This window comes from Amia ocellicauda, chromosome 12 (genome assembly GCF_036373705.1).
Source record: "Amia ocellicauda isolate fAmiCal2 chromosome 12, fAmiCal2.hap1, whole genome shotgun sequence".
Taxonomy (NCBI): Eukaryota; Metazoa; Chordata; class Actinopteri; order Amiiformes; family Amiidae; genus Amia; species Amia ocellicauda.
Genome location: NC_089861.1, coordinates 20149510 through 20293688, shown reverse-complemented (window position 1 = coordinate 20293688; position 144179 = coordinate 20149510). Strand labels below are relative to the sequence as shown.

General features: G+C 41.0%; 5 protein-coding genes, 1 long non-coding RNA gene and 3 other non-coding genes across 9 annotated transcripts; 5 read left to right on the top strand and 4 right to left on the bottom strand.

Annotated features, from left to right (window-relative positions):
* Positions 1-26166: 26166 nt before the first annotated feature.
* trnaf-gaa (transfer RNA phenylalanine (anticodon GAA)) lies at positions 26167-26239 on the top strand. Its single transcript has one exon. It is a non-coding gene; the product is annotated as a tRNA-Phe (tRNA).
* Positions 26240-26383: 144 nt separating this feature from the next.
* trnam-cau (transfer RNA methionine (anticodon CAU)) lies at positions 26384-26455 on the top strand. Its single transcript has one exon. It is a non-coding gene; the product is annotated as a tRNA-Met (tRNA).
* A 148-nt stretch (positions 26456-26603) lies between these two features.
* trnal-cag (transfer RNA leucine (anticodon CAG)) lies at positions 26604-26686 on the bottom strand. The gene has a single exon. It is a non-coding gene; the product is annotated as a tRNA-Leu (tRNA).
* A 13082-nt stretch (positions 26687-39768) lies between these two features.
* Positions 39769-48111, top strand: LOC136764530 (uncharacterized). Its single transcript, XM_066718681.1, has 4 exons — positions 39769-40279; positions 41532-41710; positions 42531-42642; positions 44081-48111. The coding sequence occupies exons 1-4, from the start codon at positions 39976-39978 to the stop codon at positions 45445-45447; spliced, it is 1962 nt and encodes a 653-aa protein (XP_066574778.1). The 5' UTR covers positions 39769-39975; the 3' UTR covers positions 45448-48111.
* A 5663-nt stretch (positions 48112-53774) lies between these two features.
* On the bottom strand, positions 53775-69126 carry LOC136764524 (uncharacterized). The gene is made up of 6 exons (XM_066718667.1): positions 68729-69126; positions 66812-66907; positions 61887-62307; positions 61446-61627; positions 60303-60399; positions 53775-58736 (listed from the first exon to the last, which is right to left on the bottom strand). Exons 3-6 carry the CDS (start codon positions 62293-62295, stop codon positions 55258-55260), a joined length of 4167 nt encoding a protein of 1388 aa, XP_066574764.1. The 5' UTR covers positions 62296-62307; positions 66812-66907; positions 68729-69126; the 3' UTR covers positions 53775-55257.
* A 5247-nt stretch (positions 69127-74373) lies between these two features.
* On the bottom strand, positions 74374-111658 carry LOC136764558 (polyunsaturated fatty acid lipoxygenase ALOX15B). The gene is made up of 15 exons (XM_066718724.1): positions 111347-111658; positions 107383-107581; positions 99062-99143; positions 94072-94194; positions 92959-93056; positions 87855-87902; positions 85562-85728; positions 84084-84227; positions 83401-83604; positions 81460-81546; positions 81065-81234; positions 78559-78677; positions 77715-77815; positions 77226-77390; positions 74374-74953 (listed from the first exon to the last, which is right to left on the bottom strand). Exons 1-15 carry the CDS (start codon positions 111485-111487, stop codon positions 74774-74776), a joined length of 2028 nt encoding a protein of 675 aa, XP_066574821.1. The 5' UTR covers positions 111488-111658; the 3' UTR covers positions 74374-74773.
* Positions 111659-115507: 3849 nt separating this feature from the next.
* Positions 115508-125893, top strand: LOC136764544 (N-acyl-aromatic-L-amino acid amidohydrolase (carboxylate-forming)). The gene is made up of 7 exons (XM_066718707.1): positions 115508-115598; positions 117043-117274; positions 117442-117637; positions 118352-118439; positions 121262-121369; positions 121894-122003; positions 124706-125893. The coding sequence occupies exons 1-7, from the start codon at positions 115577-115579 to the stop codon at positions 124901-124903; spliced, it is 954 nt and encodes a 317-aa protein (XP_066574804.1). The 5' UTR covers positions 115508-115576; the 3' UTR covers positions 124904-125893.
* A 9958-nt stretch (positions 125894-135851) lies between these two features.
* LOC136764560 (uncharacterized) lies at positions 135852-138358 on the bottom strand. The gene is made up of 3 exons (XR_010821211.1): positions 138242-138358; positions 136801-136999; positions 135852-136592 (listed from the first exon to the last, which is right to left on the bottom strand). It is a non-coding gene; the product is annotated as an uncharacterized LOC136764560 (long non-coding RNA).
* LOC136764528 (uncharacterized) lies at positions 138276-143376 on the top strand. Its single transcript, XM_066718679.1, has 4 exons — positions 138276-138615; positions 139203-139345; positions 140749-140860; positions 141272-143376. Exons 1-4 carry the CDS (start codon positions 138276-138278, stop codon positions 142996-142998), a joined length of 2322 nt encoding a protein of 773 aa, XP_066574776.1. The 3' UTR covers positions 142999-143376.
* Positions 143377-144179: the final 803 nt, after the last annotated feature.

Here is a 144179-nt window from a genome sequence, read left to right as displayed (position 1 = left end):
ATTATATTATAGTGTAGGACTTAGATTGGATCCAGTGCTGTGTGAACTATAGTATAGTATAGCGTCCAGATTGGATCCAGTGCTGTGTGAACTATAGTATAGTATAGCGTCCAGATTGGAGCCAGGGCTGTGTGGGCTATTGTATAGTGCAGGGGCCAGATTGGAGACAGCATTTTGTGGACTATGATATAACATAGGGACCCAGACTGGAGCCAGTGTGGTCTGGACTACAGTATAGAGCCCACATAAAAGACAGCTCTCTCTGGATTATAGTATAGGGCCCAGTCTGATATTCATGCTCTATATATCCTAGTAGAGGCCTTTACAAGTCAAGATCCTTACCTAACTTCTCTCAAGATGTGAAACAGAAGACACCCCCACCACCAGGTCTTACCTGTTCCCTCCCTCAGTTCAAGGACCCCAGAGTCGTTGAACCAGGAGTAGCAGGGGAAGCTGTAAACTTTCCCATTGGTTCCCTTGACTGTCAGACTCGAAAAGAACCAGTGATGAAACAAGCCCCATTTCTCCTTCTGTAGTTTCACTAGAATGATGTCACCAATTTCCACTAAGGAGCTCACTTTGCACTTGCGTACCTGTAAGAGAAACATAAATAACAAACGCAGACTGAAAAAGTGGAGGCAGTGTGACAGCAGGGGAGATGCTCAATTGCATGTCTTCCCATAGTCAGAGTCATTCCCAACCAGGGTGGGGCTGGACAGGTGAAAGTGCATCGGGACAGGTACAGTCAGGGCCGTTTCTAGACTCTTGGGGGCCCTATGCAGGATTTGATTTGGGGGCCCCACTCACTGTAGCCCACTTGGCATAACATCAAACTAAGACTTAAGCCTATCGTCTTGTAACTTTTGTAAAAGCACACACATGTACGACCAATATACAATATACAAATATACATATAAAGACCAGAGACCTGTTAGCAGCAACATATAATTTTAGTAACAAAAAACTGAACCACAATTGGAACACCACATTTGCAATAGCTAAATAGACAACTTGATCATTGATGCTGCAGAACTAAATAGCAGTGTTATAGCATAGGTTCCAGTCGCTGGATACCAAGTTGGACAGTGACAGCTCAGAGGGTGATGGGTGGGCAGTTGAGCACCAGAGCATCATGGTGTCCACTCCCCCCCAGAACAGGGAAGTAGCTATAGTAGGAGACTCTGAGAGGCATAGATCACACAGTGTGTCAAAACAGCAGAGTCCTTGACCTCCTTCCAGTGCTTAATCAAGACACATCTTTTCAGACAGTACTTTTAATAGTATTCCTTTTAATCCCCGTAAGATAGCACTTCACAACACAACGGGCTACTGGCCAAAGCCGGGGGGAATCTACTGGTCATGGTCCACATTGGAACCAATGACATAGGAAAGGGTAGACCAGAGGTTCTGCAGGACAAATTTAAAGAGATGGGTAAGAAACTAAAGAGCAGAATCTCATAGTAGTTTTCTTAAAAATACTACAGGTACTGTGTGCCAGGCCAGGGAGACAGGAAGAGCTTAGGAAGTTCAACACATGGTTGAAATCCTTGTTATAGGGAAGTGGGCTTTATATTTATGGAACATTGCTTCTGGGATAGTTGGGACTTGTACAAACAGAACAGTCTACATCTAAACAGAAGCGGGGCTAACACATTGGGAGAGTGTATGTGCAGAGTATTCGACTATCTTTTAAACTAGGGACCAGGGAGGCAGGGAGCTCTGACAATGGGAGATGTTCTACTAATGAAAGAAAACAAAGGGAAAATGCTAGTAGGAAAGTCCTGAAACGTTTGTACCTCTATGCCAGGAGTACAAGGAACAAGATGTTAGACCTAGAAGCCAGACTGCTGGCATGTAACTATGATGTTGTAGGAGTGACAGAAAATGATGGGGATGAATACAAGTTGAAAGGATACACAGATTAGGAGAGACAGACTAGAGGTGGTGGGGTAGAATTTTATATCAGAAATGAGGCATTGAAACATTGAGGCAGAAAAACTAAAATTAGATCCTGCTAACAAAACTCAATCTTTGTGGGTTAAGCTTTTGAATAAAAGATCTGGAGAAGTAGTGGTAGAAGTGTGTTACAGACCACCCGATTCAGATATTCAGAAAGATGTTGCATAGTACAATGTAATCAGGAGTGCATGTAGCAAGGATGTGGCTGTTATCATGGGGGATTTCAATTTCCCAAACATAGACTGGGAAGTCAGTTGGGACTACAGAAGCCGAAACAGAAATGGTTGAGATGGCAAATAATTGCTATCTAACTCAAGTTGTCAGGAAACCAACCAGAGAAAGGACATGCATTGATTTGATATTTTCAGATGACCAAGATAGAGTCAGAGGGACACTAGTTAGAAAACCAATGGCAAACTCACAATATGGTTAGCTTTGAGGCATACTTTCAAAAAACAAGGGCCTAAAAACTAAAACAATGATCTACAATTTCATAAAAGCAAACCTTGAAGGTATGAGGTGGCACTTAGAAGAGTTAGACTGGAGCACACTGGATACAGATTCAGTTGAAAATGGATCGTTATATTTGAAATATATACTACTAGAGGCCCAGGATAAATTTAAAGCAAAACTTAGCTAATTGAGGACCAACAAACATTGGCCAAAATGGTTTAATAGAAATATGCAAAAAAATATCAAGAGAAAGAAAATGTTGTATAGTGCATACAGAAAGGATAGAGACTAAACAAAATATAAAGAATATATAGGACTGCAAAGAGATGTTAAGAAAGGGATCAGGAAAGCAAACAGGGAAATAGAAAAAACATAGCTCTTGGAGCTAAAACTAATGCAAAGAGCTTTTTTCAATTCTATAATAGCAAGAGGTCAATAAAGGAGGAAGTGAAACAGCTATAAGCTAAACATGGAAGTATCTTAGAAAACAAGATGTGGCAAGTGTCCTAAATTAATATTTTACAGAGGATTTAACCACTGTGCAGTAGTGGTTAGGGCTCTGGACTCACAATTGCAAGGTTGTGCGTTTAAATCCCAGGTAGGGCAGTGCTGTTGTACCCTTGAGCAAGGTACTTCACTTAGATTGCTCCAGTGAAATGCCCAGCTGTATAAATGGGTACAAATGTAAGTTTCCCTGGATAAGAGTGTCTGCTAAATGACAATGTAATGTAAAGAAAAAAATTGATAACATGCCACAGGTTTACAATCAGTCCAGTCAAACTCTAAGAGAGATCAGGATAAATGAGGAGGAGGTACTAAAGGGACTAGCAGAATTAAAAACAAACAAATCACCTGGGCCAGATAGTATATTTGCAACAGTACTTAAACAAATGAGGGATGTTATTTATAGGTGTTGCACACTTAAAACAGGACAACTCGTTTGGCAACTTTATTCTGCCCAGGTGGTTTTTTTTTGTTAGTTTTTTTAAGTTATATTATTTGGTCAAGTCGGGGAGCAATCAGTATCATTTTCATACATTCACATTCTCTACAAAACTGTTTTCCTTTCTTCCTCTTTCACAACCGTGCCTGCATGTTAAAGTAACCCTATACAATTTTCAATCTATGAATTGCATTCCTCAATTACTGGAAGAGAATAGGCATAGTGGTAAAGAAGGAATATATGCACAATATATCTTAACAAACTACTGATATTAATCTGGCAACAGTTATTTTCATTTGACAATACCCATATATATGCTAGCTCGCAACATAGGCCAATTGACACTTAGAACAGGGGATGTGCCAACTAATTTGAAAACTGCAAATGTCATACCTATCCACAAAAAAGGGGATAAAACTGAGCCAGGAAATTAAAAACCAATCAGTCTCACCAGCGGTGTCGCCTGGGGCTGCGAATATAATTTTAATATCTCGACAAAATAAATGTAATGTGTATGAATGTGTGATAGTTTTCATAACATGCTGTAACAGTCTGTCAGAATAAATGCAGTGTCTCTAGCATGTCAGTGAACGTCTCTAGCTCTAGCTGTGTCTGAGGGGGTGTGGGTCTGATGGGCCGCGCTGAGAGGCACTAGTCAGTGACAGTGGGAAGAGAGAGTCAGCGGGAAGAGACTAGGAGAAATTGCAGAACGTAAACAAAAACAACTGGGTATTTTTGGATTTTCCAAAAAAGGAGTAAGGGTACGAATCTAGCTTATGTAGAAACTTTTGAAATTGCCTGTTGATTTATGATATGAATCGGATTCGGCACCTACAATCATGATAAAGAGAAATGTACATAGCTCATCATGATTGCCACCGTTGTAATTGTAGCTACAGAGAAGGAAAAAAGTATTTGATCCCCTGCTGATTTTGTACGTTTGCCCACTGACAAAGAAATGATCAGTCTATAATTTTAATGGTAGGTGTATTTTAACAGTGAGAGACAGAATAACAACAAACAAATCCAGAAAAACGCATTTCAAAAAAGTTATGAATTGATTTGCATGTTAATGAGGGAAATAAGTATTTGACCCCTTCGACTTAGTACTTGGTGGCAAAACCCTTGTTGGCAATCACAGAGGTCAGACGTTTCTTGTAGTTGGCCACCAGGTTTGCACACATCTCAGGAGGGATTTTGTCCCACTCCTCTTTGCAGATCCTCTCCAACTCATTAAGGTTTCGAGGCTGGCAACGTTTGGCAACTCAAACCTTCAGCTCCCTCCACAGAGTTTCTATGGGATTAAGGTCTGGAGACTGGCTAGGCCACTCCAGGACCTTAATGTGCTTCTTCTTGAGCCACTCCTTTGTTGCCTTGGCTGTGTGTTTTGGGTCATTGTCATGCTGGAATACCCATCCACGACCCATTTTCAATGCCCTGGCTGAGGGAACATGGTACATGGCCCCGTCCATTGTCTCTTTGATGCGGTGCAGTTGTCCTGTCCCCTTAGCAGAAAAACACCCCCAAAGCATAATGTTTCCAACTCCATGTTTGACGGTGGGGATGATGTTCTTGGGGTCATAGGCAGCATTCCTCCTCTTCCAAACACGGCGAGTTGAGTTGATGCCAAAGAGCTTGATTTTGGTCTCATCTGACCACAACACTTTCACCCAGTTCTCCTCTGAATCATTCAGATGTTCATTGTCAAACTTCAGACGGGCCTGTACATGTACTTTCTTGAGCAGGGGGACCTTGCGGGCGCTGCAGGATTTCAGTCCTTCACGGCGTAGTGTGTTACCAATTGTTTTCTTGGTGACTATGGTCCCAGCTGCCTTGAGATCATTAACAAGATCCTCCCGTGTAGTTCTGGGCTGATTCCTCACTGTTCTCATGATCATTGAAACTCCACGAGGTGAGATCCCCAGACCGAGGGAGACTGACAGTTATTTAGTGTTTCTTCCATTTGCGAATAATCGCACCAACTGTTGTCACCTTCTCACCAAGCTGCTTGGCTCTTGTAGCCCATTCCAGCCCTGTGTAGGTCTACAATCTTGTCCCTGACATCCATGGACAGCTCTTTGGTCTTGGCCATGGTGGAGAGTTTGGAATCTGATTGATTGATTGCTTCTGTGGACAGGTGTCTTTTATACAGGTAATAAGCTGAGATTAGGAGCACTCCCTTTAAGAGAGTGCTCCTAATCTCAGCTCATTACCTGTATAAAAGACACCTGGGAGCCAGAAATCTTGCTGATTGATAAGGGATCAAATACTTATTTCCCTCATTAACATGCAAATCAATGTATAACTTTTTGGAAATTATTCTGTCTCTCACTGTTAATTACAGAATGATCATTTCTGTGTCAGTGGGCAAACGTACAAAATCAGCAGGGGATCAAATACTTTTTTCCCTCACTGTACATATTGTACCCTTGTTAGTGCTGTTGTACCCTTGAGAAAGGTACTTCACTTAGATTGCTCCAGTAAAATACCCAGCTGTATAAATGGGTACAAATGTAAGTCGCCCTGGATAAGAGCGTCTAATAATGTAATTGTAGCGACCCTGCCTTTTTACAGGTCGCTGATAAAATAAAGCACTCGAGGTGGAGTTTTCCAAAACAAAATCTGTGGTTTAGTAATCTGTCACACAGGTACTTCCCTTTTCCCCTTTTTCCTTCAGATTCTCTCTAAACACACAGGTGTTTCTCTCCATTAAACTCCCATTCAACTCAAACTCCCGGCGCATCACCACACCCTTATATACATCCCCAATCTGGTGACTCCCTCCCGTCCAATCACTGCTCTCCGGCTGTACCACCCCGGGACGGAGGGAGCCGCACAGATGCAAATACCCACAACATCCCTCCCTAACCCAACACATTAATACCCCACACGTAACACACATTCACACTCATGCACACACACAGATAGACCCACCCTGAATACACACTCTTACATCCCCGCCCCACCTTTGGGCTGCCCTACTAGCACATTATTATTATTATTATTATTATTATTATTATTATTATTATTTCTTGGCAGACGCCCTTATCCAGGGCGACTTACAACATATTCACACAGACACCCGCCAGGATCGCTACAGTATATGTATGGTGGCACAATTCAATTTAGTAGACAAAAAGCATAACATTATATAAAAACCTTATTCCTGAAATTCATGTCACTTTTCTCCCCTTTTTACAGGTACAGCTGCTGTCAAACTACCAGTACAGCAGCTGTGGGGATGTGGTGGACCTACTGCCTGAGGTCAGGAGTCTGTTCAAGCAAATGGAGATCCTGCTGAGACTTTTGCTAGTGGTTCCTGTTTCTTCAGCCCAGGTGGAAAGAAGCTTCAGTGCTTTGAGAAGGCTAAAATCTTGGCTGAGTTCAACTATGACCCAGAACAGGTTGAACAATGTGGCTGTGTGCCATGTACACAGAGAAAGGTTGGACAAAACTGACAGAAAATAAGTCTGCAAAAGCTTAATAGCTATTAGTGACATCTGTAAGAATGTCTTTGGTTCATTCCTATAAAACAATGTGAAAGTTCAAGTTTCAAATAGCAAATAATTAGCCTAGTCTATTCAAAATATTATATATATTGTCATAAAATTCACCCCCCCCCCCCCAATGTGTGACTCACTATTTCACCCTTGTACAGTATACAGAGTTTTAAGACTGTGTACAGTTCTGGGTATCACACTTCAAGAAAGAAATCACTGCTCTATAGGCAGTTCAGAGGCAAGCAACCAGTCTTATTCCAGGTTTGAAGGGAATGTCCTACTCAGACACAAATGAAAATTGGGCTTAAAGGAATTCAAGACAGAAAACAGGAGACACTTCTTCACACAGATTTAGTTACAATCTGGAGCAAACTCCCCAGCGATGTGGTTGAAGCCAACAATATGGGAACATTCAAAAATAGACTGGACATGATCCCTTAGTTATTAATGGATTGCAAATTAGCACAATAGATCGAATGGCCTCCTCTCATTTGTAAATGTATTATTTAATAAAACGCTATTTGGTGGCAGGTGAGGTGAACTTAGACTGTACAGTTAAAGTAATGAGAGAAACAAAAACATACAGCCAGCCAACTAGTTTAGCTACACATGTAATGTCATCATCATTAACAGTTACTTTAGTCAGTATACAAGCAAGCTACTGTACAGCAATAAAAACGAAGCATAATCTTACAAAACCTGTTTTTCTTCTGCAGTTTTTAATTTTTTACACCTGGTATGTCCTTGTTTTTCTCCTGAAATATAATTTGGTCGTTTCACAATACTTATTTTCTGCAACATCCAAACAGTTAGGATGCCATATGTTATGCAGCCACAGATCAACATGAGGTTTCTAGCAAATATCAATTTAAAATCTATTATAAAATCAATTATAGGTAATCATTGAAAATTATTTGATTTATGTATTATGTTTTGCTAGGGGGCCTCTTAGCAGCCACTTATGCCTAGAAATGGCTCTGCATGCAGTGCACTGCAGTTACAAGATTGTGCTTATCCCCTCAGTGCAACTGTAAACTGGAGGATGGACTCACCCGGTTACTGGCCAGAGGAGAACTTGACAGCTGTTTCCAAACTGACAAATTATTTGGTAAACCATTGAACTCACTGCAGAAGCAGCCAGCATATATTCAGCTTAAAGTGTAATCAAATAATCTTTTATAATTTTAACACATGAATTCTAAAAGCATATTACTTGCTTAGGTAAAATCTGCCTAGAGGTTTATTTCACGGTAAGATTTGGTAAGTCCTATCCATGTCCTATCCATGTCTAGTTTTCACTCCAGCCCCAATTGCTTTCTCTTGCTGATCTGACCAATCTGCACCTGTTTAAGAGTAGAGCTATAGTTATGGTTTTTTTTGTTTGTTTTTTCAGACATACTCACGGAGCCTGATAGAAAATAAATCTCATCCAGTAATACTCGGTTGCTTTCTCCATTTGTGCCAATTAAAGTAACATAGATGTAATCGCTAGTGCCAGCACCAGCATAGCTTCCAGTTGTCACTGTAACTTCGTAGCTGAACATCTTGCTGTTTCTTCAACTAGCTCCCAGTGATAGTTTAGCCCAAGAGAATTTCAGAATTCATTTTATAGACCAGCATTACGCACATGATGAGGAATCATTAACCATGTTCTAAACACAATGATAAGCTAACCATCAAGTTATACAGTTTTAGGGTTATGTCAGATGCTCTAGAACTATCCTCACACAGTTGCTTTCAGTTACGTTGTAATTATAATTTTTGGGGAAAATGCTTAAATAAAGGTTCAAAACCATGTCTGATTAATATAATAAAAATTATAAATGAATTGTCAAAACTGTTATCTAATTTTATTTTATTTTATTTTGTGGTCTGCATTTGGGAAGGAGTTGTTGTGTATGCTGTCACATAGCACTTGACAGAACAGAACATTATTTATGAGACACGTTTTTATGATCCAGGGAAGATGAACCAGTGTAAGCAATGCCATGCAGTAACATCTTAGATAAATATACTGTAATGTGCAGTAATACACACACATACTATATATGTAAAAAAATTGCTGTCAAAAACATTGGTCCTCTCCAAGATGTTTCCAGATGTACAGCATCTCTTTCCCAGGTCATACCACCTTATTGTCTTCGCATCCTCTGAACTGTCTCTAGAGCAGTGATATCTTTCTTGAAGTGTGGAGCCCAGAAATGTACACAGTATCCAGATGAGCTCTAACTAGTGCATTGTACAGTCTGAACATTACTGCCCTTGTTTTAAATTCTACACTTTTGACAGTGTACTGTGACAAAGAGGCTCCCTCAGGTGCTTCTTACACACTCTTGAGCAGGAAGGATACCGTCTGTTGAAAGCGGTTTCTGGGTTACCAGGGTCAATGTCTGTAATTTCTGCCTTATAAAGCACAAGTCTCATATTCCAATAGCCATTCCAAAGTTCAGTACACCAAAAGAAGTTCCTCCTCCAAACAATATATATCACGCCAGAAAATAAGTCCAAACAAGCAAGGGTCCTACACAGTAAGGTCTATCCTTTTGTCTTCTAAACAACACACAAACTCTCACACACAGCATCCTCCTACTACCACTCCTTTCCAGGAGCAGAGATCACTTTATATAGGCATTGCATTAACCCTTAATGCCTGACAGGTGAGTCTGCTGCCCTTTGGAAACAAAGGACCTGGATGCTTCTTGGGGAATGTAGTTTTGTTTAGCAGCAGCTGTTTTGTAGTTTGTAGTTCCTATAATAGCACCCATCCACTACATGGCCATGCACTTTGCTACAATATTCTAACAGTCTGTTTTCCTTTTTTATTGCTTCCCCACATTGTTTGGATGAAGTGAGGAGTTCACATATACTCCTAGGTCTTTCTCATGCATTACTTTATCTAGTTCTATTCTTCCCATATTGTAATTATAGTGGACAATTTTGTTATCTGCATGTACTACCTTGCATTTGTCCACATTGAATTTCATCTGCCAGGTGTCGGCCCACAACTGAATCTAAGTCCCTTTGAATAGCCTGTGCTGCCAAGATTGTATCTGCTGAGCCACCTATTTTAGTATCATCTGCAAATGTGACACGTTTGCTAACTATCCCAGAGTCCAGATCATTAATATAGATTAGAAAAAGCAAAGGCCCTAATACAGATCCCTGTGGAACTCCACTAACCACCTCACTGCAGTTAGAAGCAACTCCTCTAATCGACACCCTCTGTTTCCTATACATCAACCAGTTCATAATCCATCTACTTACATTACCCTGAATGCCTACAGCTTCCAATTTGAGGATCAGTCTTTGGTGTGTTTTGTTTCCTACAGAGGCAGTGTGGAGGTGATCCAGTGGAGTTCCATTTCCAGTATGAGGGAGGCACAGCTCTAGAAGATCCATCGGAGGGGAGCAGCCGAGGACAGATACCTGCCTGAAGCAGTGGGATTGGAGACCGAGGAGGACCTTGATCGGCGAGTTGGCATTAGGAGAGTCAATACACCCTGGGAGCCCTGGCCCAGCAAAGATCCTGAGGTCCAGGCCTCAGCAGGAGTAGCGCAGCCTACTGGAGAAATGACGCCGACCAGGCTTCTTTGTGGATACCAGTCCACCTGAATCTCCACCACCAGCAAGAGATCCTGGTGAGGACCAGAGCTCCATACGGACCCAGCATTCCCCCCCTCAATGGAATTGGTCCCCTTCAACATGGGACTCGGAGAACACCGGTCTTCCATTGACTGGATCAAGCTAGCAGTAGCCCCACCTGCCTCCAGGGAAGGATAGGATTTTTTTTTTTGGTGTTCTTTGCTTTTCTCTGCTTAATCCTGTCTTTCCTCAGAAACCCTCTGTGGAGGAGTATACTGAGGAAGACAAGGAACAGAGGAGACCACAACAGTTCTGTTTGGGAATAATTCCATATGCATCTGGCTTTGTCATCAGAAACTGCAACAATGTTACATCAATGTAGCACAGCTTACCAGAGAGGAGGGAGAATGGTGGATGTCTAGACTACAGTTCAGCAGAGAAATCATCCAAGAAGGTATTGGTTTTGCTTTGACTGATATTAATTGTTTGGTAAAGTTACCTGGCAAAAAGGAGGAATTTGATGTTAGCTTCAAGAGTTGCTGTTTGCTAGATTTATCTAATTGGAAGTATATTCAGGAGGCTAAACAAGGAATATAGGTGGGGTTCAGGATTACTATCCTGTCAAACCCACAGTATAAGATAGCTACCATACAGTTCTTCCATGAGATGTTGAAACTTGGTTATTGAGGTATTGCGACCTCCTCAAGAAAGTGTGGAAGGTGCGAGATGAAGACGGAGTATGGAGAAGGGCATGGCAATGCCAAATCTGATTAAGAAAGGATCACCAGAACCTGGGACAGCTGTGCCACTTACCTAATACCATATAAATTGGAGAAAACAGGGGTCTGATTTTTTATTAAAAGACTTTGCAGACATTGCCAGGCAAGTGACCATGTGTGCAGTGATCTGCAACAACTGCCAAGGACAACATAAGACAATAGACTGTAAAGGAGAAATATCCTGTACCTGTGTAGAAAAGATGGTCATACATTTAGGACCTGTCCTAACTTATATGCCAATGCGACAAACTTTAGTGGAACAATCTGAGTCAGAACTAGAACTGGAAGTGGAAGAAAACCATCTGCCTGGGAAGGAGGTGAATATGGGAGAAGAACAGCAGTGCCCCATCACAGCTCAAGAGAACTCCACATCAGGAGAAAACCTCAGAAGACAGGATGAAGACCCAGAGGAGGGGATGTGGAAAAATGATAAACAGAAAGAAAAGAACAAAATAAAGGAAATAAAGCAACAATACAATTAGGTCCATAAATATTTGGACAGTGACACAATTGTCATCTCTTTGGCTCTGTATGCCACCACAATGGATTTGAAAGGAAATAGTCAAGATATGCTTTAAGTGTAGACTTTCATCTTTAATTATTTGAGGGTAGTTACATCCAAATTGGGTGAACGGTGAATTACACCCATTTTTATATGTGGTCCCCCCAATTTTAGGGGCTCAAAAGTATTTGGACAAACTAACATAATCATTAATTAAATTGTGAGTTTCAATACTTGATTGTAAATCCTTTGCAGTCAATGACTGCCTGAAGTCTGGAACCCATAGTCATCACCAGATGCTGGGTTTCTTCCCTGGTGATGCTCTGCCAGGCCTGCACTGCAGCTGTCTTTAGTTCCTGCTTGTTCTTGGGCATTGAGGCTGCACTTTATTGACATTCTCACGAGAATCAATTTCCTTGATTTAAACACCTGAGAAAACAGGTTAAAAGAAGCCACTTGTAGATGTAAAAGGAGGGAAAAAGCGAGTGCTAGGGAGTGAGATCGGGGTCAATAGTGTGTCTGGGAGAGATATAGAGGGAGATGAATGAGTGAAGCGAGAGGGCAGGTGCTTGGAAAGCCTTACCGACAAAGGGAAGAGAGAACAGATGTGCTGGGGCAGGAGGGAGAAGTGACAGATTTTGTAGCCTTAGATCAGATATTAATGACAGAGCCGTGAGCATTGAAGGTAATGCAAGAGACATGCCATTACTGAAGGCTGTTTTAACAGGCTGAAAAGAGGACTGTATTTTTATTTATCCCTCTCACTTAGACCACACACAATCTCTGTCTTTTTATTTCCATTTTATATATATATATATACACACTCACCTAAAGGATTATTAGGAACACCTGTTCAATTTCTCATTAATGCAATTATCTAACCAACCAATCACATGGCAGTTGCTTCAATGCATTTAGGGGTGTGGTCCTGGTCAAGACAATCTCCTGAACTCCAAACTGAATGTCTGAATGGGAAAGAAAGGTGATTTAAGCAATTTTGAGCGTGGCATGGTTGTTGGTGCCAGACGGGCCGGTCTGAGTATTTCACAATCTGCTCAGTTACTGGGATTTTCACGCACAACCATTTCTAGGGTTTACAAAGAATGGTGTGAAAAGGGAAAAACATCCAGTATGCGGCAGTCCTGTGGGCGAAAATGCCTTGTTGATGCTAGAGGTCAGAGGAGAATGGGCCGACTGATTCAAGCTGATAGAAGAGCAACTTTGACTGAAATAACCACTCGTTACAACCGAGGTATGCAGCAAAGCATTTGTGAAGCTACAACACGTACAACCTTGAGGCGGATGGGCTACAACAGCAGAAGACCCCACCGGGTACCACTCATCTCCACTACAAATAGGAAAAAGAGGCTACAATTTGCACAAGCTCACCAAAATTGGACAGTTGAAGACTGGAAAAATGTTGCCTGGTCTGATGAGTCTCGATTTCTGTTGAGACATTCAGATGGTAGAGTCAGAATTTGGCGTAAACAGAATGAGAACATGGATCCATCATGCCTTGTTACCACTGTGCAGGCTGGTGGTGGTGGTGTAATGGTGTGGGGGATGTTTTCTTGGCACACTATAGGCCCCTTAGTGCCAATTGGGTATCGTTTAAATGCCACGGCCTACCTGAGCATTGTTTCTGACCATGTCCATCCCTTTATGACCACCATGTACCCATCCTCTGATGGCTACTTCCAGCAGGATAATGCACCATGTCACAAAGGTCGAATCATTTCAAATTGGTTTCTTGAACATGACAATGAGTTCACTGTACTAAACTGGCCCCCACAGTCACCAGATCTCAACCCAATAGAGCATCTTTGGGATGTGGTGGAACGGGAGCTTCGTGCCCTGGATGTGCATCCCACAAATCTCCATCAACTGCAAGATGCTATCCTATCAATATGGGCCAACATTTCTAAAGAATGCTTTCAGCACCTTGTTGAATCAATGCCACGTAGAATTAAGGCAGTTCTGAAGGCGAAAGGGGGTCAAACACAGTATTAGTATGGTGTTCCTAATAATCCTTTAGGTGAGTGTATATATATATATATATATATATATATATATATATATATATATACATATTTTTTTTTTTTTTTGCATTTAACCACAAGAGTGGCAGAGGATCTACACCTGGGTTTATTTTCTCCCCTTCTTTCCCTTTCTTTTACTTGGAGGCATTGCTGGGAGAAGGCAACAGGATCTGACCAGGTGACCAGCCTACAGCCGGTGGGACTGGTGTGGAAGACAGCCCTGGAGCCCTGGTGGACAAGTCAATTCTTATTGTCTTTATATTCTTTTAACCCTTTTATGAGTGTGGAATTTTTACTCACTGTAATCTTTTTGAACCCATCTTTGTGCCTGTGTGCTGTATCTGGTGTGTGGACCCCAGGATAAAATAACCTATAGAAGGAAAGGGAATTATCAATTAACAAGAATTACTCTACTTTACTTATGGCTGCTCAGGGGGTGTAACAGCCCCATGAGTCATAAGAACATAAGAACATAAAAAAGTTTACAAATGAAAGGAGGCCATTCGACCCATCGTGCTTGTTTGGTGTCCATTAATATCTAAGTGATCCAAGGATCCTATCCAGTCTGATTTTAATTGTTCCCAAACTTTCAGCTTCTACCACATCGCTGGGGAGTTTGTTCAGATTGTGACGAATCTCTGTGTAAAGAAGTGTCTCCTGTTTTCCGTTTTGAATGCCTTGAAGCCCAATTTCCATTTGTGTCCCCGAGTCCTGACACTCCAGAGCCAAAACTCAGGTGGCATAGTTGAGCAATTATAGTAATAACATAATATTTAATTCCCTTGGCCTCTCACAATTACATAGATTTGTAGTGGAAAGAATGAGGAAAAATATATATTTCATTGACTGGGTTAAATTAATCAGAAATTGTGATAAATATATATTTAGTGTGTATAAAACATATCAAATTTATTTATTTTATTAATTATTTGTTTGGCAGACATACACAATTTTACATACAAAGTAAATATTAACTGTAATACGCAATTCCCTCTTAAACAAATAAGAGACGTGAGTGCACAGCTAAGAAGAATAAAATTGTTTTAAAAAAGGTTACAATACAATATAATTAGGACATAAGTATTGTATGTAGTGATTATCAAACTCTACGAATTGTGTCTCTCTCACACCTGCTTAAGTATGTCCTGTATAAGTTTGGATAGCTCCAGTTTGATTTAGAGAGGGGACACCAAATTTTGGTCCACAAATCCAGTCGCTGTAAAAAAAAGCTGCCCCTTGGAAATAAATGATGCTTGTTTATTTACTGCAAATGTGTGACAAACATGGTTGAATATTCATTCAGGGGGCACATAAATAACCATTACATTCAAATTCAATGTTTCTATCATGTAGGGTGACTACTGTTGAGAAGGGCTTAATTGATTATTTATTTATTTATTTATTTATTTTTCTTTCACTTGTAGTGTTTGTGGATTATGGATATTTATTTCTGTTCTGATTCTTCAGTTGTTTGATTTTGTTTTGCCCTGATTCACCCTTGAGCATCCTAGCATGTGTTGCTTGGCCATGGGTGCCTGAGCTAAAGGCCGCTTTTTTGTTTTTGTTGTGTGAAGTAAATTAATTAAAACCTTCATCAACCTGTTACCCATTTATCCATTGTGGGCACTCCAGTGTTGGGCCAGTTTTGCTGTGTGGGGAAAAAGGACATTTGAATTTGGTGAAACTGAGTTTCACCTCCTTAGTTAAAAGGGGGTGACATAGTTGGTAACCTGGGCCAATTGGTTACCACCCTGTAGTGGTGTTAGTAAATTCCCAGGATACGCCGATGAAAAAGTAACAAGTTTATTACAGAAAATAATAAATAGTTAATTCAGAGCTCTCCTCTCACATGAAGTGAGGAAAAGAACTAAGGATGTGAGTTTGGAGAAGCCTTTTTGCATCTTTAGATAGTCAATAGGTTACAGTCTTATCTATCAGAAGTGATTAAATCTCATTAAATCAGTTGAACTAAATAGTTTACCACATGCCTAATAATTAACATAGACCTAAGTTTGTTACTGTTGTTGAATTGTTTGATGAGTTGATGGTGCTGGTCTGCATTTTACAGGCAGCAGATGTTTATCAAAGACATTGTTTGAAGTCCTTAATCAAATAACTGTGCCCCAAAACACACAATCATTATACTGTTTAACTGTTTTAGCTGATTGAATATCCTAGAAGGCAGTGGCTGAATGAATTAACATATAGGCCAAGCTGATTGACAGTAGTTGATTGGAATAACCAAAAGACAATAGCTGATTGACATAACCTCTCAGACAGAAATGCATTAAGAACTAATACAAAGTTATGATTGCTTTATAAATTATAGACAAAACTGAATTAGCAACATGAAACCATTAATAATATAAAGAGTATAAAGAAAATAATAAAAGTACATTTTCCCAGTACAACCCGTGACACTGTTAGGTTTGTCATATAGTCGGCGGGACACTGTACCCACCCAAAATGGATGAACAGGAACCCTGAGCTCCCCGATTTGGAGTCCCAAATTTAAAGGGGTGGCGCACTGTGATTGGTTATGAAGACGGGAAGGTTCAGGTGCAGGCAATGTTAAGAGCACAGCAATTGACTGATCACCAGGAGGCAGACTTTGTGTGTGGGGCATTACAGTGGTGTGCTAGGCGGAAGGTCTTTTTGTTAGAGGCCACAGTTTATTTAATCAATTTTCCCCATAACAGAAAGATTACTTGCCACACAAACTGAAGCAACAGGTCAAAGTGAAGTTATTATTATTATTATGACAAAGTTATTTATTGGCAAATATCCTGGGTGACTTACAGCTGAAGTGCAATAGCACTTCAATACTGTACACATTTCAAATATAAAATAATACAAGTACAGTTTAAAAATTACTGGAATACATAGGTAAAAATATACAGTTAATATAAAATATAAAGCATACAGTGAGGGGAAAAAGTATTTGATCCCCTGCTGATTTTGTAAGTTTGCCCACTGACAAAGAAATGATCAGTCTATAATTTTAATGGTAGGTGTATTTTAACAGTTAGATTTTTGTCCCATACAATTAGGACTTCTGTTTTATCAGAATTAAGCATAAGAAAATAACTTGTCATCCAAGTTTTAATCTCAGACAGACAGCAGATTACTGTTTGTATGTCTATGGTATTGTTAGGATTTACTGACGAATATAATTGTGTAGTCTGCATAACTGTGAAAGTTAATATGGTGTTGAATGATTTCACCTAGAGCAAGGGTGGCCAACCCTGTTCCTGGAGACCCGCAATCCTGCAGGTTTTCAAGGTCTCTCTAAATCACCAATCATTTGATACCTTGAACACAGGGACATTTTGCCTAATTATGACCCACAATTGGTTCAATTAAGCAGTTAACTACCTGGATAGAAAAAAAAACCTGTAGGCCCTGCGGCTCTCCAGGACCCCTGACCTAGAGGGATCATGTACAATTAAAAAAGTATAGGTCCGAGGACTGAGCCCTGTAGTGCGCCGTACTTAACCTCAGTTAAATTTGAGTGGTTTTCATTAATCTGTACCTATTGGAGTCTGTTTGATAGATATAATTTAAACCAGGATAGAACATTGTGAGATATGCCAACAATGATTTCTAAGTGGCGTATCAAAATTTGGTAGTCAGCTGTGTCAAAAGCCACACTGAATTCTAGTAAAATAATAACAGTGTTGTGTCCTATGTCGGAGGACAGAAACACGTAATTGAATACTTTTAACAGAGTCGTTTATGTACTGTGGGCGGAGAGGAAGCCTGATTGAAATTTGTCATGAATATGATTATTAGTTAAAAAATATTGCAATTGGTTTGCAACTACTTTCTCTAGAACCTTGAAAGGACTGGAAGGTTTGAAATAGGTCGGTAGTGTTTAAATGAGTTAGGGTCGGCAATGGATTTCTTAAGAAGTGGTTTCATTACAGCTTTTTTAACGGATTTGGAAACAGATCCTGAAGATAAAGAGGCATTCATAATATTGTGTATTAGGTGAATAATTGTTTTAGCAATTTAGTGGGTATAGAATCTAGTGTGCAGGTTTTCGTTTTCATTTTAGTAATTAAGGAGGTAAATTATTGGTGATTTACTGTGTTAAACGAGTAGGCAGCGACTGTGAAAGACTGCAGGCATTGGCTATAGTATTTGTGCATGTTTCTAGTTCTATCTGTTTTCTAATGCCATCGACTTTGCTATTGAAATTATCCATAAAGTAATTGCAGGTGATACTGGAAGGGATAATCTCTGAAGGCTTTACCTGCTGATTAGTAAGTGTCGCTTTTGTGTTAAAAAGAAAATGCGGGTTATTCTTATGGGTCTCTATTAAATTAGAGTAATAGGCAGACCTAGCAGAGGACAGGGCCTGCTTCTATCTTATTATACTGTCATTCCATGCCATATGGAAGACCTTTAATTTTGTAGATCTACATTTACGTTCATACACCGATCAGCCATAACATAATGACCACCTGCCTAATATTGTGTAGGTCCACCTTTTGCTGCCAAAACAGCCCTGACCCGTCGAGGCATGGACTCCACTAGACCTCTGAAGGTGTGCTGTGGTATCTGGCACCAAGACGTTACCAGCAGATCCTTTAAGTCCTGTAAGTTGCGAGGTGGGGCCTCCATGGATGGGACTTGTTTATCCAGCACATCCCACAGATGCTCGATTGGACTGAGATCTGGGGAATTTGGAGGCCAAGTCAACACCTTGAACTCATGATTCATCAGACCAGGCCACCTTCTTCCATTGCTCCGTGGTCCAGTTCTGATGCTCACGTGCCCATTGTAGGCGCTTTCGGCAGTGGACAGGGGACAGCATGGGCACCCTGACTGGTCTGCGGCTACGCAGCCCCATACGCAACAAACTGCGATGCACTGTGTGTTCTGACACCTTTCTATCAGAACCAGCATTAACTGTTTCAGCAATTTGAGCTACTGTAGCTCGTCTGTTGGATCGGACCACACGGGCCAGCCTTCGCTCCCTGCCCTTTTTTTTCCATGAAGTGCCCTATTTGTCCCGATCGCTCCTCCCTTGATCCATGCTGTGAACTGCGACCCAGAACTTGGACTGCACTTCACCAGCAACCCCCCCACCCCCTTGACCGCCACGCTTCACCAACACCCCCTGCTGAACCGAAGTGCCCCTTTGTTTGTTTCAGGCACTGCCCCCCCGCAAGGCTGCCCCACACCTGATCCAGTTAGGGGAAATAGATTCAAGGTTAAAAGAGGATTCTGAGACCAGAAAGAGGGCTTTGCAGGTTGGAACCCTGAGATTTTCTGGGGGGGTCTGCCTCTCTAGTATGGAATGAATTACCTGGGAAGCGACTGCATGGTTGGGAGATGCAGCGTTGAATGAAGTTAACCAAGGGCACCAAGCATAGATAAGCAGAGAGTTTTTTTTTCATTTGCTGTCTCTTGCTGTCTTTTCATTGCTGTTTATGCACGGTTAAGGGGGACAAGCAACATGGGAGTTGTTTAGTGCCTTTAGGTTTAAAGTGTAGGGATTTTCTTCTTTTTCTTTATCTTTGCTTTTCTTTGTTTTCATGTTGTAATATTTTAGATAGGGTTTTAATTAGAAGATTATTGGTGACATTAGTCAGATGCTGCACAGGTTCTGAGATTTGTCAAGTGGGATTCGAACCCACACCTCCAGAGAAGATTGTCATCTGAACCGGCCACCCTGACCTTTTTCAGATGCCGTGGAGAAAAAAATATTTTCAATTATTCTTTTGGGATAAATTCCTCGTAATGCCATTGGGGACGAAGTTGTATAATATGGGTACAGACACACTTATTTGATGATTTATACAGGATGTCATTGTTAGTTTTGAGTGTCAAAATGTTATATAGTGATAATGAGATATACTTTGAAATACAATTATATCTCATTATATAATACAAGCTCTTTGGCGTCTGCATTTAGGATGCTGGACATATACAGTTAGGGAAAAAAGTATTAGATCCCCTGCTGATTTTGTACGTTTCCCAACTGACAAAGAAATTATCAGTGTATAATTTTAATGGTAGGTGTATTTTAACAGTGAGAGACAGAAAAACACATTTCAAAAAAGTTATAAATTGATTTGCATGTTAATGAGGGAAATAAGTATTTGACCCCTTTGACTTAGTACTTGGTGGCAAAACCTTTGTTGGCAATCACAGAGGTCAGACGTTTCTTGTAGTTGGCCACCAGGTTTGCACACATCTCAGGAGGGATTTTGTCCCACTCCTCTTTGCAGATCCTCTCCAAGTCATTAAGGTTATTACATGTGTTTGAGGTCTTCACCATGCCATTGAAAACAAAGCAGAAATGTCAAACAACAAAATGGTGGAGACCATGAAGCTTACCCTAGAGCATGGGTCCCCTACAGGTCGATCGCGAGCTACCAGTTCTGAGGGGCAAAATACACGCAAAATAGCGGCAGCCTCCCCCTGACCCTGGAACTGGAGATTGCCGCGGAGATCCTTAAACAAAATAGCTCTCATGATAAAAAAATGTTGCGGACCCCTGCCCTAGAGAGACGGCTATCAAAGTAAGAAACAATGGAATGCTTTCAGTTGGCCACATGCCTGAACCCATGCTTTAAAATTGAATGGTGTTCCAGTGATGAAGTGGAGAGTATGAGGTAACTGCTCTTCACAAAGGTCAACTGTCTTCTGAGGAGAACTCTAGACATTACCACAACCCCTCCACCCTAAGTCGTGGCCCAAGCTTTTCACATACATGACTGAGCGTTCAAATGGAAAATGCATGAGTATGGCCACTTCTGATGCTTCAGTGGAAGTTTCAACCTATTTGAGAGCCATGCATTCCAGAAGACTCTGATCCCCTACACACAGGAGAAAAACAAGGAGTTTCCCTACTTACATAATAACATAAGAATGTTTACAAACGAGAGGAGGCCATTTGACCCATAGTGCTAGTTTGGTGTCCATTAATAACTAAGTGATCCAAGGATCCTATCCCAAATTTTCAGATTCAGTCACATCGCTGGGGAGTTTGTTCCAGAATGTGACACCTCTCTGTGTGAAGAAGTGTCTCCTGTTTTCCGTTTTGAATGCCTTGTTGCACAATTTCCATTTGTGTCCCCGGGTGCGTGTGTCCCTGCTGATCTGGAAAAGCTCCTCTGGTTTGATGTGGTCGATGCCTTTCATGATTTTGAAGACTTGATTCAAGTCCCCATGTAGTCTCCTCTGTTCCAGAGTGAAAAGGTTCAGGTCCTCAGTCTCTCAGTAGGACATTCCCTTCAGACCTAGAATAAGTCTGGTTGCTCTCCTCTGAACTGCCTCTAGAGCAGCGATATCTTTCTTGAAGTGTGGAGCCCAGAACTGTCCACAGTATCCAGATGAGCTCTAACTAGTGCATTGTACAGTCTTAACATTACTTCCCTTGTTTTAAATTCTACACTTTTGACAATATACCCTAACACTCTGTTTGCCTTTTTTATTGCTTCCCCACATTGTTTGGATGGGGAGAGTGAGGAGTCCACATAGACTTCTAAGTCTTTCTCATGCGTTACTTCATCTAGTTCTATTCCTCCCATAGTGTTATTATAGTGGACATTTTTGTTACCTGCATGTATTACCTTGCACTTGTCTACATTGAATTTCATCTGCCAGGTGTCAGCCCACAACTGAATATTATCTAAGTCCCTTTGAATAGCCTGTGCTGCCAAGATTGTATCTGCTGAGCCACGTTTTTAGTATCATCTGCAAATTTGACAAGTTTGCTAACTATCCCAGAGTCCAGATCATTAATATAGATTAGAAAAAGCAAAGGCCCTAATACTGATCCCTGTGGAACTCCACTAACAACCTCACTCCAGTTAGAAGCGACTCCTCTAATCGACACCCTCTGTTTCCTATTCATTAACCAGTTCATAATCCATCTACTTACATTACCCTGAATGCCTACAGCTTCCAATTTGAGGATCAGTCTTTAATGTGGAACCTTATGAAAAGCTTTTTGAAAATCTAAGTATATCATATCATATGCTTTCACCTGATCTACAGCTGCAGTTGCATGTTCAAACAATTCCAATAAATTAGTAAGACATGATCTGCCTCGTCTAAACTCCTTTATTTTCTGTCTAATAATTTTTTCCAACATTTTACAGGTGATGCAAGTGAGACTGATTGTCTGTAATTTCCTGGCTCAGTTTTGTCCCCTTAAGTTAAGCTAGCCTGCAAGTATCTGGCCATACCAGTTTCATCTGCACCAGTTGAAAGATTGTTTAGTGTGGCCAGCAAAATTTTAATTTTAGACCTGAGCGTTGTAACCTGTCTGACATAAGATTTGAACAATTGATGCTTATATGTAATGTGTTTGCATGTTGTAAACAAATAAATTAATATGAAGTGCATTTTGTTCTTTTTCCATTTAGGTTTTTACTCACACTTTTTATTAAACGCACTGTAGTAACATACATAAACTATTGAAAGCCTTGCTTTCCCTTGTTTTCTCTCCATCGAAGCTGCACCTGCTTATTGAAACACCAACCACCAATCTTGGACTATTGCAAAGCCTGTTTCTCATAACTCTTCAATCTGTTTAATACGTTTCTGTCGCTCACCTGTGAGCTGGGAACTGAATCATCTTATATCAAAATATTACCTTATATCACTTACCTGTGCTCTCTCCACAGTCTTGCAGCATATACTGCAGCTGTAAAGATCCAGTTAGTCAGAGCTGGGGAATCAGAACAGAAGCCCCAACAAATTGTTTGTGTTACTTACCTGTTCTCTTCTGTCTTTTTCAAGATGGACTGGTTCGGCATCAGATGTAAAATTCCTTGCGGGGGACATGCTGGAAGGGTTGAGAGTGGGGGTATATGAAAAGTATTTCTAATTTGGTTTTTACTCCATTAAATGCACTATAGTCACATACATAAACTATTGCAATAAAAGGCTTAAAGTACAATAATCAACCTGTATCAGTATTATGTTACCTGTACCTGACAACCAACGAGATACTTTTGGTCATTTAGACAATGTAAGGTCTTGTATGATATATACAGTATTGGATTTATTTGGTTTCAGTTATTGGTTTGTTCTACCTCTCTTTATTTATTGAAGCAATTAATATGGTAATATAAACTATCTACCAAAGCACAGAATACATATAGTGACTCTCAAAAGTATTCACCCCCCTTGGACTTTTCCACATTTCATTGTGTTACAACATGAAATCAGAATGGATTTAACCAGGAGTTTTTGCCACTGATCAACACAGAAAATGTCCATAATGTCAAAGTGAAATATAATCTGAAAATTATATTTTTCTTCTGTGAAGACTATTTACTGTTTTGTACTGTAACCCACCCTCCCTGTGTAAATTGTGGCAGCCTCGGACTTCTTGCCCTGGGCTCCATTCTGTGTGGTCTGTTCCTTTGTTAAAATAAATATTTGTTGCATTTTACCTCTGCCTGCTGTGTTGGTGTGCCAAGATAAAGCAATCCTGGTGTGGGGAAATTGTGGGGGGGCCCCCTGCTCAATAACTTGGGGTGGCATAATCTTAAAATGTTGTCACATAGTGGTCATGACATAATGCATTGATGATCACCCAACTGACCCCACGTGTGACATTGGTCTGATGTGCCTTGATCATTTGATTGTTTTATTATTTTTGGCAGTTTGCTGTATTTTAATGTAATAAAGTTAGTTTAGTAAACTGTCGATTATGTTTGGTGACGCATACTTTTTCTCTTTCCATTGGAGACGTGCTGGCCAGTGTTTTGTTTCTGTAAAATTTTATCTTCCTTTTCTTTTGTTTGGCTTGAATTGGTGTTTCAGTTGGAAAATGAAACAACTACCTTGTTAGTGTTCATTTTGTCTTGTTGGCTAAAAACTTTATGTGTAATCTATTGTGATCCAGAAGTAAATGTTATATATAGGCCCCCACCAGATGGAAGCCAACAGCACCAATTAAGAGCTTTCTGATCTCCGTGCTGCTGTAACAACTATACTGCAACCATTAGGCTTAGGCCTTAAGCCGTGGACCCCCAGAGATTCATTTTCACCCGACCGTGGACTACAGGAGTGAACCCAAGTGTGGCTGCACAGAGGGACAAAGGCATGGTCGGGAACGGGCAAGAGGTTAAGAGCCGGGAAACAGAGTCAAGAAGGCGATCCAGGAAAAGTAGTCACGGGCACAAGTAGTAGGAAATGAAATCCAAGAAGACAGGTCAAACAGGGAGACAAGGGTCAAAACATGAATAAAGTTGAACAGGCTGGAAACACTAAGCAATGCCACTCAAAGAGACTACACACTCTCATAGACTGTATGAGGAACAAAGGAGTGTATGTGTATGTGTATGTATACTGTATGTATATATATATAGGCTAGGCAAGGGGAAGCAGGAGTGCTGTACCAATGGGAGGAGGAGGAGAATGGAACAAGTGCACATGGGTGTTGAGGAATGTTAATATGATGATTGATCAAGCCTAATGGTTTATTAAAATTTTAATTTATTTTAGATCACTTAAACTGTTAATGGTGTATTTTTATTTTTAATTTATTCTATTATTATGTATTTTGCAGCATATTTGTTGTATGTTTACCAGTCTGTAAAGTGCTCTGTGGCTACCCTGTGAAGGGTGCTGTACAAATAAAAATTGATTGATTGATTGATTGATATAATTTAGTACAAATTATACAATCTGAACTAACACACACACACACACACACTCTCACTCTCTCTCTCTCTCTCTCTCTCTCTCTCTCTCTCTCTCTCTCTCTCTCTCAATTCATTTTGGCTCATGTGTATCTTCCTTTCTTTCTTTGTCTTGAGAACTCTTTAGCGGACAAACACTCAGTTCTCAAAACATTTGATTCCCTTTGCCTTGACACCTACATGGTTACATTGAAAACAAACTTTGCTGTTGTTTCTGAGAGTCGGCCACAAGGTCACAGAAGTGGTGAGGTGGAATCATACCAGAGGGTCTGTCATATCTACACATTAGCTAAATTGTTGATTATTCAGTAGGTAACATAATCTGTTAGACTTGCATATTATTCAGCGTTTAATGAATATTAATTGATTCATTCAATTATTCACATAATATACAGACTTTTTCTTTGTTCAGTTTCGAGGTCTCGAACTATAAATGACTGTGCCTTTTTATCTCAGGGCTTAGAATCCTCACTGAGTCCAGGGATCCTCCATATCTCTGTCACCTGTTTCTATGTTTTCTTGTTACCGTTTGTATACATAGTCTAATAAACAATCTTATTGATTCACTGTGGTGCCTGTGGATTACTTTCAAAGTTATATTGTTTTCTATATATATATGTATATATACACATACATACATGTGTGGATAAACAATCCATTATAAATTTAACTAAAGAGTACTGTACTGTAGATATCCAAGACCAAGGTTGTAGACTATTTACACTTTGCTGTCCTCTGGTGACTGACCCTGGGAGCATAAGCAACTGAGGATTTCCTATGCTCTGTCACGCTGCCTACCAGTTCAATTTTGGTTACTTGTTTTCCATTTCTAGTGCAACTGTAGAAGTAGAAAGGTGGCTTGTTACATCACTAGTTCTGTTCCAGTCTAATGGTCAAGGGAACCAATGGAACAGTTAACAGCTTCCCATGTTACTCCTGGTTCTACAACTATGGCGTCCTTGAACTGAGAGGTGGAACAGGTAAGGCCTGGTGGTTTACATTACATCTGTTTTTACGAGATAAGTAACTCAAGCTTATACGGAAGAGTATATAAATATACAGCCATTTTATGAGCAGTGGGTCATTTGAACAGGAGAACATACATGGATAATGGATAATGACGTATAATGCAGTGTAAAGTGCATTTGGATTATTGTGAGCATTGAACACTGGTACAGGAGGTACAGGAAAAGGGCAAGACTTTCCTCGATAAAACAAATGTGATGTAATAGACTTTGTGCTGTATTTATTGTGCAAAATCAAACACTATGTACAGTTTGTGGGACTGGGGACTTTGTGTTTCCAATATTAGAAAGCAGCCCTTGGAATGCTAACAACCCAATCTAAGACCAGGTTTTACCCAGTCCCTAGATTTGATCTATTAACCGGTTTAAGAGGACATTCTTCCTAAGAATGCTGAAGGTTCCAACTTTCAACGATTTCCAACATAATTCCAGTTTCATCAGTGGGAATCATCGTTGCATGAACCTTATCTCGCTTCCAGGTGTCCAGCTTCTTTCGACACATTATTTAGGTCTTCTCCTCAGTCTCCCTTTTGCAGCAGGTTGCAGACTCGGGGCTTCCTCGCTGCCCTTCTGTTCAACGTGCACTTTCCCCCTCTCTGTACGGCGCTCCTGGATCAATCCTGTGTTCCAGCGCGTTTCGTAGCTGCACAGCCTCTCCCGGTGTGCTGTGATGTCCCATCGGTGCGGTTCCTGCTTGGGGTCCTCATCACAGCCGAAATAGCTCAGTTGGGAGAGCGTTAGACTGAAGATCTAAAGGTCCCTGGTTCGATCCCGGGTTTCGGCATTTCATAAGGAAAGTTGTGTGACGCATCGCCTCTGCGCGTAAAAGCACAACACACATCCTTTCCCAATACAGCGACTGAGCTTTTGCAGTGGCTGTATTCATTTAAATGTTCTCTACCCCCTCATTATGGAGGACAATCAGAGCAGCAGAGTGGCGCAGCGGAAGCGTGCTGGGCCCATAACCCAGAGGTCGATGGATCGAAACCATCCTCTGCTATAGTCTTACTGTTTTGTTTTCAAACTTGTGGAAAAACGCAGTTATTCTTATCATTACTTACACAGGCAGTGCATTGTAAATCGCCCTGGGTACGCGTAGAACCGTACAATAAAGAAGCAACATAATAGTAACATAAAAGAAAACCTCTTGTCAGAAGTGGGATTCGAACCCACGCCTCCAGGGGAGACTGCGACCTGAACGCAGCGCCTTAGACCGCTCGGCCATCCTGACTTGCATAGCGCGTTAAAAACTGTATTTTCCCCCATTTCTTACAGAACAACTAAGTAGCGATTATTATGCTAAAGGGCTTCTAAACCCCTGACTTCGGAGCGCAGTTGTGTATGATATGATTGGTACATACGCTTAGATCGGTATATTTTGTACATTGTATTTGTTCTCCGAAGACTAACGAATACCTCCGAATTGAAAATTGCCTATTAGTCGATACAGCTGTTGTACTCATCGATTTCACGGGGGGAATATTCAAACGCATGAAAGTTAATTGTATTCATGTGACTGGATTGTTCTCCGGTTTTGCCAGTAATCAAGGCATATGATTACATTCTTGCAGGTCTGCTGCTGGTCTACTGATGGCATTTAACAATATCTCGACATCAGACTAGCTGTTTGCAACCGTTACAAAATATGTATACATTGCCCAGGCAGACCACCTGACAGAAACAATCCAAAAAGAAACCTGTATTTTACACATAATGTTGCCTCCTGAGCCAAGCATTACAGTAGCTATTCTGTCGCTGAATATCACGCTAAACAAGCTCCGTGACGTTGCCCCCCCACACACACTCTTACATCGCAAACGACGTAGAGACGTTTTTGTGAAGTTGAAATAAACGTTGTGCTGCCTTGGTTTTGAAGGTATTAACATTTATTTATGGCGCTCAGCCCCCACAACATCAGAATCAAACCAAACATCTCTCTCGCGTGTGCTACGTTTGGGCCGGTTTGTGCCGTTTCAACTATATGGAAGATAATCCATGCCAAAATAAATATAAAAATAAATACAGAGAGAAAACAACGAATGGATACATGTTTAAATCAATCAATCAATCAATAAATCAATAACCCCACTACACAGTGTACTGGATTAGCCAATAAATGCACTGGATCCCGCCCACTAGCTGTGATTGACAGAAGGGGCTTTGTCACTTTGAAAAAGAAATACAGAACCACGCAGAAATGTAAAAGCGCACTGAGAAGTGTCAATAGCAAAGCGGCAAACGGGAAATAAATAAATGAATGAATACATATTTTAATAAATAATTGAATAAATAAATACCTGTCTTTCTCTGCACTGAATCAGGGGGGAAGATTATACCAGGCCCTGAATCTGGAGAGCAGCTGCAACAGGGACAGCAGCTACAGACACTGCAGTTAACGTAGTCGGGAACCCAGAAGACAGAGGACTCACAGCAACCAGATGGTGAGACTCTTGTGTTTCCTCCATCTGGTCTCTTGGACAACCAGAGTTCCTGCCCTCAACCTGAGTTCCTGGCCACAGCAAAGGAGATGGAGACGCCTCAGTTGAGCCACCCGGAACCTCAGAGAGCCCAGGACCCGCTGTGTCTCCAGGCCGGACCAGAGACTAGGGGGGAGCCAAGTGATGCTGAGACAGCGGAGAGGTCTCCGCCAGACAAGGAGCACCAGGTCCTTACCCTGGACTTGATGCTGGGTGGGAGCCACCTTCAGTGAAACCGGGGACATGCCAGTCCACCCCAAGAATTAGATGGGTGAAAAATGGAGAAGGACAGGACATGTGGGAATGGCACATCCACCGTGAGGATGACCCCACAGCTGGAGACCCCATCTGGCTCTTCGGCCCACCTGCCCGCCCCTTGTGTCTTTTGGAGGGGGGCTTGGCCTTGGTATTGGAGGGGGGCTTGGCCTTGGTATGACTATCTTCATGTGTCCCTGGCTTCACTCTTGAGGGGTGGATATGTGACAGTGTGAGAGGCAAGGCCGGAGTCAGGGTGGATCTTTCAGTGGAGGAGACTACAAAACCTCTCCCAAGACTCCAAAGCCCAGAAGCCAGCAGGGCTCCTGATGGCCATAGCGCCCCCCACCACTTCCTCTATAAAAGGAAGCAGGAAACAGACCACTGTGTGCATTCTTGGCAGGGAGAGCGAAGTTGACTGATGACTGATGACTGATGACTGATGACTGATGACTGATGACTGATGACTGATGACTGATGACTGATGACTGATGACTGATGACTGATGACTGATTCACTGGCTTGAGACCCTTTTTCAGGACCTGGACGATTCTCCCTCTTGAACCCCGGACTGTCTGACAACCTCCCACCAGTAACAAACTTTGATTACGGACTTTGATTACAAACCTGCCTTACCCGTTATACTCTGGCGACCCGGGCATATACTGTTATTATTGTTATTACTATTTGTTTGCTAGTTAGGGACTGTTTAAAATTAGTTGGTGCAGGGTGGTCAGTTACTGAATTGTTAAAGGGGGGATTGTAAAAGTTGCACTGCAGAAGGAATTGAAATTAAGGAATTAACGTACAGAGTGCAGTAGAGTTGAATAGGTCGGTGAATAGTATGCCTGCAACACAAAGGGGACAGACCACAGATATGGCTTTGGTTGCAGTGGGAGAATGCTTTTATTGTTAGATTAAAACGAGGGGGGTTGCAACGAAGTCAGGACGGTACACCATAGACTGAACCACAAAACAAAATGTCTTAAAAGGAAAAAGCAACTCCCTCACAAGAGAGTCTTCAGGACAGTTGTGCCACAATGTTACACTCCCCAACAAAATAAATGAACATAATGAACCGAAACGATAAATGCAATAATTCCTTCTTAGGGAACTCCAGTACAGGCAGGGTTTCCACAGGTCTAGTTTACCTTCCTTTACTGCTAAGAAAGACAGACAGATTTTTAGGGAAGGCAACCTGACTGCAATTAGGCCCATCCTCAACAGCTGTGAGCTTGAGTCTGATCATCATGTCGGCCAAGGACTCGGCTGCAATGAATGAGCCTATGCAGTCATGGCGGCGGCCTGAAACAAGGTGGAATTGACCCCACTGCTGGAATTGCAATTCTGTCTGAATTGGATTAACTGGTGTAGAGGGTGAATTGAATTGAATTGAAGGAATTGATGTGGGGAGTTAATTGAATTTGAGTTAAATGGAATTGACCCTAAACTTGCAAAACACATGGTCTCATTAGACCAAAAGACATTCTGCCACATAAACGCAAGGGCTCCTTCCTTTCCACTCTCCCATGAAGACCGTTTTTGTGGAATGCCTTGGAGATCGTTGATACAGAAGTCAGTGGCTGGACAATGATGTTCATGTAACTCATTCAGAGTTACAGTCGGCCTCACAGTAGCTTCCCTATTGTGTGATTTGTTGAGGTAATATATTGAACCTGAGAAAATGTAGGCTTGCAATTACAAAGAGTATGAATACATTTTTAATATGATCATTTCTGTTTATAATTTTTAATAAATTGTTGAAAGCTTTTGGAATTTTGATTTTGATTTGACATGGTGCTCAAATAGATCAGTGGGAATAATCCTTCCAAGTTTCAAAACCTCAAGTGTTTGGGTGCTGAATACTTTTTCAAGGTACTGTATGTGCATACAGTCTTATTTTCCCAAAATTGTATTCAGGTCAGTAGCTTACCTCATTGGTAGTTTTTTCATCTTAAAGGGCAAGGTGAGGAAGTACAACCAGGCTCCTCCAATCCTGACTGTCCTCGAGCCACCTGTCCCTTTTCACCATGCAGGCTGCACAGCCCACTGAGAGTTTCAGTGTTGATTGGATGAGAGGTGTGTCCCTCCCAATGGTACTGCAAGTCTGCAGGTGCCCTAGGAAGCTGGTAGGAGATGCTCATTAGCAACAAGCTGAGAGGAGCCCTACCGATTTAACCCACCTTAGCCGATGCAGTGCTGAGCCAATTAAGCGCCACCACACCTCAGTGCATGGGGCTCAGTCTGTGCTTTTACAGACTGAGCCACTCGGGAGGCCCCGATTTGTTTATCTTTGTTCAAACATGGTGTTTTGGTCTTTTCCTTGTGTTCCACTTGTGGCTTCTAGGTTTGTGGTGAAGCTGGTCAATCATTACTACAACAGCGACACAGATGTGAAGAATGACTCTGCACTACAAGATTGGGTGCAGGACATCTTTGAAGCTCTTCTGAGCTGCAAATCATTAGGCAAGTGAGAGAGATTATACTAGAAGTGCACTTTGTGTATCACGTAGATAAAGTCCAAAAGATAGCTGGGTACAATATATATATATATATATATATATATATATATATATATATATATATATATATATATATATATATATATATATATATATATATATTGTAATGAAATCGTAGGGCTGGATTAAATCAGAAGCCTTAATTTACAAAACAAAAGTATAAATCGGTCTGTATTTCCCTGTATGTACCTGTACTTCCAGTAAATAAAAAGTGTCATGATTTTTTCCAGAGGATCCTTTGGCCCTCAAAACCTTTAGTTTCCTATCCCTGCATTATGGCATTTCCTGAGACTGCTTTTCTTTTCTTCATTGTGACTAAATTCATCTTGTTGTGGGCCATACCCCTCTCAGGATCTGGCTAATACGCTAATGGACTGAGACAGTAATAATCTAACAAAGACAGACTGATGCACTAACTAACTGACTTATCAATATTCTGGTTTAGTGTCTAACACACTCATTGACTGACAAGCTAACTGACTCCCTGATTAATTCAACAGTGAGGTGTATGTACAGATTTATAGCAGCTTTGTCAGTGGGACATGGCTTCTATATTCCCAGCTAAGGTCTTGATCTGAAAAGGCAAATTAGCTGCTGCCCTGTTCTGTCAAGCAGGGGTCTTTGCTCCAAAACTTCTGATCTCTATCTTTTCTGTCTGCTTGCCCAATGCCTCACCCACTCTGCATTGCCCCCCCCCACCTCCAAGACCAGCCACGTGGATTACAGAGACTGGATTGCTGACGCCCAAAGTGCTGTCAACTCCAGAGCTGGGTCAATTACCTGGGTCCTCACCCGCCCCTCTCACGATCCCGTAAGTGTCTTTCTGTCACTAATGGTGCCATTCTCTATTCTCTGGGGTCAGAGGCACAGTGTGGGTGTGTCAGATTTCAGCTTTGATGCATAAGCAGTTCCTACTACTTTTAAGACTGTATTCAGCCCTGATCTTCATGGGAAGCCCTTCTAATCCCTCTCATAAACTCTCATAATTCAATCCAGTCAAACTCTACTGTTCCTCACCTCCTCCCTCTGTGAACGTGACAGTACTGAAGTGGTGGAGAAGATCATGAAGAGGTGAGAAGGGCTCATCTTGATAAATACAGGTCAACACAATCTTGGCAGAATGTAACCCAGGTCCCAGGAGCTATGAGGCAGCAGTTTTCAGCACAGTGTCAATGCACTGTATACCTGTACATTGTTAAGCCTTAACAATGTACATGTAATGTTGGAAGTCGCAATTTAAGCAATCTTTTCTAAAAAGTGTTCAGATGTTGTTGGAAAAAGGTAATCTAAAAGATAATTATCAACGACAGATGTTTACTTGTTGTTTGACCTGTTGCTTTAGTAACACAATCAGTGAATTGTGAATTTTTCTGGGGCCCTACTTACAACCTCAGGTTTTCTTGGGCCAGTACCCTGAGGAATGCTTCACAGATGAAGTCCCCAAGGAGCTGATTAAGGACTTCCAGTCGGAGCTGCAGACGTATGACGAGTGAATAAAAAAATACAACGAAAACCCTGCCATACACCTACCTGCTGCCGAGCACCATGGAGAACAGTGTGTCCATATGAATAAACGCTCAGCATTGTGGGTTCACCATTACTCTTGTACTTATTATTGTGCTTTGAATGCTTCCTTAGTGTTGGTAATGATGCCTTACCCTACTATACACAGCACTGATGTAACTATTGCCCCATTTCTGCTTGAGTTTAAACTACCACCCTAAACCAGATATCTGTACTTTAACTAATCCATTGGAGACTACATATTAAATATGAAAGGCATCAAAGCACAATTTTTTGTAAGGTAAGCAAATCATTAATTCAATTAAGGTTTCAATTAAGTAGATGAAAGAGGGCTCCATTGGAACTTAAAACCAGTAAGAACCACTGGTTTAAGTAGTACAATACATAGACCAGGCTTAGCCACCTGAATTGAAGGTGAATTTAGTTTCATAACCTTCATTTCATAAACCACTGAAAATGAAAGGGTTTATATGTACCCATCAATATCATATGAAATACCTTTATTTACTCATGCTTGTGTTGCACTTTTGCTGTAAGTCACCCTGGATAAGGGCGTCTGCCAAGAAAATAATAATAATAATAATAATTTTAAAAAAATAATAATAATAAATAAATAAAAATAAAAAAATAATAATAATAATAATAATAATAATAATAATAATAATAATAATAATGCTCCCCAGATCATTGTTTTGTGTATCCAATGTATACATGTAAAAATGCACCTGTCACTCTGGAGGTTAGAAATAGTTCATTCTGAAATTAAAAGGAACCGACCTTGCAAAATGGTTTAGATTAGAATATGTTTTCCATTGATTTCAATAATAAATTAATAATAATAACTGAGAACATAGGTATTTATAAAGGCCTGTATATAATTTCCTTTGCCTTAGAGCTCACAAGATTATTTCCATGATGCTTTGGGTGTTCAAGAAGAGCAGGTGTTTACAGCCTCAGAAAGGAAAAGCCCCTGTATACATTTGTAAAAATGTTTTGTCATTCTTTAATTCTTCAAATTATATTTTGGGGGAAATTATCATATCCAATACTTTTGGAGGGATCCAAAAATATTTTTTCATATTATATTGTTAAGTTTATCTGACCCCTCTTTAAACTCAGTTTTACAGGGAGGATTTAGACTTTACATGTTTCTGGGGTTATATTTTTGGTTTTGGCATATTTTGTTATTTTAGCTTGATCCCTCCTTGCTAGTCATTTGCCAATGCAGTACTATTGAATAAATACATTTGTGGACAATTTTAACCTAGGTTTACCAAGAACAATCTGGTCAATCACATACAATTACTATCTTGACTGTCATGACAGTGAAGGTAGTATTATGATTTGTATTAAAGTATTATGATTGGAATACAATTAGGTGTGCTTGGTTTATTTATTTATTTATTTTTAATTGGTATGCACTAGTTGCACCAGTGAACCTCCTCTTCTCTGTAACTCCCCTGGGGCATTTGAAGGAAAGTCGCTGTGGGGAACCTCATCCCACGCTGGCAGTGCCGAGATTGTGGCACTGTATGTTTCTGTTTGCCCCTGCTGTGTTCTTATTCCCGGGAGGTGGGGAGCGGGGGGTGGGTGCTGGAAGTCCTGCCAGTCCTTGCATCTGTGCTTTAAGGACAGTCTCTCCAGTGCACCTGAGCAGGGCCTGAGAAATGTATTTGATTCTGATAGAGTAGACTGAGTTCCCTGTCTTTACTTGTTGTCCATATTCAGTTGTAGTTGTTCTCCATATTGTTACTTCAGCTCTGCTCTTTCTCATACCGTGTTGCTCTGGCTCTTCTTCAATGGTGAAAGTTTGCTTTGCTTTCTGAATTGTGTTAAAGGTAGGAGATCTTAAAGTGGGGCATGCAGTTCAAAATATAATCTGTTTGAATTGCATATTAATCAGTTTTTAATGAATATTAATAGATTTTTTCTATTTTTATCCCATATATGGATATCTTCTTGGTTCTGTCTTGAGGTCTCAATCTATAAATGACCTTACTTATTTTCTTGGGGCTCAGACCCTTTGCTGAGTGCATTGAACCTCTGTATGTCTGTCAGCTGTTTCTATATATTATTGTATTACCAAATTAACATTCTAATGATTAATTGCCATCCTTTGTATTCCTTGCAATATGTTTGTGATATGTTTCAATATCTAGGGCTATTGTTGGCTAGACAAGTATAAGAAGACCATTCAGAAGCTTCATAATGTTCATGACCTAAACAATGCACACACACAGACACCAATTCTGAAAGGTCTGTGTCCCTACATCAATTGATGGGACATGAACAACAGAAGGAATCAGCCAAACGCCTGTGCATTGTAAACAAATTGAAAATAAGCTAGAAAGCATATTCCTCAAATAGATATTTTTTCTCTCAGTCACAAGCTTTCATCAAATCATCCTTTGACTATCTTTCCTCTGTTGCACTCTTTCTGTAAAGGACACAATTACAACAGTGATTTAGAGAGGCCCGAGTCAGGATTTCAAAGAAGACTTAATCATTACAGAACTCTTGAAATCCAAACATACATATGATCAACCCAAGGCTGTTACTACAGTATCATGGTGATATTATTATGTTTATCTAAAACACAAAAGGGATGGAGACTAAACAAAATACATAGAATATGTTGAGCTGCAAAGAGATCTTAAGAAAGGGATCAGGAAAGCAAAGAGGGAAATAGAAAGAAACATAGCTCTTGGAGCTAAAACTAATGCAAAGAGCTTTTTTCAATATTACAACAGCAAGAGGTCAATATAGGAGGAAGTGAAACAGCTAAAGGGCAAAAATGGAAGTATCTTGGAAAATGAACATGATGTAGCAAATGTTCTAAATGAGTATTTCACAGAGGTTTTCACAAAAGAAAAGACAGATAACATGCCACAGGTTGACAATCAGTCCAGTCAAACCCTAAGAGAGATCAGGATAAATGAGGAGGAGGTACTAAAGGGACTAGCAGAAGTAAAAACAAACAAATCACCTGGGCCAGATGGGATATTTCCAACAGTACTTAAAGAAATGAGGGAAATGATTTATAGGCCGCTAACTCAAATATTCCAAATGACACTTAGAACAGGGGATGTGCCAACTGACTGGAAGACAGCAAATGTCATACCAATCCACAAGAAAGGGGACAAAACTGAGCCAGGAAATTAAAGACCAATCAGTCTCACCTGCATCACCTGTAAAATGTTGGAAAAAATGATTAGACAGAAAATAGAGGAGCATCTTAATGAAAACCATATTCTTGGAGATAGTCAACATGGGTTTAGACGAGGCAGATCATGTCTTACTAAATTATTAGAATTTTTTTAACATGCAACCACAGCTGTAGATCAGGTGAAAGCATATATGATGTACTTAGATTTCCAAAAAGCTTTTCATAAGGTTCCATACCAAAGACTGATCCTCAAATTGGAAGCTGTAGGTATTCAGGGTAATGTAAGTAGATGGATTATGAACTGGTTGATGAATAGGAAACAGAGGGTGTCGATTACAGGAGTTGCTTCTACTTGGAATGAGGTTGTTAATGGAGTTCCACAGGGATCAGTACTAGGGCCTTTGCTTTTTCTAATCTATATTAACGATCTGGACTCTGGGATAGTTAGCAAACATGTCAAATTTGCAGATGATACTAAAATAGGTGGCTCAGCAGATACAATCTCGGCAGAGACTTAGATAATATGTAGGTGTGGGCTGGCAGATTAAGTTAAATGTGGACAAGTGCAAGGTAATACATGCAGGTAACAAAAATGTCCACTATAATTACACTATGGGAGGAATAAACCTGGAAGAAGTAATGCATGAGAAAGACCTAGGAGTCTAAGTGGACTCCTCACTTTCTCCATCCAACCAATGTGGGAAAACAATAAAAAAGACAAACAAAATGTTAGGGTATATTGTCAAAAGTGTAGAATTTAAACAAGGGAAGTAATGTTAAGACTGTACAATGCACTAGTTAGAGCTCATCTGGATACTGTGTACAGTTCTGGGCTCCACACTTCAAGAAAGATATCGCTGCTCTAGAGGCAGTTCAGAGGAGAGCAACCAGACTTATTCCAGGTCTGAAGGGAATGTCCTACTGAGAGACTGAGGAACTGAACCTTTTCACCCTGGAACAGAGGAGACTACGTGGTGACTTGATCCAAGTTTTCAAAAACATGAAAGGCATCAACCACATCAAACCAGAGGAGCTTTTCAAGATCAGCAGGGACACACGCACCCGGGGACACAATTGGAAATTGGGCTTCAAGGCATTCAAAACGGAAAACAGGAGACACTTCTTCACACAGAGACTAGTCACAATCTTGAACAAACTCCCCAGCAATGTGGTAGAAGCTGAAAGTTTGGGAACATTTAAAAATAGACTGGATAGGATCCTTGGATCACTTGGATATTAATGGACACCAAACGAGCACGATGGGTCGAATGGCCCCTCGTTTGTAAACTTTCTTATGTTTTTATGTTCTAATATCTAGTCAATGGGATTTTCTCCAGCAACTCAGTTTAACAGAAGACCACAAGGCTTAACCCCCTTGTTTTCAGTGGTCAGCCAGCTGTGCATACCAGTAAAATAAAGTCCTGTTTCTTTATAGTTTTTATTTCTTTCTTTACTCAATTGTCTCCTTAAATTAATGTCAGCCTTTTGGGGTTTCAATGTTGTGTGTATATCATAATAAACTCACATTTCCTAAAAAACACCTAGGAAACAGACTCAAAGTGAGATCAATCTCACCACCAATCCAAGCTGGTATCAATACCGACTACTGTAATCGTATCAACCTGTTTGTATTTTCAGAGGATGTAATGAGTAAGCATTATGGGTATGGTCATCACTAGATCATATTACTTTAGCAGAATGTAGTTCATATTTACAGATAAAAATAATTCATCCACAGGAAATTTTAGTTATATACCAGTATAAAGTCCTGTGAAAACATAAATCATTATTTTCTTGAGGCGCAGACTATACTAGAGACCAGCTCAACTAATGCACAGAACCTACTAATTGAGAGCTCAAGATGGAATACAAATTTCAAGACACCAGTCACTTTGAGGCAGGCAGGACAGGATTTCAAAAATTACTAAAATGAACACTTGACTATGATTAATACATTCTTTGTTCTGTCTTTAGTTTATCATTTCTGTATGCAATAATAAAAAAGCGGTGAACCGGCCACAGGGTCATGGTTGGCCAAGGCTCATTGATGCACGTGGGGAGCGAAGGCTGGCCCGTGTGGTCTGAACCAACAGACTAGCTACTGTAGCTCAAATTGCTGAAAAAGTTAATGCTGGTTCTGATAGAAAGGTGTCAGAACACACAGTGCATCGCAGTTTGTTGCGTATGGGGCTGCGTGGCCGCAGACCAGTCAGGGTGCCCATGCTGACCCCTGTCCACTGCCGAAAGCGCCTACAATGGGCATGTGAGCATCAGAACTGGACCACGGAGCAATGGAAGAAGGTGGCCTGGTCTGATGAATCACGAGTTCAAGGTGTTGACTTGGCCTCCAAATTCCCCAGATCTCAATCCAAGATCAAGTCTGATCCATGGAGGTCCCACCTCGCAACTTACAGGACTTAAAGGATCTGCTGCTAACGTCTTGGTGCCAGATACCACAGCACACCTTCAGAGGTCTAGTGGAGTCCATGCCTCGACGGGTCAGGGCTGTTTTGGCGGCAAAAGGGGGACCTACACAATATTAGGCAGGTGGTCATAATGTTATGGCTGATCGGTGTACATTGCTAGAAGAGGCTGTCTGCAGAACCAACATCAAGAAAAGTGACAACAAAATGTAACTTGTGAACCACAAAAGAGCTGCAAAGAAAACAAATACAGCAATACTAGAACCCGAGTATATGTATCCCCTACTTTGCAAGTCAATATCTCCACACAGCAACATAACAATCTTTGTATTATTTGAAAGCCAAGTCTCTATAGTTTCCAGTGATACAAAAACGTTATTAATAGATATATCTCAACCCTCCGGGAGGTTGCAAACAATGTATGGCAAGCCAAATTATAATTTAGAGATATCTCTAAATGCATTTAAAGATATCTTCAAATATTTCATGGTATCTCTAAATCATTTAAAGATATCTATAAATGATTTATAGATATCTGCAAATGATTTAGAGATATCTAAATAAGGTGCTTTTTAAAGATATCTCTAAATGATTTGAACATATCTCTAAATCATTTAACAATATCTGCAAATCATTTAGAGATATGTTCAAATTACATCCTGTTCATTTAGAGATATCTGCAAATCATTTCAAGATATCTTCAAATGACTTCCTGTAGTTTGGCTGAGATTATCACTCCCTGTTTCCTTATTCAGTTACATAGAAATGAATGAACAAGTTAACAGGAAGTGATAATCTTGGGCTTCATACAGGATGTCATTTTAAGATATCTCTAAATGATTTGCAGATATCTCTAAATAATTTAGAGATATCTCTAAATGATAATTTGGCTTGCCATAAACAATTGGGCTGAGTGTAAAGAGGTACATTGTTTATCAAGGAAAATACAGTCTAATGCATAGATAGATAATATAAAATTATTCTATAATCATGATTTAAATATATGATTAGAAAGTACAACCAGAAAACGTTTCGGCACCTATCAATGAATGAATAACTGAAGTAGTAGCATATAAAACTAGGAGGTGATGTTAACGAACAATGTATTTTCACATTATTATTATTATTATTATTATTATTATTATTATTATTATTATTATTAATTGCTATTATATATTGTACAGATACTACTTGCCGAAATCCTTGAAAAAGTTATTTAGAAGAGGAACAGTGCAAATGCTACAGTAGTCTAAATTATTTAAAACTACAATCTGACAAGAAAATATTGCGAAGCTTCTTTCTCGGTCCCATTGAGCGCTTCTAGCGTCGCCCTGCATCGCCACCATGCTCACGCAAGCGCACTCTGAGACGGCACTCCGGCCATACAGCGTTCATATCAGGCCAGGTGAACACATTTTGGGTTGAAATAATAACTCGAATATGTTAAGAAGGGATGTCTCTAATACAATCCAAATGCATCATTTTTCTTCTTTTTTTTTAAGAAAGCTTTGACTATTAAATGAGGCAGGTTTGCATTTGTAGGAGTTCACCGTCTTGTTTAAATAGAGAATATTCGGCGCAAGTGTGCGATTTGGGACGCAGCCTTCGAACACGTAACTCGCACAGCGTTATGGAACAGAATCAGCCAATGACGCCGCACGTCTGATCGACGTCATCGATCGCCGAGGACCAGAGTCGTCGTGAAGATCTTACCGTATACACTGCAAACAAAGCTCACTAGAGTTTGGATGCAGTACTAATAGAGTCAAAGCATTTGCTAAAGTATATACGTATCGGAGAGGGGTATGACATTTACATCCATGTTTTGCAATGCAGTTTCCAATATACCCTTTTCATCCATAGTTTAAATAACCGGTAAAACGTAAACAGATATTTAACCCAGGCGTGCACGTCATTGCGTTTCATGTTTAGATTATACGGTAAAGATCACCGTCTCTCGCTCGGAAAGCGGAACCCGGCAGTGTATACATGTGCGTGTTTGCGTGCGCCCGTATTTATGGGAAGACAAACACACCAAACGTCTGTTACGACGCTTTCTTAAAAACAACAAAACAACCACGCAAGCCTCCGCGACTGAGCTCCCCGGGATCACGTTTAGGTGGCGATCTCTGCCGCACGGAAGAAGCCCCACCATGTCGGACTCCGTGGCCACTTTTCAGTCGCAGCTCACATCCGTCATGGAGAGTATGGTGCGGGCGGCGATCTACGAGATCACCAAGCTGTACGAGAGCAGCTTTGCGGGCTTCCAGGTGGAAATCGCCCAGAGCAAGAAGGAGATCCAGGCTCTGAGGAGGAGGCTGCCGCTGCCGGAGAGCCAACCGAGGGGCGGCACGAACAAAGCGAGGAAGTCGGCGCCTCCCGCGAATAGCAGCCGCTGCGTCGGCGTGCAGGATGGCGAGGGTACCCCGGGCGGGGAGCCCAGAGAGGCGGCAGCTGGTGAGTTTCATATGCCCCAGCAACTCGGGGGTCGAGCAAAGAGGCGGCTGCAAAACGTATGACATGCGCCGTTTGAGCTGCTCATCTGATTAGTGATCATCGGCCTGACCGGTTGCGTTCATTCTTCCCGTTACAAAATGACCCCCGTGTCCTAGAGCGCAAATTTGACACAACTTGCGAAGAATAACGAAAACCATTCCCACCATATTAGTATGGATATCCGTATTTTTATATCGAACCAGCAGGTCCCTGTGTAATCGGCACTCCCCACAGGAAGCAAAGCACCCGAGAGGATGCGCACTGTCCACATCCGTACTTAATCTAAAGCAATACATTACAGTGTCCTGACCGGCCGACTGTGCCGGTGCTCAGATGAGGCAGTCCACCCATGTATGTATTTATTTTGTGTGCATTAGGGTTATAGTAGTTTACCCCAGTGGTACTCAGCTCTTGTGTTGGAGGGTCGTGTACTTTTAATGGTCCAGTGAAACACATTACTTAAGTTGCACACATGCATTGATAGACAGAGCTCAGCTAGAACAAACCATAATATCAATACCTATGGGTTTGGCTACTTATATACTATTATTCATAATAATAATAATAATAATATTTGTGTAAGAAGTTTAGTTTAGCCTGGCCGTGTATAAACACTCCCGCTGCATTAGTCCTGCAAAGCGGTTGAATTTCACATCATGAGAGTGTGGATGAAACTGTGATTGGATTTTTTCAGATCGTTGAATTGGATTTACTATGAAAAATGACTGGATTATTTCAGATTGTTTTTATGTAATACTGTAAATTAAAACTGCAGATCCATGATGTAGAATTAAGACAATTAAGAAAACAAACAAAAAAAAACGCACTGCTACAGTGTATCTCTTCAAACGCTAATGTAACTGTAAAATAATCAATGCCATACACCCAGTGCCAGTGCAAAGTGTTGTAAAATAACTAATACAGTTCTTAGTTATATTTTGATTGAAATAAACGTGTATTGCAATCTTGGGATCAGCTTAACCACTGTAATGTAAAATATAGACAATGTATTTGTACAGTACAGTTAGGTGATGCTACTTTTAAACTAAAGCAGCATATTGGTTAAAAAAAATGATGATTGGAATTGGAAATGACTACATTGAATTTGAATGGCACAAAAAGAGATGATAGCCTAAACTCTGGTTTGATATAATTATTATTTAAAAAAACCTTCCTGTTCCCTTGTCCTGTACAATTTGCGTTTTTCCTACAGGAACCCGGAGAGACAGTCCTCCCCTGATAGATAGAGTATTTGACCAAGACTGGGGCAGCAATCTCTGGGGAACTGGAGAGCCCAGGTCTGAGGAGGCTGGAGAGGAAGTGACTGGACTGTATCCCGCCAACTCTGCTGAGGAATTGGCTGAAGTGGTGTCTGTCATCATTAAAGAGGAGGTCAGCGACCTAGATACTGGTTCAGATACCAATCCCAATTTGACCACAGCTCTCTGAACTGGAACCTCTCCACATTACAGAGGGACTGAGCGACCAAAAGTGTGACCTACACTATTTAGATCAGGTGTTCCCAACCCTAGTCCAGTGGTCTCAATATCATGCTAGTTTTTGCTCCTGCAGAGATCTCAATTCCTAAATTGAACTAGTAATTTGCCCAGTTATAGATTTAATAATTATAAACAGGTAGAGATTTCAAGTTAAATTAAACAATGTAATAAAGCACCTGAATTCTACCAACTTTTTGTAAGTTAAACCATTTAAAAAAGTGAAATGAAGCAAATTATTAGTTCAATGCAGGTGTCAATGAGGTAACAGAACCCAGTGCTTCCCAATGCTACAAACTCTAGATGAAATGAATGCACACAGTGATTTTGTTGATTTTTTTTATTTGCACCCATAGCCAGGGTGCCTTACAGTTGTCACAAGAAATGTTTTTCAAAAGCATTAAATAAGTGCAAAATACAATGCACACATATTAATAGATACTAACTAAAACAAGTAAAGAAATACAGTTCATAGTTTACTACCTGTGTGTGCAGAGGGGTAGAACAGGCAGCATGAGTATCAATATTACAGAAGCAATTACAGCAATATTAAGAGGTAGATATGCATAAGTAATCGAGTAGAAAGTCTTATATTTGTGAAATCTGAAAGCACATAAAATTGAGTGCTGTAACGTCAAGAAGGGTTGAGATATTGCACTTATATAAGATGTATGTGGAATATTTTCACAGTAAATCTCCACACTCCTCTGTTGCAGTCTGCTGATATCGAAGAGAACAGGCCCCAGCGGATCCTTATCAAAGATGAGGGATCCAGGGAGGACTCGGACAGCAGTGACGCACAAGGGCGAGGGAGGATCCGCAGGAGACGTGAGTACAGAAAGGACATTTTGAGGCCTGGTGGAGTGCACCATTGGGGTGTAGTGATAGGTGAGAGTGCAAGCATTTAGGGGATTATCAGCCGTCATGAAAGAAAAAAAGTAAAAGTACAAACCATTTGAAGGGAGATGAGAATTGTCAATGATGTTGGATTGGAGAATTGCTGATTTTGTGAATGTATCCCATCAATTAACCACACACAAAACTAAGTAATAAATAAGACCCATTTTAAGACCCTCTTATATTAGTGAAATAACATTCCTTGACCTTAACCGATTACCTGTCCATTCATTTATTGTAGCATTGTTTTGAACATTTATATTGTTTTTATTGAGTGTTGCCATCTGCTGGTCCTTGTAGGGAAAACTTTTTTTTGTTAATTGTTTTAAAACTCTCAAAGGTCAATATAACTTACACAGATATGACGTATCATAAAAATTGCATTTGGAGCGTAAAGGAGCGACCAGCATTTATAAGCTTGTTTATCTGAATCTACTATGGAGAACACATGAGCACATCCTCTCTACAACAGAGCATCAGAGAAGATTGGAAGCATTAACATGTTTCTCATTGTGTATGGGGACACAACATATTCATATAGTCCGTTGTGAGGCTGATTTACATGGCGAGATTACTTAGGGTACACCCTATTCAGCATTTCTATTAATCTTGTAAGTTGACACGACCAGTGTCCAGCTATCAGTCACAGACACTAAAGTGATCAACAAAACAGCTCCAGAAAACTGTCATTCATATCCTATTGCTGCTAGTACCAAAATGAGTCTTGTATGTTAAGAGTAAAACATTCCCAACTGAAATCAACAAGGTTTTAAACTATTTTCTTATAGCTCACTTATATCAAAATACCTAAAATCTGTGTAGAAAAGTAAAGTACATTTTCCTTACAACCTTTTCATTGCAAGCTGGAAAAAGGTATTTCTGTAGTTGCTACGCGTAAAATGTCAAGTAAAAATGAGTAACGTATTGTAGGTTTTAAATTTCCAAATCTTGCTGTGTATTCTGGTATTAAACTGCATCGCTAGTAAATAATATGACAAATGTGTCCGGTACTATATTAATAATTATAATTAGGCAGTAGCCGTGTGAAGCAGTGGTCAGGGCTCTGCACTTGTAAATGCAAGGTTATGGGTTCAAATCCCCTGCTGAACACTGCTGTTATACTTTTGTGCGAGGTACTTCATTCTGATGCTTTAGTAAAATACCTAGCTGTGTAAATCATTATACATGTTAGTTGCAGGAAATAAACGTCTGTATGACATGTCTTATTTTATTGTATCTTGACATTGTATTATATCTTTGTCATGGACGGTTTCTGATATTTTGTTCTTCAATATTTTCTTGCATTTAAAATATATTTCGGGCATCCTCAGTCCTGCTGAAATCTTGTTCTCTTTGTCGTGTTTCCTAGGGGCCTTCGCAAACAGTGCTCTCCCTGCGGCTTTGGACAGAGCTCCTATTGAGCAACAGCAGCAGCCCTGTGAGGAGCAGTGGGGCTCCAGTCTGATGCAGGAGACCGAGTCCACAGCTGCAGGAGGCAGAGATGAGCTCACTGAGCAGCACAGGAGCAGGCAAGGGGTCGGAGAGCTCGGCGGATTGGAGTCTGTCCACACGGCAGAGCCAGGGCCTGAGCACGTCGCACAGAGACTCAACCCACCTGGCTCCGAGCACAGCGCCGAAGAACTCATTGAATATATTGACGAGTTGGGATGTGTCGTTAAGCAAGGGTATGGCGACACTGATATGGATAGAGGGGATTCCACCAGCACTGGGGAAAAGGACGGTAAGAACGAGACACTGGCAGCTGAAATGGAGGAGGCGGGTATTCGTAATGCGCCACCAAGACCCCCTTTGGGAACGCCTTACATCAACGTGGAGTTGAACGGTTGGGATTTTGTCCCCACGAAACAGGACATCGAACTGTGGTCTACGCGCTGTGACGAGGACAGAACCCAGATGGAACACATCCAGCAGGAGGCCTTGGCGGGCGGGGAGCAGAAGATCAGGAAGCGCATCTCTCAGGAGTTCACAAAGACTCTCTCAGCCAGAGAGGAGGAGGGTCCGTTGTTGCAGGCTGTGCCACAACACGGATCCTCCAGCACCCTCCTGCCTCCACTACCGACAAACGTGAATGAAGCGGAGCCCAGTGCCAATATTGAGGGCTGCTACCCTTGCACGCAATGTGGACTGGCCTTTCCCACCGCGTGGACTCTTAAGACACACCAGCAGATGCACAACACTGGTGAAGTGGCCACGGGTGGGGTGGATGTGGGACCCTACTGCTGCCCTCAGTGCGGGAAGAGCTTTGCCCTGCTGGTGCACTTCAAGAGGCATGAGCAAACCCACAACAGAGAGAGGCCACATTGCTGCGCCCAGTGCGGGAAGAGTTTTAGCCAGTTCTCAGATCTCAAGAGACACCAGCGTATCCACACTGGGGAGAGACCCTACAGCTGTGCCCAGTGCGGGAAGAGTTTCCGGCAGTCTGAGAACCTCAAGACGCACCAGCGCATCCACACTGGGGAGCGGCCCTATAGCTGCGGCCAGTGTGGCAAGAGCTTCAGCAAATCGGTGAACCTGGACAGACACCAGCGCATCCACACTGGGGAGCGACCGCACTACTGCAACCAGTGTGGGAAGAGCTTCACCCAGCTGGGGAAGCTGCGCGAGCACCAGCGCATCCACACGGGGGAGCGGCCTTACTTCTGCGGTCAGTGTGGGAAGAGTTTCAGCCACGCGGAGAACCTCAAGAGGCACAAGAGGATTCACATGAAAGAGTGAGCTCTCGCATGGGGACAACTTCTCTGCTTGTGTGGAAAACCATTATAGTAGCATCCTCAAAAGAAATATGTGGTATTTTGTTAAACCAGCCTGACCTATTCCAGGTTGGTGTTCTTGCTGCTGTGATTATTGGAGTGTGTGGGATAAGTGTGTCAATTTAGAAGGGAAGTTGTTCAGAGTTTATTCACATCAGTAATCCAACGAAACCATACCTACAGCTATTGATCAAATCACATTGCCCTCATATTGCCTATTTAGACCTTGAATTACAACTAAAAAAGCAATCTGTCTCTTTGGTGAGGAGGTTGGGGGGGGTTGGGGGGGGGGTGATGCATCTAAAAGAAGCATTTTTAAAAATAATTTTAACATCATGTTAAAAAAATGCTTATTTTAAGATCTGGCAAACCTTTTCAGCAAATGTACACACATGAGACTACAATGCGTGCACACACTAAAACTTGACACGATCCATTTATTGGAGACAAAGATGTAAGGTTCAAGGTCTGAAACACAGAGTTTGTGGGTTTTTTAATGCCCCATGTGAAATGGGTTGAAGGGGAACAAAAGAACAAATAATCATCAAAAATAAGATTTTGAGAGAGCTGTATTCACATTTACCATTTCAAAGAAAAGACAGGACGGGCTACATTTCATTGCAGGTGTCAGTTGTGCTAAATGTTGTCCTTTAAGTGACACAAATGGCACATAGTGTTACATATTCCTTACAAGTCTTGACCATTTGTGTCCTGATGGGCTTACTGAATTGCTCTGATTTTATAAACCTAAAGGTCTGAATAAGACCTTATATGGAGAGTGATCAGTGCCAAAGTTAAGATGAACGTGATTATGAACATGAAGATGATTATAAACATGAAGATGATTATGAAGAGGATTATGAATGTGAACATGAGGATGATTATGAAGATGATTATGTGTATTTATTTATTTCCCGTTTGTCTCTTTGCTATTTACATTTTGCAGTGCGCTTCTACATTTTGTAGCGTCTCTTGTATTTCTTTTTCAATGTGACAAAACATTGAACTCTGTCAATCAGAGCTAGTGGGCGGTAGCCAGTGCACTTATTGGCTAATCTAATGCACATAATCATCTTCATAATCATAATCACGTTCATCTTAATTTTGGCACTGATCACCCTCCATACCTTGGATTGGTTTTTAACATAACCATAACTATGCTCTGGGTATCATTCCCTTGTCTTAACAAGTTGGTGATGACTGATTTTTTTATTTGTGATTGTGTATCTTTAACAAGAGGGAAGTGTTTGTACACTCTCTCATGTGAAATATATTTCAGTTCCACTAAGCGTTCATTGTGTGGAAAGGTATAAACATAGTTGAAATGTGACAGATTTTTTAATATTTTGGGGGTTCTGAGAACCCAATAGAAGGTAAATAAAGGTTTTGACACCTCCTTCAGTCAAGCAAGGCTGGATGAAACCATTGGAAACCTGCCCTCCACTGGGTGGAATGAGCCATTGTGCTGCAGCAGAGGGCAGAGTGGGCTGGAGGAGGGAAACAAAGCAATGAATGCTGGGTTTGTTACCAGATATGTATGCTTGAGATGGTGCTTGTCCTCCCCTCCAACTAATGAAGGTTAAAACCCCATTATGGCTGTACCAATATCTGCTGTTCTGAGTAATGTTGCAGTTTTTTTAAGGTTAAACCTTTAAATGTCTCGTTTAGGTTCTGCTATGTGCAGTCTCTCAAGTGATATTTATTAAATGTATAGGGAGAGAACAATAGATCGATATTTTAAATGTTGGCAGAAACCTTTCACAATGCAGATACACAGTTACAGTCCACCTGTGTGGAGGTTGGTTGGCCACTGTAAATAGTGTATGTGTGCCTATAGCATAGGCGGACTGGCCATCAGGCAATTCTGGCAAATGGCAGAAGGGCCGGTCCATTTTTTTAGTTTAGTGGGACGGTCCCCCCGTGTAGACACCCGGACCGCACATCGCCAACACAACCCACCGCACTTTGTCAGCACCCAGAACCACACTTTGGCAACAAAGCCCTAACCCCCATCCCCCCACACCGCACTTTATTGGGACCCAGATTTCACCAGCCGTTGCCACCCTGGGTAAAAGTCCAGGGCCATTTTATGGTCCCAGTCCACCCCTGGTTTGTAGTGAAGATGGATGGATAAATATGAAATGTCTTCACTCAATTTTAAAATAAAGACTACAAACAGATCATGTTCAAATGCATAATTATACAAAATGCACACATTTATGTTGCAGCCGAGAACTTTGAGGTGAAATGCAGGAGGTAATAGAGTGGACAATAGTAATAGGTAAGGAAATAAAAAAAAAAAAAAGATAATGCTGTTTGAATACAAAGTGAAGACTGGAGACTTGGCCAAAGTAGGTTCCTTCAAAAAGTCCCAGTTCTGAGAAATTCTTAAGGCTGCATAAAGTCCAGCTTTTAAAACTTGCATAGATGAATAATCTGAAGTCGATGAATTGTGTTCAGTAGCCTGATGCATCCTGGGTCATTTTCTAAACAGCATTTTACAAACCTTGAAAACTAATGTTCTGTATCATTGTGTTTAGGCCAGAGGGAGAATGAAACCTTGATCAAAATATTTTTTATTTAATACATTGTTGTTGTTTTTTAATTAATTAAAAACACTTTTGAAACATTTTCAGTCTGTGGACATTTTTTATATATATAATGTGTAGTTTCTTACTGGTGCTTCAGCTTTGAGGTTTGAGAAGTTGACAAAAAGTTCACTGATCTATTTTGCCAACTTCAGTGATGCAAATTACAGCTACAGACCAATCATATCTTCTCATGTCTTGATTTTGGGCTTAGTCCTGCAGTTGTCATTGTGTTTTCCTTTTTATTTTTCCTTGTCTGAGCTCTTCTGTATTTTATTAAACCCTTTAACTGTGTTTTTAACCCTCTTCCCAAGGCCCCACGGCCCTGCTGGTTTTGACACCTGAATTGAGATAATTATTTCCTTAATTAATTTCATAAAGTTGGGAGAATTCTAGTTGTCACCAGGAATAACGATTAACTGACTCCAGAACTGTGTATTCAGCTTCAAAGGAGGGAGTTCCTTGGAATTAAAATCAAGAATATAATTATTCAAAATATAGATAACTATAAAAGCAAATCTTTAATATTCCTGGTAAGGTTTAAGAGTTTGTTTTATTGTTCATTACGAATGTACACCGATCAGCCATAACATTATGACCACTGACAGGTGAAGTGAATAACACTGATAATCTTGTCATCGTGGCACCTGTCAGTGGGTGGGATATATTAGGCAGCAAGTGAACATTTTGTCCTCAAATTTGATGTGTTAGAAGCAGGAAAAATGGGCAGCGTAAGGATCTGAGCGACTGTGACAAGGGCCAAATTGTGATGGCTAGATGACTGGGTCAGAGCATCTCCAAAACTGCAGCTCTTGTGGGGTGTTCCCGGTCTGCAGTGGTCAGTACCAAAAGTGGTCCAAGGAAGGAAAAGCAGTGAACCGGCGACAGGGTCATGGGCAGCCAAGGCTCATTGATGCACGTGGGGAGAGAAGGCTGGCCCGTGTGGTCCAATACAAACAGACGAGCTACTGTAGCTCAAATTGCTGAGAAAGTGAATGCTGGTTCTGATAGAAAGGTGTCAGAACACACAGTGCATCGCAGTTTGTTGCGTATGGGGCTGCGTAGCCGCAGACCAGTCAGGGTGCCCATGCTGACCCCTGTCCACTGCCGAAAGCACCTACAATGGGCACGTGAGCATCAGAACTGGACCACGGAGCAATGGAAGAAGGTGGCCTGGTCTGATGAATCATGAGTTCAAGATGTTGACTTCCCCAGGTGTTAAGAGATAACATTACCTAGCTGAAGCATTTCAGTTTAAATTCAATGAGAAGAAGAAATAAATATTGTTGCCAATGTGAGCAAATTACTTACATTGAGCAAGTCTAAAAGTAGGTCATACTATGCACTAAATTTCACATCCATATTACAAGTAGATTCAGTGAAGATTTATAAAAATGCCCAAACATGTATGAAACAAAGTAGGTAGCCCATCACCATCAATCTGTTTCATTAACACTGTATACCAGTGCTCAGAAAATGTATAACACATGTGACACTGCATACAAAAAATGAATTGGCTCGTGGCAGCCATGTTTTTTTATTTAAGCAACTCACCTCAATCCAACATATTTGAGCACTGTACAAGTCTGGTGCATGTAACGTTTCAGCACGGTGGGTCTTACAGTTTTGGAGAAGTCATCTCAGAAAAATTTGCGAGTGAGGCAACATGTCCAATAATTCATGCGATTAGTCGACTTAATCTGAACCAACCTAAATCTAGGCCGTAAGGGAAGCTTGTGTGTTAAGAGCCTGATACTGTACATAGCACAAGTGTTTTTGGACAATATGTTTTTTGTAAATTTTCTGAAATGAGTGATTAATGCAATTTGGCAATCATTTTCAACATAACAAAATGTCCCATAGGCGTTTAACAACCCTAATAAATCAGTACAAAAACAGGTGTCCAGCACCTTCAGCATTAGGCCACCTAATAATACAAATCCTAACAATAAGAAGCCTAATTGCAATAACATCAGTGTTTCGGCTAAATACAGTTAGATTTGACTTAACTGCTTCTGATATCACTTCGTTATTAATGGACACCAAACGAGCACGATGGGTCGAATGGCACCTCGTTTGTAAACTTTCTTATGTTATCAATCAGCCACAAACACACTATCTACCTAAGGACTAAAAAACAAATGTACCCAAATAATACTAATAATAAAAACACATAGCTCAATGGAAATGCATAGCGTTTCACATTTTAACCTTTGGTTTTCCTTACAACCTGCTCAAAGAACAGGAATCCAGATAAATAGTGTATCTTAAAAGGTTCAATTTATTATTTTTTCTGACAAACTTCAGTTATTTTTTAACATAGTCCATTTAATGCTTAATGTTTGTGAAACACTCTTACAAATAGCTAAACAAAGCAAAACAGAAACATTCATAATTCAAAATACAATGAAACACTCAAAATACTGATAGTCATGGTATCATGTACCATTATCCTTCATGTCTGTGTACCACTATGAAATCTGCACAGAAGCAAGTAATCGGTCACATTAGTCAGGATACAAAAATGGTTCATCAGTGTTGTCAATTTTTCTTCATTATTGTCAGGTGAACTAAACAGGTTACATTGCACAACATATATACAAATTCAAATTTAGAAATAAAAATCTAATTGTTATTCATTGTGAACAATTCATATGTACCGAATTTGATTGCCCAGCAGCAGCAGCAAAGTATTCAAAGGTCTGTAGAATTCCTATATAATGTCTATTACTATCAGCCTGTTGATTTATCTGTCTGTTCCCTTATAGGTTACTATAGAACTTACTACATTTACCCATCTATCAATATTTATTCCAAATATTCGTTACATAATGATATGTGTAACTAAATATTATCTGACAAAAACAGAAAACCAACACTTGCTGCTGTGTGAAGCCATCCCATGGTGAAAACCAAAACCAAAACCAACAATGACCAGGATTATTGCTTGCCCTGGGTACGACACAACTTCACATGCATTTCTACATGAAATGAGTGTGTTCAAATATGTACTGGTGGTCATAGATATATACACTCACACACATTTTGCAGGGTGCACGCTCGAACTACCATTGGAATACATCGGGGGTATCCATGGCAACATAAACACCATTTTGGGATAGCAAATTAGACGCTCAAACCCAAACAGAATTAAGTATGCACAAATCAATGTGCAAATTAATCTCATACATCCACAGAAACCAACTGTAACGTCATAATGTGAAAGGAATCAGAATCCAAATGTAAGTAGCTGTATGTATGGTTGTTGGCTCAAATAAATCATAGTTTACAGTGAGGGAAAAAGTATTTGATCCCCTGCTGATTTTGTACGTTTGCCCACTGACAAAGAAATGATCAGTCTATAATTTTAATGGTAGGTGTATTTTAACAGTGAGAGACAGAATAACAGCAAAAAAATCCAGAAAAACGCATTTCAAAAAAGTTATACATTGATTTACATGTTAATGAGGGAAATAAGTATTTGATCCCCTATCAATCAGCAAGATTTCTGGCTCCCAGGTGTCTTTTATACAGGTAACGAGCTGAGATTAGGAGCACTCTCTTAAAGGGAGTGCTCCTAATCTCAGCTCGTTACCTGTATAAAAGACACCTGTCCACAGAAGCAATCAATCAATCAGATTCCAAACTCTCCACCATGGCCAAGACCAAAGAGCTGTCCAAGGATGTCAGGGACAAGATTGTAGACCTACACAAGGCTGGAATGGGCTACAAGACCATCGCCAAGCAGCTTGGTGAGAAGGTGACAACAGTTGGTGTGATTATTTGCAAATGGAAGAAACACAAAATAACAGTCAATCTCCCTTGGTCTGGGGCTCCATGCAAGATCTCACCTCGTGGAGTTTCAATGATCATGAGAACGGTGAGGAATCAGCCCAGAACTACACGGGAGGATCTTGTTAATGATCTCAAGGCAGCTGGGACCATAGTCGCCAAGAAAACAATTGGTAACACTACGCCGTGAAGGACTGAAATCCTGCAGCGCCCGCAAGGTCCCCCTGCTCAAGAAAGCACATGTATAGGCCCGTCTGAAGTTTGCCAATGAACATGTGAATGATTCAGAGGAGAACTGGGTGAAAGTGTTGTGGTCAGATGAGACCAAAATCGAGCTCTTTGGCATCAACTCAACTCGCCATGTTTGGAGGAGGAGGAATGACCCCAAGAACACCATCCCCACCGTCAAACATGGAAGTGGAAACATTATGCTTTGGGGTGTTTTTCTGCTAAGGGGACGGGACAACTGCACTGCATCAAAGGGACGATGGACGGGGCCTTGTACCGTCAAATCTTGGGTGAGAACCTCCTTCCCTCAGCCAGGGCATTGAAAATGGGTCGTGGATGGGTATTCCAGCATGACAATGACCCAAAACACACAGCCAAGGCAACAAAGGAGTGGCTCAAGAAGAAGCACATTAAGGTCCTGGAGTGGCCTAGCCAGTCTCCAGACCTTAATCCCATAGAAAATCTGTGGAGGGAGCTGAAGGTTCGAGTTGCCAAACGTCGGCCTCGAAACCTTAATGACTTGGAGAGGATCTGCAAAGAGGAGTGGGACAAAATCCCTCCTGAGATGTGTGCAAACCTGGTGGCCAACTACAAGAAACCTCTGTGATTGCCAACAAGTTTTTTGCCATCAAGTACTAAGTCGAAGGGGTCAAATACTTATTTCCCCCCTTAACATGCAAATCAATTTATAACTTTTTTTGAAATGTGTTTTTCTGGATGTTTTTGTTGTTATTCTGTCTCTCACTGTTAAAATACACCTACCATTAAAATTATAGACTGATCATTTCTTTGACAGTGGGCAAACGTACAAAATCAGCAGGGGATCAAATACTTTTTTCCCCTCACTGTATATTCTAAACAGTACAATTTATCCTACAAAGGAATGACGACACTATGAATTTTATATGTATGTATAATATATATATACACATACATTTTGTAAATAAATAACGTGTGTGTGCGTTTACATTGTGTTGGTGTCCTGGCTTGCAGCCTGCATTTTAATGAAATCTGATATTAAAACGTGGAGGATCTCCTTGAAGAGCTTCAACAAGGGAGTATGAAGCACCAGAGCTCCCGTCTCCCACAGCTTTCATAAAGACGGAGTTTGTGCAGCTGAACATGATTCAAGGTCCGTCTTTTAATATAATCAGACAGGCAACAATAACCCGTCATTCGAAATGAGAAAACTAAGGGTTGTTACAGCTGTGTGATGTGAAGTTTCAGATTAATCAAATAACACATAATTTAAGAGCCATTCAGAATAGTGGACTACATATATATCACTGTAACTTAAAACTGGGATGTTATGATTTTTCACTTTTTCGGAAAACACTTTTTTTCTCAATGTAAAAAAAATGTTATGTCATGAATTAGAAAATGTCTAAATCAGAATGGATGTTCTGCTCGTGAACAAAATAATTTATGTAGTGTATTAAGACGTACCTCTTGATATTTTTTTTTGTTATGCAATTCGAAATTACAATAACTTTTTGACCATTAAGCTCTTCCAGAACAGTGACAGTGCTGTCAGATCAAAGGTTTTCCATTTAAATGTGGAGGTTTCTAATCCTTACTGAGGTTTTTATATATATATCAGGGTTTGTCGCTGTGTTATTCAGGTGCCGTGAACAAATGCATGGAGAAAAAAATAAACAAAAAACCAACATACTCCGCCACTCACTCTCCCGCAATCGTTTACAATGACTAGGCTATACCCCACGGTCGACAATCCGCTAGCACCCCCCACCTACTCCCCCAACCCAAACAATTGGGTAACAGATGCCATGCCAATGCTATTTTCTGAGGGAAACCCTGTATATACATATGCTGCCATCCATATTCAATAACTGCTCCATCCCATACAGGGTCATGGTGACAGAAGGCCAATTACGTACAGGGCAATACAAACTACATCACACTCACACAACTACAGGGCAGTGTAGAGTATCTAACCAACCTAAGCAGCCTGCCTTTGGGACATGGGTAGAAACTGGGGCACAGAGAAAACCCACGTAGCCACATGGAGAACAGGCAGATATCTAAGACTGGAATCAAAACTGGGTTCCAGGAACTTTCAGGCAACAGCTTTAACTGCTGCACTGATGTACCTCATATACACACACCTAGGACTATATGTACCTGCTAGCTTGTAGGGTCTTAATGCTTCTGCAGCGGTGATTCTTGGGGCTTGTGAACATGGGTAGTTCATGTTACTCTGACATTTAGATCACAATTCTATACACAAACATAAAACAGAAACAGGCCTAGAGCAAGACTTTTGAGCCGGCACAGGAGTCATCCTGCCAGCAAGGAAGGCAAGAACAGAAATAGATGCACTATGGCTTATAAACCACTGTATAAAACACTGCTAGCATGAGAGACCAGCTATGCATATGTTCGTCCCCAAGTTTAACCTTTACTAAGTATTTTGTTGTTACTAGTTAGTCTATTACTGAGTTCTCATTAGTTTTGACAGAATCTTATTAGTTTATATAAGGGATGTGTACATTTGAAGTAAGAATAAGTCCTACATTATTACTATCTTGCCTGGTGCAACTTGTGTAAAGTTAGTAAATTCACACAAATAAAAATTTACACAAAGCTGGTGGAACCTAGATCGGTCATAGCTATCTATATTTGATAGAGCAAAGCTAAAATACAGCCTAAAATACCAGCCAGTTCATCTTTCTAGACTTAAAAATACATCTGATGACAATGGTGAGTGAAGGAATACTATCCAATCTAACTTTATATAAAAAAGGGTAAGACTTAATTATATCAGCATTAACTACAACCCTAGTCTGTAGCCCTAATCCCTAACCCTGATCCTCATCCTGTTATCCATTAGCCCAACATCAGAAATCATGATATTCATACATTCATCCCTTAGGAAATTGCACCCATTACTATAAAGTGGGAGTGGATATTCAAATCTAAACCAATACTATGCCTGTGCATCAAGGAGTACCTTTATGAAGAGCATATGCAGATTGTATTTTTTTCATTTCAAAAGTTTCAAACCACCATGCAGAATGTCAGTTGGGGCGCATTGAAACAATCATAACCACTCATTTGGGGTACTCAGACCAGAACAACTGAGATGAGTCAGTGTCACTGTACTAGACTAGACCAGATGTTGGGGTCGCTTAGTTGTCATGACGGCCTCAAGCCTGCAACACTGTCGTAGTTCTCTCCTCCGTTGGGCCCTCAGTGTCCTTCTGGTGGTGGCGCCTCTGGTGCTTCCTGACGTTCCTGGGATGCGTGTATCCTTTCCCACAATCCTTGCAAGTGTACAGCTTTTTCCCCGTGTGCACCTGCTGGTGAGCCTTCATGTTGCCGACACGGTTGAAGCTCTTGCCGCACTGCTGACAGATGTAGGGCCTGGCGCCAGTGTGGATGCGCTGGTGTATTCGCAAGCTGCCGGAATCAATGAAACCTTTGCCACACTGGGGGCAGGGGTAAGGGCGTTCTCCAGAATGCACGCGACGGTGGGTCCGGAGGTCGCTGGCATGGGCGAAGCTCTTGCTGCACTCCTTGCAAGGATAAGGTCGCTCACCTGTGTGGACACGCTGGTGCACCCTGAGGTTGCTAGCTTTGCTGAAGCATTTGCCGCACTGGTCACAGGCATGGGGACGCTCCCCTGAGTGCACGCGCTGGTGTCTTTTAAGCAGGAATCCATACAGGAAGCTCTTGCTGCACTGGGAACAGGTGTGCAGGCCTTCCCCTGTGTGCATACGCAGGTGGGCCCTCAGGTGGCCCGACTGGGTGAAGCGCCGACTGCAATGGGTGCAGGCATGTGGTTTGATGCCAGAGTGAATGAGAAGGTGGACTTTGAGCCGGCTGGAGTGAGAGAATTTCTTCTCACACTGCGGGCAGGGGTAGGGGCGCTCCCCAGTGTGCACACGCATGTGTGTCTTTAGGTCAGTGGATTGGTTGAAGGCCTTGCCACACTGTTCGCAAGTGTATGGCCGCCGGCCATCGTGGATGCGCTCGTGTCGCCGGAGGTTGACCAGCTTGTTGAAACACTTGCTACACTGGGCACATTTGTAAGGCTGCTCCCCCGTGTGGATGCGCTGGTGGGCCTTCAGTGTGCCAGAGTGGGTAAAGGTCTTGGTGCAGTACTCACAGGCATATGGACGCTCCCCTGTGTGGACCCGTTCATGAATCTTCAGGTCCGTCAAAACCTTGAAGGTCTTGGAGCAGCAGGGGCAGGCAAAGGGGCGTTCCCCATTATGGATGCCCTTGTGCCTCTTCAAGTTGGCCCGCTTGTTGAAGGTTTTGCCACACTGGGAACAGGCGTATGGCTTCACTCCCGTGTGGATGTGCTGGTGGGCCCTGAGGTGGGAGGGGTGGATGAACTTTTTACCACACTGGGGGCAGCTGTGCAGGCGCTCCCCAGAGTGGATGCGTTCGTGGGCCCGCACTTTGGCAAAGGTGCTGAAGCACTTTCCACACTGGCTGCAAGCATGCGGTCGCTCCCCTGTGTGGGTCATTGTGTGGATCTTCAGGTTCCAGGCAGTAGTGAAGCACCTATTGCACTGGGAGCAGCGGTGGTCCTTCCCTGCAGCCCCCTTCTCCTCCACCGTTACCATCACAGAGGGATCCTGGGCAGGCTGCTGCTCCCGCTGGCCCTGCGGTCTACTCTTCGGCAGAGATTTCTGTATTCTGATGGAGCGTGACCTCAGAATTTTCACCATTTCCTGCGGGGCAGCCGGTGTCACACTCTTTCCCCGCCGCAGACGTTTGCCGATTGCAGACATGCCTTCCTGGTTATTGCACACTTTCCCTTGCCCTGTGTTAGCCTGCTCCTGATTCTCTCCTGCCTGCTTCTTTTTATTCTCTTGCTTCACCTTCCCTGTGATCTCATGTTCAGTCATCTTTTCGGTCATGCATCCTATCGTCTTTTTGATCTCATATTCCATTGTCATTTTACTCACACATTCTGTTTTTTTATTAGTGTATTCTGAAGTATTTTTATTCTTGCATTCTCTCCCTTTACTCACACATTCTGTTGAATTTCCAGTCACACTTTCTAACATGTTTGTAGTGGCACACTCTAAAGTCTTTTTATTCTTGCATTCTTTACTGGCAACTTCTGGGGTCTCTTTACTGACACCCTCTGCTGTCTTTCTAGTGACTCTTTCTGCCACCTTTGTAGTCACACATTCTGAAATATCTGTATTCTTGCATTCTGTCTCTTGACTTGCACCTTCTGTGGTCTCTTTACTGACACCCTCTGCCATCTTTCTAGTGACTCTTTCGGTCATCTTTGTAGTCGCACACTCTAAAACCTTTTTATTCTTGCATTCTGTCTCTTGACTTGCACCTTCTGTGGTCTCTTTACTGACACCCTCTGCCATCTTTCTAGTGACTCTTTCGGTCATCTTTGTAGTCGCACACTCTAAAACCTTTTTATTCTTGCATTCTGTCTCTTGACTTGCACCTTCTGTGGTCTCTTTACTGACACCCTCTGCCATCTTTCTAGTGACTCTTTCGGTCATCTTTGTAGTCACACACTCTAAAACCTTTTTATTCTTGCATTCAATCTTTTTACTCGCATCTACTGTCATCTTTCTAGTCACTCTTTGTGTCTTCCTAGTTGCGCACTCTAAACTCTTATTCTTGCATTCTGTCTGTTTACTTGCAAGTCCTGTCATCTTTTTACTTACACGTTCTGTTGTCCTTTTTTCTGTCTGCCCCTCAGACTCTCCTTCCTGATTCTCTACACTATTGTATTCTGCCTTTTTATTCTCTTGTTCAGTCTCCTCTTTGTCTTGTTTTTGCTTCTCTGTAATATTGCATCCTGTCTCTTTACAATTCACACATTCCATTTTCTTTTTTTTCTCACGTTTGGACATATTTTTAAACTTGCTGTCTGGCTTCTCCATCTTCTTTCCTTCCTGCGTCTCTTTATTCTCTACTTCCATTTTCTCTGCATTCTCCCCATCCCGATTCTCTATATTCCTACATTCTGTGCTTCCATCCTGATGTTCAGTCTTCTCTTTATCTTGTTTCTGCCTATTTTTATTTTTGCGTGTTTGCTTCTTTATTGTCTTCTGGGCAACACCTGTCTCAGCTCTTACCTCCCCATCACCTGCAGACTGGGGCTCAGACTCCATTGTCTCTTGCCGCTCTTGGTTTTTGCCTTGAGATCCAGAACAAGGGAAAGTTGATTTATCACCACAACTCTCCTCTTCCATCGAAAGAGGCTCAGTGTCCTGTTCTACAGCCCTAGTTACTTGCAGGTCATTATCCTGTCCTTGGTTGTGAATAGGATTCAAGTCATTCCTTTCTGTGTTATTTTGCTCCTGTGCAATAAGAGACTCCAGATCAATAGGGCTTTCCGTAATGTTCTCAATGCTCAGATTACCAAGTCCACCTGTACTGTGGTCAATTTCAAGTGGATTGAGTCTTTGTGTGCCATTCTCAGGCCCTGGCTCTGCCATGTGGCCAGGCTCCTCTTCACTGAGCTCCTCCACCCTCCGTCTGCTCCTGTGCTGCTCACTGAGCTCCTCTCTGCCTCCTGCAGCTGTGAGCTCAGTCTCCTCTCCCGGACTAGAGCCCCTCTCTTCCTCACAGGGCTGTTGCTGCTCAATATGATCCCTTTCCAAACCACCAAGGAGAGCACTGGCCTGTACAGCTCCTGGGGAAGAGAAGACACAAAGCACAAGACTTTGAAGAGTGGTTCTGATGATCCCAATGAAGAGCGCAAACAGTAAATAACATATAGAGCAGAGAAGATGAGTACAAGAGTTTAAACAAAGAATGGGACATTATTCAGAGCATTTTAATGTACATTTGTGAAACGAATAAGGATGATAAAATGTAACATTACTTTAGCATAGGCTTTCAATTTCCTACAATATATTCACAAATTAATCCCATCACTAAATATTTGAATTCAGGTGTAAGTGTCAGGTTTAAGGGTTAGGTTAAGGTGAATACTTGGGTTTCATTTTCCTTTTGAGCTGCCAAAGCCAGTTCATATTGGTTGTTTTTGTTTAACTCTACTAAAGAGTCATCTGCCTATCTAATCCGTCTCTCTCACTCCAATCCCTAGCAAGCCTGAAGCTCCCACATTACATTACAATAACATAATACAGCTGTTCCCTGTACAGAAAGGTTTCCTTCCTGTATTTGAAACACTATTCCGATTAATTTACATTAATAAACACTCCTCATTACACTGCACTATTTTTTCAATTAACTATGAAAACTATGAAGATTCCAGAGCTAAGAAGAGAGTGTGCATAAACTTTGGTCATTCGGTAAAAGTAAACACACAATTCAGTTCTAGTACACTGGAATTGAACAAATTAATAAATAACCCATTTTGAAAACTTAATATTAATTAGGCCTGTACATTCTTATACATTTACAAATATATATTATAAATGTGGCGTTATACATATTGGAATGAAAGCATATTGTTTAAAAAAAAAAAAAAAATGTTTTACTAGTCTCCCGTGTTTATTTACATGTATGTATTGAGAATCACAATACATGATTCTCAACACATACATGTAAATAAACAGGAGACTGGTAAAATGTATTTTTTTTTATATTTTAATATTTTAAACTACAAATTACTTTGCAGAATGGTCCGTTCTGTGGTTTAAAATATAAGATTTAGTTTCCACAAGTTTCCAGCAGAAATATTGCTTCGGAGGCAAATCAACCACGGCAATCAGGAATGACAGCCAACTAGCACAAGTATTGTTACTTTGAGCACTTCTGCTTTTGAATTAAATGTACAGTACTGTGCAAAGGTTTCAGGCAGGCGTGAAAAAATGCTGTAAAGTAAGAATGATTTCAAAAATAGACGTTAATAGATTATATTTATCAATTTACAAAATGCAAAGTGAGTGAACAGAAGAAAAATCTACATCAAATCAATATTTGGTGTGACCACCGTTTGCCTTCAAAACATGTACAATACAAATATTACCAATTTGTCATATATTTAGAATACAATATAAATAAACAAACATTATGATGCTTTTCCACATGGGTATTTAGCTGGGTAGGTACTCAATACATAGTACCACTATATATCCTTAGCTACCAACTAGCAAATACTCTCCTTCACACAACTGATTAACTTGAAATTAAAGTAAGTGTAATGTACATCAGTGTTTCGATCCACCTACTTAAATGGCTTGTAATATTGCTTTATTTCCCCACCAATGCATTCCAGTCCTGTACTTACTGTTCACACAGATCCTCAGACCTCCCTCTAGGTCACTAAGGGAAGAGTGCTCTTCACAGTCCTCCACTTCTATAAACAGAGATTCAGATTTGGTTTCCTGTAACACAGGAGTGTTCAAGTTTAGGAATAAGAGAATCCAACTTTTTAATGTCTCTAAAATCAGTATTCAACATGTCCTAGTCAGGCACTTTTGTCATTTGTGTATTTTCACCCATATAATTCTCATACTTTAATATGGTTTAATTGTGGTTCTAGCATAGTTTTATTGATTCTTATGGAATCAACATGTAATCACTGCTTTACTGGACTGGACCACTAGGAATACATTGATACAATATTATTAATAAGGCATGTTTACAATGCTAGGATGTGATCTATTCATGGTAGAGTGTCCACACAATCTACAAACAACTATATTAGTCTACTCACAAAATAATACATCTTGAGACATTACTTATAATCCCAAACAATTTATTCTCTCCAAATAAATAAATAAATATAATATTAAGAGATTGTTATTTTGAAATATTTTGGTTAGTTTGTGAAAGGGACAATTCATAATAATCACAAAAAATAAAAAATTCTACCCATCAGTTGCTCTAGTTTGACTTATTTTCTCTTCTATTTTAGAAACAATTACATTTTTCACTTTGTTAAAGTTTAAACTAAACTATTAACTATTTTTTTGCCAATAGGCTCCTGACCATTGGTCTCGATTATTTATTGCATTACTATAACATCTGTACCATCTGAAAGTTTGCCTCTTCTGACCCCACTGCACATTATATTTTGTAACTATTCCACTGCATTTTGTACAGATTTTGGCTCAATATTAAGTAGGACGTGTGTCTTGTACTTAATTGCAATTAGTGTAACATAATATTGTGTGAGAAGCATTTGTTGCGACTACTGGCACAAGTTGCATGAAGGTAATAACCTGCTAATAAATGAATGTGAAGGAGAATCAGAAGAATATTGCAGAAACACACAGGAGATATAAACTTGCTTCTTTAAACTAAAACGGTTTCTGTGTTTGGATGGGGGTTTCCCAAAAATATCAATTTGTAACCACTAAACTGTACAAGTCTTCTTGCACAGACCCAAAAAAATAAAATACAAATGTCATCACCGACAATCACCCACCTCCATTTTGATCGCGGACGTCTCTGGTTCAGCATCCTCCTCCACAAAGTGGACAGGGTACAGCTCGGTCACTTCCAGGTCAATATGAACAGTCGAGTCGTCCATCTTCCACAGGTTGCTGCACCAGTCCCGGTCAAAGACTTTATCCACTGCCAAAGAACTGCCCTCATCCTCTTGACCTTCTGCAAGGAAAGAGAAATGCAAATTTGTTTACAATGCTTACCCGCCCCCCCTTCTTTTTATGAGAACCTTTTGCTACCTGGATTGGACATCGTCAACAGGGATGAGATACCATGAAATTACACTATTTGTTCTTCAATGTATACTTATCAGCATTAAAAAAAAAGGAATTACAAAAATCCTACTATTTCTTGATTAGTCTCACTGTGACACTGTACCGGATGAAATAGTCGTGGAAAATGGATGCCAAATGTAACTTACCAGAATCTCCCTCTCCCATTTCTGCCCTCGCGCTCTCCACCCTCTCCAGCACTGCCTCGCCACTGTTTCCACCAGGTGCTGTCTCTCTTCCTTCGCCATCATCTCCCCATCCTTCCTCTGCCCCTCGCTGCTCGCCTTGGAGCAACCGCAGCCTACTCTTCAGGCTCTCATTTTCTTTTTCTCTTTGGGTGACCTCTGCCTGGATGCCATTCAAACTGCTCACGTAGATCTTTGTAATCTCACATGCCGCAGATCCAACCAGGCTCTCCAGCACGGTGACCAGCTGCATTTGAAAAGCCGTCACAGAATCCGACATGGTATCGCCCACTTCAGAGTCAGCCTGGGAAAACAACCTGGGCCTTCTAGCCGCAGTGTCTTCTGGTATCCTTGGGATGGGAGTTCCCTCCATTACTTAATTAACCTGTTCATTTGATCAAACATAGACAATTATATAATGGCCTTTTCTGGAAGACTTTGATTCCAGGCAATATCTTTTGCAGCCTGGAGAGAGACATTTCATTCAGAGATTTTGAATGTTTTAGTATTTTTTCTCTCCTTTATACCTAATGGTCTTCTTTTCTTGTTTTTCATGGGTGTGAATGTTTTGTTTTGTGGCAACCTGCTGTGGAGGGCACTATAAAATAAAAATGTAAATTAATAAGAGTAAACTAAACACAGTTTCATCATAAACCAAATGATTAAGTTACTGGTAGTCATCTCAGGCTCCTAACAACCCTTGCAATCGCAAAAGACAAACACTACTTTTTGTGTTTTGTACTAGTATAAGTATTTACCTTGCGAACACACACTAACATACATTACTGTGCATTATTATGCAATGCATATAAATCAGTGTAGGTGAGTGGCATGATCGAGTGGCCATAGTTTTTCTGATATCCAGGATGTTATTACAGAGTTTTCATGTCATTCCCAAAACCAGCGATGATCGTGCAGAATGTGAATTTAAAGCTGGGGACAGCGATCATGCCACATTTTTATCCAATAGCATGTTGTTTAGATGTGTGATGTGATGGCACAGGTTTTGATTGATTGTTTTAGTTGATAATTACTGTTCATTGTTTATTATTACAGCGTTTCAGTGTATTTTCATTTGCATATCAGTGTATTGTTAATTATTTTCATACGAGTTCCAGTGTATTATTAGTGTTTCAGTGTATTAACTTTTATTTGAGTTTATTGTTTTTATTACAAAATTTCATTACTTATTATAAAGTATACTATTGTAAACAAAAAATGCATTTGCATAGTTTTCTTTGTTCAAAAAACCTTGTACTAATCTCTTTACTGAACCTGGATATGTAGTACACAGGAGCATAAATGGGTAATGAAAAACACAATTTGGTTATTTTTTTTGTATTTCATTCATCATATATTTACATTTTAAAGCTATTTCAGGCATTTACATTATTATAATTATTTTCATCTGGAGTTGAAGTGGTTAAGTGTAATGTTAAATGTCTAGTCCTCCTCAGAGCAATCAGAGCCCTGTGTTTACAGAGTTCGGTGAACTCCAGAATAGGATGCCATTTTGGCACCAGGCCCCCATAAGAATGCATTGATAATAAAACAATGTTTTTGTTGTTGTGATTCGATAATCGATTATTATATTAAATCAATTGCTGCAGCCCTACTGACCACCTCATCCCCTCTCACATCTCTTCCTGTCAGTCTACCATTTCCTCCTGGATGCAATTGCACCACCTCAGAGCTTAATCTCTCCAAATCTGACCTGTCCAACTCAATCACCTTGGAATCTACGACACTCTCCCCGTCTTCTTCTGCTTAGAACCTAGGAGCCACCCTCGTTCCTTTGCTCTCCTACACTCTTTAACACGTTGTCACGCACCTTCAGATTCTTCCTGAGCAACATACGCCGAATCCGTCCCTTCCTCACTGACTACTCGACTGCTCGTCCAGTCACTGGTCCTCTCCCGCCCGGACTACTGCAACTCCCTCCTGGCCGGCCTGCCTGCAACTACTACCCGCCGCTCCAGCTCATCCACAACTCTGTGGCTCGTCTGGTATCCTCTCTGCCCCGATTTTCACACGCTACTCGACTGGCACCTGATCTCGGACATTGACATTTAAGACATTTGACCCTCACCTACCTCTCGACCAGACTGCACCGAGCTACCTCAGACCCTCATCTCGCTGTACATCCCCTCCAGACCTCTCCAGTATTTCTGCGCCAGAAGATTAACTTTGCCTCCTCTTTGCTCCCCTTCCCTTCCCTTCCTCCAGAGCCTCTCCTTTTCAGCACTGGCCCCTAAAGTAATTGTATTACTCCCATTGTGTCACCCAAATGACCATGTTGGTGGTCATGTTACTGGCACTACTGGTTCAAAAGGTAAAGCCTAAATCCACCTCTCTGGAATCCAAAATGCATGTAAGTGGCTCGTTCAGAATAGACAAAGTGAACACTCTGATGCAGAAACCTATGTTACTGCTAATAGAACTTCCATGTTTTCAGATACATTTCTTTTTAAAAACTATCACATTGGTGCAAAAATCTAAATAAACAAAGATGCACCAGTCAGATTTTTTTCATAGCAAAATTAGGATTAAGTAATAACTTTGAGGTGGGAAAATTATAGGGTATATAATTGTGATTTGAAGCATAAGTGATCTGCATACAAGTGAGAATAAGCATGAGATTTTCAGCAGTTCATCTGACCTTGGTTTAAATAATTATTTTACACTCATTCCCTAGCAATGTACAATTGTCACAAGATATACGTTCTCAAAAAGCAATACATAAAACTAATAAGCACAAAATCAATATGCAGCAAAGTTCTAGTTGATGTAAACAAAGTAAAAATACAGCAGTTTCATGCTTAATTGCACTATTAAGGCAAGTGGTTATGATATTGTTAGAAGTACATACCAATTAGGCGCAAACGAGAGCATAGTAGTAAAAATTTAAAAGTGCAGTACTGATGCAACTATCGCCAAGTTTGCCTTTGTATTTTAATTACCAACGTTAATAGCTTTTTGAATTTTATTTTATACTTACATCGACTTCACTTGAATAGGGACTTTTATTACTTGTGTACTGCATTCATTGTTGTACTTAGCATACTATGTTGAGCTTACTGTTTACTTAAAAGTGTAGCCTATATTTTGTGACAAGGGAAAGTTGCAATAGTAATTTGGTAATAAATAAACACCTACACAGTAAATCATACCTCTATCAATTCAATGCCTTTCAATACCCACTGGGGCTCTCAGTTACTCAATTAACCCCTTTCATGTTATCAATTAGACATATCAATTACTCAAATGTAATTGTTTTGGGCATTAAAGCAAAATCTGTACATTATCTCAACACCTTAAGTCAGTAACTTGTAGTGATTATAAATCCACTGTGTTTAGTGACCAATTGTGAGTCTGAAACGTATATATATATATATATATATATATATATATATATATATATATATATATATATATATATATATATATATATAACTGTATGTAAATTCCAGGCAGTTTTGTAAACAAAACAGCTCATAGCTTACCTCCACTCTAATGTTATAAACTTTTACTTGGTATCCCTGGTTTTCAATTTATTTATGCTATTATGCATTCAAGGTTGGCCAACTCTGACCCTGGAGAACTGCAGTGTTTTTTGCTTTTTGCTTTATACAAATCATTAACTGCTTAGTTGAGCCAATGTGCATGTATTCACAGGACCGAGAGATTGATAATATAGAGACCTGTAAAACCTGTAGGATTGTGGCTCCCCAGGAACAGGGTTGTCCACCCCTGGTGTGTGCATGTATACATCACCATATTTGCAAATCCACCTAAAGACTAACAGCTTAAATTTCAACAGCTGCAAGAAAAGTGCACTTAAAACCAAAGTCATGTGTAACAGCTTTGTTAAAATCTAAGAAAACTGAAGCAATTCAAGACAAACATTATGTCTACCTTGGACAACAAATCAGCACAGAGGGAGAGGAAATCGCATGAAGAGTAAAAATGGGAAGAAACAGAACGTTGTTCTAATAAAGTCTACCCATTTGCCTGAAGAGAGAAGTATTTAATTACTGGTAGTATGCATTGATCACTTATGGTTCTGAAACCTGGTCTCTAAATGCAAAAATGGTACAGAAACTGCAGACAACACAAATAAGCATTGAAAGATGTAAGCTTGGAATACCAAGAGATAGAAAAATAAGTGAATGTTTCTGGGAACAAATGAAACAACCACATAAAAGATGGGAAGATTAAATCATAAACTTTGCAAGCGTGACATGGAAAAGAGAAGCTGGAAAACAGTTGTAGACAGAAGCCTTCATCCAGCAGTGCATCAATATGGGCTTATGGTGATGATATAAAAATTAAACAATGTAACTTAGTTTAAAAATGCCCCCTTTTGTGAAACGTGTGAAGAAAATGTGTTGAACCCTTTGTCTGTATCCAAGTGCCAACCCATACTGAACTAGACTTGTGCTAGTCAATTGATTCAATCAACTCCTAGACTGCTAGCTGCAGCTTCATTTCCCAAGGAAGTGTTTACTGCATTTCACAGGAAACATAGTGACACAGCGGGTTCATTACACTTACAAGCTGCGTTTCGTGTAAAACAAGATGTACCTCATCAGTAATAAACAGATAACGGTAATTCGGTGCAAGTGCGAATCAGAGTGTGTATCTGAACACGTTTGCAGACACTCCTCGATAGCGCAATGCGAAACGAATCAGCCCGCAGAGACGGCGCAAGTTTGGCTTCATTATTGTGTGCTGTGCAAAACTGGATGCAGTGAAGGGGTCACGTAATCGGACACACTATTGATGCCAAAGGCGAATCTGCCAGCATTGCTTAAACAAACAAGCCATCTTTTATCAAAGGATTACAGCATGAAGCAAAACGAGATAAAGAAATGTGTGGAAAGACTCACTGTGGCGTCCATATCATCCACGTCGTGAACTCGGCGGCTTCCTTGTGTCCACTCACGCTTGCTTCCGGGTTCTGGACCTACGACGTCACCGCACCGCTACCGTAAATGACAGGAAACGAGCGCCGTCACTTTTGTGCTTCCAACTGCAGAAACGTGGACGTGTATTTATATCAAGTTGCTTTAATTCTATATCGCCAATACATTTCAATGTGCGTCTGCTATTATTTTTTACATTTCAGTGTGAAACAATCCCGATATCATCTGAACACTGCGAGTGGTATCGGGCGCATCATCTACTACTAACCAGAAAACCGTTTCTATGCCTTTGAAATTAGAAAACTGTAGGTGTGTGCCGGTAAACATGTGTTAATTATTACTAAAAACGTGTGAAAGTCGTACAGGGTAAAACCAATTTGATGCAAACTGTGCCTCAGCACTCCTTGCCTGCACCGAGGTAGAAAACTTGATACCACCCGCAGGTTCAGGTTGACAGGGGGGGTTGGGAAATGGGATCAAAAAAAGTCATTAAAATCCAAAAAGCAAACTGGCCATGCAAAAATAAATATATAAATTAATGAATACATATATTCTGTCTATCACATTTGTTCTGTTCTGCATTAAACCTTGCTCCGATGATGGAACAAAAAGTTGCTGGACAAAAACCCTTTGTGTGATCATGTGACTAGAAGTTGTGGCTAGGCTAGTCATAATGTAATGCCATTTAAAGTAGCCAATCAACCTAAACAACCAGGCACAACCAGTTAGGTTAGTCGGCTACTGGGACAACATGCAAATTCCACACAGGCACATATCCAAGCCCCCAAACATCTAATGTGGGTCCCAGTGTTTGTGCATGGACGCTTGTGTAGCCCTTTGATTTTGCAGAGATGTGGATTCGGGTTTTAGTGTAAATGCTGCACGCTCCTCGATTCCGTTTTTGTATACATGTTGATGAATCAATACTACTGTTCAGCAAAAGAATACAACAATGTAACGGCAACAATTATATGCAGTTAACATATGTCTATATGGACTGCACAGAGAGTAAAGTTGTTTCATATGCCATACATATTTCTACAGCATTCATGTTTACAGAAACATAGAAAACATATTTCAAATGTTAACCATCAACACTATTATTATTATTTCTTGGATAGACACCCTCATCCAGGGCGACTTACAACATAAGTGCAATACAAAGTGATACTATTATACTATACTATACAATCCTATTCCTCAGCAGGACGCAATTAAATCAGTTCTTATTTTCAGTGGAACCCATGCTAGTTGGGCGAGTGGAGTCTTTCCCCTTTCCTTCCTAAGTATTCAGTAAGTCAGGCCTAGCAAGAAAGAAAATGCACAATACAGAAATGCAGGCAGAGGATATCCAGCACGGAGCTGAGGAGCTCTGAGGAACACGGCTGTCTCTCTCTCTCTCTCTCTCGCCGTACACTCGGAAGTCGCATGCAAGCACCCACATAAAATGCACATACGTGTCATTTCAAACACCATTCGGCCAACTATATGAACACGGAAAGCAGGATGATTACCGACAATTACGACGGCGGCGGCGGGGGGGGGGACGACGACGACGACAACCTGAAACTCGCCTCAGTTCATTCGCAACGAGAACTTCACGCATCCATACAAAATGGAGAACGAGCCAACGCGGGGGTCGTGCTTCTGCGGTGCCTTGATCAAGTTATGAACCTGCGAGCAAGTGCACAGAAACAGACGCATCCCTGGCCGCTCTGCTTCGTGACGCATTTGTTTTGCAGGCTACACATCGCCACGTGGGATACCGCCAACATTTCCCATCCACTCAGTCAAAACAGCAATTTAAGAGCCCAGTGCAACACAAGACGAGGGAGGAACGATCTTCTGCAATATGTAAGCATGTTGCAACGCCTTACCTACCAGGGAAATCCACGCGTGAACAACACGGCGCCCGATGAAGACTCGCACTGCTGCTGCACACTGACCATTGGAGAGGGGAGGGAGGCGGGTACAACCTACACACGAAGCTGCCACTACCTAGTATTATTATTATTATTATTAACAATAATTGTAGGAGGTACGATTAACGAAGTGCTAATCACGGTGCACAGCATATTATTGTGGCATGCAACACAGGCAGGTCGAGAGGCAGCGCTGATGGACGATCTTTAGTTGTTTTTATTGTCTTTATTTTATTTGTACTCTTCTCTCCTTTTAATTGTATTTTAGCCCATATGCTCATCGCGTCACGGATTTATTTTGTGACGGCTGTTGACTTAGTAGGCTGGACTTGTTCTTCACAGTGGGTGACGTGCAGATGAATTTGGTTTTATTCCGTGCTTGTATCCAAGCTCTAAATTAATGATTCACAGTTTCTCAATCTCCTCCAGTCAGCTTTTGGTGTTAGGACAGGCGACCTCTTCTGCTCTGACTGCTTCTTGTTGGAGAAGCGATCATGTTCTGTGCAGCACTTGTGTTACTGAAACTGTTTTTGGTCTTTGCATTTTTAATTTCCACAGAGCCCTCAACCTGACACACAATAAAAGCCTTAACTGGCCATTCAAAGCCAGATCACCTTGTCTTTGTCTTCATTCACACAAAAAGTATGCTGCTTAGTGTTAAGTGCAAGCTGGAGTGCAAGTTCCCGGTTCAGGGGTTAGCCCCTGCATTGGAACATGGGCAGGGTGGGGGGATGCCATGATTGGGGGAGTCAGTCACTGGGCCCATGGACATAAATGGGGGTGCCCCGGTTCCTGCCGGGGAGGTCAGAGATCGAGAGTTCGTGCACAGTGAGAGTTGCTTGTTAAGGTAACAGTTCAGAGCAGTGTTGCTGTAAACAGAAGGGGGGCTAATGTATTGGAAGAGCATATGTGCAGGGTAAGGGAGGATTATAGCATTATGTATCAGAAAAGACCTTTATGCAGAACTCAAATTAGATACTGGTAATGAAATCAGGACTGCATTCAGCAAGGATGTGGTTGGTATAATGGGGAATTTCAATTTCCAAGATAGTCAGAGGGAAGTTAGAAATCCAATGGTGAACTGTATTACAGTATGGTTAACATACAAAGAAAACAAGGACCAAGTCTAAACCTATGGTGTACAATTGTAGAAGAGCCAACTTTTAAGGTATGAGGCAGCACATAGATGAGCTAGACTGGGGCACACTGGATACAGATTCAGTTGAAAATGGATGGTTATATTTCAGAAATATACTACTTGAGGCTCAGGAGAATGTAGAAAACTGAGGACTAAAAAACATTGGCCAAAATGGTTTAATAGAATTATGCAAACAAATATCAAGAGAAAGAAAACATTGTATAGCACATACAGCAAGAGGTCAATAGAGGAGGAAGTGGAACAGCTAAAGGGCAAAAATGGAGGTATCTTGGAAAATGAACAAGATGTGACAAATGTTCTAAATGAGTATTTCACAGAGGTTTTCACAAAATAAAAAACAGATAACATGCTACAGGTTAACAACCAGTCCAGTGAAACCCTAAGAGAGATCAGGATAAATGAGGAGGAGGTACTAAAGGGACGAGCAGAATTAAAAACAAACAAATCACCTGGGCCAGATGGTATATTTCCAACAGTACTTAAAGAAATGAGGGACATTATTTTGAGGCCGCAAACTAAAATATTTGAAATGACACTTAGAACAGGGGATGTGCCACCTGACTAAAAGATGTCATACCAATCCTCAAGAAAGGGGACAAAACTGAGCCAGGAAATTACAGACCAATCAGTCTCACCTGCATCACTGGTAACATTTTGAAAAAAAAATATTAGACAGAAATTAGAGGAGCATCTTAATGCAAACGATATTCTTGGTGATAGTTAACATGGGTTTAGATGAGGCAGATCATGTCTCACTAATTTATTCGTTTTTTTAAAACATTACATTACATTATTTGTCATTTAGCGGATGCTCTTATCCAGGGCAACTTACATTTGTATTCATTTATACAGCTGGGCATTTTACTGGAGCAAAGTGAAGTACCTTTCTCAAGGGTACAACAGCACTGCCCCACCATGAAAGCATATGATATGATATACTTTTCAGAAACCTTTTGACAAGGTTCCACACCAAAGACTGATGCTCAAATTGGAAGCTGTAGGCATTCAGGGTAATGTAAGTAGATGGATTATGAACTGGTTGATGAATAGGAAACAGCGGGTGTCGATTAGAGGAGTCGCTTCTAACTGGAGTGAGGTTGTTAGTGGAGTTCCACAGGGATCAGTATTAGGGCCTTTGCTTTTTCTAATCTATATCAATGATCAGGGCATGTTGCATGCATGCTTGTGATCATTTGCATATAGAACCACCCTCAATTAATATAAGAAAATATCCCTTTCATGCAAATGTGCTGCTCTGTTGGCAAGAAAGTTGCGTAAGAGGGCCAAGAAAATATTTTTTTTCAGACATTGAAATTGTATTGCTCTTACTAGGTAAGGTCGAGTCAAAACAAAGCTTTTTGGATCACTCAGTGTTGGTATAAAGAACAAAAAGAAAAACCTTGTGTGGGAACAGGTGGCACATGCAGTGAATTTTGCATCTATAAAGCAAAGGTCTGCTGTAGAAATTTTAGGATAAATAGTTTAATTTGAAAGTCGATGCTATGAAATGACTTGCAGTCCACAATCGACACATTAGTTCAACTGGGGGGGGGGGGGGGCAGAGCAACACAATGCTTTCCCCTATGGACCAGCACATTGCCGGCATCACTGGGGATACAGCCCCCCTGCTGTCTGGAGACACTGATAACCCTCCTGCTCCCATTACAGACTATTTTGATTTACAAAAATAATCCGCATTAAAGACCCGTATATACACATTGAATGTAGTATAATTATTATTAGTAGTGGCAGTGGTATAAGTATTATAATTATACAGTGTTTCATACAGAAATCAATAACACACGCTGTGACAGCAGTGGAAATCACAGTGCAGCGCGCAAGCGCAGAGTATACCAGAGATAGGGAGGAGGAATCGAATGATGGGAATCGTGATGGGAACCGCTGATTGGCTACTGACTGTGACGTCATTTGCATATTCAACGCTGATTGGCTGCCGGTCTTTCAGTTGTTCTGTCTGTGCGATAATTCGTTCAACCATTTAAATCAATGGGATTTTGCTTTTTTTTAATCGATCATAACTCAATAAATATCGATCCCAGCCGCACAAACAGCACAAGCAACTTGAACAGTATCATAATGAAGCTCTGTGTGAAGTCTGGTGTCTGTACGTATGGCATATTTAACAGACTCTAGGGTATCAGGCATGATCTCACACACCACAGTGTCGTGATCCAACCACAACGCCAAATGGCCCATAACATGTCTTCAGGACTGCTACAATATGATAATGAGTACATGAATATTGAAACTATTAGCACTTTTCTGTTCTGGTCACAGTGGGACTTGAACCTGGGTCTTATATACTATAGTGCAGTGCAGCGACCTTACTGGCTCAGCCATATCCAACTTAAACAGTGTATCACAAAACTATCCTATGCCTGTGAGAAGGGAGTATTTCGATCATAACTTCATCGTTTGTAATATGAGTGTGACATAATATGTGATATAATATGTGAGTGTGATATGTGTACTATTGTGTTGAAATAGTGTGTAATATGAATATTTATAATATGAGTGTGATATGTTATTCATATATATTACAATATATTTTTTGTACTCTGCAATATACTACATTAACTAAAGTTTTTTATTCTTACAACAAATACATAGACAATATAAAAATGTTAATTATTTCAATATTTGTAAAGATTACTATTAGTTAAATTTGTATTGGTAGTAAAGTTCCCTCTATTTTTCAAGGCCAAATGAATGTATAACATGTATCACTTCATAAATGTACTCTATTATAAATCCAAGTCTTAATAGCAAGCTCCACAGTGGTGCAGTGGGTAAAGGCATGAAATGTGAGACTAAGAGATGGTCTCATATCTTGTATATGTCAACACCTGCATGTGTCTGAGTACCTATGATCAAATCCTGCTGAAAGCTTGACTTGATGGGTGAGTTTCATAGTATGTGGATTATACTGGAAGTCCTTGCAAGCTTGGCATGATGGCTGAGTTTCAGAGTACCTCTGCTGGAAGGTGCTTGGGGTCCCTGCTGTCCCTGCTTAGGGGCAAGGGATAAAAAGGAGCAGCTCTGGATGGAGAGGAGGCAAAGTTAATCTTGTGGTGCAGGATGTATGGAGAGATGAGGGTCTGAAATAGTTTGGTGCAGCCTGGTTGAGACAATGGTAGGTGAGGGTCAATGTCTTGTCTGTGAGCTGGGAGCAGTGGAGTACTCTCAGTAGGCCAGGAGGGAGAGATCCATGGGCTGGACAAGCAGCTGAGATAAGTAGTCGACATAGAAGGGATGTGTTCTGCATAAGTTGCTTAGGAAGCATCTAACTATTTGTGTCAGACTGGAGAAGTGCTGGGAGTAGGATAGAGTGGGGTTAAGTTGACTTCAAGATTCTTAGTGAAGAAGGACGAGATCAGATTTGGGAAGGTTACACTTGAGATTATATGAATGCATCCAGGAGGAGATAGCAGAAACACATGAAAAGATGCATGAAGGGGATGAGAGGGTCAGAAGAGGAGAAAGGAAGATTTGTGCATCATCTGCATTAAAGTTGTTGTAAAGAATACTCATGGGATGTGATGAGGGGGCTCGAAATGTGAGTGTAGAGAGATAATAGGAGAAGGCCCAAGACAAATCCTTAGAGCAACTCCTTTAAGAAAGGTTGCAGTGTAGATGAAGAACCATGGTGTCTCCTGGTATGTGATGTAGGAGGAGAATCAGGAGCAGTGCCAGAGGTTCCAAAGTTGGCAAGAGATGAGAGAAGTATGGAGTGATTGATAGTGTCAAAGACTGCAGAGATATTAAGCAGGATTAGGACAGAAGAGAAGGGAGACTGCAAGAGCAGAGTTTAAGCAAGTCAGTGACAGAAAGGAGAGCAGTTTCAGTGGAGTGAGCAGTGCGAGAGCTTGATTGCAGAGAGTCAAGTAGTGAGATGAAGAGAGCTCACTGCCCACACAATAGGCGACCAGGAGGAAGCTGATGCTTCTGTAGGTAGATGTTGAAGAAAAGGGGGGTATTGAAGAAATGAAGGGGGGAAAGGATGAAGAAAGAAATCTAGTGGGGAGGGTTGGAAAGATGGATGTTGAAGTCAACCAGGAGGATGATAAGGGAAGAAAGTGAGGGGAGGAGAGAAGAAAGTCCAGCTCATCCAGAAAAGTAGTGAGTGGACCAAGGAGGCAATAGAGAACCAGTAAGAAGAGGTGACATGGAGAGGTGAGTTGAACTGCATGAAATTCAAAGATGTTAATGGAAATAGAGAAATTAAAGGGGTGACTGAGAACAAAGGGGAAGGAGAGTAAAAGCCAGGGACAGCAAGGAAATCAAGAGACAAAACCACAGAGAAATTTTGCTTTCAAGCCTCCAAAGTGACAGGTGTATTTTTAGATGTATAACTCGGTTACAATTGCCACCCTCCACTCCCCCCTCCATACTGTACAAAACAATCATTTGGGAATCCAGACAAGTAAGCAAAGTTATTTAATATGATATTGTTAGGTTAATATGAACCCTTTCATTTTCATTCGTTCCCAACCCTGGTCTTGTGCCCTACTGTCCTGTTGGTTTCTGTTCCAGCCGTGCTCTTGGGTACATAATTTAAACCTTAACTGAACTAATATTTTGCTTAATTTGACTTCCTAAATCATTTAGCTTACAATATGTTTGAAACTTCAAGTGCCTTTTATCATTTTATATTTCTTATTACTGCTTACAATAATTCAAAAACTCAGATTAGCCAAATTATTATTCCAGTTAAGCACTTAAACCTCACAGGGTTATTTGCACATTTCTAATTTTTTTTTTTTTTTTAAACATGATTTAGCACTGCATGTAAAGTGTGTTGCACCCACAATGCTGAGCAGCTCCTCAAAGGGACACACTGTTCTCCGTGGCACTTGGCAGCAGGTAGGTGTATGGCAGGTCCAGTTTTTCATTGCGTTTTTTAATTCGCTCATCGCACTTCTGCATCTCTGACTGGAACTCCTTAATCAGCTTCTTCGGGATATCCTCGGTGAAGCGTTCTTCAGGATACTGGCCCAAGAAAACCTGAGACAGAGAGTGGGTTGTAAGTAGGGCCCCAGAAAAATTCACAATTTCACGGATTTTACAGAAATGGTGAATTCCACTGGTGGAATACACCCAGGACAGGACGCCACACACACACACAAACCTACTAGGCAATTTAGCAGGGCCAATTAACCTGCACGTCTTTGGACAGTGGGAGGAAACTGTACTGCCTGGAGGAAACCCACTCGGACACAGGGAGAACATACAAACTCCACACAGACAGGCATCCCAAGCTGAGACTCAAACGCAGGACTCCTGGAGCTGTGAGGCAGCAGCGCTAACCGCCACACCACCGTGCCGCCCCTCAATCTGTTTTCCTATAGTGATAATGTTCATGAACTTACCAATATGAAGTAACTGACAACAAAATGTGTTTTTAGTCATTTTGATGATGAACAAAAGTTACGGAGGTATTGCGGTCCTGGAATTTGGGTTTGATTATGGCCTTGGGTGCCCGCCTATATAGGATCTGCCTGTTCTCCCTGTGTTTGTGTGTTTTTTCAGGTGCTCTGGTTGCTTCCCACATCCCAAAAACATGCTGCTTAGGTTGATTGACAACTCTAAATTGCCTTGTTTGTTGTGTGAGTGTCATGTGTGTGTTTTAGTGCTGCCTGTGATGGACTGGTATGAGTGAGGTTGCAGTTTTGTCGATCGTCACTGTTCAGACAAATAAGATGTAGAGAAATGCTGTAGAAATGTATGTCCCCTAAGCACATGGTGCCATTGATGTTTGCTGATTGTGGTTTTTAGTTGCAATATTGCCTCAATATTATTTGGTTAGCCGGGGACCACAAAACTGAGAGCCATGGGGAATAAAGACCCACCAGTGTTGGGATCAAAACCATTCTCCAAATACCTTTAAGATTGTGTAGACCTGTATTCATCACAGTGAGTATTCATCTCTCAGCCCTACTAATCCTACCTCACAATCACCTGTTCAGTACTGTCACTTTCACAGAGGGAGGAGGTGAGGAACAGGAGAGTTTGACTGGATTTAATTATGAGAGCTGGGATTAGAAGGGCTCCCCAAACACAATTGTAAAAGTAGGAAGGGCACTGCTTATGCATGTCAGCTGAACTCTGACACTCACATCCTCCACTGCACCTCTGACCCCAGAGAAAAGAGAACGGCAACATTAGTGATAGACAGTACAGAATGACACAGGACTGATTCTTGAGTCCTGTCTCATCTTGTCACATCAAAATGTTTCCCATCATGTCCCATATATATATTTTAATTCTACACTATTCTACACTTAGCATTAACCTCTTACTCCATTATAGAATCTTAAAAGCTATGTTTAGCTATATATTTCCAAAATGTAATTGATTATGTATTCATGATACAATACACAAACTTATTACGTTTTTTAGTTCCCCACTTATAGCACTCTTGACATCTTTATACACTTGAACACTTTATACACTGTCCTGAAGCCGGTATAACATCACTGACAGAAACTCTCCCATACTTGGCCCTGATGTCAATTCTGCCCAAGCTGTGGAACCCGTCCCTTTCTACAACATTTAACAACCAAAGATCTCGGTCACACATTTTGAGAACTAAATGGATTTTGGCTGATTGGGTCTGTAGGAAGCACCTTTCCTGCACTAACTCCATTATTTGTGACTGATTACCACTGGACAAAAAGGTACAGCATTTATGCCTCTTAAGGAAAATCTACAGCTTTAAATTTAAATAGTTTTGCAACTGTTGTATCCAATGTACTCTGACTGTTTTGCATCCACAGATATCTGCTTAAATGACTCAAAAACACAACTGTTTCCCTGTATTACTTTATATATGACCCTGTCACTTTAAACTCTTGTAACGTATTTTTTTTTATCTCCACCATTCTTTTCTATAGTACACATATAACCTTCACTGTGACAGTTTGAAATAATGTGGCGCAGTTGAAAATCCAAGTCTGTATTTCACTGTTTAATTGAATTGGTTTAAAATTTTGAGATCAGATGTTGATTAGCTGGAAGTAAAACAGTGTGACCTACTCTACCAGTGTTCAGTACGTGGTGTTTATTTACATTTAAAACAAAAACACTCTTCCAGTCTGCTGGGAAGAGTCCTGTTCTTGCCCATTACCGGTAAATAATTACCCATTATTTATTTTTGAATTCCCAGCCTTGTGAGCTTCACTCCTGTACTGTCCAATCCCATAAGATTGAAGACAATTTGTTTCCCTTGCCGTGGGAATCCCATTTTCATGTCACTCTCAAACAGATGGACACTTACGGGATCATGAGAGGGGCGGGTGAGGACCCAGGTGGTAGCTCTGGAGTTAACAGCACTTTGGGCATCAGCGATCCAGCCTCTATAGTCCACACGGCTGGTCTTGGAGGTGGGGGGAGGGCGACGCAGGGTCGACGAGGCGTTGGGCAAGCAGACAGAAAAGTCATACTGTGGATAGAGAAGAAGTGTTGGAGCAGAGACCCCTGCTGGACAGAACTGGGCAGTGGCTCATTTGCCTTTTTTGGACGAAGACCTTACCTGGGAATAAAGAAGCCATGTCCCACTGACAAAGCTGTAATAAATCTGAATATACACCTCACTATAAAATTAATCAGGGATTTAGTCTGTGTTTCAGTCAATTAGTGTATCGGTCTGTTATTGTCTCTGTCGATGTATAAGTCATTGGATTAGTGTGCCAGTGTCTGAGTCAGTTATAGTAGTGTTTGAGTCAGTCAGTATGTCAGACAGTAAGTCATTTGACTGCGATCGTACCTGTCCAGCATTGCCAGCATTGTGCTGTGCAGAGCAGGTGAAAATGACCATGGTCAGAAACTTGGTCAGCTCTTCAATGCTGCTGAATGACTCCGGGAAACCTGAGAGGGGTATGGCCCACAACAAGATTAATTTAGTCACAATGAAAGAAAGAAGGAAATGCTATTAAGCAGGGATTATGGCAAGATGACTTACAATTTAGAGATATCTTCATATATGTCAAGATATCTCTAAATCATTTAAAGATATCTGCAAATTACTTCCAGTTCATTTAGAGATATCTGCTAATCATTTCAAGATATCTGCAAATTACTTCCTGTATACTTGCTCATTCGTTTTTATGTAACTGAATGAGGAAACAGGAAGTAATAATCTCAGCCAAAATACAGGAACTCGTGAAGATATCTTGAAATGATTTGCAGATATCTCAAAATGAACAGGAAGTAATTTGCATATATCTGTAAATGATTTGCAGACATCTCTAAATTATTTGCAGATAAAATCATTTAGATATATCTTTAAAAAGCACCTTATTTAGATATCTCTAAATGGTTTGCAGATATCTGTAAACGGTTTAAAGATATATTTAAATGATTTAGAGATATCTCAAAATATTTGAAGATATCTTGAAATGCATTTAGAGATAGAGATGGCTTGTCATACTGGGATAGGCAATTAAAGGTTTTGAGGGCCAAAAAATCCTCTAAAAAAAATCATGACACTTTTTTTATTGACTGGAAGTACCAAATGCAAACAGATATTTATACTTTTGTTTTCTGCATGAATTAAGATTTTAACTACATTATAAACAAAGTACACTGCTTGTATAATTAATCTCACTTGCCTAATGACTTGCGGCTCAGAAGAGCTTGAAAGATGTCCTGCACCCAAGCTTGTAGTTCTGAGTCCTTCTTCACATCTGTGTTGCTCTTGTAGTAATAACTGACCAGCTTCACCACAAACCTAGAGGCCACAAGTGGAACACAAGGAAAAGACCAAAGCGCCATGTTTGAACATTGAGAAACAAATTGGGGCCTCCCGAGTGGCTCAGTCAGTAAAAGCACAGACTGAGCCCTGTGTGCTGAGGTGCAGTGGCGCATAATTGGCTCAGCGCCTCACAGGCTAGGATGGGTAAATTCTGCACAGCTTCTCTCGACTTGTCGTTAATGAGTGTCTCCTACCAGCTTCCTAGGGCACCTGCAGGCTTGCAGTAACGCTGGGATGGATGTGCCTCTCATCCAATCAGCACTGAACCTCTCAGTGGGCTATGCAGCCTGCATTGTGAAAAGAGACGGGCAGCTCGAGGACAGTCAGGATTGGAGTAGGCTGGTTGTTCTTCCTCACCCTCCCCACGTGAGGTGATGGGAGTCAAAGCGACAAGCCGAGATGCATTAGCACAACTGACTATTTCAAAAATTACACGGGAAGAAAAAAAATTAAAAAATTGGCGATTCCAAAATTAAAAAAAACTCAAACAAATGTTGTTTTGATTGAGATTGAGAATTTGAAATTTGAAAGGATTTTTGATACTGATCTACTTGCAGTCCCTATTTATCCTGTATCTCTTAGCATTAAAGGAAAGCAAACGAGACCTGCGGAAACCCTCCCATACCAGAGTTCCCTCAGAAGGAGTTATTGTATGGGATATGTAACTCCTGTACTCAATGGTGAATTTGTTTCTTAGATGACACCCTAGTAATAGTAATGTATTAAAACATCCTGAATGTAGAAACCCCCTTTTAACCTAAAACTTACAAACATAAGAAATTAGTGCAAAAGCAAAAAAGTCCTTTTGTAGTCCAGGCCTTTCTGGAAGTCACCAAACCAGAAATAAAAAAAACTCACCTACCAGTCTGCAGGTAATGTTCTTTGTCATTTATTCCTTCCAAGAAAAGGTCCAGTTTTGATGTAATGTTCTTATTATTGTGGCACCCCGGTAGAATGTTGAGCATAAAAGTTGACACCCCCCCTCATAATGATGCCCCCTTAATTATGTTTTGTTATTTTGCTTAATGCTTTAATAAGACCAGACTATGTAATTTTAAATATACTGTACACTCACATATTTTGTAATGCAGATATATTCAGAGATTAAAATATGGTTATTGTCACTCTGGAATTGTTTAACCAGCTCAGAGGTCATAGGTAAGGTGCGCACAGTATGCATCATCAGTAGACCGAGGTTGCAGTGCGATTTACATGTGCTCCTGTGTTTGTGATTTCAGGTGAGCGACAGAGTGTTTATGTATGTAAAAGTGATATAAACTAGTATCAGATATATACATAAGAAGCAAAAGGGAACATGTAAAGTGAAAGTGAATCTTTAGCTTTAATGTAAGGTCGCTACTGAAGTGTTCGAGTTGCAGAGAGTGAAGCCGAGCTAATTAGCTTTGTGTAAAAAGGAGTAACCGTCTGTTCAATGTAGAATATTAACTGTGTAAGTGTACAATATATGTGTTGAAATGTGTGTGTATTACTGTGCTATAATCTGTAATGTGTAAAAGATATGTTTTAGTTGAAGTCATGTTGCAGGTTTTATTTGAAAAGATACAGAGTATGCGTCATCAGGAGTAGACCGAGGTTGCAGTGCGACAGGAGTGCTGATTTACATGTGCTCCTGTGTTTGTGATTTCAGATGCAAAGGAAAATAAACCCCTTTTAAACCCAAGCATGCCTGAAAGTCGCTGTTATTGTTCAGGTGTGTAACATTATATTCGCCCCCCAAAAATGGTACAAAAAAAACTCCACAAGTGTTCCCACATAATAGTAAAAGTTTTATACTCCCCCAAGTGACACTCTCTTTAAAAAAAAAAAAAAATTGTTTGTCTCCTTGCCATCAGGTTGTTTCTTAAAGGGATATTGACCTTGTTCTATTTAAACAAATACCATTAACTTACTTGAAAAGACTATAATGAAAATAGGCAATTTAATAGTTTTAAACTGAGGTTTGGGAGAAGGACAACACTAATCTCTCTTGCCTTCTCAAGTATGTGGCTACACATGCTTTCTGCCAGCATTAATCACTTTACATCCCTCCTCCACCCCAAACACCCTCTTTGCAGCAGCTCCTTGGCTCATTTTGTCTAGTGGGGGTTCCAGTGGCCTTTCTGGCCAGGTCATCATTCCCTTAGTCAAGCAAGTCTAGGCCAAAATAAACTCAATTTATCTTTTATTACATATGTCTATATTGGGGTTGTCTGAACTCCTGAAACCAGTCTTACCTCTTATTAAGGGATATCTGTAGGTTTACTTTTTTACGAATGAGAGGGGATGATCCCCTGAATGTATGCCTTTGTTTCTATAACAGCACACCACTGGTACCCATTTATGCCCCTGGGTTTGATTCTTACTCATTGATGATTGCCCACAGCTCCTGAGCATCGTCTCTGTAGTAGTAGTTGGGCACATTCTCAACACCACGGACTTTGATGTCGTCAGGGACACAGAAGGCGCTGTAGGTCAGGGACTCGAAGCCCCTCTGCAACACAGTTTTCTTGGCCGGACCCCCAGTGCTGAAGGCCTGTATCACAACAGACATGTGAGATATTCAACTTGGGCATCAAGTTCCTCAGGTGTTTGTGAATTGATTGCACCACACAGAATAAACACACACCGTGTACACACACATAGAAACACTAAAGCACTCTAGGAAAAGCAATTCACATTCTGTGTGACTGTCAATTCCAATATCTTTTTTTTTAAAGACCCTCTGTCTTATTCCTTTGTGAAGTTTCCTTGATCTCACCCTGTCAAAAATGCCACCTTTGTTGATCAGAAAGGTTCTGGCCATAGTGTTGATCTGCAGTGTGTAGCGTGTATGAGGAATCAGGAGCTAGGGAGACAACGAGAGAGTTCATTAGCAGATAATGGACTCAATTTAACTCCAGTTTCATGTCAGAAATCCAATCAATTTGTAAGGAATCCACAGGACCACAATGAATCAATAATATGTTTATTAGACAATGGTAATTCAATAATAGAGAGAACAGGTGACAGAGATGCAGAGGATCCTCAGTGAAGGTTCTGAGCCACAAGAAAACTAGGTGCGGTCATTTATAGATTGAGTCCTCGAAACCGAACAAAGAAAAATTCCATATATGGGAATATTTGGAATAATCAATGAATATTTATTAAGTGCTCATTACTATGCAAATCTAACAGGATACTGAAAAATCAACAATATAGATAATGAGTAAATATGTCAAACCCTTTGGTACAATTCCACTACTTCCTCACTACTTCTGGGACAACTGTCAGAAACAACCATAGGTTTGAGAAAAGAGAAACAATTTCTGCTGCTGTGGAAATTCTTTGGGTAACAAACCAAAATGATCTATTAACACGTTTTTATTAGTACAGTGTGTCCTTGGTACCAGAGCTTCCATGTCTGGACTAATTACAAACCTTATGAAATTTTGTTTAACATGATTTGTACCGCATCCTTGATATCAATGCCTCCCTTTCTGGACTAATTACAAAGAATACCTTATTAAATATTGTTTCCCATGTCTCGGAGCTGCCCAAGAAAATATCATCCAGGTTCGGGAGTGCCCCGAAACTCCTTTGAAATACTGTATAAAAGGCTGTGTGAAACTTTCAATAAACGAAGATAAACTAACAGACTTCGGTGTCTGTGAATTTTTCCTTCCCGCACGCTCGTCTCCTGCTGAAAAGTCTCATCTGTTACTGGAAGCGCTCACTAGAGTGCCTGATTCACTAGGACCCGAAGGGTTGCTTCAACTGAAGCGTTGAACCTTAACAGTTTGTTATCAATTTAACAGTGTTTACCACATCCTCTGAAAGTGTCAAGGCAAGAGCAATCAAATGTTTTGAGAACTGAGTGTCTGTCTGCTACAGACACAGAAGGAAAGGCAGATACACACATGCCCTGTATGAGCCAAAATTAATTTAGATAAGTTCAGTATAGTTGCTGATCATTACTAGAAATTCTCCATCATCAAAATCCTTAATCAGGTCACAAAGGTTAACTTTAGGATTTGTTTCAGACTGCAAAGTGAAAGAAAACAAAAACAACCAGAGATCACACGTGGAAATAAAGTTGAATTAACAGATAAGAACCCAGTGCACCCTATAAGTCACAAGCTGACCAAAAATAGTTTATCCCAATCTACCAGTCCTCTGGGTGAGAATGACATGTGTCATGCTTTGTTCTTGAGGGTTAAAATGCAAAGAAGGCACTTCTTTACAGAAAAGTGTTTTGGGACATCTGGAACTGCCCAGCCAAGGCGTTGAAAGGGGACGACTCTCTTCAAACACTTATACACTAATTTGGTCACTCACTCACCAACTAAAGAACTTATACTCATGTAGACAATACACACTCACTCACAAATGTCCAAATTAATTAACTTACTTACTCACACAATAAATTGCTAATGCAGAAGTACAAACACTCACACGCCCACTCACTCATTCTTAGTCTCAATGTCACTCGCATACTCATTACCCAGTCAAATAACATTGTGGCAACATTTTAATAATGTGAGCACAAAACAATATGGTACAGGTGTTGTCTAAACATGACATATTACATTTATATAACGTTATTAATAAAATTAATCCTAATTGTCAGAATCTAAAACATCTCATAATACTGCCAGAACCAAATATATGAGACACTTACATAAAAGCCTACAATTAAAAAGATGTTAGCAGCACACTGTACCTTAAACAGAGGGTGCACTGAGGGCAGTTGTCTCATGGTGGCCAGACAGAACACTTCAGCCATCAAGTGAGTGCGCAGGAGGTGAGTAATCCACTCGAAATAGTTGAAATCCGCACTGCGCACCAGCACTTTTGCCAAGAGCCAGTTGTCCACAGAGTCATTGGGCAGAAATATTGGGTTTTCCGAGCCGGGCTTCTGTTTCAACTGTAAAAAAATGGTATCATTATAAGAAATGTCCATCCATCCATTTTCAATAACTGTGTCATCCATATATGCTTCTCCATGAGGGGGGGGGGCATTAGAAATATGCACACATTACTGTGCCAACCATCGGATATTGTTATTGACACTTAAGCAGACAGTTGCTACAATGTTTTTCAGATGTCTTATTTCTCAAAACCCAAATACGATTAACCTCACACAAATGCCTTTATGGTGTTCTTCAAAAACCTTTCACATTGTCTTCTCACCCATTTGCTTAGGCGAGCCCTTCTAATCACAGCTCCTCTCATTTAATATAATATGTTAACCTCACATGTAACTGATTTTCTGATCTGAATAGATATGAGGGAGAGTAATCTGTAGAGAAGGGCTCCCCCTGATTAAATGGGGGTGCATTCTCCAACCCCTTATCTGGTTGTAACATTTATTCCGTTCTTATTAAAGCAAAGATCACACAGTACCTGTATAGCAATAGGGACCAAGTTTCCATCTGCCTTCTTGTACAGCAGACACAGAGGGGCAGGAACATATTGCTGAATCTTTTTCAACACATTGCCTTTGATTCCGTCTAGAAGTTTATAGTCCACTAGGAAGAGATTTCCTGCCTACGGGAAGAAGAAGCAGAGACTATACTGCAGAATTGAATAGATTATTATTATTATTATTATTATTATTATTATTATATATTTTTTTATTTCTTGGCAGACGCCCTTATCCAGGGCGACTTACAACATAAGTGCAAACAAAGTGCAAAAATACAGAGAAGTACAAGGCATCAATCATTACAAATTCAACTTAGCTAAAACATAGCAATTCAAAATAATACATTTTACAAATTCCAATTTACAATTTACACAATTACAGTAAGAGACTTCCTACATCCTGGATGGTGAAAGCTAAGTGCTGTCAAGATATAGGGTTACAGACAAGGGCTACGGGAAAGGGAAAGTGAATAGATATCATAATGCCATGTTATTTGGTATTCATCACACCAGTATTATATGTGTACCTGTATTGTTGTCAAAAAGGAGAAAAGTATTGTGAAGATTTGTGTGTTTTCTGCCAATTGTATGTAACAGAGAAAGAGAGGTAAATGAGTAAGACAAGGGTATGTGTTAAAGTCATTTAAAAGAGGTCTAAATCCAACATGGCTTTAGTTGGTTTTTCAAACACTAACGTACCAAGTTCTGAAGATACACAGCTTTACCAGCATAACCACATTAGAGGACATCGCCACGGGACAATACACTCACACGTTACTGTGGAATACTGTATTCTATTAAAAATGTATTATACATATTTAACAAAATCTTTCAAAGTCCCTACTTTTTAAACCTGTGTAAGCAGCCTTTCTTAAAAAGTGGAGACTTTCATGCATTTTGTTCATGCTTTATGAATGCTATGATTGTAATTTCCTTTGTTGGACTTGTTCATCTTGTGCATGCAGATGGCTACACAAGAAGGAGGAGTGCAGTCTGCTGCGAGGGAGGTTTGTCTTGTCTCACACATTACTCTTTTCCTGTCTGTGTTCAATACTTATATCCATAACTTGCTTTGTCACATTGCTTAGTTTAAAGGATAAGATGTGTTGCTGGACAGGTACCTAGTGTGCAGCAGCGTAAGAGTAATAACATTGCTATGTTATGCAGTTTTGGGTAGATGTAAGGAATGCACTTCGCCAGCACACCATTCACCCCTGCCCCAGACTGTACTTCGCAGCAGTCATCTCCCCACCACATGCCCCTTTTATGTTTGGGCCCCTGCCTCCAACAAGGCTGTGCACGGCACTGATCAGGACAGTCTGTGTGTGTGTGTGTGTGTGTGTGCCTGTATGGCCTGTAATAAATTAGAACTCTTTGAAATCCTGACTTGGGCCTGTGTAAATCACAACTGTATTTTTATTCCTTTGACAATGGACAACTAGGCCCAGAACACTGACCTTTAATTCCACTTCCAGGCTCTTGTCCAGGAATGGGGAGACCATTTTGCTGGTGACGGGAAAGTTGGCCGGAATGGCATCACATCTCCGGATCAGAGTGGTGTTGGTACCATTCAGATACTGATACCCAAAGAACGCATCTTCTTGCCAGTGCTTTTTCACATACTCTGAAACCAAGAAAAAATCCAGTGATCAACCCCCCCACTTCACCCCTCTTTCTGGGGGGGTCAGTTAATATACCACATCAGCCCCAGGTGGTCATTCACTTTGGCCAATGATACAGACCACCCCCCTCTCAACTCCCCTCCCTCCAGATCCCGGTCCTTCGCTATACTCACCTAAGTGGTGGAATGACATACCCACCCAAGTCAAGACTTCCCAGTACATGTCCACATGTCTTCACTGTGCTTTACTACAGTGGACCGTTAGGATATCACGATAGACCGTGATCAATATCTCTAAGGCATTTTTACTATGGCAGGCCCTAGTTCATTCAAGGTCCACGGTAGCAAAGCACAGGGAACCACTGTCAAAACCAAGGGATAACATGCACCAAATCATAAAAAAAATCATAATACCCTGGTGAATTAACCAGGGTAAACCAGTATCGAGTGTGCCATCAATGTCACATTCTTCACTGTCACCACCTGATGTCGCTCTTATCCCAGTTTTTGACGTATTCTCTGCCTTAACTTCCCACCCACCTGATTATTGAATAATGATTCCAATCTATTAGAACTGTCACCGCACCTGACCCTCATTCCCATTCTTACGCATTACTGCTATATACATCCCTTTTTTACTTACCATCAGTGTGACATCTTGTTTACATCCACGCAGGGGTGGAAAGTAACGAATTACAACTACTCTCGTTCCTGTAATTGAGACGCTTTTTCAAATTTGGTAATTTTACTTTTACTTAAGTATGTTTTGAGTTAAGTATTGTACTTCGCTACATGGAAAAAAAAAGTGGAAGGCAGACAAATAGACCAATAAATGAAGGAGCTAAACATTCACATTGCAAGCATTCCTCAACAGGCCAATCACATTGTGTGCCGTGATGGTTACTGTTGGTCAGTAAATTAAAGATTTAAAGTCAGTCCTCCAGTCCAGCAGTCTAGCTCTCTTGTATTAGTGAGTAGGGGTGTGTTTTTTAAATTGAAATCGAAGATCGGTCGAAACGAGCCTTGCATTTCAACCATCGAATTTAAAGACGGGGTGGTGATTTATTTATTTATTTTGCTTTGCCAAACCAATATTAATTCAAGTATCAGAAAAAACAAAACAACAGCAGACAGTAAATATCTCTGTGTATATGTGCATTTCTCCCACTTATCCGTTTTTATATGTCACTAAATATTTGAATTAAATATCTATACATGTTTCAGCTGTGAACTCCTCAAATTTAATAAGTTATAAACACTTTCTTCTCCAACCACGGAACCTGCAGTTTATGTGGTAGGATATACTGAATACAATATAGCTGACAATCTGGGCTTTGTAATAAAAAATAGTCATTGTGAAAGAGTGTTGATTCCTGAAATGTTATTTTCTAAACATCATATATTCATATATTATTGTCATTATTTATTTTATTAGCAGATTTGCACGTGCTATAGTTCTCGTCTGCCTGCCCTGTGATTGGCTCAGCAAGTTTCTATCTTTCCTTTGGAATTCAATCTCGATCACGATCGTGTTGCAAACCCAATGCTTTGATCAGTCACCTGTTTGATGCTAATTATTTTATAAGTACATTTACTGCATTGATGTATGCATCTGTAATACTAGAGCCATTTCAAAGGGCTTTCATGGTGCATAAAACTGTAGCTATGAGGCTATGTAATATTTCAGTTTCATGCTAATTTTATAACTAGTTCTTTGTTTTATAATTGTATTTGTCTTCTAAGATATGTGCACACTGATTTATATAATTTATTAGGTGCTCTGTGTTTTAAATACCATACAGTAATAGTAATTTTACCTTTGCTGCCTTATATTTTTGTACTTTTGAACATTTGAGAAATTGTGTGTGTATTTTATTTAAAAAATGTATTGCATATTTTGAGTTTCCTTTCTTGATTCATTATCAATTTATAGTGCTGAGAAACAGTTTTTTATTTTAGCAGAGTATTTTATATTTATTTATTAATTGTTGTCATTGCTTCATCATTTGGAGTTGACATACTAGGACATGTCATAATAAACTGACACTTTTTGTACACTTACTCCTTGTCCTGAAGAACATTATTTCTATATAAAGGGGCTGCCACTGGCCTATGAAAGGGGTTCTTACCTACAAAACAGTTGTTGGAGTGATGGGGGATCAACCAGGGATAGTCATCTGTAAAAGAATCACAGATTTTAAATCTCAATACTAAAGTCACATTTACAATTGAGTAATTAAGATTTAAAATTGAGCCATAGAAATCTGCTACAGGGTTTTCTGCAATGCCGCATGGCCAAACATAAGAACATAAGAACATAAGAGAGTTTAGAAATGAGAGGAGGCCTTTCGCCCCATCGTGTTCGTTTGGTGTCCATTAATATCTAAGTGATCCAAGGATCCTATCCAGTCTATTTTTAAATGTTCCCAAATTTTCAGCTTCAACCACATCGCTGGGGAGTTTGTTCAGATTTTGACACCTCTCTGTGTGAAGAAGTGTCTCCTGTTTTCCGTTTTGAATGTGTTGAAGCTCAATTTCCATTTGTGTCCCCGGGTGCGTGTGTCCCTGCTGATCTGAAAAAGCTCCTCTGGTTTGATGTGGTCAATGCCCTTCATGATTTTGAAGACTTGCATCAATTACCCAAGTCTCCTCTGTTCCAGGCTGAAAAGGTTCAGTTCCTCAGTCTCTCAGTAGGACATTCCCTTCAGACCTGGAATAAGTCTGGTTGCTCTCCTCTGAACTGCCTCTAGAGCAGCGATATCTTTCTTGAAGTGTGGAGCCCAGAACTGTACATAGTATCCAGATGAGCTCTAACTAGTGCATTGTACAGTCTGAACATTACTGCCCTTGTTTTAAATTCTACACTTTTGACAATATACCCTAACATTGTTTGCCTTTTTTATTGCTTCCCCACATTGTTTGGATGGAGAAAGTGAGGAGTCCACATAGACTCCTAGGTCTTTCTCATGCAATACTTCATATAGTTATATTCCTCCCATAGTGTAATTATAGTGGACATTTTTGTTACCTGCATGTAATACCTTGCACTTGTCTACTTTGAACTTCATCTGCCATGTGTCGGCCCACAACTGAATATTTTCTAAGTCCCTTTGAATAGCCTGTGCTGCTGAGATTGTATCTGTTGAGCCACCTATTTTAGTATCATCGGCAATCATTTGACAATTTGCTAACTATCCCAGAGTGCAGATCATTAATATAGATTAGAAAAAGCAAAGGCCCTAGTACTGATCCCTGTGGAACTCCACTAACAACCTCACTCCAGTTAGAAGCAACTCCTTTAATCAACACCCTCTGTTTCCTATACATCAGCCAGTTCATAATCCATCTACTTACATTACCCTGAATGCCTACAGCTTCCAATTTGAGGATCAGTCTTTGGTGTGGAACCTTATCAAAAGCTTTTTGGAAATCTAAGTATATCATATCATATGCTTTCACGTGATCTACAGCTGCAGTTGCATGTTCAAAAAATTCAAATGAATTAGTAAGACATGATCTGCCTCATCTAAACCCATGTTGACTATCTCCAAGAATATGGTTTTCATTAAGATGCTCCACTATTTTCTGTCTAATAATTTTTTCCAACATTTTACAGGTGATGCAGGTGAGACTGACTGGTCTGTAATTTCCTGGCTCAGTTTTGTCCCCTTTCTTGTGGATTGGTATGACATTTGCTGTCTTCCAGTCAGTTGGCACATCCCCTGTTCTATGTGTCATTTGGAATATTTGAGTTAGCGGCCTCAAAATAATGTCCCTAATTTCTTTAAGTACTGTTGGAAATATCCCATCTGGCCCAGGTGATTTGTTTGTTTTTAATTCTGCTAGTCCCTTTAGTACCTCCTCCTCATTTATCCTAATCTCTCTTAGGGTTTGACTGGACTGGTTGTTAACCTGTGGCATGTAATCTGTTTTTTCTTTCGTGAAAACCTCTGTGAAATACTCATTTAGAACATTTGCTACATCTTGTTTGTTTTCCAAGATACTTCAATTTTTGCCCTTTATCTGTTTCACTTCCTCCCTTATTGTCCTCTTGCTGTTGTAATATTGAAAAAAGCTCTTTGCATTGGTTTTAGCTCCAAGAGCTATGTTTCTTTCTATTTCCCTCTTTGCTTTCCTGATCCCTTTCTTAAGATCTCTTTGCAGCTCAACATATTCTATGTATTTTGTTTCATCTCCGTCCCTTTTGTATGCGCTATACAACATTGTCTTCCTCTTGATATTTTTTGGCATACCTCTATTAAACCATTTTGGCCACTGTTTTTTGGTGCTCAATTTGTTAAGTTTTGGTATCAATTTCTCCTGAGCCTCATGTAGTATATTCTTAAAATATAACCATCCATTTTCAACTGAATCTGTATCCAGTGTGCTCCAGTCTACCTCTTCTAAGTGCCACCTCATACCTTCAAGGTTTGCTTTTCTGAAATTGTAGATCATAGTTTCAGACTTGGGCCTTGTTTTTTGAAAAAATGCCTCAAAGCTAACAATTTGCCATTGGTTCTCTAACTATTGTCCCTCTGACTCTATCCTGGTCATTTGAAAATATCAAGTAAATGCATGTGCTCTCCCTGGTTGGTTCCCTGACACATTGAGTTAGAAAGCAGTCATTTACCATCTCAACCATTTCGATTTCTGCTTCTGTAGTCCCAACTGGGCTTTCTTAGTCTGTTTGGGAAATTGAAATCCCCCATTATATCACCCACATCCTTGCTACATGGAGTCCTGATTACACTGTACAATGCAGCATCTTTCTGAATATCTGAGTTGGGTGGTCTGTAACACACTCCTACCACTAATCCTCCAGATCTCTTGTCCAAAAGTTTCACCCACAAAGATTCTGTTCCGTTACTGGGATCTAACACAAGTTCTTCTGCCTCAATGTCATTTTTCACATATAATGCTACCCCACCCCCTCTTCGATTTTGCCTGTCTCTCCTAAACTGTGTGTATCCTTCCAACTTGTATTCATCCCCATCATTTTCTGTAAACCATGTTTCTGTAACTCCTACAACATCATAGTCACATGCCAGCACTGTGACTTCTAAGTCCAACATCTTGTTCCTTATACTCCTGGCATTTAGGTAGAAACATTTCAGGACTTTCCTAATAGCAGTTTCACTTTGTTTTCTTTCCTTAGAGGAACATCTCCCATTGTCAGAGCTCCCTGCCCCCCTGGTCCCTAGTTTAAATGATTCTCAATTTCTCTTCCCATATGCTCTCCCAATGCATTAGCCCCCCTTCTGTTTAGATGTAGACCGTCTGGTTTGTACAGATCCCATCTATCCCAGAAGAAGACCAATGCTCCATAAACCTAAACCCCTCTTCCCTACACCAAGATTTCAACCATGTGTTAAACTTTCTAATCTATGCCTGTCTCCCTGGCCATGCACGTGGTACCGGAAGTATTTCAGAGAAAACTACCGTGGAGGTTCTCCTCTTTAGTTTTGTTCCTAACTCTTTAAATTTATCTTGCAGAACCTCTGTCCTACCTTTTCCTATGTCATTGGTTCCAATGTGGACCATGACCAGTGGATTCCCCCCAGCTTTGGCCAGTAGCCTGTATACTAGTTTAGGGAGATCTGCAACCTGAGCACCAGGCAGGCAAGATACCATGCGGGTCTCCTTATCATTAGAACACACTGTGTGATCTACACCTCTAAGAATTGAGTCTCCTACTATAACTAACTCCCTATTGTGGGGGGGAGTGGGCACCATGGTGCTCTGGTGCTCAACTGCTCCCCCATCACCCTCTGAGCTGTCAGTGTCCAACTCTGTGTCCAGCAAACAAATGTGTGAACGGCAAAATTAAAAAACACCTTTAAAACACAAGCGTACATGCTCTGCCCTGGCTCTCGTTCACCACTTCTCTGCTGTTGTTCCCTACCACTATACCCCTCCACCCCCTCATTCCTGGGGGAAACCCTGTGCTTATATACTGTAGGACATTTATTTAGCTCACTGTAATGTGTGGCTACTTGTATTAATGTTGTCATGATGTAACACGTTTGTACAATTTGAATATATACTACATTATATTTTAGTGTTTGGATAACTAAGGTGCAATAATAATAATAATAATAATAATCACAGTATGATTTTGTGAAAAAAACAGGTGGTCAATATGCAAGAGCGGGGGTGGGGATTATTCTCAAGTGTGTGGTGCAAATATACCTGTGGAAAACATTAAATTATATTTATGAATCACAGAGGTATAAAAAGCACAATTTTATTTGCCCTCCATTCTTTGTTTTGTTGCCTTTGTTAGAGCCAATCAGGAGGTTTTATTTTGTAGGGGAGTTTAAAATGTGTATAAAATATATATGTTGTGTGATGTAATGGGAGAGTCTGGGTGAGAAGGCAGGTTTAAAATGACAGCACCGGGCGATTGAGTGACAAGGGCAGGGCACAACGGGATCAGTGCCAAATACAATTAAGAAGATTATTTATATTTTACTGTACTGGTCTTATGAAAGTATGGGCAATTACATATTCAATTCTGGGACTGAATGTACAAAGGCATATCAGAAGTGGAGATATATTGTATCCCTAGTGGGAATAAAATATAATGTCCCCACCATCTCTGGCGGCAAATTGCACCCAGATAATAATAATATTAATTATTATTATTATTAATATTATTCTTTTTATTTCTTGTCAGACACCCTTATCCAGGGTGACTTACAACATAAGTGCAAACAAAGTGCAAAAATACAGAGAAGTACAAGGCATCAATTACAAATTCAATTTGGCTAAAACAGCAACTCAAAATACATTTTACAAATTCCAATTTACAATTTACACAAGTACAGTAAGTGAGGTCCTACATGCTGGACGGTGAAAGCTAAGTGCTGTCAAGATGTAGGGTTACAGACAAGGGCTACGGGAGAGGGAGCAAGGAGGAAAACAATCAAGAACGCAAGAAGCATAATAAAAACTGTGAAGTGCTATCTAGCAGGGATAGAGGACTAATATTACAAGTACTGTCGGAAATGATGCGTCTTGAGTAAGCGCTGGAAGGAGGTCAAGGACTCTGCTGTTTTGACTTTGGTGGGCAGGTCGTTCCACCATTTAGGGGCCAGGGATGATAATAATAATACAGAAGGAGAGTAAGTTTTGAACCTCACTTACTCCTTACTTTCATAGTACATACACAAGCACTAATCTAAGAAACTGGACTGGTTGCATAAATGTGATGTGCAATTAGATGTGACCTACCTGTAAGTTGTTTTATATGCACAGCTTTCATTAGCTTCTCCAGGATCTCCCAGGATTCCCTAATCAGGTCATGACCTTCAAAACACATCTCCACCTTCCTGTAAAAGATGACCCAATCAACTGAAGGATCCACATTTTAAGGTTTAACAAGATATACCCTAACCCCAGGGAACACTTTGTTCGGGTGAGGTTGTGTGTGCCTGTATTTTTATTCTTGACATATAAGAAGTGAGCTAAAGAAGACAGGTAACTGAACAATCCAGAAGACCATCAGCTGAGCTTGTGCTTGAAACAGTATAATTTTAAAGGTCAGGATTTCAAAGATGTACCATTTATTACAGAATCTATGCATATGCCCCAAACTATTGCAAAATTAATATGAAGACGTAATTACTCTTATGAGATAGCACACTGGGTATTTGTCTTGTAAGTATATTATTTCGACTAAGCAATGCTTTTGCAGTGTGTGGTTATTGTTGATCGCAGCAAAAAACGTTTCTTAAACTCGGACGTGAGAGAGATCTTTATTACCCCTGAGCTTACGGTGTTGTAAATCTTTCTCCATTTACCATGACTCCTTGAATCCCAAGGGAGCTGTGTCTTTTTATAAGGTTTCTTGATAAGATTTTTGACAGTGTCTTAAAATTGGTGTTTTCACAAAGTCTTATTGTTTGAAGACATGACATTGAAGTCAAAACAGCCGAGTCCCTCACCTCCGTCCGGCAATTACTCAATTAGATTACTTTTCAGACTATACTTTTATTCTCCTGTAAAATTGCACTTATACAATGTTTTGTAATACTTCTTGCTTTGCATTACTAGTACTTGTATTGTTTATTTTGATTTCCCCTATGCCCCCTTTCCATTAACTTTGAATTAACATCTTATCTGCACTTATCAGCTTTTACAATCTAGGATGTTAGACTTGTATTGTTTACTGCATATTTCCTATAAACTTGTGTAAATTGGAATTTGTAAATTGCATCATGTTTTGATATATATCACACAGAGGGCTGCTAAATGGGATCATATACAGTATTTCTGTCAAGCCTGTAAAAAGGTATGTAATATAGAGGTCACACTGGGCTCTTAAGGGTAATATCAAGAGCTTACGCTATAATGGAGTTCAGTTTAAATTCCATGTTCTTGGTAAATGAAAATTGCATGTTCGGAGGGATTTTGGACACATCAACAATATCTGAGCATCTAGGGATTCCTTTAATGAGAGTAGTCCACCTGGAGAAAGACACATAAAAGACAGGGAAGTACAACACTTTATCATCAAAAGTAATGGGACCAGCAGCAGTGCATTTTAGTTTAGCTGACTTTCAATATTAATTTATTCCGCCATAACCTGCCTTTAATCTTCAATTTAAAGACATTGAGGGTATGAATAGATCTGGAGACAATTTAGGCCAAGACCAAATCAAAACCATGACCTGCCTGTGAATCGTAAACTAAAAACCTGTATCCCAATGTGGTTTAATTGATTGCGATCAGTTTTGATTTGGTCTAGGCCTATATGTCTGTTTATTTGTTTATGTTGTTTGGGGGTTTAGAGCTGTACATCAACTGCATTTACACCTTTTTAGTGTTCATAAACAAACACAAAAGAAGAGGACACTGACAGGGGAACATACCAGTCAGAGACAACATGTCACTCAGTAGTTAATTATATATATTTCTGCTTTCTCAACCTTTCCATATATGCCCCAAAACATTTAGTTAAATTAGAGACCAATTAACATTTTGATCTAGAACAGATCTTCACCAGGATAATAAAGGATAACACACAGTTACATTGAAATACATGCAAATAACACACAATCATTTAATCAAAACATTTAAATTGCAATATTGATTGATATGGCAGAATGTATTTGGTCTTGTACTGTGCTCACTAAATGATCTTGTCATTAACAAGAATGCTTAGGAATTTGTTCTTCCATCAGTGAGATATGGGTCTAAAGACCTTTTTCTCTCCCTCTGTTCCCATTCGTCCTGCACCTCCCAACCTGGTGTCCTGTTCCCTTTATAATCCCCTCACTTCGCTCAGTCAAGTTGTTTGTGACAAAGTCTCTGTCAAGTCTATGGAATCGCAGTGAAAATAAACACATTTTTGTGTTCTGTAGTACTGTCTTTAATTGTGTATAATAACCATGAATCAATCTTTCAGATATGAAATTAATAATTTAATTCACTAGCGCTAGTTTAGGACATTACATAAACAGTTGGCAGTAACTATGTCTGCTGTGTGCTAATTACCTAGCGACTGAAAAGGACTATAGTTTGTCTTGTTTTAAGTTGTTGTTGCAAGTAAACTTGATGAGTTTCAAATGTCAGTTTAAACTTACACCAATTATGTTAGAAACGACACTTGGCTGAGGTGCACAATGGGACAAGACAGGGTTCACCATGTTGCTGTCTTATCGGTTGAGAGGGAAGAACTTTGTAAATTGAGTCAGTCAAGTGATTGACCGTTTTGCCAAAATGAAGAATAGGCGGTACAGTCTAATGCTCAAAAAATGAACCAACTCAGTTTGGACTTGGCAATGGACAAGACTTTTAAACAACTGGGAAATACTTAGTTTACTTTTAGAATATTGTAGCAATCTGGGACTGGGGGGTGCATGTATATAGGTGTATGTATGTGTTGGGGGATGGGCTGTTTAGAGCAGGTAAGTTTAGTGGGGTAGTTCCGTGGTTAAAGGTTGGCCGTGCGTGGGAACACGGGAGGCACCGTGATTGGGGGAGACAGTCACAGGGCCAGAGGACATAAATAGGGGTGCCCAGTTCCCGGACGGAAGAGTCTGGGAGTAATTCATTTTAGAGTAGGAGTACAGTGCATGGGAATAGTTCAGTTTAGAGTAGGAGTACAGTGCATGGGAATAGTTCAGTTTAGAGTAGGAGTACAGTGCAGGGGAGCAGTTAGTGTGGAGACTGTTAGAGTGTAAGTGAAGTCGCTCCAGCCTGAAGTTTGTGTTCTCAAAAGTTCCTGTTGTGGTTTACCCTGCGTCGAAGTGGTGGTGAAGTCTAACAACGATGGCAAAGAAAAAGTCTGTATCGTCTATATGCTCTTTATTTCAGTTGTTAGTCATAAAGTGACTGTTTTCATGAAATGTTGTAATTGTAAATTCTTGAAAAAGCTGTAATTATTCATTATCATTGTGTAATGTAGAAGAATGCAAATGTGCAAGAAAGTTTTCTCTCCGGTTTTATTATTTGCATATACAGTGTATGGCTTTTATGCCGTAAAATGTGTTGAGAATGTTCATGTACAGTATGTTGAGGTGGGCTGGGCGATATGACTTAAAAATAATATCTCGATATTTTTAGAAGTTTGGACGATATATATATACACACACATTATGATTTACTTTCACATAACAACAATAACAATAAGTAATAATAATCACACAACACATGCGCTGTAAAATGGTATAGATTCAGGTAGATTTACCACATCCGTGTTTATAGTGGCGCATTTAGCATCTGCTGGACAGAGACATTTCTCCTCTGACTGTCACGTCTCGATTCTGCTTACCAGTACAGCACGTGTTAATGCAAAATAATAATAATAATGATAATAATAATAATAATAATAATAATAATAATAATAATAATAATAATAATAAAACTGTTGGACCACTTCATCTTACTAAAAAGATAATGATACTTACTGCATGTGTTTGCATTGCTTTCCAATTTATTAAAATGCAAACAAACGTTATTATTAATTTTATATCAATCTAATTTAGCGGGGGTGGGGGTGCTTGCAGGTCAAGTTTAGCCCGGCGACGAGAGCGGGGCGCAACGTGTGCGCTTGCGCATTAAAGTATCTCTTGGTTATGTTGGTTATTCTGTGTCAGTTCACTCTCCTCCATGTCCGTTTGTGTTTCTGATGCACATTTAGGGTTATGGATCACAGGGTCACAATCTTGGACGATGGCCCATTGAAATATACTCATTCTTGGACGCGGCATCAAGATTTAGGACTCCACGTCCAAGTTTGTGTATAAAAGATGGGAGCCTGGACCCTGTCTCTTATACGCGAACTTGGATGCCGGACTTGGCCACTGGGGGCGCTCTCATCCAAGTCTGACATCTAACATCGTGATGATACGGCCATTGTCGTGATATTGTGCCCTGATATACTGGCAGTCCAGAGACACATATAAGCCTATGTGACGGAAACATCCAAACTTGTGTTATTGAACTCTAACTCACTAACACAATGTGCACACACTCGTGTTAGCCAGTTTCACTGCTGCCACGTCCAAACACGGGTTTTACATCACTGTCAACCTCACACAATGTACAAACAGTCGTGTAAACTTGTTTCACTGCTGCCACGGCCAGAGTTGTGATATTGAACTCTAACTCACTAACACAATGTGTGCACACTCGTGTAGACAATTTGTGTGTCGGAAACATACTTCCCATGATCCGATCGACTCCAAATTATAGGCACACGCTCTCACCGTAGGCTACTCTGGCATAAATGTACCAAATTTCAGACCGCTGGCTCAAAAGGGGCAGATTTTAGGAACTTTTCAAAGTGACACTCGGGCGTGAAACACTGCATATCAGACAACGGGTGTGTCAGAAACACACTTCCCATGATCCGATCCACTCCAAATTTTAGGTGCACACTGCCACTGTACTATGGACTGACTGTACATTTCAGACACCTACCACGAAAGGGGCAGATTTTACAAATTTGTCAATGTGACACTGCTCATGAACACCGTCTTGCACACACATCACATCAGACAAGTGGTGTGTGGCACCCTGGCAAGCTAGCTTCCCATTGTAAAGTTTTGGCTCATGCTCACACTGGACTCCAGGGCTATGCTGGATGACTCCATTCCAGTCCAGTGCCCCCTGGCAGGCAAAGGTGTAGTGCAACAAATGTATGCTTGTTCAAAAATTCATAACAAGAGATTTTTACATTATTCCAAATGGCTAGATGGACGTCTACCACAAGGGGCCGTGGTGTCTGGAATTTTACTTACACCAGAAATGGCCTAAATAGTAACATTTCCATTTGGACCCATGAAATGTTTGCCTTTATATGGGAGTTAGGGAATTTTAGTATGGAAAAGGGGCAGATTTTAGGAACTTTTCAAAGTGACACTCGGGCGCAAAACACAATGTCGCATTTTAGACAAAAGGTGTGTCGGAAACATACTTCCCATGATCCGATCGACTCCAAATTATCACGAACTTGGACTTCCATCACCATCTTGGACTTCCTGTTGACAGGGGTTTAAGGTTTCACCTTCTAATCTTGGATGCCCATAGGTTTATACGCAAAGTGGGATGTCCGCACAATACCACAGCGCCCCTAGCCGCCAAAAAGGTAGAATGCAACGGAAATTCAGATTTTTCAAAAATTCATAAGAAAAAACTACAAGAGATATTCGAAAAATTCCAATGGGTATGAGTTCACACCATCCTCAGCCACAAGGGGCTGCTGTCTCCGGGCCTCTACAACCACGGGAAAGGGTCGAAAAATCGTAATTTTTCCTACAGCCTTTTTATTTGCAAACTCGGATGTTTCATCCCTAACAATCCCTGATTCTTGCTGCATCCAGCACGTGTGGAAGAACCGGGAAGAACGCAAAGCATCCTAATGACGAAAAATATTGCCGTAAAGAGTGGGATTTGCGACACCACAATATAAACGATAGAGCATAATATGAAATTATAGAAGTTTTTCTATCATCATACGATATATATCGTCATATCACACAGCCCTATGTTGAAGATAAATACATATTTTCATAAAGATCAATATCTCTACATGTTTACCTTTCCCAATACTTGTTGCAGTGTAGGAATAGTGGGTTAAGCAAGGGAAGTTTGTATAGTGCATTGTGCAGGCTTTCAAGAAAAGCGATATGAGTAATGGGGGGCCTGTGCCCCAGTAGAGCTTTATGTCTATCAATGACCCTAGTCTAAAGCTATTTGACTGAAGGCATTACTCTATGAATCTTTTAAATTTATTTTTCTGAATCTACAATGCAGTGCTCTATTGGTAACAATATTATTTACTTATTTATTGATTTACTGTACTTAAACTGGATTGGTTTTCACTCACTTGTACTCCTTCTTGCGTTGGGCCAGCTCATTCTTCCTGTGTTTCTTCAGAACGGAGAGAGTATCCTCATTTGATTTCTTAGCTAGGAACCAAAGAGTACGAGTAACAAATAAGCATCTGTAAAGACAGCCCTTATTCAACAAATAAAGGACAAATCACAGGACAGAGTTAATTAACTAAATTACTTCTCCATTTGCAGTAGCAACCCCTCCATAAGATCAATTTGTTAAGGACCACCTGTACCAGCATAACTTAGACAGCAAGCTATCATCCAGCAGGAAAAATACTGTACCCTTGTTGACATCTTGGATGCAGTGGCAGGTCCATCAAACAAATTGCAAAATGTGTACTACTGTCCTTTCAATGCACACCACATTGAAACTTGTGTAGCATATGTTTTAGTATAGGCTAGTTAATGTACTGCATAAGTGATCTCAATCCAATCGAGCATCTATGGGATGTGCTGGACAAACAAGTCCGATCCATGGAGGCCCCACCTTGCAACTTACAGGACTTACAGGATCTGCTACTAACGTCTTGCTGCCAGATACCACAGCACACCTTCAGAGGTCTAGTGGAGTCCATGCCTTGATGGGTCATGGCTGTTTTGGTGGCAGAAGGGGGACCTACACAATATTAGGTAGGTGGTCAATGTTATGGCTGATCGGTGTATACTCCAGTTCACACAGTGTATTTTGCGAAAAGTTAATTTTATTATTCTTTATTTCTTCTTCTGTATGTACACTCACCTAAAGGATTATTAGGAACACCATACTAATACTGTGTTTGACCCCCTTTCGCCTTCAGAACTGCCTTAATTCTACGTGGCATTGATTCAACAAGGTGCTGAAAGCATTCTTTAGAAATGTTGGCCCATATTGATAGGATAGCATCTTGCAGTTGATGGAGATTTGTGGGATGCACATCCAGGGCACGAAGCTCCCGTTCCTCCACATCCCAAAGATGCTCTATTGGGATGAGATCTGGTGACTGTGGGGGCCAGTTTAGTACAGTGAACTCATTGTCATGTTCAAGAAACCAATTTGAAATGATTCGACCTTTGTGACATGGTGCATTATCCTGCTGGAAGTAGCCATCAGAGGATGGGTACATGGTGGTCATAAAGGGATGGACATGGTCAGAAACAATGCTCAGGTAGGCCGTGGCATTTAAACGATGCCCAATTGGCACTAAGGGGCCTAAAGTGTGCCAAGAAAACATCCCCCACACCATTACACCACCACCACCAGCCTGCACAGTGGTAACAAGGCATGATGGATCCATGTTCTCATTCTGTTTACGCCAAATTCTGACTCTACCATCTGAATGTCTCAACAGAAATGGAGACTCATCAGACCAGGCAACATTTTTCCAGTCTTCAACTGTCCAATTTTGGTGAGCTTGTGCAAATTGTAGCCTCTTTTTCCTATTTGTAGTGGAGATGAGTGGTACCCGGTGGGGTCTTCTGCTGTTGTAGCCCATCCGCCTCAAGGTTGTACGTGTTGTGGCTTCACAAATGCTTTGCTGCATACCTCGGTTGTAACGAGTGGTTATTTCAGTCAAAGTTGCTCTTCTATCAGCTTGAATCAGTCGGCCCATTCTCCTCTGACCTCTAGCATCAACAAGGCATTTTCGCCCACAGGACTGCCGCATACTGGATGTTTTTCCCTTTTCACACCATTCTTTGTAAACCCTAGAAATGGTTGTGCGTGAAAATCCCAGTAACTGAGCAGATTGTGAAATACTCAGACCGGCCCGTCTGGCACCAACAACCATGCCACGCTCAAAATTGCTTAAATCACCTTTCTCTCCCATTCAGACATTCAGTTTGGAGTTCAGGAGATTGTCTTGACCAGGACCACACCCCTAAATGCATTGAAGCAACTGCCATGTGATTGGTTGGTTAGATAATTGCATTAATGAGAAATTGAACAGGTGTTCCTAATAATCCTTTAGGTGAGTATATATGCGCACATTTTGATAAACAATTGAAGATCGCAGATGATCTAGCTCGTCTGCCTGTCCTCTGATCGGCTCAGCAAGTTCATAACTTTCCTTTTAAATTAAATATTTTGTATTGGTGTTGGGCTGGCGACATTGTGTGTTACCTGAGTTGCTGGTGTAGTGTTTAGACTGCTGCTGGCACTATCAGGGCCGGCCCGTGGCATAGGCACAATAGGCAAATGCTAGGGGAACCGCCCATCCAAAGTGGTGCCCACTTAGGACGAATTCAGTGACCGCTAGGATTCTGCCTAAGGGAGTGTGTGATCACTCGCTCACAGTGCAAAACGTGTCACTGTCAATGGAGCATGTGCACTGCTGCTCACAGAGCAAGTATAGGGCTTCTGCATGGCGCGTACATTTACATTTGAAGTTTCACGATTAATCATCCAGCTACAATATAGCATGTTATAACTGAACTAAAGTGTGCGCGTCTCAGTCATGGCGTTTATAGACTTATGGATGCATTTATTAAACCAGTCCTATATGTTTTAGAGGGAAACCCAGATCTGCTGTATTTATTGATTAATTAATTTAACTTGTAAATGGGCCCACGTTAACTGAATCATGTTCGCCTTCACACTGTCTGCGGATTGTCCTGCACACCATTCACAAAACGACAGCCTGAAACACCGTCCAGCTGTTCATAAAATATTAATAACATCGGCTGCTATGATCCGATTATTATCCTCCAGTTTATTGTTAACTAGTCACGGCACTGCACCGGGATCCTGTGAAATCCACTTTGGTGACTCTGGTGAGTATTTAAGGTCACTAAGGTCAAGTGGCACAGTTTTTTACAGCCACTGGAACATTTGGTGACCCACCTGTAAATCAAGCAGGTGTTCTCTAAAAATGCCCAAACTTTTACTGCTAGTGTGTCCTCCTCCAACCTGTATACACAACCACTTTTGTGACTCTGGTGTGTATTCGCTCTCAATAAGGAAGGGGTTACAATTGATATCGCTATAGCTCTATTTTGAATAAACCCTCTCTTCCCAGGCCCGGTTCTAGACTGCTATGATTCAAGGGGCTTTGTAAAAATGTTTGGGGGCAGTGGCAGAGTTTGTGTTTTGCCTTCAGTGCTGGGGTTGGGGGGTGGGCTTGTGCTGATGGTGTTTTGTCCGCAGTGCTACACACATGTGATTTTTTTAAGTTGTCAGCGAGTGAAAAAGTTTTTTTATTTGAGGGGTTAAGACGAACATTTGAGGGGGCAATGCCCCCTCCAGCACCCCACTAGAACCAGCATGCCTCCTGCCCGTCTCTCTCTCTCGGGACTAGTTAATAATAATAATAATAATAATAATAATAATAATAATAATAATGATAATAATATTCCCCCCTTCTCCTTATCTCTCTCTCATGATTAATTATTATTATTTAATACAACAACAACAAAAACTTACATTGAGTGACCACAAACTACAAATAATCACCTGGTGTACTGCACATTAAGTTTATATACTGGTTCATATGTAAGTATTCCTCCCAATATGTATTACTGGAATATTAGATCATATATAAACGGCTTCCTTCACACTGCAGAGTGAGCGATGCATTAATCGATAAAAATGAGAGAAATTTAAGTGTTGAAAAACATTAGAACTAAGGGGTGGGTGAAATTAAAGATTTGAAAAATGTTGGATTTCATAAAAGTCTGTTTGGAATCGTAGGTCATTAAAGAATATTCAATCTAAATCAAAAGAGACTAGTGTAGTGTGCGATGCAGATGGTGTTTTGTCCACAGTGCTAAGGCGGGGTGTATTTTATCCGTGGTGCTACCACAGTGATAGTTAGATGCGACTTGTGAGGGGGGGCCAGTGGGGGGGCTAGCGATCAGTGTGGCAGTGGCCCCCCTTGGCCACCCCTTGGCCACCCCTTGGCGGGCCACTGGGTGATGAAATGTACCCCGTGATGAAGTGTGCATGATGAAAAGACGTAGACCTGCTGCCAGCACCTCGTCTCAGAAGTCCCCTGGACAATCTGACACTGTTCTTCACCGTTGGCCGGCTCCATTCCCTGGCGACGCAGCAGGGCCAACCCCTGACACTGGAACCACAGGCTCTGCAGATTACCGACTCCACAACGACCTCTTCCCAGCTTGGCCTACGACCCTTGACCACCCACCGTTGGACTTCTCGGAGCTCAGGGTTTTGCTCCTGGCAGGCCTGCCAGTCAGGCCCCGATGGTGAAAGCAGAGCTCGGCAAGTGAGTGCCGCCTCCCCCATCAATTCCTGCTCCCGGACTTCCTTTCACGTGCAGCCAGAACAAGGGCCATCAGCGTTCAGGTGGGCCTCCCCCTTCTGGTGCTGGATGGTGTACTGGAAGGACTGGAGCTGTTCGATCCAACGCACCACCTGCCCCTCCGGCTCCTTGAAGGACATTAACCAACGCAGTGCTGCATGGTCTGTCCTGATTGTGAAGGGCAGCCCACACAGGTAGTGGCGAAAGTGGAGGGTTGCCTCCACAACAGCGAGCAGCTTCCATCAGGTGACACAGCTGATGTGATTAGCTTTGCTCAGCGTTTGGCGAGGCCAAGGAAAGCCCACAACTAGCAGAGTTTGGCGGGGGGTGGCCAGCCTCGACCTTGTCCTCCTTGCTGGCGATGCCGGCCTGGCTGACCCAGTGACCCAGGAAGGAGACATCTCGCTGCAGCAGCCGACACTTCTCCAGGTGCAGCTTGAAGCCGCCCGGGCACAGTCGATCCAGTACCTTCCACAGCGCTGAGAGGGCGTCATTAAAGCTTCTCCCATGGACCAGGAGATGGTCTAGATCAGGGGTCGTCAATAGGCGGCCAATGCAGACTGAAGTATCCCTTCACAGATGCATATTTCTAGCAGCGCACACATCAGGAGTTGTGCATCCTCACCCATTTCAATCACAGAGACCCACTGACACAGATCTGTGATTGACCAGCACCAGAAACCGTGTCTAGTTTGCATATATAATGTCGGTTGATGTGTGATTTTTCGCTGGTGATATGTGGTTGTGAAGCAAAGATAAGTTTGAGTCCAAATCTGCCTGATTTCATTGAGATTTTGAGCTGTTTTTTGACTTCGAAATGACTCAGAATTTCAGGTCTCCAGCTGTCAAAATCTTCTGGGGGAGGACCCCCCCACCATGAATTACTCAATCGTCTTTGCCCCATTGTTTGATGATGCAGGCTTCCCTTGTGTCAATGTGATGCTGTACGACGTGAGTTCTGTGGTGAAACTCATGCAGCAGGGCCCACAACTGTCTTCCCGGTTTGAGGAACACACCTGTAGCCTCCAGCTAGCTGCAAAAATTCCAACCCCAGGATAAGAGGCTCTTGGATGGCGGTGACCCATACTTCATGGCGAAAGGTGTGGCCCCCTATGTCTAGGCGCATCCAGGCCCAACCATGCATGATGGCCTGTTCGCTGCTTGCAGTTGTGAGGGAAGCCCGCGCTGGTTGCAGTCGCTTGCCTTCTCTCAGTAGGCCTGGGTTGATGAGGGTGGCGGTGGAGCCAGTGTCCAGCAGGGCACAGCAGGGAACACCGTTGACATGAAGCATGACATAACAATCATTACATCAAAGGGACTCACCTGGTGGCTGGGCAGAGCAGCTTTGGGGGCACGACTGGACCTGGTGTTGCCAGCATGGTAGGCGAAGACGGTGAGGATGAGGAGAAGACGATCGGGGAGGAAGATGAAAAAGAGGAGGAAGAAGAGGATAGGATTGGGATGTCTCTCTGGGCCAGTGGCATCCCTCTTACACCAGCCCCAGAGCGCTTCCCGGCTGGGGTGACAGCAGCGCAGGTCGGACTGTACAGCAGTCACGGAGGATATGCCCTCTTTGTCCGCACTGCCAACAGATGCGGGTGTTGGGATTCTTTGGCACCGGTGTGGTATCCTCCATCACTTGCGGTTGTTGCTGGGTTGTGGGGGCTTGATTGGCTTGGTTGCAGTGGGGCGGTTTCGTAGCAGCGGTGGCGTAGCAGCGGCGGCGTAGCAGCGGCGGCGTAGCAGCGGTGGGATGCGGCGAATGTTCCCCCAGGATACCCTCCACAAACTTGGTGTGGTTAAGCACAGCATCGAGTGTTAGGCAACACAGACCTGATGGCGGGCAGGTTCAGTCTCTTGACCAGCTGTAAGAGCTGCATATCGGCAATCCATGCACTCTGTTCCACTTTGGCCAAAAAGCATTCCCATCTGGGCTTTCCGGCCGACACATCTTCTGCGCAGGCCACATTGTCATGCTGCTCGTACGGTCTTCCACTTCCGCTGGTGGCAACATCGTGCACTAGCCAGTCTCCTTTCTCCACCATTGCACAGCATGTCACTGCACCTCTCTTTTCTTCCCCACTTCCCGCTGAATCTCCTCCAATTTTTTCCTCACACTCTTTCCCTCTGGGTGACTCCATGGCATGGCTCCCAGCAGCTGCTCCTTCCTGGTCGATGGCGCGGCCATTCTTCTTTTCTCCCACACATGTGGTTCAAATCCGTTTTTCTGACACCAAATGTGGTGGCCTCAGCTTTTGTGGTCGTGGTTGAAATAAATGAAAATAAACAGAAGGTTCCAAAACAAAACTGAGGCTTTATTGTACAGAGAGCTAGGGGGACCACCTGCTGCCACCAGGTCTCCCCACTGGAGGCTGCCTGCCACCCCCGATAGAGGATACCACCGATTACCATCAAGGCGTCTGAATGAGCACAGAGGGCCTTGACAGCTCAGGAGTTGGGGGCGAGTTCCTTCAGACCTCTCCAGCGGAGCACCAGCCCAATCTCGGGGTTCTCTGCCTGCTGGCAAGCCAGCTCCTCCAGGCTCACCCCCAGCAGTTCCTCCATGGTGAGGGAGACAGAACTTACCATCTCACCCAGGAGCAAGCCTGACTCCTCTCCTCCATCAGGTTGCAGTGCCTACACTCTGGCTCTGGGAGAGGTCAGCGTTCATGTGTCACCTCCCTGCCCTGTGCTCCACTGAAAAGTCATAGCCCTGCAGGACCTCAAGCCACCAAGCCATCTGTCTCTCTGGCTCCTTAAATTTCAGAAGCCAGGTCAGTGAGGCATGGTCCGTCCACAGCCTGAACCTGGTGCCGTACAGGAAGGGGTGGAAGTGGTGGATCTCCGTGACTACAGCCAGGAGCTCCCACCGGGTCATGCAGTAATTGCGCTCCGCCCAGCTGAGGGCCCTGCTAAAATAAGCCACCACTTGTTGTCCCTCCCTCCTTCCTTTAGCTCATCTGCTTCGGTCATCCTCGATGCTGCTCGCCTTTACTTCGCTGAGTCAGCCATCTCTCACCAGATCCTGACACCAATGTGTTGCTTTCAAGCATTTGTGGGTTCAGACAAGGTGCAGAGTCCAGTATAAAGGCAAAAACAGCTCTTTATTCAACATGTTGGCTCATGCATTCTTAAAAAAAAACAACAGCAGTGAACTGACACTTAGAGAAATACAGACAGGGCGGTTTTGGACTCCTACCTACGAAGCCAGGGTGGACAGACAAGGGTGAACATAGAAGGGTCTGGGGCTCACAGGACGATATTACAAATTTAAACATAGTAGTTAAACTATTTACATGCTCCCACTCACCCCCCAGTCCTGTCCATCTCCTACAAGGGGGCTACTCCCAGCATGTATTATATACTGTTTACTGTATATCTCATATACACTTGTGTAAATTGTGAATTATTATGCCTTGAACTGCACTGTATTATCGCACTTTGTATTGCACTTACATTTTATAAGTCGCCCTGGACATGGGCGTCTGCTAAGAAATAAATAATAATAATAATAATAATAATAATAATAATAATAATAATAATAATAATAATAATAATAATGCCTCTGTCCATTATGCAAATCCTGGAGCAGCCCTCCCCTCCTTGACTCCTTTTATTTTTCTACTTATTCAAAGTGCAATGTGTTGATTTCTTAATTGTGAATCCAATTACTATAACTGGAGTGCCGGCAGGGTCATTTATATCATCTACAGGGTCATCTAGGCATAGGAGTTGAAATACAATAATACAAAAAATATAGTTGTGTGAAATACAGGGTCATAATTATATGACCCAGATTAGAGCCAGAAGTGTGGACTACAGTATAGGCCCTAAATTGAAACCAGCAAAGTGTGGACTACAGTATAGGGCCAAGAATGGAGCCAGCACTGTGTGGACTATGGTATAGGGCCCAGATTAGAGACAGCTCGCTCTGGACTATAATATAGAGCCCAGTCTGATATCCATACATGCTGGACTTTAGATCCAAGTAGAGGTCATTACAGGTCACATTCCTTACTTAATTTATTTCAAGACATTGCATTTAAACACACGACACCGCCACAGCCAGGCCTTACCTGTTCCCTCTCTCAGTTCAAGGACCCCAGAGTCGTAGAACCAGGAGTAACAAGGGAAGCTGTAAACTGTCCCATTGGTTCCCTTGACCGTCAGACTGGAACAGAACCAGTGATGTAACAAGCCACCTTTCTGCTTCTGCAGTTTCACTAGAATGATGTCACCGATTTCCACCGAGGAGCTCACGTTGCACTTGTGTACCTGTACAAGAAATGAAAACAAGAAACCAAGATTGAAGAGCTACAGAACAGTTTGGTACAGCAGGGCTCTCCAGAACTGTTCCTAGAGCTCTACAGTACAATACAGAACAGGACAGAACAGCAGGGGTCTCCAGCACTGGTCTTAAAAAGCTACATTACAGTACAGTATGGTTAATTCTAGTTTTTACGTGTTCCTTTATTCCTCACATATATATTAATGATAGAAAACAAATTCAATTAATGATATATGGCCTGCAATAGTATTATTTACTATTAATTTTGTTTGAGCAAATATATTGTACGGTTTAGTTTTAAGTCTAAAAACTATTATGTATATATCTTATGAAAAGATTAACAGAAATATCTTATTTCAGTAGATTGTGCAATTAATTAATACGAAAACAATTATTAATACTAATAATTAATAATAATATTATTATTAGCAGTAAATATGTAGTAAATGTGGTATTTGTAGTGTTAATATTATTGTAATTCTTATTGTTTTATTATTTTAATTATTGTTATTATAGCACCGCCTCTGTCAATATGGTCAGTCACAGACTTGAGAAGCAGCTGAGCTTTTGGCCACTGTGCTACTATGTGATAGGTGGTACAAGGACTTCCACAGTACTCTCTCCACTCACAGCACACCCCCTGCCCCCACACACAGACCATTTCTCCTTCATTGCAGGACTACAGTGGCTTATTGTATGTAAATTATCTCATTGTCCTGGGGGGAAACTCAGACATGACCATATATCTATAGGAGCTATTTCTTGTTTGCAGGGATGGGCAGTATTTATGATACATGTATTTAAAATAAGAATTTCAAATACAAAATAGGATTTTGTAATTTGTATTTGATAGCGTTGATGAAAGTGGCTTCATATTTTGTATCAAAATACTTTAGTGTTTTGTATTTTGTATTTTAAAAATACTGTAAAATACTTTGTGAGAAGTTTACATGATGACATCATAAAAACGCTGCCTCTGATTGGTGCCTACTCAGTAATTTGCCCAGACTTGTTGAGATCAGAACAGAAAATGGATCAATTTTTTGAGATCCAAAACTGAGAGGAAGGTCAAGGTGAGAAAAAGAGATGTCTGCAATGTAGGCCACAGGGCACACACATTCATTCAATACACTCCCTCACACACACACACCCACACACTCACTCAATCAATCAATCAATCAATCACACGCTTACTCTCTCACCCACACTCACACTCACACATAAGTTTGTCTGTTTTTGGTAGACCTTTTGAACAGTTTTGGAATACCTGGTCTGTAGTATCTCTATTGTAGTACCTCTATTGTAGTATTCTCTATTGGAGTTTAAGTAAATGTTCTTACTACACTATTAATGTGTAAGTGTCCTCTATACCTATATTCTGAGGCTCTCAATAGATTCAGTGGTTGGAGTTGGGTTAATACTCCTTGACAAGTTCTGTTGCTACTTTCTGATTATGTTTCTGGCTACATTTAAAATCAAAACATATTGATCATTTAATTTAATTTATTGATCATTGTTTTCAACTTCCAAACAGGTGTCCAATGATTGATAAATAAGTAATTGATTGCTAAATGATTGTACCCTAATTGAAGTAGCCGTTTAGTAGGATCATGATTTTGCATACCATTGCATGAATGACTGTCTGACACATAATTTATTATTATATTTATGATTAACAATCAAATGATTAATTACTTAGAAACTAGTTGCTATGAATAAAGGTGGCATCAGGTGTCTTCTTATGAATGACTTGTTTGTCATTGAGTCAGTGTTGCTGATGCAAAGTAGGCTCTTCATTACCAAGCACCAAGTAATTAAATTAGAATACAATTATGAGTCATTAGCAAACTGTTAGTTAAACATTAAACTGTTGGCTACTTTAAAACTAACCTTCATCTGGGTGATCACAGGGATATGTGAATATTTGATCTGTTAACTGGTTGCATATGTCAGATTTATTGAATGATTCATTAGTCAGAGAAAAGCTGTTGCTAATAAACATTGTCTACTTAATCAACTGAGTCAGTGTACTGGTGATAGATCAAAAATATTATTATTTGTATTTCTCCTTAATAAGCTCCTTAACAGTGTAATCAGACTGGGGTTCGAATGCAGACACATTAAGACACATTTTTGTGTGTAATGCAATGTATTGCATGTTTTAAATATAAAAATAACTATTGATAGGATATCTATCCATGCATGTTTTCGATAATACAGCATGTTTGTATACAGGATCACGGTGCGGGTCTCCAAAACCCAGATTTAACCTTTAGATTTAAAAATAAAATTTAGCATTTATTTAAAAACCGAAATATGTATAAATGTGGAAAAAGGCAAGGGTAAACAAAACAGAAAAACACACAAGATTTAAGTTAAATATTTAAAAAAAATAACTACTAAAAGGTGCATTGTTTCACATTTTGCGCCTCATAAATTCGTACCAATGAGTATACGAGTTAATTTCACAAAAAATCCTAGCTAGAAGCTTTGGTTAAGCAAAGATCAATCAAATCTTCTGATTTAGTCATATTAATTTTTTTTCTGAACTTCATCAAATGTAATTGATAAGCGACCCCTATCCTGTGTATAGTTTTCGCTGCAGCCCCATTTGTTTTCCCCGCCCGAATGATCTGCGCCTGTTTAACAGCTGAGACCTACAACAATGTTCAAATTAGAATATTTATTTCAATTAAGAGTTCAATTAACAATTGTAGTAGAAATAAAACCAGCAGGTAATACAGGGCTCCTCCACGACGTGGGGTTGGGCATTTCTGCTGCAATGCCTGTTTTTAACAAGAACTTAATGTTCATTTCTTTCTTTCTTTATTTAACGTTACACAAAACATTATACGTGTAATTTTAAAAATATAATATCCATCCTCAGGCTTCCCACTTTTTTTTTTTTTTTTTTTTTTCAGACATCTTCAAGAACATACTCACGGAGCATGGTAGAAAATCACACTTATCCAGTAACTCTCGGTGGCTTTCTCCCTTTTTGCCAATTAAAGTAACATAGACGTAATCGCTAGTGCCAGCGCCAGCAAAGTTTCCAGTTGTCACTGTAACTTCATAGTTGAGCATCTTGCGGTCTCATCAACCCGCTCCCAGTCACAGAATAGACAATATTAATTTTAGACTGCGGGCGGCTTATATATACACGCTCTGGTTGGGAAATAATTCATTATTATCTGGATCCTGTATTACTTTTAATCATTACACTTCATGCAAATTCTCATAAGAGGAAATCCCCTTATTTAAATAGGTAAATCACGCCGCATTCTTTCAAGCAGTACATTCATATAAACCCTGCGCAACTACAGGACATTTCCCTGTTCGAATGTATTTATTAATTTGTTCGTTTACTTATTTATTGTGAAATCTGTAAATCACGCAAACCGTCGATGTAGTGGACAATTACGTCAAAACAGGTAGCATCTTTAAAAAAACAACTTGCGCTGTGACTTGGATACTGCTTTACTGTACTATATCTAATATATAGTAATACACTGCACTGTAGATCTCCAGTACCAGGGATGGAGCGCACTGCCGTAATGCACTGTACTGTACTGTAAATCTCTGGGACCAGGGTTGGAGACCCCCACTACTGTATTGAGAATATAACACCAATTAAATAAGGGATTCCTCATTTTGTTAGCAGTCCACTAGCTATTATTTTGTGTTGATAAGACTCTCGGAACTGGGTTAGTTCATTTTGCCTGGAAATGTTTTTTTCAAAACATCATACTTACAGATCCGGCCACAAACTCCAACTTGTCCAGTAATATTGTATTGCTTTGTCCGCTTGTGCCAATTAATGTGACGTAGACGTGATCGCTCGTTCCTGCAGCCGCAAACACTCCCGTCCTCAGGGTAACCTCGTAATTGAACATTGTGCACAATCAAACTGTTCTCACTAGAAATGCGTGCACACAACTCCCTCACAAAACTAATGACGGTATTATTGATCTACCCTTTATTATTTATACATGCGCTATATGAGGAAATTGTCGAAAATGTCTATGAAATCATATAGATTATGTTTCTGTAAGTCTATTCTTGATATTGTGCTTGTTCCGTGTGGGTTGCAGCCTCTAGCACTGAACTCCACTTGTTTCAGCTTTGTTGGCAAATGTCCACAATTCAGAAACTCTGAATAATCTGAACATTTTCAGAGACGCTTTGTTCAGAGACGAGTCATTTGGCCATCTGAAGAGGAGGGTGCCTGCATTCCCGCTGTGGTAGATGCACAGGGATATGAAACACAAAATAGACAACTAAGAAAGAAACCACACACCTCACTGTTTTTCCAAGTTATTATTATTCACAAGAAACAATAGAGAAGCTGTCAAAAGTTTAAACACTCCCCATCTTAGCTGAGATCCTTATGGATAAGGATCATTATAATATCCTCTATAGGACTGAATCGATGTTCCACAAACTCAGAAAAGATCTGATCAATAAATAATTATATAACTTATATTGTATTACACAGTATAGGTCTCCAGCCCTGGCCTTGGAGAACTGTAGTACAGTAGCCGGGGTTACAGCAGGGATTTCTAGCCTTGATCCTGAATGTTAAGGACATGGTTTCAAACTAAATTAACCTCTGAGTAACACTGTTTTGAATCAAGGGGGGTGAATACTTTCCAACACAACTACACTATACACCGATCAGCCATAACATTATGACCACTGACAGGTGAAGTGAATAACACTGATCATCTTCAAGCAGGGAAAATGGGCAGCGTAAGGGTCTGAGCGACTTTGACAAGGGCCAAATAGTGATGGCTAGACGACTGGGTCAGAGCATCTCCAAAACTGCAACTCTTGTGGGGTGTTCCCGGTCTGCAGTGGTCAGTACCTATCAAAAGTGCTCCAAGGAAGGAAAAGCGGTGAACCAGCGACAGGGTCATGGGCGGCCAAGGCTCATTGATGCACGTGGGGAGCGAAGGCTGGCCCGTGTGGTCCAATCCAACAGACGAGCTACTGTAGCTCAAATTGCTGAAAAAGTTAATGCTGGGTCTGATAGAAAGGTGTCAGAACACACAGTGCATCGCAGTTTGTTGCATATGGGGCTGCGTAGCCGCAGACCAGTCAGGGTGCCCATGCGGACCCCTGTCCACTGCCGAAAGCGCCTACAATGGACACGTGAGCATCAGAACTGGACCACGGAGCAATGGAAGAAGGTGGCCTGGTCTGATGAATCACATCTTCTTTTACATCACGTGGATGGCCGGGTGTGTGTGTGTCGCTTACCTGGAGAACACATGGCACCAGGATGCACTATGGGAAGAAGGCAAGCCGGCGGAGGCAGTGTGATGCTTTGGGCAATGTTCTGCTAGGAAACCTTGGGTCCTGCCATTCATGTGGATGTTACTTTGACACGTACCACCTACCTAAGCATTGTTGCAGACCATGAACACCCTTTCATGGACATGGTATTCCCTGATGGCATTGGCCTCTTTCAGCAGGATAATGCGCCCTGCCACAAAGCAAAAATGGTTCAGGAATGGTTTGAGGATCACAACAATGAGTTAAAAGTGTTGACTTGGCCTCCAAATTCCCCAGATCTCAATCCAATCAAGCATCTGTGGGATGTGCTGGACAAACAAGTCCGATCCATGGAGGCCCCACCTCGCAACTTACAGGACTTAAAGGATCTGCTGCTAACGTCTTGGTGCCAGATACCACAGCACACCTTCAGAGGTCTAGTGGAGTCCATGCCTTGACGGGTCAGGGCTGTTTTGGCGGCAAAAGGGGGACCTACACAATATTAGGCAGGTGGTCATAATGTTAGGGCTGAGCAGTGTATTTCCCATAAGAGAAAGGCCTTACCATCACCCCTATTAAACAGGCTTTCAATCACAACAGTAGGTTTCAAGGGAGGCATATTGATGTCCTACACTATATGGCCAAAAGTATGTGGACACCTGCTCGTCAAACATCTCATTCCAAAATCATGGGCATTAATATGGAGTTGGTCCCCCCTTTGCTGCTATAACAGCCTCCACTCTTCTGGGAAGGCTTTCCATTAGATGTTGGAACATTGCTGCCCTAAACTGCCCTGTAAGGAGAAGAGGTAAGAGAGAAATCAGGTATTATCTGTTTCTTTCAGTAATCCAGCATAAGCTTAATATTACTTATTTTCAGTAATATAATTGAATTATATTATTGCACATCTGTGACTTGACTGCATCTTCCCTCTAAAACTAATCTTAAAAGAGAAAGCAACTGACCCCCACCTCCCCACCCCCCTGGCAGTTTGCCCTGACACCCGTGCTTTAGAGGATTTTAATCCTGATTCTGGTTATATTTAGAGGTTTTTCAGTATTATTTTATCTTGTTAAAGTAAGGATACATTTTAATCAGATTTGTCTAGATCAGATAGAACATATCTAATTAGCTTGCAAACTTGGGGAACTAAACTTAAAAACAAAAGAAACTGTTTCATATTGTTATAGTAGTTCACGTGTTCTCAAAGAAACATATGCACAAATTGCATAATAAAAAATATGAAAACTAAATGTCCCTTGCATCAAATACATTGTTTTACTTATTTTAAATTATAGAGTGGTGCAACAACATACTTTCAGTCAAGCAGACACTTATCAAGTTATAGTATACTTGCTTTTTGTAGAACCATATCTTGGTTTTACTACTCTGAGGCATTTTGCCACTGTCATGATGAATGGAGTCTTGTGAGGGAGAATGGGATTACTTGCTGTAGGTCAGGGGTTTTCAATCTGGTCCTGGAGTACCCCCCTGCCCTGCTGTTTTTTTTTTTTTCCATCTGAGGTCTTAATTGCTTAATTGCACCCTTAATTGACCTAACAAAGCAATATCACATTCAATTAAGTCATTAAGGTTGGAACAAAAACCAGCAGGGCAGGGGGTACTCCAGGACCGGTTTGAAAACCCCTGCTGTAGGTTGTATTACCTTAGAACAGGGTTATCAGAGTCTTCTGTTTTTGGTGCAACAGTAGCTCCCAATTACTTAATGTAATTAGTTACCGAGGTAGGCTTATCTTAAACTTTCCTAATTTATTTGTAGTCAATACCTTTCATTTCCAACATTTCAGAGTGTGGAAATGTTGGCAATGCATAGTTAATTGTTTAATTAGACCAATTAAGGAGTCAAGAGCTGGGCTGGAATGAAACCCATCAGACTTTGTGGCCCTCCACGACTGGACTCTGACACCCCTGCCGAATGCGTTTTTGATCTGACATATAAATGTAAAGTGCCATAAAAATAGTTATCTTTACTTAAATAATATTTAAAAGAACTAGACCGGGACACCCTAGAGCCACTTGGGATGTCGCCGTCTCCTCCAAGGAAACACGGCGGTTAAGTGTAAGTACTAATGTAATATTATGGTACAGATAATTCACTAATAACCTATTCTCTCTTCAGGTATAAGCACACCTATAACGTCAGCAGCAGAAGAGGGTAAATATCAGCAGCTGTATATCAAATGGATAGGTCTCTCAATAAACTATACCAGTGATCACTTCTGTTTCCTTCTTTAGGTTATTAGCTTCACCGCAAGGCGATTCTTCCCAGCTCAGGGTCCTTGTCGTAGGGCGTCACCCGATTAGTGCGGGTGTGTTCAGTGAGTGATTTGCTCAAAATAAACCCATGCGATTACTTTACACATTTCACACGTGAAATCGACCATGAGACACACACCATAAAGCAACAGCAGAAAGCCATTAACAACGTAAGTACAAATCAAATCCCAATAAGCAGTAGACAGAAGAAAATGAATAATACACGAAAACATAAATGACAATTAAGGAGCTAGTCGCCTCCCATGACAGGTGTTAGGACATTGCATTTGACCCGCGTTCCCAGGGTGCACAAGGCTCTGTTTTTGGTTAAACCCCATGGGCAGCCTGACAGGACTTTTATTTTGACACGCACAGCGCTGTCAGCTGCTCTGAGACCCCGGAAGTGGAACTCTTATTGTCGCTTAATAAATATGTTCTCAGATCCTGATGCAGGTGAGCCCATGCGGCACATAGACGCGGGTTAAAGACACTGATTTAATTCGTCTGTTTAATCCAAGACGCAACTATTTCGCATGTTTTGAAGGATTCGTCTCGTTTTAAAAAGGTAACAAAAAACGAAAGTTTTCAACATAACTGTAGCTAGGAATCGATTATCCTAATGTAGAGCTGACGTAATTACGAGGACGCAGTGCTGCACAGACAATGGCTGTATGAAACCGCATACTATACGTACCAACATCTCCGTAATGTTTAAATGTTGGTATGTAGTACGTGTAGTATGCAGTTTCGAATACAGCCATTGCCATCTTTAATAACATTTAATAATAATGCAAGCTTTAATGTTCATAATGACATTATCCTTCAAGAAAAGACTATGGGCCTAAATACGTTAATATCTTAAATCTCTTTAAAATAACAGTTCCAACATCACCCCTTCACCAGCCTCTGCATTTTCAATGCATTTTCTAGCCTCTACTAGACCTAGCTGAACAAACATGCAAAGACACCACAGCTGCGTTTCTTATGCAATACAGTGTAATTTTACATTTCCTGAATCTTTGGCAATAATTTATATTTTTTGTAAATTTGTTTTTAATATTCCTAGATCTCACAGTGATAAAATAAGGAAAATATGGTTTAGGCCACAATAACAAAAAAAGTTGGTAAAACATTTATTTGCAGAGCGCAAACCGACACCATGCAAATAGGCTGACATTGAATTAAAGATTAGTGTCGAACTGTCTAGCATTATTTTGTCTTCAGTCCTGGACCCCCTCTAGCCCCCCTTCAATTCAAACACTGGTTTCATGCCCAAACTGATGTCCCCCATGCCTCAATGTAGTGTCTTGCATTGGAATGCGAGGCTGGCTTTTTATTCATTAAAATAAAGTCCCCAGAAACCTTTTAGGTCCTTTTGGATATTAGTAAGGATCCCCTTTAAACCTACACTAGTCTCATGCTGGGCAGCTTTTTGTGGGACTGAGAATAGACAGCCAAACTAGGTTTTCCCATGCCACAAGTGTGTCTTGGAGTGGGTTGTTAACTAAAGCGGCACCACAGTCTTCATCTGAAAAGGAATTTACTGGGAAAATAAGGATACCAAGAGGCATGCTTTCTTGTATTCATCTATACTCCTGTATTCATTTCCCTTGCTTTCCTTTTCTTTCTTGCTCTAATTTTGCTTATTTTAATCGTTATTACAGTCACCCTCAATTTGTCCTCGTTATGCTTTGCTTTCTTCATTTGTATTCAGTCTCCTTTCCCTACATATTTTTTTCCTTTGTCTTCTGTTCATTCTTGCAATTCCTTCCTCAGGTGCTGTCCCTTTCCTCTATGTATCCCTTTAGCACGTACCCTCTGACTTTTCCCCTTGTTTGTTGTGCAGTCCTGTTTTGTTCAAATCTTAAATCTCATCTCTTCCCTCCCCTCCACACAGGGATGACAGGAGAGCTGCAGCGTTTCCCCCCTCTGGGCAGGGTGCTAGTTTCTGGGGGAACCCATGGCAACGAGCTGGGGGGTGTGTGTGTGGTCAAACACAAGTCCTCAGAGTGTCTTCAAAGACCTTCCTTCACCACCCAGACTGTGATATCTAATCCAAGGGCCACCGAGAGAGGGGTGCGGCAGATCGACACAGACCTCAACCGCTGCTTTTCTGCAGAGATACTCGGGTACCCCATGTCCTTGTGTGTGTGTGTGCCTTATTATCTATCAGTGCAGTGTTAATGTACTGTAGTGTCCAGTCATGTCAGGGTGTCTGTACTGTACTCGAGTCAGTTTTAATGCACAATAGTGTTCACACAGTTACGGATGTATTGTGCTATCTCTCTCCTCTCAGTCAGTGTGAGTCGGTGGACAGTCCCTATGAGGTACAGAGAGCTCTAGAGCTGAACCGGACCTTCGGACCAAGGGGATCGGAGCACGCTGTGGACTTCATCTGTGATCTTCACAACACCAGCGCCAACACGCAGAGCTGCCTGATTGCGGGCTTGCCCACTGATTTCCTGTCACTGCAAGCTGCCAGATACCTACAGGTACTAATACTAGTGTTCAACTAGGCCAGTCTGTGGGGCTGACGTACAACTGGTGCAAAATCTCTACCGTAACCTACAAAGTTCTAGTTGAACAGGGCCTGGGGTGTATAGAAGTATTAGGAACCGCAAAGAGACTTAACAATGCTGTTTTTACACTGTGGTCAAAGCCTACATCTGTAGTGTAGTATTTTCCCATTGAAGCAGTCAGAAACTCAATTGGGGTTTAATACAGCATGGATCTGGAGCCAATTACACTGGATTGATGAAACCAAAGCGAGCAGATTTTAGTTTTTACAGTTTTACATTCTAGACATGGAGGGATTGGACACTCGTTCTTTCCATGTGCAGTATTAATGTACTGTAGTGTCCAGTCAGTGTGTCTGTGCTGTACTGTATTAACCCTCTCTCTCTCAGTGCAGTGTTAATGTACTGTAGTGTCCAGTCAGTCAGTGTGTCTGTACTGTATTAACCCTCTCTCTCTCAGTGCAGTGTTAATGTACTGTAGTGTCCAGTCAGTCAGTGTGTCTGTACTGTATTAACCCTCTCTCTCTCAGTGCAGTGTTAATGTACTGTAGTGTCCAGTCAGTCAGTGTGTCTGTACTGTATTAACCCTCTCTCTCTCAGTGCAGTGTTAATGTACTGTAGTGTCCAGTCAGTCAGTGTGTCTGTGCTGTATTACCTCTCTCTCTACCTCCCACCCCCCCTCTTGCTCAGTCTGTATCAAAGCAGCCCTGTCATATCCTGGTAATGAAGAGGAACGCTCCCGCCTTCACCCTCATGACTATCGGAAAGCATTTCTTGAGTGAGTAAAGAGAGCATGAGATAATCTGGATAGACTGACTAGACCAGGGGTGGCCAACCCTGTTCCTGGAGAGCTGTAATCTTGCAGGTTTTCCAGGGCTCTAAATTACCAATCAATGGATATCTTGAACATGGGGACATTTTACCTAATTTAAGATCCATAATTGGTTCAATTAAGCAGTTAATGATCTGGATAAAACAAAAACTGATCACATTCAGTGTGATCCAAGGATCCTATCCAGTGAAACGTGTGTATTTTGTTTCAACTGTAACTTGCCCTGGTTAAGGGCGTCTGCTAAGTAATTAAAAATAATACGGCAAAAAGTGTCGTTTGCAATTACAAATCTGTAGTAAGAGTAATAACTTAAGGGAGTCAAGTTGTGCCTTTTAAAATGCATATACACTAGCACATATCTCTGATTACAATAATAACAATAATACTAAATAGCAAATATTTTATTGTTGCACTTGGAAAAGTTTTCTTAAGACTTAAGTCTCTGTGTACATCCGGGCGTCGTGCGCAGACGGTCGCACAGCTGTCTGCCAACATACTTGCACGTAAGAGTGACGTGTCCATAGGGGGCAGTGTCGCATTAACACATCGCAGTTTACACAATATGAAACTCGATATCTATGGTGCGCCTACGATTGTATGGATGTAAATGAAAACATACTGTTAACATAACATCAGATTCAGATGAGCACAGCAACAGTGAGGAAGACAACCATGTTCAAGATGATGATACAAACAGTGAAATGGTGAGGAATGATATACTTTGGAGAACTGCCTATCCCAAAGGATGAGAATCCACTCAAATGGTGAAAGGCAAATGAAGCAAGGTTTCCTAGCTTGGCCATCCTGGCAAAGTCATACTTGTCTGTCCCTGCAACATCAACCCCATCTTAACACCTTTTCTCAGCTGCAGGGAACATTGTGACTAAGAAAAGAGCAAGCGTGACTGCAGAGCATGTATACATGCTTACATTCCTCGACTGTAATGCTGACTGAACTCTTCCTGTTGACCCTTTAGTATTGAGAAAAATTCAATATTGAGATCATTGTTGAATCAGGTTTTTTTTGTTAGATTATCAACCTCTTTTGAACTGATCGACATTTCATTTACTAATACATGCCCTAAAATATACACTCACCTAAAGGATTATTAGGAACACCATACTAATACTGTGTTTGACCCCCTTTCGCCTTCAGAACTGCCTTACTTCTACGTGGCATTGATTCAACAAGGTGCTGAAAGCATTCTTTAGAAATGTTGGCCCATATTGATAGGATAGCATCTTGCAGTTGATGGAGATTTGTGGGATGCACATCCAGGGCACGAAGCTCCCGTTCCACCACATCCCAAAGATGCTCTATTGGGTTGAGATCTGGTGACTGTGGGGGCCAGTTTAGTACAGTGAACTCATTGTCATGTTCAAGAAACCAATTTGAAATGATTCGACCTTTGTGACATGGTGCATTATCCTGCTGGAAGTAGCCATCAGAGGATGGGTACATGGTGGTCATAAAGGGATGGACATGGTCAGAAACAATGCTCAGGTAGGCCGTGGCATTTAAACGATGCCCAATTGGCACTAAGGGGCCTAAAGTGTGCCAAGAAAACATCCCCCACACCATTACACCACCACCACCAGCCTGCACAGTGGTAACAAGGCATGATGGATCCATGTTCTCATTCTGTTTACGCCAAATTCTGACTCTACCATCTGAATGTCTCAACAGAAATCGAGACTCATCAGACCAGGCAACATTTTTCCAGTTTTCAACTGTCCAATTTTGGTGAGCTTGTGCAAATTGTAGCCTCTTTTTCCTATTTGTAGTGGAGATGAGTGGTACCCGGTGGGGTCTTCTGCTGTTGTAGCCCATCCGCCTCAAGGTTGTACGTGTTGTGGCTTCACAAATGCTTTGCTGCATACCTCGGTTGTAACGAGTGGTTATTTCAGTCAAAGTTGCTCTTCTATCAGCTTGAATCAGTCAGCCCATTCTCCTCTGACCTCTAGCATCAACAAGGCATTTTCGCCCACAGGACTGCCGCATACTGGATGTTTTTCCCTTTTCACACCATTCTTTGTAAACCCTAGAAATGGTTGTGCGTGAAAATCCCAGTAACTGAGCAGATTGTGAAATACTCAGACCGGCCCGTCTGGCACCAACAACCATGCCACGCTCAAAATAGCTTAAATCACCTTTCTTTCCCATTCAGACATTCAGTTTGGAGTTCAGGAGATTGTGTTGACCAGGACCACACCCCTAAATGTATTGAAGCAACTGCCATGTGATTGGTTGGTTAGATAATTGCATTATTGAGAAATTGAACAGGTGTTCCTAATAATCCTTTAGGTGAGTGTATATTGTTACACTAGATTGGGCTGAATTTATTTTGGATTTAGGGACATTTGATGGATGCCTTTTAATTCTTGGCACTTTACAAATAAAAAAAAATCCCAACATAAAACAATTAAGTGTTTTTATGAGAATGTTTGAATAAAACATTGAAAGATTAATGGAAGAAGTTACGGTTATTATTTATTTGTGAGTTAACCAAAGGATTAATCGACTAATCAGAAAATATCCATAGATTTTTCAAAAAATAAATAAATAGATGAATCAATTGAAAAAATAATCGTTAGTTGCAGCCTTATATCACATGACAGTGAATATCTACATACACTGTATGTTTACCGTGTAAGAAACCACTGTAACACTATAGGATATGACCAATCCTATGTTGCATTTGAGGTTTTGTTTTCCCATCTGGTTTTAAATTGACACTAATTTGAAATGGTTTTAACTTTGTTTGACAGCGATTGAGATGGGGCCACAGTCTCCAGGTGTGATCAGAGCTGATATTTACAATAAAACCCTGACTCATCTACAGAACCTTCTAGACTGGATTGAGCTTTTCAACACGGGTAAGATTGTGCATTAACACTCCTTATCTTCTCTCTCAGTGCAGTGTTAATGTACTGTAGTGTCCAGTCAGTGTCTGTACTGTATTAACCCTCTCTATCAGTGCAGTGTTAATGTACTGTAGTGTCCAGTCAGTCAGTGTGTCTGTGCTGTATTAACCCTCTCTCTCTCAGTGCAGTGTTAATGTACTGTAGTGTCCAGTCAGTCAGTGTGTCTGTACTGTATTAACCCTCTCTCTCTCAGTGCAGTGTTAATGTACTGTAGTGTCCAGTCAGTGTGTCTGTGCTGTACTGTATTAACCCTCTCTCTCTCAGTGCAGTGTTAATGTACTGTAGTGTCCAGTCAGTCAGTGTGTCTGTACTGTATTAACCCTCTCTCTCTCAGTGCAGTGTTAATGTACTGTAGTGTCCAGTCAGTCAGTGTGTCTGTACTGTATTAACCCTCTCTCTCTCAGTGCAGTGTTAATGTACTGTAGTGTCCAGTCAGTGTCTGTACTGTATTAACCCTTTTGTCTCTCTCTTCGCAGGCACAGAGTTCCAAGCTGCTGAGGTTGAGTGTTTTGAAGTGCATGAGAAGATCGATTACCCACGGGACTCTGAGGGACATATCACTGCCTGCATTCACTCCGAGCTGCAGGTCTGGGTCAACCTGGCACCTCTCTTTTTGTATTAGTCCCTGTTTTTCTCCTCTCTCTCATGCCATGTTAGTCTTTCTCTGTCCCCATGCTAGTCTGTTATTTTGGGGGAGGAGGGGTTCTGCTCTCTCTCTCCCCCCATGTTAGTTGCTTTCTGTCTCGATCTTCGTGTCATCATGTTAGTCCCTCTTGGCACTGTCCATATACTGTAATATGTACAGAGATCATAAACTTCAATGTAAAAGCCCATTTTTGTGCCTTTTAGTATAGTCTGAAGTAGGTCTGCAACAACTAATCGATTATATGGATTACATTGATTATTAAAAATCATTGGCAACGAATTTCATCGTCGATTAGTTGGGTCTACCGGGCGCAGCTACAAAAAAAAACAAAAAAACCCTAAAGACGGGGCCGGCTGCAGCTACACCAGTGGAAAGCCGTGACAGTCTTCTAAAGTATGGAGCACTGTACTCTGAACACTGCACAGAAGACAGTTTGCTGCACAATGAGCAGAGCTGAACTCGCAGGGCGCGGGAGCGCGGCAATGATGCATGAGCACTGAAGAGAAAACACTGGAGCCGTGAGGACAGGGAAGAAGAGCTCAGCTGGTACAGGCAGTGGCACTGGATCCGACACGGCATTTATAGTCTGACATCCGAAAAGGTGTCCGTCAACGACATGGCACTTCGTAGTATTATTATTATCGTTACTACACTTTGGATCCGTTAAAACCACAGTAAGTGCAGCCTTTCCGTTTCTTGAACTGGTATGTGTCATTCAAGCTATACGTTTCTTTACCTCCTCAACTACATTATATTATTAATTTTCATATTATACATTTTATGTATAACAGTCTTATACCCGCACGCTACACTCAAGCAAGACAGTAAAAAGACAAAGTAAGCAAGAAAACAAGCAGGGTAGCAAGCAATTAACAGAGATCCTTAAAATGTTTTTAGGGTAATTTTTTTAGCCATTTCTTTAAACTAGCATGCATAGCGGCGCTTCTCACAGCCTCTGGAAGTGCGTTGCAGAGCCGTGGCGCAGTGCTGCAGAAGGCTCGGACTGTATGATCAAATTAGTGCCGTAAATATTGAATTCAAAATATAAATATATATCGTAAACGAAAAAACTAATGGAAAACGTTTAAGTTTCGTTTTGAGTTCGCAACGGGGCTGCTGAAGAAATAATGGATCTTTTACATAATTTTTACGAAATGTTAAAAATATCGCACATAAACTACACCTCACCATAAAGACACAAAAGCAGAGTGCAGGTTTCAACGTTAAACTATTTATTTAAAATACTATTTTACTATTCAAATAATATTTTACTTTTAATGTGTTGTTGTTGATCTGTGCTTAACCACTTTGTAGAGTTCTAGCTACATCAGACAGTCGGTACCTTTCCTGCCCGGCTCCTCTGCAATAACTTGTCATATTTTGTCGGCCTGTATTTATTTGCTCTTTTGTATAGTTATTCATGGTTAGACACGCAGATGATGAGCTTTTCCACCAGTCCACGTCTTCCTCTCATGTTTAATTGTCTGATGTCATTTTTAACACATGCAATCAGATCGAATCACAGTCACTGTGCGAGGTGGGGAAGTGAATATGAACACGTGTTTTTTTCTTAACACACAAGTTGTGATTGTATGCATTATCTAGTGTGCATGTAAATTTAAATATTGTGCTACTATGCATACTCGTATCGTCTTTTATTTCAGGAAAAAAAAATCTACCTCCACGGTCCAGTATTGGACGGCCGATCAGGTGGGCACTGGCGGGCAGCGCAGTCTTTATTAAATAAAGAACTTTACAGTCCTTTAAAAGAATTCTTCGTACGGCTCAATCTCCTTCTCCCAGTTTAACTCTTCTGTTGCCGGCAAAGACTTGGTTGGTTTCTGGTTCCGGTTCTGGCAACAGAGCTACAGGTTGAGCTGTGGCAGCGAGTTTCTGGTTCAGGTGAGAGAGAGAGAGACTGACTGTCCGCTGTTCCTTATAGTCTGTCAGATCAATAGGTGATTGGTTCCTGAGTTCTTGAGATTGGATTTCGGTTTCAGCCCCCAGTGTCCTATTGGAGGGGGGCTTGATTTATGACTGATGTCAATCCATGCCATCTTTTGGAAATGCCGGTTGGCCCGGGTTCGTAGCTCTGTGTCGGGATTTCGGCTCTCATCCACTTCAAAGAGTTTTTATCACCGACAGGCCCCTTTCTCCAGACATCTCATAGCAGAATTCCAAACTATTTGGCCTCTTCTTGGTGCCATCCTCCCCAAAACTGTCACTTTGATGCAAACCAGTTCCAAGCTGATGAGCTAAGGAAATCTGATAACTTTGGGGGGGAGAGGTTTTCTTTAGATCAGTGCTTCAGCTCAGAGCCCAAATGCTCTTATCCAAATACACCCAACATAACGCTACACTTTATTTTTCATTATTTATCAAAAGAGATTAGCAACTTGCATTTAATTCTGGAATTATTTTTATCCGATTTAATCGAAGTAGTAATCGAGAGATTAATCGATTTATCAAGTCGTTTTTTGCAGCCCTTGTCTGAAGGTACTACAGTGTCCAGTCACACGGATTCTATACTGCACTGTACTAAGCCTCTCTCTATGTAGTGTTAATGTACTGTATTTGTATCTATTGTACTTCACTGTAACCCCTCCCCCTTGCCTTGATTCTTACCCTCTTTCTTTTCATAGGACAGGGATTTTGAGCCCCTCAATCCAGGAGACCCTATTTTTCAGCCCTTTGATGGTGGAGACCCCATTATTTTCCAGGGGCAGCAGACCCTGTACCCTGTCTTTGTGAACGAGAGCGCCTACTACAGCAAAGGCATCGCTTTCTGGACTACCAGGAAGATCACTCTGGCCCTACCGTCCATCTCTGTCAAGGGCTGAGCAACTGAACTCTGATGCATCTAAGTGCCCTAAGAGTGGTGGATACAGGGTGGTACTGTACAGGGTGAACACTGCAGCCCGGACCCTGCACTGAGAACAACAGGGTTAATTCAGTACAGTACAGATACACCAACTGTCTGACTGAACACTACAGTTTATACATGTATTCTGCAGTAAATGTATTAATTGGGGGTTAATGCAATACAGACCATTGAATGACTGGACACTACAGTACATATAACTTGCACTCAGTCACTTAATTAATATACCATCAAAGTATGTTTCCTGTATTGTATTCACCTCTCAGCAGTGTATGTATACTGTGCACTCCATACTATTATTAAATAACTACTGCTGATAACATCAATAGTGCTTAGGTATATTTTGCAATTTAATAATTCTATTAAATATAATTAAAATCTGACTGATCCTTAATGATGATCAAGATCTGAATTGAGAAATGTATTTCTAAATTTATAAAATGTTTTTGTCTATTTTCTTTCGCCTAATGGTGTCTTTTCCCAAATGATGGTATCCCTCAACCGAGTCTGTCTGCCAAACTCTCACAAGCTGCTCATTCCTCATAAGGGTCCTTTTATTAGTTAACCACCTTTTGAGCTGTCTTAACTCCAAGCGACTTGCACAGACTTATCTTAAGATAGTTGTAGGTTTAGCCTGTTCTGGATTAAACAAAGCCGATTGCAAGAGGGAGGATTAGAGCTACTCTAGGACTAAATTAAGGTTTAAATTAAACCTCCAAGGAGACAGGTTTAACTTCAGTTTAACACTTAACACTCAATGAAGCCTAACAGGTGCTAGAAAGGCCAGATATTGAACTTCTTCACAGGACCAACCCATTGAATGATTTTGATTAAATCAGATTTAGATACTTAAATACACATTTGACATTTTTATTTTTGTTTTTTTCTGCTTGTTTGGTCTGTGGATTGTCTTTTGTATCAAAGTTTATTAAATACAAGATTAAGAAAATATGTTTACACATTAAAATAGTGCATTTATGTTCCCACTGTATTATACATTTCAGAGATTTATGTATTGTGAACCAAAGCCAGTACTGACTGGAAGCAGCACCTCTGTCTGTTTTGTTGCATGACTTCTTTTTTTAATTTCATGTTCCTCCTTTAGATATGACAGCTTGTAATCTGGAAATTCAAAGGCCAACTTTTCATGCATGGTCAGTTTCTTGTTTTTCTTCTGCTGCCCAGAAGTAGCACCAACTCCCTGCCTTGCCTCAGTAGATGTGGATTAGGCACCTCTAGAAAAGTGTCAACAACAAGATAAAGGAATATGGGCATTTCAAAATGGTCCACCAGTAAAAGAAAATCCAAGCACAGTGCAGAATACATGCCCAGTGAGCTCAGTCTCTCATCTGACAGGTTCAGATGGTCATTATCTGGGATTCATTTGATAGGTTGCTACTCCTCTATAATACCATTCAGTAGGTCACCTTACAAGTCATTTTGTAACTGCTCTGGTGGTCCAGTGCTGGTCTTAACCCTCTCTCTTCTGTCTTTTTCATTAGCCTTTTTCAGGCCAATTCTTTCACAGGACCTTTCAGGAGAGATAGATGTCATGTAACACAAGCAACGTCACACACACTAAAATAATTCAAATGAAGAAGGTTCTTACCTGAAGTTGTTGAATAGGTTGTGTTGTGGTGCATTCATCCGCACTGAATTAATTGCAGATGTCTGTCCATGTATTTTTCTTCTAAGATTCAATAATCAAATTGTGCTGTTTGTTTTCTATTATGGGCTGGTTTGCCACTATTTGCTTTAATAGAGTTTTTTCATACCCCCTGAAATGTTTAGAGTGCGTTCTCTTCTCTTGTTCTATTGTTTTGTCTGTCTCTCCTGCTCCCATTCCACACGATGGAATATGTTTTGTAATCCATTCCTGGTTTTATGAGCAGCTGTTGGCTTGAGCCTTGTGGGCACACATATTAATCAGGACTGACATAGTCAAGGACTCCATAGTCAAGAAGTAACTAATCCACAATTAAGCTGTGTTTCAGAAAGCCACTTTTTAAACCATGATTAACTATTCTAGATTAATGCCTATTCATGGCTTAAATTATACCCTGTCCATGAAACTGGCCCTAAATTTGATACAATTGGCCACAGAACCATTTATGTAGTGGGGTCATTTGTGTTACAAGGTAACCATTCCTTATTTTTTGAGAACCAGGAAACAAATAAGTAACCATTCCTTATTTTTTGAGAACCAGGAAACAGAAATAAGTAACCATTCCTTATTTTTTGAGAACCAGGAAACAGAAATAAGTAACCATTCCTTATTTTTTGAGAACCAGGAAACAGAAATAAGTAGGCCTAATCATCACTTATCTTTTACAAACTAGGACACAGAAATTAGTTATGATTACTTATTTGTCATTTACCTTTTACTTTTTATAGTATTGCCAAATGCTATTTTATTGATGTATGTAAAATAAGTCATGAGAACTGTTGCCTGTATCAGCGTTTCAGACCTAAAGCTTGGGGGAGGACAACCCCCAATCACCGTCACTCCTGGTACAAGCACAACCAATGTGATGCACGCCTTCAGAGTTTTCCATGGACTCAAATTGGCACCATAAGTAACAAAAAAAAATTAAAAATATTGTAAACAAAAAAATAAAGTTGAGAAAAAAATTATATTTAGATCAAAAATTTAAACAATTGAAAACAAAATGTATAGAATTGTAAACAAAAATAATTACGTCAAAAGCAAAAATTAAAAATTGAAAGGAAATAATGTTAAAGCAAGAGCACTGGCGTCCCTGTCTTTGGTTGCGATGCTGCGAGCCTCGCTTTCGCTACCAGTTTCTTTGCTTTAATTTCTTTTTTTTTTTATTTATGAGTTTTGGTGCTGTTTTTGTCGTGAGGGCGAGGCTTAAAGGGAGGCATATGTCATGGCTCTCCACTGGTCCACTGTGTTTGAGTGATGGTTCTTCCTAACCCAATCAGTGAGCAGGGTGGGCTGGTCTGCTTTGGAATTCCTAGTTCTGGTATGACAGTCCCCACTTTACATCAAATCTTTGACTTTACCACTGATTGTATCCACACGGGTGCAACAACATGGCTTCGGAATTTAATTATAAACAAAGCATGTTTTTAATAAAAGCTGTGGACAATTGCTTTCTACATATTACATGTGCTTATTTTATACAGCCTTTATTCTCATCTTTATCAATGGCGCCAGTAATTTTGTAGGTGACTGTGCATATGTACACCGATCAGCCATAACTTTATGACCACTGACCGGTGAAGTGAATAACACTGATCATCTCGTTATCATGGCACCTGTCAGTGGGTGGGATATATTAGGCAGCAAGTGAGCATTTTGTCCTCAAAGTTGATGTGTTAGAAGCAGGAAAAATTGACAAGCGTAAGGATCTGAGTGACTTTGACAAGGGCCACATTGTGATGGCTAGATGACTGGGTTAGAGCATCTCCAAACCTGCAGCTCTTGTGGGGTCTTGTGGGAGCATCTGTGGGATGTGCTGGACAAACAAGTCCGATCCATGGAGGCCCCACCTCGCAACTTACAGGACTTAAAGGATCTGCTGCTAACGTCTTGGTGCCAGATACCACAGCACACCTTCAGAGGTCTAGTGGAGTCCATGCCTCGACGGGTCAGGGCTGTTTTGGTGGCAAAAGGGGGACCTACACAATATTAGGCAGGTGGTCATAATGTTATGGCTGATCGGTGTATATATATATATATATATATATATATATATATATATATATATGCAGGGATGGGCAAAGATACATCAAAATGTATTTTAAAATAAGACACCAAATACCTAAATTTTAAGTGCATCAAAATAAACTACAAAATATAGCAGCCACACCATGTATCAAAATAAATTACTGTATTTTTGTATTTTAAAAATACTAAAAATACCTTTACAAGGGAGCATGAAATCACTTCGCAAACCTTCGATCTATCGGCCTATTTGATCTATCCCTTCACCAGTACACTGACGCGGTTGATTAAGTAGACAATGTTTAATAGCAACAGCTTTTCTCTGACTAAGGAGTCATGCAATAAATCTGACTTATGCAACCAGTTAACAGATCAAATAATCACATATCCATGTGTGGGGGAAAAATATAGAAATCCTATTCTGCCTTTGTCCTTGGTGTGCTGTTACTCCTCACTTGGTTATCAGCAGCTCACATTCCTTTCTTGGAAAGTACCTTCTAATGCAATTGGCAATGTAGAGGTTAATGATTATTATTCATGAGTAATAATCATAATATTGATAAGATGGGAAGGCGTGGTTTACTATGCCAATGAAATCACCTTTATTAGAAATGACCATTCAGACACTTTGTAAAATGTTAAAGCCCCTTGAGGGTATATCCCAGAGGGGGTATAAAAGCTTTGTTCTGTCTCAAAACATTTGGGGAACAGTGTCGTGCTGGCCTAAAATCCTTTGAGTTCTGTGTTGCGCTGTTCCTCCCGTGCACGTAATAAATTCTGACTAGAACACCTGACTCCAAATCTTTCTTCCACCACACATGTGATCACCCAGATGAAGGTTAGTTTTAAAGTAGCCAACAGTTTAATGTTTAACTAACAGTTTGCTAATGACTCATAATTGTATTCTAATTTAGTTACTTGGTGCTTGATAATGAAGAGCCTACTTTGCATCAGCAACACTGACTCAATGACAAACAAGTCATTCATAAGAAGACACCTGATGCCACCTTTATTCATAGCAACTAGTTTCTAAGTAATTAATAATTTGATTATTAATCATAAATATAATAATAAATTATGTGTCAGACAGTCATTCATGCAATGGTATGCAAAATCATGATCCTACTAAACGGCTACTTCAATTAGGGTACAATCATTTAGCAATCAATTACTTATTTATCAATCATTGGACACCTGTTTGGAAGTTGAAAACAATGATCAATAAATTAAATTAAATGATCAATATGTTTTGATTTTAAATGTAGCCAGAAACATAATCAGAAAGTAGCAACAGAACTTGTCAAGGAGTATTAACCCAACTCCAACCACTGAATCTATTGAGAGCCTCAGAATATAGGTATAGAGGACACTTACACATTAATAGTGTAGTAAGAACATTTACTTAAACTCCAATAGAGAATACTACAATAGAGGTACTACAATAGAGATACTACAGACCAGGTATTCCAAAACTGTTCAAAAGTTCTACCAAAAACAGACACACTTATGTGTGAGAGTGGGTGATTAATTACTTAGAAACTAGTTGCTATGAATAAAGGTGCCATCAGGTGTCTTCTTATGAATGACTTGTTTGTCATTGAGTCAGTGTTGCTGATGCAAAGTAGGCTCTTCATTATCAAGCACCAAGTAATTAAATTAGAATACAATTATGAGTCATTAGCAAACTGTTAGTTAAACATTAAACGGTTGGTTACTTTAAAACTAACCTTCATCTGGGTGATCACAGGGATATGTGAATATTTGATCTGTTAACTGGTTGCATAAGTCAGATTTATTGCATGATGCCTTAGTCAGAGAAAAGCTATTGCTATCAAACATTGTCTACTTAATACTGAGTCAGTGTACTGGTGAAGGGAGAGAGCAAATAGGCCGATAGATCAAAGGTTTGCGAAGTGATTTCATGCTCCATGCGTCATACAAAAATACAGTAGTTTATTTTGATACATGGTGTGACTGTTGTATTTTGTAGTTTAGTTTGATACACCTAAGATTAAGGTATTTGGTATTTTATTTTAAAATATCTCTGCCCATTAATATGAACATGATATTAAACATGTTACTGTGCACGTAGCAGGTGGATCCTGTGTTGTGTTTCAGTGCTGTATGTATGGGCTCAAATGGCGGTGGGATCCAGTGATTGTGCAGCTCTTAACTGCAGGTCTCTGCACACACAGGACGCCTGGAGCCAGGTCCAGGAGCTGAAGCGGAGCTGGACAGTTTTTGTTAGTGTTTGTGCTCCGGAGCAGAGCTGGAGCTGCCAATGCTGGAGCCGGAGCTGAGGTGATCGGAGCGCTCTGGAGCCGGGAGCCAGGGCTGAGGTCATGGAGCTGCTCCACTCTTTCCCCCTTCATTAAACTCTCCCAGATATTAAGTCCAGTTTTCTTAAATTAACAAAATATGTAACTTAATAGGTATTGTTGTGTGTTCAGTGTTATAAAATAGATCAGTTCTCACTCCATCTATTAGTACATAATACATTATTTGTATTAATTGTAATTATATGACACCTTCACTTTCTCAAACCTCTCACTTTCTAAACATGTTTCTGTAATCTCAGGGCATCTCTCATAAACCACTTGCAAAAGTAAAGTCCATTTTAACTCTATAGTTTGAAGTATTTCCAAATTATTTTATTCCAACCAAATTCTTCATCTGCCTAAATTAACCTTATTTTATAGCCGTCTGTTATCTGAAATGACTAGTTTGTCCAAAAGTTGGTTACCAGGGAGTTAAGGTCACATGCTGGAGTCATGTCCCCTGCACCTTGTTTGCCACTTTTGAGATACGAAAATACCGGACCCCTGGTGGGGGGGTTTGCAAAATGTCAGGGGTCCGGCAATTAGCTGGCAATTAGATGACGATGGTGAGGGGGGGGACTGCCAGATGGTGAAGCATGATTCATCACTCCACAGATCGCATTTCCACTGCTCCCAGGTCAAATGGTGGCAATCTTAACACCACTTTAGCCAGCACTTGGAATTGCGCATGGAGATCTTAGGCTACCTGCTCGGCCATGGACACCAATTTCAAGAAGCACCTGACAAGCAGTTCTCCTGCTGAAGTTGCTTCCAGAAGCAGTTTGGCACTCAGAAGTGATTGTTGCCACCAACGATAGACTATTTTTTGTGCTATGTACTCAACATTCCCGTTCTGTGAGTTTGTGTGGTCGACCACTTGGCGGCTGAGCTGTTGTTGCTCCTAGATGTTTCCTCTTAACAATAAACACACTTACAGCTCACCAGGGCAGCTCTAGCAGGGCAGAAATTTGACAAACTGACTTGGAAAGGTAGCATCCTATGACGGTGCCACGTTGAAAGTCATTGAGCTCTCAGTAAAGTTCATTCTACTGCCAATGCTTGTCTAAGGAGATTGCTGTGTGGCTTGATTTTATAGTGGCTCTCAAAAGTATTCACCCCTCTTGGACGTTTCCACATGTCATTGTGTTACAACATGAAATCAGAATGAATTTAATCAGTTCTTGCCACTGATCAATACCAAAAATTTCCATAATGTAAAAGTGAAAAATATGATCTGCATTTTTTTCTAAATTAATTATAAATACAAAACAGAAAATAATTGATTGCATATGTAATCACCCCTTCAGTCAATATTTGGTAGAGGCACCTTTGGCAGCAATTACAGCCATGAGTCTATGTGTATAAGTCTCTACCAGCTTTGCACATCTGGACACAGCAATGTTTGCCCATTTGAAAAATTGCTCAAGCTCCATCAAGTTGGATGGGGACCTTTGGTGAACAGCAATGTTCAACTCTTTCCACATATTCTCAATTGGATTGAAGTCCAGTTTTGACTGGGCCACTCCAGGACTTTGATCTGTTTATTTTTAATCCACTCCAGTGTGGCTTTGGCTGTATGTTTGGGTTCATTGTCCTGCTGGAAGATTAATCTTCTCTTATCCCAGGTCTCTTGCAGACTTCAGCAGGTTTTTTTACAGGATTTCTCTCTACTTTGCTGCATCCATTTTACATAATGCTGCCACCACCATGCTTCACGGTAGGGATGGTGTTCTCAGGATGATGTGCATTGTTAGGTTTGCGCCAAATGTAGCGCTTAGCGTTGAGGCCAGAAAGCTCTATTTTGGTCTCATCAGGCCATAGAATCTTCCTCTACTTGGTCTCAGAGTCTCCCACATGCCAAATACACTAATTAGAAGAAGGGGTGTCCACATACTGTTGGCCATGTAGAGTACAAATACTGGACAGTCTGCTATAATACTGGCTGGCTGGCAACCCTAATATGCCACAGACATCTTTACAATTTTCTACTTTTTCATGTTTGAATGGTTAAACAGATGTTTGTTATTAATATTTTGTTTTTGTTAAACAGTTATTTACATAATAATAATAAAAAGAAGTAAAAAAGGAATCATTATTTATAATGTTCGCTTCATAGTTAGCACTGTTTTTTGTGGCTCAGGAGCTGGAGCTGGGGCTGCTGGAGCCGGCCTGGAGCTGTAGCAGTGGGTCTCCATCAGCTCTGGAAACAGCCTGGAGCTGGAGCTGAACCTCTGGAGCCACCCTGGAGCCAAAGCCAGCAAACCCAGAGCACTGCCAACCCTATACCAGGCAACAGGTCCCTTCCCTGCGCCGGGGCTCCATAGGGAGCAGGGGTGGGAGGCCGTGGCCATGCTGCCGCTCCCTCTGCCAAGCAGGTTCAGGCCAGGATACCTCCAATCACTGCATCTTCCGCTGACTGCTATATGGGGCTGCCTGAACTACTGAAGAAAACAATGCTGTATCTTACTTTTAATTGATTAATAACAATAAGTTGAGATAAGTGTCCTTAAACTGGGAAATGAAAATAAAGTAAGCACCACTCATTGACATACATTGTGTCTCTGTCAGCCCGTCAAGTATTGTCATGTGTTATTGTATCGATGTGTTTGTAATGGTGTTGTCCTATATGTGCTACAATTCGGAAACAATACATAAAATACGTTGCTACAACGTTGTGGTAATGTTGTGTGTTAGCAAGGAGGGAAATAAGAAATAACCATTACTTATTTCATGATAAAACTAGAAATAAAAAAAACAGGCAAACTGAAAAAGTAACCAACAAGGAAAAGTAAAAATAAGTAACCATACTTATATTTCGAAAACGGGGAAACAGAAATAAGGAATAAGGAACCATTACTTATTTTTCGCAAAGATCTGAAATAAGGAATGAGCCCACTACTTATTTTTTGAAAACCAGAAATCTGATATAAAAAATAAGTAAGCATTACTTATTTTGCAGAAAAACTGAAAATAGTAACAATAAATAATCCATTGTTAATTTATTGAGAAACAGTGAAAAAAATATGTAATTGTAGAAGCTGGACACAAGAAGGGAGAGAGTCTCGGGTTCCGGTGGTGTGCGGGCTTTTTATTGGGGTTCACAGGGGACAAAACACAAGGCGTAAAACAAGCAAAGCAAAACAAAACATCCACACAAAATAGGGGACTCCGGGCAGTTAAGCTAGACGTCTCAGTCCTGCTTCTCTTCGGTCAGCTGCCCCCGTCGGCGAGGGAGAGGGATTAAATAGACAAGGCACAGCTGCCGCTGACGTCACAATCGCCACGGCGCTCATTGCCCGCAGCCGTGAGTCCGCAGCCCGTTAGCGAGGGAGCGACAACAGCTGCGGCACATGAGCACCTGATCAGCGAGCGCCAGCAGCAGCCGTGCCGTGATAGCCTGTCACAGTAATCCTTACTTATTTTCAGAAATCAGAAATAGAAGTAACCATTACATATTTTTTGAAAAATAAGGAATAAGGAACTCTCGCCCCCTAGTGGAACAACAGAGATCAGGACCACACCAATCGGGAAAGACTATGGTCACATCTGATTGGCTGTAACACTTAATATGGCAGTGGCGAAGCTTTCTGGCACAATGTGTTTCGCTGTTAAAACTGTAAAACAATAACAGGTTATTCTTAAATGTACGTTGTATGTTTCTAGTTTGTTATAAACTCTCATCTACTATTTTTTCCACTCTTCTTCTTGTCATATTTACTTATAATTGCACAAAGTGATCTTATCTTGCATTTCACCCCCCATCACTTAACGTTTTTATTCAGCACAATTCCAACAAGATTGTAAGAATATTTACGTTCATTTGAAAGAGACAATTACACTGTCTCAAGACACAGCTATTCAGGCTGCATAACTCCTCAATGATATTACACTGACTGAGGAGACTTTAATAAACTTTCTAGTTTGCACTTATCTACTCTAATAAGTAATTATGCCTGCACTGATTCCACTGCACACAGCACTGATGTAACTACTCACTGTATTTTGTTCATGTTTTTACTTTAGTTAAATTAGGAATTGTATTATATCGTGCAATCTTGCACTTATATTGCTATGTGTAATACATTTTGAGAAAAGTGTATATTTGGTGACTTCAAACTTCACTAGGTAAGGAAAACTGATCATAAATAAATAATAACATTCATACAACATAATCCTTAGTTGTAAAATCAATCAATCAATAAATAAACATTTAGCGATGATTAAGATGTACGGTGTAAACGTCCGCATCTATTTTCCTTCCCCATTCGGTGATGCCTGTGTCACCCCTGTGACATAGGCCTATTTTATACAGTAATTTCAGTCTTGGCAAATCCACTCTGCAAGATGTGTGCACTCGTGGGGATACGAGTTGTTATGCAAGTAGGTTTTATGAATAGGTGTTGTCATGTGACTGTATGAATGTGTCTGAAAGTACTTTTTTGGGGTGATTTGTACTCTTACATACGAATCAACGCATTGCATGTTCTTTTCAAGTCATCTTACAGTGCATAGTTTTTACACATATAGTGAATATTTGTGACAGCGTGTTGTCACCTACTCACCTGAAGGATGTTTAAGAGCTGAAAACAATTGGCATGGCTCACATATGACTATCATCAGCCGTCCAGTAATTTGATTACAGTTTTTCCCAATCAATTTGACACATCCAAACTCAGGCAACTGCTTTCAAAACAGTTAACACAGCAAACTAAACACACTCTAATGTTGGCGGAACAGTTCAATATTCACTGCATAATGAAGCACTGCATTTTATTCTAGTAATGCATTATTAAAAATAAATACAAACATCAATACTACAAGTGTGTTCTCTGTTGATTTGATAACAAATTCAGCTGTAGATACACAAATAAATGAATGAAAATACATGTTTTTCGTGAAGTTCTTTAATGAGTTTAGTTGTACAACAAGGAGATTTCGACCCCCCAAAATAATAATTACATAAATAAATATGTACGTAAGTAAATCAAATCTACTGCAATCATTGAATCGATTAACTTTATTGATCTTGGCTCTCAATTACATCTGGCCAGAGATCATCAACATCTCAGCATATATTTTCACGAGTCATGCATCGTGGGAAAAATGCTGTGAATGCTGGATCCATCCTTGACATGCTTGTACCTCAATTTCTCCACAGGCCTCTTCCATCGCTTGAAGAAAACTTACTTGGTTGTAAGGAGTGCGATCATATACTCCTCAATTGGATTCAGGAAAGGGGAATATAGTGGAAGGAACACCATCCTGAAATGTGGGTTATGCTCAAACCACTCTCGCACCAGTGCTGAACGGTGGAATTGGACATTGTCCCAAACAGCTACAAAATTCCGCTCCATTTGCTCCTGATCACCCTGCGGAAAGAGGATTTCATTGAGGAAGTTTAAAAAATGTAGGAGGCTTTCTGTGTTGTATGCCCCCAAGACAGCATTGTGTGCCACAACACCAGTGGTAGAAATCACGGTACACAGAGTGATGTCGCCTCCTTGTTGTCCAGGGACATTGGCCATCATGCCACAGTCAATCACAGTTCTCCCTCTTCTCCTTTTGTGAAGATTGAAGCCAGCTTCATCAATATACAGGTACTCATAATAAGTCGCACTGCTATCCAACTCCAACATTCTCTAGAGTAAAAAGAACACAAGGTACAATACAGTAAGTTCGTTTTTTACAGTAATGGCATTGATTGCAAAGTTGATAGTACTGTAAACTGTTGCTGTAAAGTCTGAGTTCCCACTTAAAGTGGAATAGTATATGGACACATACGTAATATCCAAGAAAACAAATATCTTTGTGTTTACAGTAAAAGTGCAGTAATTGGCTTGCACATACTTGAACAAACTGGAATCGCAACTCCTTCACTCTAACAATTTTGGAGAGACTGCATTGGTGAATATTGTGGAAGAGTTGATTGTCTTGTATTATTCTTTGCTGAATTTCTTTGTTCTGGACCACCATGTCAACAATGGCATGCTCTTGTTCAATTGAAAATAGTCTTGTTCGTCCACCTGAATGTTTTCGAACTTCAATTCTGAAAAATGTTTGGACAAGAAGGAACATTTACAGTTGAAAACTAGAACTACATAAAACAAGATTATATAGACTCTCACTGTAGAAGTAGAATGGTATAGTAACTTACTGGTTTTCCCTCTGAAATATGTGGATAATTGAAGCCACTGTGGATCTGTTTATATTGGGCTGAACTCTCTGCCCAGGTTCTCTCAAGGAGAGACCATGATTTATGACATGGTCAATAAGGGTGGCTCTGATTTCATTTGAAACACGTCTGTACCCTATCCTTCTACCTCTCCTTCCTCCTCTTACATCGTGCCCTCCCCTTCCTCTCTGTCCATGTCCTATATTTTCTTCTCTTCCTCTTTCCACTATACCATTGCCCTCCAATCTACCCATCTCTTCTCCTCTTCCTACATCCTCAACTCTTCTTGCTCCATCTCCTCTTCCTATACCCTCTACTCCTGTCCCATAATCTCTTTCTACATCTTCAACTCTCCCTCTCCCTCTCCCTCTCCCCCTTCTCATTCTTCTTCTTTGTTGTTTTTCTTTCCCCCTTTTCTAGTTGTTATAATTAAGACAGCTGTGTAAACAATTAGGACATTTGCATTTCTTGTGTTGTGTGTATTACTAACTTATCAGATATGAATTTGGGGCTAATTGAAAACATACCATGTGCAACTGAGCATTTAAGGAATACGTTTTGTTTGTTGTGTTTGGAAAATGGTACACAAATGTTTGTGATTTTTGTAAAGACCAATAGAAAGAGCTGCCATAGTTGTTTTTTACCCTGATATATTAAAGTTTTGGTTGGCTGTATGAACTACTGTGAAAACATCTGAGACTTCTGTGCACAGTGCTTTGAGAAAATGATGCATGTGATTTGTAATTTGGATGAAATGAAGGAAAATGTACAATCTGTTTAGGACAATAACAAAGTGTTCAGATCACCGTGTTAATTGTGTTGAGAGCAGTCAAATCGATTGGGGAAAAGAAAAGTGTAATAGAGAGATGTCTAGTGACGTCACCCAACCGACAGTCGGCTCAGTTAAAACCAGTAAACCCGTGTGTGCGGACAGACTGGGAGCCCCGCAGCGCAAAACAGTATATAGTTGCATTTATACTGTCACAGTGGTTAAGGTAGGATACACTGCCTTCCCTGTATGGGGTTGAACTTTCCTTCTCATTAAACGCATCAGCGTTAGTGGGAACAATCTTAAAATCGCTAAAGATCAGCGTCATCAGCGGTTCGCATTGAAACCTGTCCGTGTGGGAGGTCGGTCCCAGCAGGCAACATGTCGGCCTCTGCGCAGGCGTTTCGGGCGCAGCTGGCCTCGGTGCTGCGGGGTCTGGTCCCTGCGGCTCTGGGCGAGATCGCACAGCTGTCCCGCGTCCAGTCCGCCCAGCTCGCCGCGGTCCTGGACACCCTGGTCGGACAGCTGGTCTGCGAGGCTACACGGCTCTACGAGGCGCAGATCCACCACAGCCGGATAGAGAGCCAGACCCCGAAGAGGAGGACGACGCTGGCGCACAGCGAGGGCGCAGGGGAGGCGGGCGCTGCCGGGAAGAGCCGCCGCGTCGGAGAGCGGGACTGTGGGGGGAGCCCGGCTGCAGGGCTGAGAGCAGGGACTGCGGGTAAGAGTGCACGGTATTGTTTTGTATCTTTGCGTATAAAATCAAGACACAAAGCAATATAAAAGAGAAGTGCAAATAAATGAAGACATACAGATCTGTCCCTTTAATTGTATTTTTTTTTTAATCTGGCTTTACATATACCATTAAATCTATTTTACAAAAGTTCACTGTTTCTCTAACCATAATTTGGAAAATGTCCCTGTCTAGAGATTTAATTATTCGCATTCTGTCTAATGGAAGTGTGATGAAGTGATGAAGGTTTGTGCCTCTCCCCTAGAAGGTGTGTGCGGTGGGGGGTCGGGGGCAGTTAAACTTGAATTCTCATTTTGGACTGGAAGGTTATATCCCAAAGCACCCTATCGCCCCGTTACATGTTGAAAGATTCACTAGATCTTGTGTACAATTCATACAAAAAATGAGAATCAAACTCCTTCAGTCTGAGAACCGATAATGACATTTCAGAATTTCATTTTGTTTTGATTTATGTCAAGGAAATAGTATCCAAGTAATGCGTAACTCCATCCAGTTATCACTGTATTTTGAATTTGACATGCCTGTGAACTATGTCTCTGTCTCTCTCTCTGCAGATGCTTCTCTCTCTTCAGACAGGGTCTCTGGGCAGGACTGGGGCAGCGCTCTGGGTGTAGCTCTAGAGGAAGCCAGCGAGTTGCGTCCAGTCCGCTCTTCCAAGGAATTGGCCACAGTGGTGTCTGTCCTCATTAAAGAGGAGGTTAGTGATGAGAATGAGCTAGACTTGGGTTTGAACTCCATTGTAAGTACTTTGAAGAGTGTCGCTATATTAAGGAACCGAGTGGCTCGGTGAAAGAATCGGTTTAAGCAGGCCCGGTTATGCTCTGTGAGCCCTGCTGAGCATCATTCCTCCGATCACAGCGAGTAGAATAGGATGGATAGTAGTTTTTACAGCAGCACTGTATATTGCTGGTACAGTACACCACACTCTAGCCTATATGGGCTGCTGGTTCAATTACTTAAACTCAATTACTTATCCCTGGTCCTGGAGGACTCCCTGTGTACTCTGGTTTTCGGTCCATCCCCGTTGTTCTCACTTGGGGTCGCTTTATGCACCCTGTATCCCCCCATGCTGCTTCCTCAAGATGTGAATCAAACTCACTTGTTCATAAACCTCTCAGACATCTAAGATTGTATTACCCCTGTTCACAAAATAAATACTCAATAGTGCTTAATTAAAAATACTATTTACACTGACCTGTCTCATTTTCATATTAGTGACAACATTATGTGCACGTTTGATGGCTGTATCTCATTAAACTCATTAAACTCAGAGTTTAACAAATAAGAATAATAAAGTATCTTCTGTCTTGTTGGCTGTGTGAGGGTAACCTTGCATCTTTAAACGCATTTGTTAATGCACTGCAACCCTAGTGTGGTGTTTTTGATGAAGCTTAACAAACAGCTGCAATCTATTCAGTTAATTCCCTACTCTCCTCTATTACAGTATATGACCAGGACTGACTGGGATTAAAGCCACTATGGGTACATTTACATGGCAAAAGTATTTGGAATATGACGCATTGTGATATACATTCAGAATGCTCAGTTTACAATTCTCAATATTCACATGGCAAATGGAATATCTGTTTATGCAAACAAGTCCGCATGTACAACCTGCATCCAGATGTAAACCTGAGAGCAGTGAAAGTTCATCCATTATATTGTGACGACATAACTTAATATTTAACATTAGTCTTTTATTTTTTGGTATTCTTTTTAGATCATGAAAATGTGAATATTTAGAGTGTGTGGGTCAGTGCGATGCATTAATGGAGACTCCAACATTTATTCCTTTATTGCTAATATTCCTTAACAAAACTGACATTTCATCATCCACCAAAAGGAGCGGTTCTTCTTTGAACATGTCCCCATGCCTTACGCCACTCCAGCTGTTTTTTATGCATAAGGGATATCCCACCCTCTATAATCAGAGTCAGAATATATTCAGATTAATATTCTGAACATGTGGTTTACATGGGAGTGTATATTTGGAATATTCGGTATTATGAATATTAGTGGATTATTGCTGGCCATGTAAATGCAGTGTTTAAATCATACAACATATTATTGGCATTTACCTTCGACTCTCCTCTGTTTCAGCCCATTGACAGTGAAGAGTCCAGGCCTGAATCCCTGCTCATCAAAGAGGAGAGGTGTGAAGAGGACTCCGCCAGCAGTGACGGTCCGAGAGGCCTGAGGATCGGTGTGAACAGTGAGTGGGGAATCAAGTCAGCCTTGAAAAGCCACAGGATTAAAAACAGCAGTGAAGATGGTTTCACACCTGGACATGTATTGATTATCCAGTTCATCTGTAATGTACTGAAAGGGGTGCAATTGTTATGTTCCCAATATGCAATACATCAATAGTAGTGAACATTGTGTACTGTAAGCCATTCAAGGTTTGTTATTCTACATGTTGATATAATTGCAGTGTATCATTTAATATTATAAAATAAAATTAGTGATTAAAAACAAAAAATCTATTTTGCCTGATTGCCTTTATAACTAACCTTGTCTATCTGCTAATACCTTTATCTAGTTAAGTATCTGTTCATGAAGACTGTGTGTGATCCTTTCACAGAGCTGCTGTGAACAAATCCTGTTCTATCATCTCTTCCTCCAGGAGCTGTAGAAGCCAGTGCTCTCCTTGCTGCTTCAGAAAGGACTCCTGTTGAGCATCAGTACTGTGAGGAGGAGTGGGGCTTCAGTCTGAGGCAGGATATCGAAGCTGATCTGCAGTCTACACACAGTGAAGAGATGAGGGCAGCTTCAAATGGTTCCCAGCAGCGAGGGCTCGGAGAGGACTGGGATGGGAGGCAATGGGTGTGTAGGGCTGCCCCACAAGATGTGAGGTGGATTCTGAGGCCCTGCTCTGTAAAACTGGAGAAACTGTCATCACGGCACAGACCTCAGGAGCTGCAGCCCTGGGTCCACTCTGACCTGCGGTTTGAAATGGCTTCAAGGAGATTCGCTCCTGATCGGGAAGTGAAAGAGATGTCCTCAGCTTTGTTGGAAAACAGTTTTAATACAGGGGATACGAGCGATCCAGACAGCCAGCAGTCGTGGTTCGGTGAAATGGGCCGCTCTGCAGACGAATGTGAGGACATTGACACCAAAGAGCCACAACCTTTAATAGGACTCCCCCAGCACAAACTGTGTTGTTTGGGGGAATCAACTGCAGGGCCAGCAGGTTTATCGGTATCATCTCCTGCAGGGACAATTGCAGGGACACCAATACTCACTGATATTCATGCGACTGGCAAGGATGGTGCCATTCAGAAAACATCACACCACAATGCTGATGCCACAGGAAGATGGGCAACCAAAACCCACACTGGGCCCACTCCGTCTGCCAGATGCCAAGTGCACAGTCCTCTCAGTGCTTTCCATCTCTTGATTGACATGCAAATGCTGCGTCACATCCAGCAGCACACCGAGGTAGAGGCACACAAGTCCAGGAGTGCCGGATCCTGGGCTGTGTCGCTGGGGGAGCTGCAGGCGTTTGTTGCCATCCTGTACGTACGCGGAGCGTTTGGCTGCAAAGGTGGCATTTCCCAGGAAAATTTTTGGTCTGCACGGTGGGGTGTCCCTTTTTTCACTGAGACCATAGCCAGGAACCGCTTCCGGGAGATCTTGCGGTTCCTGCGATTTGACTTGAGAGCAACCACAAGCAGTACCTGCCAGCTCCCCCCAGCAGGCAAACTGGTCCTGGCATCGGAAATCTGGGAAGGCTTTTTGGCCAACAGTGCCGCCTGCTACACCCCTGGAGAGACGGTGAATGCAAATGGGAGCCTCTTCCTCACCGAGTCACGGTCCTGTGACTGTTGGGTGCGGTACATGGCCAAGAAGACTGAAAGACTTGGGATCCAGTTTTGGTTGGTGGCAGACAGTGAGACTAGATATGTGATGGATGGTTTCCCCTACCTGGACTCCGTGCCTGGACTCAAGACTCAGTGCCTAGTAAGAGCTGGCTGCTGCCAGTGGCCAATTGCGGTACTTTACAATTTGCTGCACCTGGTGGCCACCAATTCCTTAGTTCTGTACAGGAAGTGCACTGGGAAGAGCATCAGCAGGAGGGATTTCATCTTGAAGCTGGCCATCGAGCTTCGGCAACAACACATGGAGGAGAAAGGGCCAAAATTGTGGCTGGCTCCTGTGGGACCCCATGTTGATTCATCCAGTAAAATGCACAGGAGGAAACAATGCCAGGTGGCAAAATGCCGGGGGAACAAAACCATGGAAAGCTGTGCCCAGTGCGAAAGGTTTGTGTGCGGCAAGTGCACAGCACAACTGGAGAAGCGCTTCATCTGTGTGGATTGTGACGTTTTCACAAAAACGCAGTCGGGTTAGATTTAAGACAATTTGATTGATTTGTTAAATTTGTTATGTTGTTTTAGGCTCCCACTCACCATGACCCTGTATGTTATGGAATGGGCATGTAAATGGATGAATGAATGCATGGCTAAAACAGAACATGCATATAACTGTTTTCCTACTGCTTCCTTCTGGTTGTTGCATTGTGCAAGATAATCGTTACAGAAATGGAACTGGAATTGATTAGATTGACTTAAGGGAGGAGTTGGAATGGAGCAGAAGGAACTGACACCACCTCATTTGACGACATGGTTGGTGTAGATGGGGAAATACCAGAGTGGCTACTGATGTTCTGTGAGATCCATATTTTCTATTTAATAAAGATATTTGGTAGTGAAAGTTCTGTATGATGAAGCGGATTCAGTTTTAATTTTTGTTTAGTTCAAGTCCCCTTGGGAAATTAAACATGGGAGACTGAAGGATGTGGCTGCACCAACTGACTGCAATATAATGTAAAAAAAAAAAAAAACAATGGTACAGGTAACAAAAATGGGTTCTCTTGATATCCATCCTGCCTTTCATTTCTCTTTACCAAGGTCACTAGTTCCTGGCTGATGTACCTCCTGAGGCTCTGTACCTGTAATAGCTGTATCCTTCACACTAACAAAAATCAGAACCCAGACTCCTGAAAAAGTGGGTCAGAACCTGGGTGGTTGCCCGTGTGTGAAAGGGGCTTATGAGTGTCTTTAAACGCAGAAGGACCTGGCTCTGGGCCTAGGCATTTGCTTCTGCCATTTGGACTGATGTATTCAGATGACAGATAGCCTATAACAGACACTGATACTTCTAGAGGTAAACCGATACACTGATACACTGATACTGATTCAGTAACTGACACTATAGTGTGTGTGTGTGTGTGTGCGTGCGTGCGTGCGCATTGCCCTGTGATGGGCAAATGTCCTACATCAGTTATAGCCTGCCTTATGCCCTGTGCCTGCAGGGTCAGGCTCTGGCTCATGCTATACTGAATGATGCGGATTTTGAAATTGGATTGATGGACTTGAATAAGTAGTGGGGGGGAAAAAAAAAAAAGGCTTGAGTTTTTTCCATTTCCATTAAGGTCTAAAGTGATGGAGGATGTGGCAACAGGCGGAGATGCATCGGCACAACTGGCAATTCCAAAAACATTAAAATTCAGCGATTAAAATAAATAAATA

What these genes read in the sequence shown, in the direction of transcription:
- LOC136764530 (XM_066718681.1), top strand. Translation starts at nt 39,976, where the DNA reads ATGTCGGACTCCGTGGCCACTTTTCAGTCGCAGCTCACATCCGTCATG. An exon ending in GCCCAGAGAGGCGGCAGCTG is followed by an intron (nt 40,280 to 41,531) that starts GTGAGTTTCATA and finishes TTTTTCCTACAG; the next exon opens with GAACCCGGAGAGACAGTCCT. An exon ending in AGGGAGGATCCGCAGGAGAC is followed by an intron (nt 42,643 to 44,080) that starts GTGAGTACAGAA and finishes CGTGTTTCCTAG; the next exon opens with GGGCCTTCGCAAACAGTGCT.
- LOC136764524 (XM_066718667.1), bottom strand. Translation starts at nt 62,295, where the DNA reads ATGGAGGGAACTCCCATCCCAAGGATACCAGAAGACACTGCGGCTAGA. An exon ending in AATGGGAGAGGGAGATTCTG is followed by an intron (nt 61,628 to 61,886) that starts GTAAGTTACATT and finishes CTTTCCTTGCAG; the next exon opens with AAGGTCAAGAGGATGAGGGC. An exon ending in CGTCCGCGATCAAAATGGAG is followed by an intron (nt 60,400 to 61,445) that starts GTGGGTGATTGT and finishes CCTGTGTTACAG; the next exon opens with GAAACCAAATCTGAATCTCT.
- LOC136764558 (XM_066718724.1), bottom strand. Translation starts at nt 111,487, where the DNA reads ATGTTCAATTACGAGGTTACCCTGAGGACGGGAGTGTTTGCGGCTGCA. An exon ending in GCATATAAAACAACTTACAG is followed by an intron (nt 87,903 to 92,958) that starts GTAGGTCACATC and finishes ATTCTTTTACAG; the next exon opens with ATGACTATCCCTGGTTGATC. An exon ending in TCTGAGCCGCAAGTCATTAG is followed by an intron (nt 77,816 to 78,558) that starts GCAAGTGAGATT and finishes TACCCCTCTCAG; the next exon opens with GTTTCCCGGAGTCATTCAGC.
- LOC136764544 (XM_066718707.1), top strand. Translation starts at nt 115,577, where the DNA reads ATGTTCTCAGATCCTGATGCAG. An exon ending in GTTCTCAGATCCTGATGCAG is followed by an intron (nt 115,599 to 117,042) that starts GTGAGCCCATGC and finishes CCCTCCACACAG; the next exon opens with GGATGACAGGAGAGCTGCAG. An exon ending in AAGCTGCCAGATACCTACAG is followed by an intron (nt 117,638 to 118,351) that starts GTACTAATACTA and finishes CCTCTTGCTCAG; the next exon opens with TCTGTATCAAAGCAGCCCTG.
- LOC136764528 (XM_066718679.1), top strand. Translation starts at nt 138,276, where the DNA reads ATGTCGGCCTCTGCGCAGGCGTTTCGGGCGCAGCTGGCCTCGGTGCTG. An exon ending in GCTGAGAGCAGGGACTGCGG is followed by an intron (nt 138,616 to 139,202) that starts GTAAGAGTGCAC and finishes CTCTCTCTGCAG; the next exon opens with ATGCTTCTCTCTCTTCAGAC. An exon ending in CCTGAGGATCGGTGTGAACA is followed by an intron (nt 140,861 to 141,271) that starts GTGAGTGGGGAA and finishes CTCTTCCTCCAG; the next exon opens with GAGCTGTAGAAGCCAGTGCT.